The sequence below is a fragment of the Urocampus carinirostris genome, chromosome 8 (assembly GCF_059441175.1).
Source record: "Urocampus carinirostris isolate Australia breed hairy pipefish chromosome 8, RoL_Ucar_1.0, whole genome shotgun sequence".
Lineage (NCBI taxonomy): Eukaryota > Metazoa > Chordata > Actinopteri > Syngnathiformes > Syngnathidae > Urocampus > Urocampus carinirostris.
This window is the reverse complement of record NC_142356.1, coordinates 20,371,569-20,515,747: the sequence shown is the minus strand read 5'-3', so window position 1 is coordinate 20,515,747 and position 144,179 is coordinate 20,371,569. Positions and strand designations below refer to the sequence as shown.

Here is a 144,179-nt window from a genome sequence, read left to right as displayed (position 1 = left end):
CTACGTCATCAGGGCCTTTCTGCGTCTGGATGTGCTGATTATCTTATCAGCCTTACGTCCCGTTCCCGCCATTCCTGTAAACAACATTTTCCACCAGGGTGCCTTGACATTGAACTACAGCCTACTCAGTGAATATCTTTTGCATTAAATGTAATTTGTAGTCAATCGTAAAAAATCCTTTATAGTCCAATTTATAAAATCCATCTGTTGTTAAAAAAACCTTGGAAAGACACATAGAAGTTCATTAATATGCCTCAAATATGGTTACACTGGGGAAGACAGGAGGTAAAAGCGGTCACAGGTTCAATTCCCGGCACCTCCGTGTTATATGTCGAAGTGTCTTTGGGCAAAACACTGACTCCCTAATGAATCCCGATAAGCAGGTAGTTAGTTGCCTTGCATGGTGGTGCTGCTACCGGTGGTGTGTGTGTGTGTGAATAGGTAAGTGTGAAGCACATTGTAAAGTGCTTGGGGAGGTCTTCATTGACTTGAAAAGCGCTATATAAATGCAGACCATTTACATTTATTTACATCATTACTTCAAGAATCACATTCATTTTATTTGTTGTAAATGCACATCGTATTTATCCATATATTTTCGTATTTACTTGCTGATCAGTGCTCTTTCGCAGCAATGGTCTTATCATACAACCTTAAAGACTCAGCAATGTGCAGTACTAATCTTGTATGTGGAGTTGCTGTTTTTTGGTATGTAATTCTGAGTGTCTTTAATGCTGCACGTACAACTTGTTTACTGTAAGAAAGGGGCCGAAACATTCTTGCATGCCTTTTGGTGGGAGAAGGAGTCTCCATCAATTGGTCCTGAGTGCACTCTGATTTTATATTTATTTAGAAGCTTTCACAACTGCATTGTTTCTCCCCAGCTCTATTTTTTTCAAAGTCTGAATACTCAGCCTGGTCCCAGAAAATCACACGGGAATGTCCTTTCGCCTTCAAGTTCCACAATCATCTGGACCTGGTCCCAAAGACGTCAATATGAGGTCTTAGTTTAGATGCCCGGGTCTTGTCTAAAACATTGACTATTGTTGTAAACTGCTAAATTAGCCTTCGAACAATTCATGCTATTTTGTTCATTATTTATATTAGGGTCTAAGGGGCAACAATTTTTCCGAGAGCTACTTTTTTTCTGTTTAGTAAGAAGGGCTACCAGTTTTATTTGCATTTAAGTAACATCTCATGTTGTTATGTTATTACTAGTGGGGTTGAGAGGATTATTTTAAAAATGTCATCCGATACAGTTAACCGAGTGCGCTGCATGAGAGAAATCCGAATGAGCTCGCTGAGAGAGAGACTGCAGAGGCAGAGAGAAAATGGACATGGCAAATGAAGACAAAGCTAATGCGAATGAGGAAAATAATAAACAGATTTAAAACTGACGTACACGGGACTTCAATTTTGTCTTCTGTCGTGAACAACAAGAAAATGATTTTAAATAAAATTGTAATCCTTATTGTTACCAAATGTACCTGTAATTTGCCAACAATTACGTTTTTTGGGGGATTCTGATTACGTGACACCGTTACATGTATTCTGTTACTCACCAATCCTGATTACTATCTTGCAATTATCAGATATTCTGCTAAAACAGGGGTCACCAACTTGTTTTGAAGCCGAGAGCTCATTTTTAAAAACTGTTTTATATCCATTTTTGTGTAATTTCTTGATTTAGGTGTCTGGATCCCCTGTAATTCTAAAATTCATTGTAAATAGATCAGTAAAGATTGAAAGTGAAGTCATTCTACATTTCTTTATTTACACAATCTAGTCATTTCCATCATCATTATTATGTCCTATTTAATACGTTTAATTTTGAACTACTTCGAGGCCAAAGATAGACCAATTATGTAATTAATTTTGGTCTAAAGTTAGACATGACATGAATTGGCTCAATGTGTTGCTTTGATTACACCATCAACTCATCAGTCTTGGAGCATTTTCTAGAAAATAAGAAAAGGTTAGCGATTATTGGAATAAAGTGTTTCAAATTTATTTTTATAATCCCCCTAATTCTAATTTAATAACAATATTAAAACAACTAACTTATGTTCTCAATAATAACAAGCGCTGTCACTAGGTAACATTTAAAGACATTTACTGTCATTAACGCCGACAGCCATCATTGGCTGTTATTAAACTTAAAACAAATCAATGGATTGTATAGTAAATTTTTTACCACTTTTATTAGGTCCGTGTTACTCAAATTTTCTGAGACAAGGCACAATTTGTTTATTAAAAAACTTGAGGCACATCGTTGGTCGAAAATATTGAAAAATTAAACCCCAGCACCAGTTGTATGTAGGTTTCTTTTTAAAGCTTAAATAATCATGTCGACTTGATTTGACATTACGTTTTTTGTATCACTTGTGGTCACTGTGTCTCGGGAGATAATACAGGGTATTTATTTTAGATTGTAAATTTTGCTGGAATTTTGGATAATGCTATATTTTCAAACGTCCCCCCCCCACAATTTCTATTCGCAGCTCGTTTTTCGAGAAATACAACTATACTTAAAATGAGCAAATATTATCTACTAGTAGACATTTTTGTTCGTTCCCACTTTTCCCGTTTTTTTTTTAAATAAGAAAATAAATTATGATTATAATCAGCAAAATTATGTGTGATACTTTCACTTCATTTTATCTTAGTTTTTATAATAATGGTTATTCATTTTGGTTAATAATTTTGTCTGGAATTTAGGATTATATTATATTTCTCACCTGCTTCTTTCAAGTTTTACTATATTTTGTTTTTTTTCTCGATAAAATTAATACTTTAAACGTGCAAATATTAATGTATTTTTCGAAGTACTAAACTTTTCTGTTTAAAAACAATAACATCAGCCTAATTATATGAAATATTTTCATTTCATTTTATTATTGTTTGCAGTGCAATTTGAAACAGCTCAAACAAGATCAAACCAATTGAGTTATCATTAAAACCTATTTTTAATAGGTTTTAATTTTGGTTAATAATTTAGCTTTACTTTTGGATTTTACTATACTGTACACCTGCAAATATGTTATTCTTTTCCTACCACCTTATCCAAAAATCATATTACATTTGGCCATCATACAAAACAAAAACGAACAGCAATATATTGCATTTTATGTTTAGCAACATTTTTTATCCACAGAAAAAAACTTAAATCCCACTTTTAAAATTGTTGTCAACAAAATTGTTTATTTTGTGGCTAAAGCTTCGCATATGTAAATAATATATAATATGCTCAAGAATATGCCTCTTGTAGAGTTAAACATATCTTCATTCCTACTTTTCTTTTTACTTACTTTTATTCATTTATTTTCTCATTTCTCTTTATTTCTGCAGCACTTTGTTCCCTTACAATTGTTAACTTTGTAGTGTTTACTTTTGGAAATGTTTTTTAAATAAAGGTCTCAACGCGCCCTATGCCAGATTAAAGGCGCACTACAACTTTTCACCTCACAAGAAAATGCAATGCACTTATTTGCATTGATTTAACATGCTTAGTGGGTCATAAATCACACAACACAATTAATCGATGTAATTAGTTGCCGATTCTTTTACCAATGGATTTTATCGATTCGTTGTTGCAGCCCTAGAACAATGGCATGATTTCTGCGAGTATAAAATTGGGTACAATTTGTGGCACACAAGATAAGGTCTCATGGTTGAATAACCCTGTACTAGATTTATGGTTGCTGAAGTAAATGGAAGGAGACCAAGAGGAAGGCCGCGATTGACATGGATGGATGGTGTTATGAGTGCACTGCAGGAAAGAGGTCTAAATATAATGGTAGAGCTCTGTTGGTGAAACAAAGGAGTGGAGCGGTGTTGTGAAAGGATAGTGGGATTTTGGACGCGTTCTTAAGGATGGGCTAGGCACCCGTATGATGCGGCAGGGGTAAACCAGTGAAAGCTGTCGGGCCCTGCTGTTGAACAAAAGAGCGTGTTGTGTCACCCTGACCCGAGTGACAGGGCCGCTTTTATTGTGTCCCGTTTCATCTGGCGGGACGAAAGCTTGACCAACTTAGGTGCCGAGGTGCTTAACTTGTTTGGATGTTTGGGCATTTGGGTTGGCCATAGTCCAAACATTTTTGTGTGTGTTTTTACTACTTCCCCCCCCCCTTTTTTTTGTACATTTTCTTTGTGTTAGTCTGCTGTCAGTCACCCTCTCGAGGGATATGACCAGGGTAGATAGATTTATGGTTTTGCTCAGAACAACATGAAAGGGTTATGCTATTTTGCAAACTGGCACTGTTTAAGTTTGTAGATTTTGGAGCAGATTAGGGGCGTCCAAACGGAGGTCCTGGCAACCACATAGCAGCGTGCCCATACAAGGTGTCGATCTAACCTTTTATGTTTCTTTTTTCTTATTCACTACTCGTCATGTTTCCGCCAGATCAAGCGATGATGGGCAGCTTCTCCTCCAAAGGTGTCTTATCCCGCAAGAGGAGGTCCCCCTCCAGGCGAGTCATGGCCCGGTTCAAGAGAGCCATGGCCGCGAGGAAGCGCGATCAGATGATGAAGCCGCTCTACAAACTGAAAGTGCGGCGGGTCACACAGAAACACAACAGATTCCCAGTGCCCCCGTGGCTCCGAAGACTGTCCGGGGGTCGCATCGGGGCTGAGCATCACAGGACCGGGGCGAGGAACACGTACTGAACCTGTTCCGGTCGTTATACTTGAAGAAAATGACGAGACGTCACCGGAAGGGGAAACACATTTAATGACATTGTCAGTTGAATGGAAAAAAACCATTAGCGGTATGCGAAAGTGGCCTCACTGGTGTTGCGTTTACTTCCTCAACGGCATCACGACTTCAGGCCACGTTTTTGTCACGTTTCACTGCCACGCTCGCGCAACAAAAAAAAAAAAGGCAGTTGGGTAAAAAGAACACGTGTTTGCACGCATGTCATGAATGCCGTCATAGCCTCAAGTTTTGGCAGCTACACAATGTTTGTGCATCACATGACGTACAAGACAAGAAAAAAAAAAGGGATATATTAATGAACTGCCAAATGTTCTACAGGGGACCAAATAATATTTGTTATTTACAGAATGTTTATTCCTCATTTTGAATTAGACAAAGTGTATATATAGATATAGTGGGAAACGCTTAGTGATGTATCAGCTTGGCCCCAACGTAAATGTGTTATGGGAAAATTGCTCAAGAAATGTAGACATTTGACCTTTTTACAAGTTGCATTGTTTTTTTTTACTTTTCTAAATGAAAATCTGCACGTTATAAATGTTAATATTGAAATATTTCCTCAGATTTTGAGTGAACTTTGGTTTTCAGTGAACTTTGGATTAATTTATTGGGAATTTTTGCACTCTGGCCTGATTTTATCTAGAAGGGTTCTTTAGCCACCACAGCAGATGACAAAAAATATTTTTATGAATTTTATCGACTTTTAAATATTTTTCTTAATTGTTTGTTTTTTTGTCTTTATTAAAAGTATCTATATACATATTTGAACCACTGTATTCAATTTTACATTTTTCCCCTCCCCCCAAAAATTAAACCGCCCCTGAAATATTCGTTGAACTACATTTATAAATTTTGTAATTTTTCTTTCCTTCACGTACAATTTGAAACACCAAAGTAAATATTTTCAAAGGTAAGCAGTGGATGAATTAAAACATTAGTCAAAAAGTTCTAAAATCCCTTGTTTACTTTTCCCTTTTTAGTTTGCATTCTGGTGCATTGTTTTGTTGTTTTAAGAGTTGAAAAACGGCAGCAAACTTCTGGTCACAACATAAAATTCACAATTGAGACCTTTGAACTAAATCAGTCTACTCTTTTCTTTGAACACCGAACAACAGTGTTCAACATTATCTTGAATTCTGAGAAACCACTTCCCGGCAACAAAACCATGTATAAATATAACATCAGGTGTACTTTTGAGATGGTAGACTGCGGGAAAAAAAAAAAAAAAAAGTTGAATAAATGTTCTTTGCTCATACCATACGTTTGTCTATTTGGTGTCCTTTCCACAGAAAGCTTAAAAAAGCTCATCAAGGAGCTCAACAACAAAACCCGGGAAAAAACATTGCTGATATCCATCATGCAGGCAAGGCTGCAATATCTCCAAATATTTTGATTGGCCCCGACAGAAAAGGAATCCCAGACCGCAGCGGTTGTCACATGTCCGAGCACCGCCCGCTGTCGACTCGTGTCCAACGTCATCCTCTAGGTCTTTGAGCGGACGAGGCCTTCGTGTTTACGTTTTAATTCCAACCTCCTGATGAAGCCGTCACGTCCAAGTGTTTGCTGAGGAGCGGCGCCCCGTTGCTCTTCTCAGTCAGCTCCACATCGCGGAACTTGGAGTTCTAAGCAGAGGTGGTAGCCAGAAAGCGGGGAACACCGGGAAAGGGGGTGGAAAAAAAGAGAAAGGAGGAAAACAAGTTAGCGGTTGAAGACCAAGTGGAAAACGTGAAGACAGTCCCAATGAATTGACAGAAAAGCCATAGATGAGCAAAGATTGTTCAATGTTCAATTTCTGAACTTAAACTTGCTGGAATGATTTCATTCCTCAAGTAATGAGTCTTTTTCACAAAAAGTGACCTGAAATGGTGTAAAATTTTAGCTTTTAATGCTACTTGAATAAACGTCAGATTCAAGGTTTCAACTCTTAAGTGAGCTGCAAGCATTATTTATGTCCATTCGGGGTCGCTGTTTTCATTTGTGTCTGTATAATGTGATTTTCTGAGTGAACTGCTTAAGCGATGGGTCTGAAATGTGTGACAAGCTGCAGTTCACTGGTTAATGTCAGTGCATTGAACAAGAATGATAAGAGATACTCCATAATACTCAATAACACCATAACATAGAAATCATATGATTATTATTATTACACATTACACGATGACATGTCAATTTGTCAAAGCAACTGCAGTACAGCGCTGTTTATTGATACAGAACTAACATATATTGGACAATACGAGTACCGGTACCTGATAAACTGAAAATGACTTCCGATATCTTGGATTTGTCATTGTAATTGGACGGCAAGAAAAGTGTTTATACACAAAGGCTTCGTACACTTAATTTCATGGCCAAATTCAAGCACTTTGGTACTTTCAAAGCCAATTATTCAATTTCTTTAGGACCATAAAAAGAAGAAATCAGGTGTGGGTCATGTATTGGGATTTGCGGTTTTTAACCCTGCTTGTGCATTTATCTAGACATGACTTTCAGATATCGAGTAAATCGCAAATATATTAGTGGATCTGAACAATACGTGTTTAAATGTTTTTAAAACAAATCTCTACCTGTGTAATGACAGAAATATATAGCTTACATTTTCAGTTGCAGGACCTTCTTTCCATTACACATTACTACTGGGAAAGGATACCTTAATTTTTTGCAGGGCCCATAATATATTTCCATAATTGACACGTAATCCTAGCACTAATACACATTTCATAAACCCTGTTAGGGGGTGACAGGGACCTGTCCTCTTGGCGATTGGTGGGGGGGCGATGACACTTCATAGGACAATGCCGTACAGATAAATGCCGTTAATCACAAGGATAGGAAAAATGCAATGGCAAAGCGGAGCCACCAGGAGGCAGTGTTGGCGTCATTTTCAAGCAAACATGTGCAGAAACATGGCAGCAATGTCAAGCATTTACAAGCCCTTTTTAATCCTTGAAATCACATAAAATGCAGGCATTTCCGAAGATTCCAAGCACCCGTATGAACCCCGCTAAAGGCTGCCATTGCACACCATTTTAGGAGAGAGAGAGTTTTAGGAAAAAAAGGGGTAAAGGGAAATGAAAGTGACCTACTTTTAAGGTTTTTAATCAGATAAGGGCCAGGTACAGGGGCATAAGTTTGGTCTTGGCATAGGTAGGGTGATTACATAATATTGGTGGGGACAAAGGAATGGTTGCTTGATATTGGTGGGGACAGCTCCTCTCTGTCCACGCCAAAACTACGCTCTTGGCCGGTGACAAATCACAAGGCTTGGACCAAATTTAGATAAAAAAGCTTTTGTGTGAAAGGCAACTTTGAGTACATCAAACAAATTTATTACTGTATATAAGTGGCTTTTAACAAAGTACAAAAGCAAGCACTGTGTGGAAGATGTGAGTGGTCAGGTAATTTTCAGTCATAGCCAAAGTCTTGAGATTTTTAGCGTACAACTACGCAAAGATCCAAGATTCTTACACTTTGGGACGAGGCAAAAAGTTACACTGAAAGCACTTGAGACGACACCATGACTTATCATCACCACATCACATTTCTATTCAAAGTTAAATGTTATAGATGAAGACTAGTGCCAGCAGTAATTGTTTGGACCAAATTCTTAATTTATCTTCAGCAAAAAGGAGTTCACAGAAGCAGCCAACCAATTACAACAATCTGCACTTCTAGACCCTGGTCTTACCGTCACAACAACTTCCACTTATGCCAATGCTAAATACCAGCTAAAACAATTTAGGAGGCAATTAGTGTTACTTTTATATGGAGTGATGTTATCCACAAGTTTACAGATGTCTTTTTTCAGTTGTGTAAGATGTTTCTTATTCACCTCATGCTGAGGTTTTGAGTTTTTCCTTGCCCGCATGTTGGTTTAAGATCAGGGGATGGTATCATTGTTACCTTTGCAGACCTTTGAGACATTTTGTAATTAAGGGCTATACAAATAAATGTGACTTGACTTGACATGATTGGGGGGGACGTGGCAGGGGGAGTTCTGACCCTTAGGCCCCATCTTTGAAGTGAGTTACACAGATGACCACGACATTCCAATAAGCTGCTTCCTCACCAAATGGAATTCATTACGATTGCAAGCAGGACTTTGAAAAAAAAAAAACAAAAAAAAAACATAACACTTTTCACTCGGGGTTCGAAAGTTTCCAAAAGGGTCATCTGAGGTTGGAATTACAAAACAAAGTGACACAAGAGTCTCCACTTTGTGAGCCCCATAAGGCACACTTTATAATAGGTAGCGTCTGGGATTTGTAATTCAGCTAACTAAGCGGAAAACAGATTTAAAATTGTTTGCTCAAAAAGCCAAAGTTTACAGACAGTTGCTCATAATGTCAAGGTTTTATGTGCACTCATCATTAAAGTTGAGATTTCTGACGGAATTTCCATCTTTTTATCGGCTGCGTGTGAATAGTTTGGCCTTTGCAGTGCCTTCTCACCCATCAACTATGATAATAAAAAGCAACATTTCCCTTGTAAAACTGGGACAGTGGGCAAGCTTCAGCAAAAACTTAGATGACCTCTGTGTTAATATTTTAGTAAAATGAAGAACGTGAATGTGAGGGAAAATGTAATTCCACTTTCGAACTACAATAAGTGTTTACATTAGTGTGGTCCAAACTGAAGCCTAGGAGCAGTTTGTGGCATGCTGACCCTTTTCAGCGGTTCACAGTATGAACTGAAAAATGTATTTGCACCTAAAATGTGATGTACATACTGTATTGCTTTTACTTTAGTTTCCAAAAATGCAAATAAGCTTTAAAAAAAACTTTAAAGTAGCAACATTTTTCAAATATTCTAAACTAACCTCAGATATTTTTTGTCTTTTTCTTATGAAAAACATTATTTTATCTACAAACAGACAATACCTGATAACAATTATCAGTATTCTTTTTGACATGTTGTCAGTGTGCACAAATGAGAATATAAAAGGGACAGTGCGTATTATTTGATCACTAGATGTTGCCTTATAATGTGCAAGTGAATACGAGTGCTAAAAACAACAATTATTTTAGACCAATGTTTTTCAACCCTTTTTGAACCAAGGTACACTTTTATTTATAAAAAAAATTCTGAGGCACAACGTCCATCGAAAATGTTTAAAAATGAAGCTGTCAAATTTTTCAACATACTACCTCAAGCAGATGAATGGTCTATAAAAAATAAAATAAAATAAAAAAGAATGATGTGCTTTATTTATGTTTTTATTTTTTTACAGTGCAATCTTAAAACGCTTTGTTAAACAAATGAAGTCATTAAATGTACTGTGCTACCTCATGAGCAGATAATTAGTCTATAAAAAGTATATAAAAATCTACTGCCACCTACTGATATGTATGACTATTACAGTTCCTCGTCTGAAGAAAGCAAAAATACTGAATAAAGGCCTGATTTTTTGGATTGATAAAATTGGGCAAATTCCAGCGGTACACTAGACAAGGTCTCACGGCACACTAGTGTGCCCCGGCACACTGGTTGAAAAACACTGCTCTAGACCACATTTGTTAAAGTCAAGGGGCCACTTCCGGCCCCAGGGAGGTTTTTTTTTCAGCCCCTGAGATGTTCTTAATCTACAATTGTGTCATACACCCAGAATTGTTGTGTATTTGTTTTCTCTGTAGGTTGCCTATCCTCGAACTTTGTTGTATTGTAGTTCAGTGAATGATAGAAAACTGGTATTTTTTTCCTTATAAGTGATTTTAGCCCACTTCTGGCAAATTTTAAATTCCTGAAAAACACTGGCTACTTTCGTTTATTGTTTATAAATTGGGGATTTTTATATCAAGGAAATGTGTCTTTTGTGACGGTAGAAAATTAAAAATGACTGCGAGCCATAAGAAAATATTTATATATTCATCAGACCATGTTGGGAGATTTCACTAGACTAAATGAGTCATTGAGACTGTTAGGCCTTCAACTTTTAGTTTACATTTTTGTTTTGGCCCTTCCTTATGTCTGACTTTGGCACTCCTGCACCACACTCGTTAAAAAAAAAACATGAGAAATGTGGCAAGCCCGTCTACCGCTTCTTAAAAAGGTATGATGCAGGCAAACAGTCACAGGGGCAAGAGGGTGAGGCTAGCGTCTGCTTGCTTTGAGACTGCTGACTTCGGTCCCGTTGCTCTCGGACAATACCTCGTGATCCAGGGTGTTAAAGTAGACGCCGGACGCGCTGGACTTGTCTCCGCCTCGTCGGCCGCACATGCAGCACAGGATCTCCCGGAAGGTCCTGCGCATGTCCTTGTCCCTGAAGGAGTAGATGATGGGGTTGACCAGGGAGTTGCACTCAGCCAGCACCAAACAGTACTTCTCGTAGCGCAGCACGTTGCACTCGTCGCAACCCAGGCCGTCAAGCAGGAGAAGCACTAGGCCCGGAGTCCAGCAGACTACAAAACAGCCTGTAGGGGGGAGCAGAGAGATGCTTCTTCACACTTGTGTCAGATTTGTGTATAAAGACGCCCCCAAACTTACAAACAGTCGAGTTAGGAACAATGGTACAAACATTTTTTTCGGGATGTCGAAAAATATCCGGACATTGCTGGAAGTAAGATTTTGAATTGTGCATCTTTTTCTAGTGCTTCATTCCGCCGCTACAGGCGTGTGGCTCTGTGAGAGCTCACCCAGCATCCACCCCAAAGAAGAAATCTGGCTTCCTCTTCCCAGTTAGTGTGTTAACATACTGTACTACATTCTCCAGCGCGCTAAGAACTATATCTGGATGGACGGGATATTTAACAATAAAAATGTCAATGTGGTTGGTGTAAAGTGTAAAGAAAGGGCGAGCTGCTTCATTTGAAATGAAAGTGGAACAAGAAAGCTACATGCGGTTGAGAAAATGGTTGGATCGCTTTTTTCCGACCACTTTCTACCACGGAGGGGGAAGTAGCCTAACTCTTGAAGCCCGTCTTCCAAAAGTAAGTTAAACTTCACTTTATAGACCATATTATTTTATCCATCCATCCATCCATTGTCTTCCGCTTATCCGAGGTCGGGTCGCGGGGGCAGCAGTGTTAAAAGGGAAGCCCAGACGTCCCTATCCCCAGCCACTTCCTCCAGCTCATCCGACGGGACCCCGAGGCGTTCCCAAGCCAGCCGAGAGACATAGTCTCTCCAACGTGTCCTGGGCCGTCCCCGGGGCCTCCTGCCGGTGGGACATGCCCGGAACACCTCCCGAGGGAGGCGTCCAGGAGGCATCCTTATTAGATGCCCGAGCCACCTCAACTGGCTCCTCTCAACGCGGAGGAGCAGTGGCTCTACTCCGAGTCCCTCCCGGATGACTGAGCTTCTCACCCTATCTCTAAGGGAGAACCCAGCCACCCTGCGGAGGAAACTCATTTCGGCCGCTTGTATCCGGGATCGAGTTCTTTCGGTCATGACCCAAAGTTCATGACCATAGGTGAGGGTAGGAACGTAGATCGACCGGTAGATCGAGAGCTTTGCCTTTCGGCTCAGCTCCCTCTTCACCACGACAGACCGGTACAGGGTCCGAATGACGGCAGACGCTGCACCGACCCGTCTGTCGATCTCCCGTTCCATCCTACCCTCACTCGTGAACAAGACCCCAAGATACTTGAACTCCTCCACTTGGGGCAAGACCTCCTCCCCGACACGGAGGGAGCATACCACCCTTTTCCGACTGAGAACCATGGCCTCGGACTTGGAGGTGCTGATCCCCATCCCGGCCGCTTCACACTCGGTTGCGAATCGCTCCAGCGAGAGCTGAAGATCACGGGCTGAGGAAGCCAACAACACCACATCATCTGCAAAAAGCAGTGACGCAATGCTGAGGCCCCCAAACCGGACTCCACCCCCGCCAAGGCTGCGCCTAGAAATTCTGTCCATAAAAGTTATGAACAGAATCGGTGACAAAGGGCAGCCCTGGCGGAGCCCAACCCTCACCGGGAACGAATCCGACTTACTGCCGGCAATGCGGACCAGACTCTGGCACCGGGCATACAGGGACCGCACAGCACGGATAAGACTGTGCGGTACCCCATACTCCCGAAGCACCCCCCACAGGGCCTCCCGAGGAACACGGTCGAATGCCTTCTCCAAGTCCACAAAACACATGTAGACCGGACAGGCAAACTCCCATGCACCCTCAAAGACCCTGAAGAGTGTATAGAGCTGGTCCAGTGTTCCACGGCCAGGACGAAAACCACACTGTTCCTCCTGAATCCGAGATTCGACTTCCTGGCGGACCCTCCTCTCCAGTACCCCTGAATAGACCTTACCAGGGAGGCTGAGAAGTGTGATTCCCCTGTAGTTGGAACACACTCTCCGGTCCCCCTTCTTAAAGACGGGAACCACCACCCCAGTCTGCCAGTCCAGAGGCACTGTCCCCGATGTCCACGCGATGTTGCAGAGGCGCGTCAACCATGACACGCCCACAACATCCAGAGCCTTAATGAAGTCTGGGCGGATCTCATCGACCCCCGGGGCCCTGCCACCGAGGAGTTTTTTGACAACCTCGGTGACTTCAACCCCAGTGATACGAGAGCCCAACCCAGAGTCCTCAGGCTCTGCTTCCCCAGAGGAAGACGTGCCGGTGGAATTGAGGAGGTCTTCGAAGTACTCCGCCCACCGATTTACAACGTCCCGGGTCGAGGTCAGCAGCGCCCCATCGGCACTATACACAGTGTCGATGGCACACCGCTTCCTCCCCCTAAGACGTCGGATGGTGGACCAGAATTTCCTCGAAGCCGTTCGGAAGTCGGCTTCCATGGCCTTTCCAAACTCCTCCCACGCCCGAGTTTTTGCCTCGGCAACCGCCAAAGCCGCATTCCGCTTGGCCAGCCGATACCTGCCAGCTGCTTCCAGAGTCCCACAGGCTAGGAAGGCCCGATAAGACTCCTTCTTCAGCTTGACGGCATCCCTCACCGCCGGTGACCACCAACGGGTCTGAGGGTTGCCGCCGCGGCAGGCACCGACTACCTTGCGGCCACAGCTCCGATCAGCCGCCTCGACAATGGAGGCGCGGAACATAGTCCACTCAGACTCAATGTCCCCCGCCTCCCTCGGGACATGGGCGAAGTTCTGCCGGAGGTGTGAATTGAAACTTCTTCTAACAGGAGATTCTGCCAGCTTTTCCCAACAGACCCTCACAACACGCTTGGGTCTGCCGGGTCGGGCCGGCATCTTCCCCCACATATTATTTTATTAAATGTTTATTCTCTAGTACAAAAGAATACCGGTTACAAGCATTAAACATACTTATATAAACCTTAAACATGCATTCCATACAAAATAGAGCAGTGAAGCAACTTACGAACAAATTCAACTTGCGAACGATCGTCCGGAACGTGTCTCGTTCATAAGTAGGGAAGAGTCTTTACAGTAATCCCTTGCTGTATCGCAGTTTACTTATCATGGTTAAGCTACTTAGCGGGTTTTCAACATGCATTGTGTTCTGCGTTATGATTAGCTAAACATTCGCCCTACCCATTTTCTGCCTGGATCCATAACGTTGCGGTCTACATAAAACGGCTTGATAAACCTACTGTATAATAAGTATGCGCAGATCTTTTTCAACTTCAAGTGTCTCTGGCCCCACAAAGCATCAAAAGGCAGAGGAAGATGCTTTCCAACGCCAACAAAGCGCGACTTATCAACCCACTAAAGTAGCTCTAGAGCCGCATGCGGCTCCTAAGTGTTCCTTAGTGGCTCCCTGGTGCTTTAAAAATGTTTTCTAATGGACAAATGGTTTCTGTAAAAGGGAAAACAGAACACATTAACATTTTCCAATAAATATAGAAGGATACAGTGTTTCCTTCCTTTTTTTTCTTGTTTTTGTTTCTTGTTTTAGTTGTAGTTTTTTGTTTTTGGGGGGTCGTTTTTCTATTAGCAAGAAGTAGGCAAGAGAAGCCATGTTTAGAACAGTTCATGTTAACATAGTTAAAGGTTAAACAACTGTTAATACAGACAATTTAATCGAATAAACTGAAATAAGGTGTTCTAGTCAGTAACTATATTTGGTTTCTTCAGTCATTTACATCTCCTGTATTTTATTTGTTTCGGATTGATTTCCCAATTATCTATTAATATGTTAATTTTTTATCTTGTGTGTTAAAATATAAAGATATTTGAGAGCATTTGAATGTTTATTTATCAGAGCTTTTCTTAGGAAAAACCTGATGCGGCCCAGCCTCACCAAGACTGTTTCCAGCGGTCCCCAGGTAAATAGCGTATGAGATAGCGCTATCAAAAATGTGTAGCAGCAATGACATTTGAATGTTGAATTAAAGAAGAATAGAATCTTCTCTAAAATGTGTATTACTGTGTATACAGCCAAACCACTGTCCTCAAACCTGAGGTCAAAGAAGGCAACAAAAACCCCATCCTGTTAGAGATAACTGAAAAGAACAAACATACAATCGTGGCCTCGACACCAGAAAAGACAACAGATGGACGTGCTGAAGAATGTCCGAAGCAGGAGGTCCTAAAGGGAGGACGCGAATGTACTGAAAATTCCTCTCATACATGCACGCACGCACACGCAGTAGAGTCAGCATGCTCACATTTCATTATCATAACACTTGATTGGGCAGCTCCGGAATACTTTCAGGGAATTGATAACAATGTGCGCACGCTATGGCGCAAAGTGTGACCGGAGCAATTCAAAGAACGCGGGAGGCCGAGGTCCGATCAGAGTGTCACGCGCCAGATGTAAACATTGAGTCGGTTCTGACCCGGGATGCGCAAACATGCTCGTCGCGATTGACTTCGTCACGGTAACTCAAGTATGCAGCTTCTTGTCGAGGCACGCCAGGGTTTTCCTGGCCTCCCTTCGCATGCCAGAAGTTGCAGGCGCTCGCTGCTGAGCGACGGCGAAAAAGACGTACGGTCCTTTAAACAACTTCAGGAATTTATTGTCATGTTGGGGGAAAAGAAAGGGCAGGGTGGGGGCTCTTGGACACAAAGTTTTAGGGCGGGGTGGAAGTACTTTGGGATCATTCGCAGTGGCAGGTTTCATATGCGGGGGGAGGAGTGCAGTATATGGATAAACAAGTAGAGGCATACCAAGTGGAGGCATGCTACGGGCAGCAAGCGTTTGCCCAATAAAGCAGTCAACAGCAGTGCTGAATAGTTCCTCTACAGTATGTCACAAAAGTGGGTGCGCACCCCTTACATTTCTGCAGAAAATTGATTATATTGTTTAATAGAACAACACTGAAGAATTATCATTTTCACACAATAAACAAGTCTCCGTAAAGCTTATACAGCAGTGTACATTTACTTTTTGTAACTGCTCGGACGATAGGCAGCAAACTTGATGAATTTGGTCTGTATGGCCGTTGTCCCAGAAAGAAGCCTTTTCTGAAGGCTGTTCACAAGAAAACCCGCCAAAAGTTTGCTGAGGATATGTCATCAAAGGCTACTGGAAAAATATCTGCTGGTCTGATGAGACAAATATTAATTTATTTGGCTCAGATGTGTGGCAGAAACCAGGTGAGTACAAAGATGTTTGTGTTGTACCTACAGTCAAGCATGTTGGTGGGAATGTCATGGTTTGGGGCTGCATGAGTGAAACTTAAGTGTTCCCCCAGGATTTTTCCATTCAAATGTAACTTTTTAAGACCTTTTTAGACCACACCCAATGACATTTAAGACGAATCTTGCACCTATTCTGGCATGGAGACACAAGGGGCGGGCGCAGAGTTGTGACGGATCCTGATGCAACTTGGCCGCGACGGCGGGGACTTTGAAGACCCACTCTGCGCCGAAAGAGCGGGGAAGGTATTGCGTAATGGCTGAGGTTTAGTTTACAAGGGCAGCTGGACCACGCTGGCAACGAGGGGGGACTGGCCCCCAACAGGCCAGGAGAAAGACCGCGCAGGGGTCGGGGACTCTAAAAGCCAAGGAGTCTGAAGGCTCGAGAGCATTCTCCATCCGGGCCCCTGTGCTGTGGAATGCTCTGCCTCCAGAAATCAGATCTGCAACTTCAGTGGAAGTTTTAAGATCTCAAGTTCAAGTTTTTAAATGTCAACACCTGCATCGACCAGCTGGCAAAGACGGGAAGCTGTGTCGTTGCGGTCATGGATTTTCTGGACTATTTTACAGGCTTGAGTCATCGTTGCGGTCATGCACTTTCTGGACACATTTCAACATATTACCTATTGTTTTCTTTTATTGGTGTTCACTATGTTCTGTGTACTGTTACCCAATGCTAAATCTATTGCACCCTGGTCATCCTGGAAGGGGGATTACCACTTGGGAGGTCCCTTCTTAAGGTTTCTTATTTTCCTCGTGCTGAGGTTTTGAGTTTTTCCTTGCCCGCATGTTGGTTTGAGATCAGGGAATGGTGTAATTGTAACCTGTGCAGTCCTTTGAGACATTGTGATTAAGGCCGATAAAAATAAATGTGACTTGACATGACAGACCGATTCAGGTGCCGAGGCGACTTGCGAGCAACACCATTAAGAGGACTGGACAGTGTACAGGGCCGCAGAATGTGCTGCATCCAGGGGAGTCGGGGCTGCACGATTAACCAAAATCGAATCGACATAGCGTGGTTGTGAAACTGCAAAGCACTGAGGTTTTTTTTCGAGGTTTTGTAGTGAGTGAGGGAGTTTTGGCCAACCATAATTGTTACTGTTAGAGTTTTAAAAGCGCTGACCAATCAGAGGCAAGTTTTAATAATAGCACAAGCCAATAAGTCAAGTCAAGTCAAGTCATTTTTATTTGTATAGCCCTTAATCACAATTAGTCTCTAAGGGCTTCACAAGTTATTACATATAAGATTAGGTTACTCGTAAATGCAATTCAAAGTTTGCAAGCACCACACAAGCTTGTCGAGTGTCACGGCGGACTCCGTAAACATAGTCCCAGAGTCAACAAACAAGAAGGAAACGAAGCTTGCACCAAAGAAAGGTGGTACATCACTTGTTTGGACCTATTTTGGTTTTAACGAACCGGACGTGGAACAGAAGAAAACGCCCGTTGCAGAATTTGCTTTCGCGTAGTCGCTAGGTCCAGAGGAAACACAATTTGTACCAGCACCTTAAAAATTATCACATATTACAATACACGGGATGTCAAAAAGGATTACAAGTAAAATATGAAGAAGGTGAATCTTCAATTGGACTGGGAGGTAAACAAACCTCCATCAAAGCAGCATTTGCGCCCTTCACGCCGTGAGAAAAAAAGTTCGCAAAGGCACAAAGAAGTAACCGATGCTGTGACTCTACCTACAAATGTCTGAGTGTGTCCAACCCCAAAACTGCATTATCAATTAGACGCAACTTTTTATTTATGAGAGTTAATAAGTGAAATGTTATAAGAGTAATAAATAGTAGTGTAAACAGGAGTGTTAATAAGTTAACAGGAATGGTGGGTTTGAATTACCGTATTTTCCGCACTATAAGGCGCACCTAAAAGTCTTAATTTTTTCAAAAGCTGATCATGCGCCTTATAATACAGTGCGCCTTATATATGGCTCAATATTAAGTCGCAAGGTCTCGCAACTTACGCAACAGCCGCCGACTCGATTTTCCCCCAAACGTGGAGTAGTCCGCGGTGTATGCTGGGATTTATATACCGGCGTTTCATTGGCTAACCAATGTGTCAATCATCATTTGAATCGATCGCTATTGGCTAAAGTTATTCGGAGCCTCGGATAGGCTAGAGGGCCAAAACAAACCCTGCAATTGTCCGAAAAAGATGACTGTGAATAGCAAGCTTGCTAAACTACGCCACTACTCTATATAACATGCTAAAGTGGGCATTTGCACGTCACACTGGGTATTTGTATATTGTATTCTTTTGGCTTTATTATTGTACTGTTCTCAGCTCAGGGATGCTGCTGGAAATGTGAATTTCCCTTAGGGGATGAATAAAGTATCTATCTATCTATCTATCTAAAGAAACATGTTTCATTAGTCTGTATTTGTAAATCTTTTACTCTCCTGTATTTTCTTCACTCACGGTTGTAAGAAGACCATGGTTGCGTATCATTATTGAACGTGAGAACTTAGGTGATCTATGCGGCTTTATATTTTCTCGGTATCTTGTTTTAGAACGATCTTGATGTTGCTGTGATGAGTTGAGTGAATTAAACTCAATTCCAAGTGTTTATTGTCATATGCACAGTAAAGTTGCGAGTGAAAAAGAAAATAGAAACTAAGGAATGGTTGGCATTTCTTGAATCCAAAGACTTTAACCTTCCGAATGATATGTGGAATGACGCAATTGAGTGACATCGTACGGACACCGCATCCGCACGTGTCTACGACACGTATTTGCTTCTTTGCAAGCTTTGGGAATGTTAAGGGGGTAATAAGTTGGAGTGAATCATCTGGCTGTTTTGTCGACGTTCCCATTGTAGCGCCTTATAATCCGGTGCGCCTCATCTATGGAAGATATAGGACCAAAAACTATTTTTGGGGGGTGCGCCCTATAGTGCGGAAAATACGGTAATACTTGAATACATTTCTTGCAATGATGAACATGCCGCAGTAGCACATGGTAGACTTTATATTACACTAATTGCAGACATGTCATGTTTACAGCCTTAAAGGTATGTGGATTATTTTTAGTGTGCAATGTTTACCTTTTTATACTGTGCACAATTTATTTTTGTTGTTGTTTACTTTGTTTGGTGTGGGTTATTTCAATTGCGTAAATTTGATCTTTTATACTGTGAAAATGTTCTTGATTTTTTAGGAGTTAATTTTTTTCATTTTTTTCAAATATTATTTATGTTAGAGGTTGACTTTGTATGGTTATGAAGACATGTCAAAATCAATAATTGGAATGTTATTTAGAAAATTCTCCAGGCCACTATTTTAATGAGCTTGAAGTGTTATCTAGTGCATTTCATATGTGGGTAGGTACTTCTATCGATTGAAGAATTGAAAAGTAAAAAATGGTCAACAGAAAGCATCCATAACAAAGCTCGCCAGAAGATGATGCAGTTTTGTCAAGGTTTAGCATTTCAATATGGTTGAGTGTTAACAAAAACAAAATAAACACAGAAAAAAGGTACTTAAAAAAAAACGGGAAAAAAAAAAAGAAAATCGCGTCGAAATCGCAATACCTGTCTGAAAAATCGCAATTAGGTTTTTTTTTCTTTCAAAATCGTGCAGCCCTTGTCGGGGCAACCATACGCCCAGACATCTAAAGCCCATGCGCGCTCCCAGTCCTCTTAGGTGGGCAAGCACAGAGGCGGGTGATTGTATAGGGGTGAACCAGAACCATCCAAGGTGGTGGACTGGCACCTCGTAACAGTACGTGCACGAATGACACAGAAATCTGGATTTTTCCGACCGACACAATACATTATCAGTCAGATTGAAAGAATAAAAGAAAATGTAAAAATAGTTATACGACACGAAGTTCCATACTTTTGTTAGTTACTTATACAGTTATTAGCTCTATCACACATATAATACAGTAAAAAATTAAGACATTTGACAGTTTGATTTAAAACTTCTAGAAAAAATGTATGACATAGATAGATAGATAGATAGATACTTTATTCATCCCCGAAGGGAAATTCACTTTTCCAGCAGCATCCCTAAGCTGAGAACAATCGAAAATAACTGAGAACAATCGAAAATAACACGGGAGCTGCTGGAGTGGCTGCCATTCGTGACGGCGCCGGAGAAACGATTCAATTTGAATCATGTACAAACAAACAAACAATTGAATCATGTACAAGAAACGATTCAATCTGAATCATGTACAAACAAACAAACAATTGAATCATGTACAACAAACAAACAAAATATTTATGTTTCAATAAGTGGAGTGTTAATAAAATGGGGGGAAAATAATTTCTGATACTGATATAACCAGGTAAAACTAATTTTAAGTTACCTGACCTGTCCAAATGAATGTTGTGCCATCTCACCTTTCCCACTCTCTCTGCTCGCTCCTGAAACTTTATCAAATAGTCCAAAATTTTACCTCATCTTCTCCGCTCACCTCGTCGTCCTCTTATCCCCATCCATTTTATTGGAACTGTAGATGACTTTTTCGGATGGAATTTTTCTAACGGCCACCAGCGGCGCTCTGACTGTCCTTAGGGGGCATCAAGTTGGAAACCCCTGATGGGCTCTTGACGAGGCGTCGTAAGGGGGAGGCAGGGGGGAGTATGACATGTTCAATGCCTTAATTTGTGGTTATAGAATTTAAGACTTTGGGGGAACCCTGATACAACTGGAGTTGGAAACATGAACTCAAGTACATACTGTGAAATACTGGAGCAGAGAATGATCCCCTCTATCATGAAAGTGGGTCGCGGGGCAGTGTTCCAGCATGATAAATAACCCCAAACACCCCTATAAGATGACCACTGCTTTTCTAAAAGGGCTAAGGGTAAAGGTGATGGACTGGCCAAGCATGTCTACAGATTTTATCCAGATCCCCTAATGGAAGGTGGGGAAGCACAAGATCTTGAATATCCCCCAGTTGTCATATTGTCATGGATGAATTAAATAGCATTTCAGTGGCAACCTGTGAGGCTGTGGTGAAATCCATTCTCAGGAGGATTAAGACAGTTCTGCAAAATCATCGTGACCACACAAAATATTGACACTTATTAAGATTTCCCTTCACAATGTTAGGACTGTATTTCATAAGTATTTCCCAAGGTAATTTTCACACGTATTTCCCTGCTACTGCAACGCATGAAAAATCCAGTTTAAAGAAAAAAAAGGATAAATGCAATAAAATTTATTGTTAATTTTTTTTCTCATAAAATGAGAAAAATAATATTTGTACTAACCAAAATTGTCTCATGCGGCAGATAGCAGATATCTTCTCGTCGGAAAAATATTGATGTTTAAAATTATGTACAATCTGCTATATAAAACAACTGCTTACTTTACTTTTGTAATTTGTTTTACAAAAAAGTAAAAAAATATAGTAATGTCACTGAAAGAAGAAAAGTTCAAAGTTACATTAACATAAGCTATAAATAAAAACATTAAAAAACAAATTAAAGTTAAAAATGCAGTAAAATATGAAATACTTAAAACAGCAAAGTACCCTTCCAATTTTGCATGTTTACCGATGAGTGCCGTGTCTAGTCTTGTTGTAAACAGAGTTCACTATGTCGTCATTCATGACAGTGAAGATAATTCTAATAACCATACAAACAACTGCAAAGGACTTCAAATAACCACAACTGAAGCCCAAATTCACCTGCGTATTTAAAAGGTAAAGGAAATGTTCATACCATATTTGGCCAAATAATTTGCATCTGTGACTTAAATACCTTTACCAGGGTAGACAGAGGTTAACTGTCCCTGCTACATGAAGACGGGAGTGGCAAAAATACAAATGTATGTGCTCATGTGCAGTAGTTTTGACAAATGAGTTTAAGGTGGAGTTCACTAGGGATCTTTCTAGAGATCATTTTACTCTTTGCAATAATAATAGGGCAACAAAAGCGGTACTGGGAACCTCATGGACCAGTGTTTGCACAAGACTTAACTGCAGTGAAAAAAATGAAGCAGGGCAGAGAAATGTGTAGTTGAGGACTGGAACTAAAGTGCTGGCTAAAGAAGAAATTGGGAGGAAAAGGGGACCTAAAAAGGGGCAAGAAACTAAGACTAGAAAATGTTTTCTGACATATACCAGTGTGATGGTATATGTCAGAAGGTAAAGAACAAGACCCGAGCACAATGGAGAAAGTTCGAAGAACAATGAATGCGTCTCACCTAAAATCATGGAGACGGTCTTCATCAGGTTGAACACAGTCTCCCGATGTCTCATCTGAGTGGTGTGCTGTGACATCTGCTTGCTCTTGTGCCTCACGTACACAAAGATACGAGTGTAGACGGCCACCATGATAGAGAAAGTGAGTAAGTTGAGGATGGCCCAGAAGACAAGATAGCTGCGGCTGTAGAGGGGTGCCATGGTTGAGCAATTCTCCAGGTCGCACAGGCAGTGCCATCCCATGGTTGGCACCAGGCCCATGACGATGGCCACTAACCAAATGAAGACCATTATGACGAATACGCGCCGTGTGCTCATTTTGCTGTGGAGTTGCATGTTGAAGATTGTCTGGTGGCGCTCAACTGCCACCGCCAGCAGGTTGAGTACGGAGGCCGTCAAGCTCGTATCGATCAGGCCCTGTCGCACGAACCATTGGTACTTGGAAAGATTTATGGTCCAAGGACCGGTGTGGAACATCAAGTGGAGGTAGGAGACGCCTGCGAAAGAAAAGAGAAAGATCTAGATAGACCGAATAAAAAATTATGCAAACAATTCAAATCAATTAAAAGTGTTGTCATTTTCAGTTATCAGAATTATTATTGTTTCTAACGCAACATTTGTTGAGATTAAATGGAAAAAAAAACGTAATCTCGAATTTTAGCCATGGGTGCAGAGGATGGTGAGCTGCTGCCCAGCAAACTGACTTTTGGGGAAAGATGGGCATGAACATCTCCCTTTGGACCCCCCTTTTTCTTATTTTCAGTAACTAAAGTCATTTTTCACCAACCAGATATCGTTGCAGAGAATTCTTCTTGGATTCTAAATTATTAATCACTTGAAATATATTAAAATAACAATTTTAGTAATCCTTTGTTTTTGTTAAAATAACTAGTGTTAATTTAAGGCTCTTTAGATAAGGACAATATATTTTCTTTGAAACATAGAAAAATGTTGCCATCGTCAGATATTTGAATAGTGTCAGGGTGTAATAGCCTATTGTGTTTTCAAGACTAAGTCTCGCCAAAGTATAAGTCGCACCAGCCAGAAAATGCATAATTAAGAAGGAAAACACACGTATAAGTCACACTCTGAGTAATAGTCGCACTTTTGGGGAACATGTATTTGATACAATCAGACACCCAAAAAATACATGTCACGTTGAAAGGCAATTTAAAATAAAAAAGATCAGGCTGAATAAGTTTGTACGATATACGAGCATTACATGATTGACATGCCTGTTAATTTCAGTAATGACGTAACGTATTAAGAGTTATTCAGATAAACCTAGCTGAATGACATGCTTACCAAACCACCAACTTGACTTCAAACCACTAAACCCAATAAAATCATCATCCTCAGTGTCCCTTTTACCAGTTAACAACTCAAGTAGGTCCCTGATGTAGACGATGCTCCGATTCCACTTTTACATCGCAGTCAAGGTTGAAATGATCAACACAGGCCTAAAGCACCCTCTTGGAATGTATTGTGAAAATAAAAAGTAAAGTGATATAGCGTACCGGTAATAAAAATTCAAAACTCAATAATATAATAATGTGTTAATTTCACATACAAGTCTCAGTGGTCTATAAGTTTAACCCCCAAACTGTAAAAAAAACTGACTTATAGTCGGAAATTACGGCAATTCCAAGTTTGATGATGATTATATTAATTTAATCAGCTCTACTAGAGGAGGGGCATATCCAAAAAAAGGCTCGAGGCCAGGGTTCCCTACAGTAGGTAAGGTTATTTTGACTACTACTAAAAGGAAATAAAAGTAATCCTCCAAGAAACATTCCGTGCCATACTGAACAATGACAACCGTGTTAGCAAAAGTTGACGTACCCGAAAAAAGGTCTGCCACAGCCAAATTCCCCAGTAGGTAATAAATAGGGAAATGGAAGCGTCTGTTCTTTAAAATGGCCCCGATGACCAACAGGTTGGAGAAGATGACGATGAAGCAGACAGTCATGCCCAGGGAGACAATCACGTAGTCACGCCGGCGCCAGTGATCGCTGATGTTCTTTCCACTTTTTTCATAGAAAAACTTAACGCTGCGGTTTAGGTAGCATCCCTCAGTGTCGTCCGTAAGAATATCCATGGCGGCGAAGATATCGGTGGAGATCAGGCAAGGTCAGCGCAGGACTTTCAAACAGGACGAGCGGCGGTGCTAGGACGCCATTTAGAGAAGTCCTCTCGCTGATGGCACGGGAGGCAGCATGCCATCAGCTGCACGGATGGCGTCCTCGTCTGTGGTTACATGCAAAAACCATACCGAACATTTAAATCATTGATATAATGCCTTAAGCATAATTATGATCGTCATTTTTTTTTTTTATATATTCCAATTTTGCATGCTAAACACTTCACTTGTGTCGAGTCAAGTCATATTTATTTGCATAGCCCTTAATCACAAAGAGTTTCAAAGGGCTGCACAAGGACACAGTTGGTTATAAAATCCCCTTATCTCAAACCAAGGAAAACCAAAAGGGATGTCATGGTCTTCCATGCGGGTTTTTATTTATTTTTTATTTGTCAGTGTAGCAGGAAAACGGGGGAAGGTAAGTAAAGGCCTGATTCTAGTAGTCTAAACACCACCCTAAACACCAAGAAAGATGTAAAAAGCAGAGTATATTCAAGCTAAGATATGCACGTACTTCCACACGCATCATGTATGTGCTGACTGAGGCTGCAATAATGACACAAGCCAGGAGATGTCGGCATAGAGAAAAAGTTCAAAATTCTGTACAGCTCCTTTAAATAAAATCGTTTTGACTGAATGCATCAATACATGTTTTTTTATATTTCTTTCCTATTTGACTAATATGCTTAAAATATGTCATACAGGGTTATGAATAATTTTAAAATGAAAATATATTAACAGTTTAAAGAATTCTATTATACCCCACAAAAATATTTGTAAAAAATGGAAGACTTCTTTTATACCCTAAAATATATTTAAAAACAGTCAAATTATCTTTGGAACTGTTTTAAGTATTGTTTAACCTATTTTACCGAAAGCAAATACTATAACAAATTGTAAAATTATGATTACTAATTAATTATTTAAAATGAACAAATTACCTGAATCAGAACACTAACGTTTTACTGGGGAATATTATCACTTTATTACATTTTCCAACTGGACCTTCCTGCAGTGTACTAGAATACAGAATGTATTCTCTTTTCTATTGCCTCTGAGGTTTTAAAAAACATTACAGTGACATTTCCAACGGAATACAGTACTTTTGGCTCACATTAATCCGGTTTACATTTAACTGATCCAACTCTCACATGCAATGACTAACATGCAAAAGTCACCATGACTTCTACACGCACTCCTTTGTGCCACGATCTTTGTTGTGGCGACGGCAGAGCGGACAAGGCAGAGACACACCTCGCAATTACACAATGCAGCTATGTAACACAATCTCAATCCAAATATTCACATACACACTGGATGACCCACTCTCCTACTCGCGGTTACAGAAAGAAAGATGCTGAATCGCCTATTTTTTTTTTAAATAAAAAAAATATAGATCTGTATAACGGGAGAGGTCGTCATGGATCACATACTTGACACCTTTCAAAACGGATAGGGAAAACGGATCCAGTAATGGTCTATAAAAACTGTTACTCAGACTCATTTTTACGCCATATTCAAGTTCTGCAACCGATTTTGTCACCCTGCTTTTTGGGGCAACCAAACACAGTGTCAGTTCGATTGAGATCATAATTATCTCTGTTGCAATCGTCAGGAAAGTCGAATAAAACTGTTAGGATATATCTCACCGTTTTTTTCAATCCCTAAAACAAAACAAAATGTTGCAAATCCAGGTCAAAATACGCAACTCTGTCATGTGGTCTGGCTAATGGTCACCCCTTTGCATCAACTTCACTGGAGTTTTCTCAGAACGAGAGTATTACTTTAGCGGCACTTGAGTCTCCTGCTTGCAGCTGTGTAGTTTCGAGTGCTCTTTGCATGAACAGGATGTACGTTTTGCATTGTCCGCAGACCTAAAAGTGTTTAACTATCAGCAAACATTCCGACTGATGCGTTTGTCACCATCTGAGGGCGAGCAGTCCATCACACGGTACATAATTTGATCTTTGGACCCAGAACCACGATGGCTGCTAACTGCAGACTTGTTGACTCTACTGGCATTTATACAACACGTCATCTACCTGAGTGTTGACAAAGTTATAAGAGCAACATGAATCATTATCAGTAAAATCCAGAAAGGAGGACTAAGGGGGCACTCTCAATAATATTGGAAAATAAATCAGTGAAGTTACATTTTACTCAACTCCTTGCAAAGCATGCCTAAGACTTGTGAAACGGTTGTCAGAAAATATTACTTTGCACAATTCATATTGAAAAAAAATTCCAAAGCATTGTATTCTTGTTCAAAACAGGAATTAGTCTTTTGCACTGAATGATCAACGTTTTTAGTTTGTTCCATACAATAATATCGTACAATATAACCAATTTGTTTTGATTGTTCAGAGAAAACAAGTAACCAGATTGTTTTTGTGATTATTTAAAAAAAAAAAAATCACATAACGTCTTAAATTATTGTACACAAATTAAAACATTTTTGAAAAAAAATGTAATTCACCCTCCCCCAAAAAAACAACATTTTTTGCCTATAAAATTACGCAATTTTTAAGTGGTATTTGAAACAAAGAAACCTTTTTACACATTTATGTTGAACAAAATATAACTCCTGATGGGGGATTGGGCTGTACAATTTGACCATATTTTCAGGATTGTCCTAACTTTGACCAAAACTTTTGGAGGTTGAATACAAAAAAACCTTTAGACAAATTGAACAAGTTGTTTGAATTAATTTGAAACAAAATATAATTATCAATGAGTATTGTATGGGTTGTCTCGTATAAATGTTTTAATTATTTTAAGCTATTTAAAGTTATTAAAGTTAAATAAAAAATGTTCTCAAAAAAGAAAAAGCATCTGGAGAGTTGTTTTGTATACAAAAACCTAATTAAGGGGGTTTGTTTTTGCAAATCAAATCTATAAGTAGGGTTGGATCAAGTAGTGGATTGGTCTTACTGGGTTTTTGACCCAACTGTGACTCAGTTTGCTTATGAGGCTTGTTAGGAACAAGGGCATATTTCACCAAGAGTATTTATGATAAAAAGTTTGCTGTCTTATAAGCACATTTTAGGAGTGAATCATCAGCTGCTCTAAAACAACGAAGGAATAAACATTATTTTGCAATGAATCAGCAGTTTATTTCACGCTCCTGGTGGAACGTTCATCACTCTGCAATATTGCATGCTATTGAGTAACACTTCAGGCCGACCTGCTGACACGAGAGCAAACATCTAAGCAGCGTTGCTCCAAGCGGGAAACAATGTTGGCTTCCAAACTGGTTGCACTGCTCCTGTAGCTCTGCATATAACTAAGCATTTTTATGCATCGCTTGCATCCATTTGTCCAAGCAGGCGAACAAGCAGCGACAGTAAACAGCAGTTTCAACGCTAACCCATCATTAGCAGGGCGGCCACGCCCGAGTCTCAGTGTGCTCCCGCCATTCTTTTTTTTAAAGGATTGCATGCTTGTGAGATCCAGGGAAAGAAAGATTTAGAGATTATAGTTAGAGGGAAAGACACTCATATTTGTGAGTCTTTTTAAAAAAAGAAGGAATTTCGATTCCACTTTATGTTGGGCTTGTGCAGAACAAATGGAAGAGGAAGAAGCTCCTCTTCTGAGCAGGGGGGCATCTGTTCTATTGCAGCCTTTAGCATTTGAATCACACGGACACATGCACTGACACGTCACGGGCAAGTCGGATGGAAAAGTCTGCAGTTGATTGAATGGGAACCTTTGCAAAAGGAAAGCAAACAATTCCAACTCAGGCAGTTGATTAGGAGATTGTGCAGTACACAACATATTCAGAATGTCCTGGTCAACTTTTTTTTAAACTGTTTACCTTATAGATTTTTAAAACAATTGATTAGGTAATTGGATGATTGTGCACTCACTTTAGAGTGGTGCTAAGCAAAATTTCCATTCATGTAGAAGCACTACATTCTTGGGTGTTCACGCATCTTTCTTCCCCAAAAGTAAATTGGGGAAACCAGATGCATCGTAAAAACTCAACAAGGCAATAAAACAATACAATTGTTCCAATCTGAAGAGTACACACAATGGCAGATGCACACTTTCATTGTTAAAGGGACATAGCAGCATAGTATATCTGCGGTTAAGCGTCCATAATACAAAACACATGAATAATCTTTTAATAAAATGCGCGCGCAAAACAAAAAAGAGCTAAAGATCTTCAATTGTCTGCTTTTGTTTACTGACACAACCACAAAACAATATCATCAAGCCCAAATGGGAAAGTCTGAGGTTTGTCGTTTTTTTCTTTTTAAAACATTTGGGGGTGGTAAACATTACTAGTACCATGCACAGAAACAGAAAGTTCTAACATTGAGTTGACTCCTCCAGTTGAGTACTGCTGTTTTTTCGGGCAATTTTTACGAGGGCAACTGTAACTGATGACAGATAACACTCAGATTCACCTCATTCACTCAGCTAGCCTTCGTTTATACTAAAGAAAAAAGTGGACTTATCAGTAATCTTCGTTTATTGTGATCTTTTCTGACAGACATGCTACGTATTGCAAACTTAAGTATTTTATGATAAAGCTTTATTCATCTTTCAAAAATAACCAGGGGATGACTAAGCTATTCAAAAAACTTTTGCGAAAAGAAATGTTATTTCTATCAAAACAACATTGTGCAGGGGTAGTTACATTTGAGTCATGTATTTAGTGTTTGTGCAGATTTTTTACATATATTTCTTAAAATCGAATGAACACGGCACAACTACCACCATCTAAAATTTTTTTAGTTTGGAAGAAATACTAAATAATTCAAGTAATCGGCAGCCCATGCCAGACTGGCGTTGGTTAACTGGGTCAAACAAAGCCAGTGGAAGTGACAATGGAATATTATCCACATATTTTAATACCATCCAGCCAGTTTAAGTGCTTGGAAATATCTTAACATCTTTAGATAGCGCCAAATCAATCAACAGAAATGTTTTGGCAGTAGATTTTGTTTCAGTCAAATCTTTTAGGATTATCTTCTAGAAAATAATATTCCAGCATTGAATAATGGACTGCAGATGAAAGAGCCACAAGCACAGTTCATTGTTATTTTTACAGAGATAAAAGTATATATTAGACAAAAAACATTTGGATTACGAGTTACTTATCGTTGCTGTAAAAGTAATATCCCAGGGGAACAGTTACCCAGTGCAGGGAGAAGTACAATATCGTGGATTTGAAAATAAATATATATATTTATTTTTCTTTAAAAATGTTTTAAAATGCAATTTTGATGCCTTGCTCATTGAACACCAGATAGCAAAATGGCAGCACACCCCCCTGCGATTAATAAAGTATGGATATTGTTTCAAAACTAAAATTCTACAATCAATATTAATGCAACACTAAGACGAAGTTAAACTTAGAAGGTAGCACATGTTATGTGTTAAGATGAATTTGATTTCAAATGGTGAAGCAAAAAAGACAGAACACAAAAGTATATATTTTTTAAGACAGCTCAAATGTCTCTCTATAACTGATTCTTGGACTGAGTAGAAGTTTTTCTGGTCTAGATATTACATTTTCTGACAAGGATGAACAAGGAATGGCGGAGCAAAGACTGAGCGCTGCAGTCATAAAGTTATCGTATCAAATTATTATGTGAAAAAAATGGAATACTACTTCAAGAAGAGAGGGAAATATTTAAACCTTACTCCACCACTAGATATTGCGGTCTTGTGTAGTGAAAGAAAAAAACGAGTGCTACAAAGCACATAGAAGCTTACAGAGTACGGAGAATCAGAGTGAGCAGTTTTCCTTCTAATTTTTTGCTTAGTTTTTCACAAGGCTATCAGTATGTGTGTGTGTGTGTGTGAAGCACAGTGTAAAGCGCTTTGGGAGGTCTGCATTGACGTGAAAAGCGCTATATAAATACATTTACATTTTACCCTGAGCATCAAGATGGACGACAATCATGTCAGCTACGTAAAATATATAAAAATGTATTGCCTTATGAGCTTTTTTAAAAAAAAATCGTATGTTTATATCAGGGAAGCACGGCAGCGCAGTGGTTAGCACAGTTCTGAGGTCATGAGATCGAACCTTACTGTGTGGAGTTTGCATGTTCTCCCTGTGCTTTCGGGAGTTTCCTCTGGGCACTCCGGTTTCCTCCCACAATCCAAAAACATGCATGTCATGTTAATTAGTCGGTCCAAATTGTCCCTAGTTGTGAATGAGCGAGTGAGTTGTCTCCGGTTGCCCCGTGATTGGCTGGCAACTTGTTCAGGGTGTCCCCTGCCCACTGCCCGAAGATAGCTGGGATGGGCTCCAGCACCCCCGCGACCCTAGTGAGGATAAGCGGTGCAGATAATGGATGGACCTTTATGTGATCACTCGTGTATTTTTGATGATCATTCAAATCAATATATATATGTTTTTTTTTAATGAATAAACATTTTCCTCCACGTGGAGGCACTAAATAATACACAGTGTCCCTTTAAAAAAAGGAAAAAAAAAGAGAGGGGAACACTGCAATCCCATCTTGTTTTGAAAAAGTCCACATGGACAACTCAAAAGTGTTTCACAAGTCTGTTGACTCAGCATGGGGCACTGATTCATACTTTGCAAAACAACAATAAAAGAAAAAGGCAGATGAAAATGATTACACTGGTCAGCAGAACCGAAAATAAATCACAGGTTCATTGGTGAGCTGGGGATATTGAAGAAACAAGTGAGCTCCAGATTGGTCCTACGGAAACCGGGACATACTTTCAAGGTAACCGCGTACAAAGCGCCTCTGACGGGGAAGACAAAGCGAAATTGGGCCACCCCATAAATGAAGAGGAAAACACTCACACCGTTTTTAATATCTACAACATACAATCAAACAGAAAGCGACTTCACTCACCTTCGTTGCTTACTTTGAGTAAATCCACACGAGTCGTCGAGCAAAGAAAATACCTGCGACTACCTGAGGTTGACCTCCCGCCAAGAGCCAAACCGTCGCGGCGCTCCGCGAAAGGTGGACCGATAAAAACAATTAAAAACACCAAATTAAAGTTTTGCTCCAATTACATCGAGTTTCTTGACCGACTAAAGGCCAAAATAGCTGGGGGCCGGCCTGTTTGTGTCCTTCCGGTACTTTTATCGGCGTTCTCTGTTGTTACCTGCGCGCCCGGCCGGAGCGGAGTGGCTTCGGGCTGCGTTAGGGGCGGAAAGGGTGCGGCAAACTTCGCTGCTGTCTCCACCTCCTTCAAGGAGGTGGGCGGGAGCATCTTGGCCACTACTAACAAAGGGCGTCAATGATTGGCTTACTTGTCTTGATTGACAGTTAAGGAGAAGGTCGCTATCCTTCAGTATGACTACTGCTCCCTCCCAAACTGCAAATAATAGAAAATAATACTTCGAATTAGTTAGAATTTTATTCTCATTGATAAAAAAACGTACATACCTGTCAAGCTCCACGGCTCCATGCCCTTACAAACTGTGGTATTTTCCCTTACAAAATAAAAAAAAAATCTTACACCATATTTTTTTCCAAACGTGTTTATTTATGTATTTTAACAAGTTATATTGTACATGTGTTTCGTTATGTCATATATATGGTTTATTAACATTTTGTTGTGATACTGAGTTGCTCGACATGAATGAGGTTTATTATGAAAAAAGGTCAAAAATGAAGTAGCCTGGACGTTCACTGTAGAAGGAAAAAATACATGCAAATATAATTACCGTATTTTCCACACTATAAGGCGTACCTAAAAGTCTTAATTTTTTTCAAAAGCTGACCATGCGCCTTATAATACAGTGCGCCTTATTTATGGATCAATATTAAATCGCAGTCTTCCAACTAACTTGTAGCCGCCGACTAGATTTTCCCCCGAACGCCAAGTAGTCCGCGGTGTATGCTGGGATTTATTTACCGGCGTTTCATTTCCTAACCAATGTGTCAATCATCATTTGAATCGATCACTATTGGCTAAAGTTATTCGGAGGTCAAGGGGCGGATCCTTTTTATCATTTACAGGCTGGCATTGGCTGAAGCGGCAAAACAAAGCCTGCAATTGGCCGAAAAAGATGAATGCGTATAGCACATGGTTGACGGCATACAGAAAGCATTTTTTTACTATTCTATTCTTTTTATTCTCCTGGATTTACTACACTCACGGATATAAGAGGACCATGGCTGCACATTATTATTGAACACAACGACTTCGGTGAGCTACTTCGGCTATATATTTTCCCTGTATCTTGTTTCAGACTGAACTCGATGTTTCTGTGATAAGCGGTGCAGATAATGGATGGAATGGAGTGTCTATTTTTAAATTAAACTCAATTCCAAGTGTTTATTGTCATATGCACAGTAAAGTTGCGAGCGAAAACAGAAACTAAGGAATGGTTGGCATTTCTTGAATCCCAAGACTTTAACCTTCCGAATGATGGAACGATGCATTTGAGTGACATCGTACGGACAAAGCATCCGCACGTGTTATCGACACGTATTTGCGTCTTTGCAAGCTTTGGGAATGTTAAGGGGTTAATACGTTTGACTGAACTATCTGACTGTTTTGTCGACGTTCCCATTGTAGCGCCTTATAATCCGGTGCGTCTTATGTATGTCAAATATAGGACCAAAAACTATTTTTTCGGGGTGCGCCCTATAACCCGGTGCGCCTTATAGTGCGGAAAATATGGTAAGTAGAATTTTCTTATTCAAATTATTAATTCATTTTCTGAATGAAATTATTGTTGGTAATGTACTGATTAAAGGGATAACCACAAACCTGTCTTTTTTCATTTTCTCCTTTTATACTTCCTTTTTTTCTTAACTTCTTTATACAACATAATAATACGTAATATAATGCATCAAAGCAAGCGAGCCGTTTGAGAGCCGTCTCTCTTTAATGAGTTGAGCCGAAAAATCCGGTTCTCTAAAAAGAGACAGACCTCCTTTCACAACTACCACGGAATGATGCATGATGGGAAATCCCCAGGCGGCAGACGCATACGCACAGTAAAATCAAACAGCTCGCTTCGTTTGCAACGAAAAAAAACGATACCGAGATAGAGGCTACCACGGCGAACTCGTTTGACTTGATTGATTTGCCGTTTTGTGATAGTCGATGTATACCAGATGGTACCCATAATTGCCAAATTTGCGTTTTTCCGTACAGATTTTCTTGTACGTCGTACGTGTCTTAAAATGCATAATAAACATACTTTGTACGGCAAAAACGTACAGGTTGACTGGTATGAATTAGAATTGTTTTTATTGTCATTGATAACAACCTAGTGAACATTGTTTCAACCACATTAGACATGGCAAGCTTTGGCAACTGCGTTGTTGCTGTTATGGACTTTTTTCGACTATTTTATAGGCTTGAGGTAACTATCATGGAACGGCAAATCAATCAAGTCTAACGAGTTTGCCGCGGTAGCCTCCATCTCGGTATAGTTTTTTTGTTGCAAACGAAGCGACCGGTTTAATGCTACTGTGCGCATGGGTCTGCCGCCTGGGGATTTCCCATTATGCATCATTCCGAAAAAAAAAAAATATGTTTAAAGTTTAATTTGTATTTTGTAAGGGAAAATACGACAGTTTGTACAGGCATGGAGCCGTGGAGGTTGACAGGTATGATATTACCTATTGTTTTCTTTTATTGATGTTCGCTATGTTTTGTGTCGTCTTACCCAATGCTAACTCTATTGCACCCTGGTCATCCTGGAAGGGGGGTTACCACTTGTGAGACCCCTTCTTTAGTCAAGTCAAGTCAAGCCATGTTTGTTTGTATAGCCCTTAATCACTAAGAGTCTCAAAGGGCTGCACAGACCACAGATTATTGCAAACCAAAGACTATTATGACACCATCCTCTGATCTAAAACCTACATGAGGGCAAGGAAAAACTCAAAAACCTCAATATGAGGAAAATGAAGAAACCTTGAGAAGGGACCGCATATGCGGTAATCCCCCTTCCAGGATGACCAGGCTTCAATGGATGTTGCAATACAAAATAATACACAGTTATTGTCAACATAAAATATAAGTTGTTCATATGCTATATAAATAAAAGTGTGTTTTAAGCCTGGATTTAAACAGTTCCACTGAGGTTGCAGATCGAATATCAGTGGACAGGGCATTCCACAGCACCGGGGCCCGAATGGAGAACGCTCTCGAACCTGCGGATCTCTTCTCGGCTCTTGGGATCATTAGTAGACCAGCATTTTCAGAGCGAAGGCTCCGGACCGGAACATAGGGCGAAATGAAATCTGAAAGATATGAGGGAGCAAGTCCATGCTTGATTTTGTATACTACCAACAGAACCTTAAAATCACATCTTAAGTTAACAGGGAGTCAATGCAGGTTAGCTAAAATCGGGGTAATGAGATCAAACTTTCTTTTCTTAGTTAAAAGCCTCGCTGCAGCATTTTGTACTAACTGAAGGCTCTTGATTTTGGACTTTCGGAGACCGGAGAGTAGTCCATTACAGTAATGGAGACGGGAGGTAACAAACGCATGAATTATAATTTCCGCATCCGACTGAGACAGAATACAGCGAATTTTAGCAATGTTGCGGAGATGGAAAAAAGCCTTTCTAGTAATATTCTTAACCTGTGTTTGAAAGGACAGATTCTCAAGCTTTCTTGTTTTCCTCGTGCTGAGATTTTGAGGTTTTCTTTGCCCGCATGTTGGTTTAAGATGAGTGGATGAAGTAATTGTAACCTGTGTAGTCCTTTAAGACATTTTGTGATGACACAAATAAATTTGCCTACACAAATAAATGTGACTTGACTTAGCAACAGTGGTGAAGAAGAAGCTGTGGAGAAACTGTCTTTTAGCCTGTTAGTCTGTGTTTTCAATGACCTGCAGCATCAGTCGGTCAAAGAGGTGGTGACCAGGGTGAGAGAAGTTCTTTATAATCATGTTGGCTCTGCTACAGTGTCACAAGCAGGCAATGTCCACCAGAATGGCTACATATTTTGCCTATAACGGGTTATTTTACTCTAAAACAAAAAAAAAGCGAAAATCTATAAAATTTCAAGCCTTTTTTACCCTGCAATAAACGATCAAACCGTAGGATGTTTGGCTTGCTGTTCCTTTAACCTCAATCGACCCTGTAATGATCCAATTGAGTAAGCGGCCCCTTAATCCGATGCAAAAAGTCAGATTTAGGCTCCGTGACAAAAGTTAAACGCCGAAATAGAAATAAAAAATTGCATTTGGTAAGTACATTTGAAAAAAATAAATGACTGTTAGAAAAAGAAATGAAAAAAATAAAGTTTAAAAAAAATCATTAAGTCAAATTAAATTTTAATCCAGGTCTTTCATCAATTAACATCCATCCATCCATCCATCCATTAGCTGCACCGCTTATCCCCAGAAGGGTCGCGGGGGTGCTGGAGCCCATCCCAGCAATCATTGGGCAGTGGGCAGGGGACACCCTGAACTGGTTGCCAGCCAATCGCAGGATCAATTAAAATTTGCCGTTTTATTTTTCAAAATGATTTTTGATGCAATACAGGCGTATTGATATATGACATGAGGGGACTTACTTCAGAATAAAGATAATAAATATTTATTGACAAAACAAAGATGTTCAGCAGTACACAAAGTTGGAGTTTGATGCCATTGAACCTTAAACAAGCCTAGAAACATTTATCACTTATCTGCACTGCTTATCCTCAGTAGGGTTGTGGGGGAGCTGGAGCCCACCTCAGCTGTCCTCTGGCAGTGGGCAGGATATACACTGATCTGGTTGCCAGCCAGTCGCAGGGCACACAGAGACAGACAATTTGAACCAGCCAATTGTCCTGACATGCATGTTTTTGGGATGTGGAAGGAAACCAGAGTGCCCGGAGGAAACACACGCAAGAACGGGGAGAACATGCAAACTCCTCACAGGAAAGCTTGTAGCTGGATTTGATCCCATGACCTCAGAACTGTGCCGCAGACATGCTAACCACTTAACCGCTGTGCTGTCCTGGCCTAGAACCCTCCATCCATCTATTATCTGCACCGCTTATCCTCAGTAGGGTCACGGGGCTGCTGGAGCCCATCCCAGCCATTTTCGGGCAATGGGCAGGGGACACCCTAAACAGGTTGCCAGGCAGTCGCAGGGCACACAGAGACAGACAACTGACTCGCTCATTCACACCTAAGGACAATTTCGACCAGCCAATTAGCCTGACATGCATGTGTTTGGAATGTTGGAGGAAAGCGGAGTGCCCGGAGGAAACCCACGCAAACACGGGGAGAACATGAAAACTCCACACAGGAAGATTCGATCTTGTGACTTAAGAACTGTGCCACAGTCGCGCTAACCACTGCGCTGCCGTGCTGCCTCAGCCTACAACAACATTACTAAAATTCCAAATGCTGCAGTACATTTTTCATACAATTGCTTGTAATGTGAATTCACTTCCTGTGGTGTGTCTAGGGCAGGTACAGCCTGGCGGCGCCCATCCCTCTCCAGGCCATTTTCTATTAACGTGTCATGTTTATGTTGCATATAATGTTTCAATACATTGCCATCAATGACAATAAAGACAATTCAAAATCATACGATAGATCAAACTTGAACTTTATTTAACAGTTGGCCAACGGGTGAACCTTGTGTAAGACTTGCGCCGGCTGTTCGAGACCGCTTGTGGCAGCCCAACGGTGTCATGACAATGACGGGAAAAGTCAAGGAGGAAATACCAGAAAGACGGCAGACGTGAAGCTAGTGAGAAGAACCAAGGGGGGCACAGCGGCAGTGAGGAAAACAAAGTTACAACTTCCTGTTTACGACCATTTCTGGCGCCAAGTGACTGACACATACGACAGCCGTTTACTTTTCTTAGATGGTTTGTGTACATTCAAGGATACATCGTTCGCCCTATGCTGTCCCAGTCTGATGCGGATATTATAATTCATCCATTTGTTACCTCTCGTCTTGATTACTGTATTGTACTTGTCTCCGATTAATCGAAAACAATCCCGAGGCACACAGCTCATAGATTTTTTTTAATTGGCACTATTTCTTAATTAGCACCTTTATTCATAAAAAAGAAAAAAAAAGAAAACTTTATCTTATTAAAAAATAAGCAAAAATCTATGAACTGTCATATAAAAGTGCGTTTTTAAAAATACTCTTAGGTCGAGAATTTTTCATTTTTCATACTGTGAACTTCACCTAAAGCAAAAACACCTCATCTTGCTCCTAAAGGTAGCTCAAAACCAAAAAGGCAAAAAAATGAAAAGAAAAACGATGCTTCATGGTCAACTTTGAGTCTCCATAGATTGTATTCTTCTGTGCCTTTTAGCACTTGTTTTTGCATGTACTACACAATACAGTGGCATCTCGTGGTCACATAATACATACCGATTAATCGAAAACAATTAGAACTCTTTTTCTCGATTTGGGTGGCGGCTTGTAAGTAAGGTGCAATGGTGGGTCCAAAAGTAAGACCACATGATAAAACACCGCCTCAGATAGCAGATCATTAGACTGCTAATAACGAAACAACAGCTATTGCTTGACTAAGTCAATTTTTAGATCTGAGGTTGGGGGTAAAATCTGGGTTGAGGAATTCCTCTGAGGAATTTGTGTGTTCTCCCTTATTTCCTGTACCCCATCAGGATCACAACCACCCAAACTTGCAGATACTTAACAGTTGCTTTGTAATTTGGGTGTCACACATTGCACTATTGCCATGAGCATAGTACATTTCCATTTGATATGCTGATATTATTTTTTTTACACAATGGATTAGGGCAATTCATGAAGACATTGCAATACTGGGTGTGTTAACATGTGTGCCTTCCTTTAAAACATGTGTTTTACTACACTTGTCCACATCTCTGCAACATGCTAGTTTTCATCCAAGTACACGTTCATTGTTTTTTTTTGAAAGCCTTTTATCTATGACATCCAGAAACTGAGACCTAATGACTTTGTTTCGCGTGTGAGTGGGCGGCCATGTGTGTTTTGATTTTTTTGGGTGGCTTTTAACAAGAACACAATGACTCTCATGTATTGTGTGAGGATCACATGCGGAACTGTTTTATTGTCATCTGGAATCGGTTTTAGGGCGGGTCTTGATTGTCCTCATCATTGACAAGCAACGTCCCCCCCTAATCCAGAAATTCCTAATGGCATGGACGGGAAAAGTCGAACGCTTGTGTGTAAACCCCCCGCATACTTTTCACTCTTTCAAGATGATATCACAAATCTCGTAAGACTTTTGAATGGATGCAGGCCTCGTGTGGTTGATGGAGCAACGCTGATGAACATTCCAGGGCGAGAACCGCATCCCAAAAAAGTTTGCTCGCAAACATTTCAATCGGCGGTGCTTTGAGGTGCCAGGATTCTTCATCTTTTTCCAATCTTGTATCTCAAGGATGATTATCCATTTAGTTATGTTTGTCTGGTAATCCGTGTTGGGACTAACGCGTTACAACACTTTCCTGGAATGCAATTACTTTTCTCGGTAACAAGTACATTTAGTTTTTCCACTGTCTTACTACATAATGCACTACTGTGTTATTGTATGCTACTCATTTAACACAGTATATATATATATATATATATATATATATATGTATATATATATATATATATATATATTACTAGTTCCTCTGACTGCTGAACACTACTGCATCTCTCACGTTAAAGTCCCCCAGCAGCCTTTTTAGGAATTGTGGGCGTGTTTAACCATCCATCCATTATCTGCACCGCTTATCCTCAGTAGGGTCGCGGGGGTGCTGGAGCCCATCCCAGCTATCTTCGGGCAGTGGGCAGGGGACACCCTGAACTGGATGCCAGCCAGTGGCAGGGCACACAGGGACAGACAATTCGCTCGCTCATTCCCACCTAGGGACAATTTGGACCAACCAATGAACCTAACATGCATGTTTTTGGAATGTGGGAGGAAACCGGAGAGCCCGGAGGAAACCCACGCAAGCACGGGGAGAACATGCAAACTCCACACAGGAGGTTCGATCTCATGACCTCAGAACTGTGCCGCACACGCACTAACCAATGCTCCGCCGTGCTTCCGGGCGTGTTTATATGTATTACAAACTATAGTTCAAACAAACTTGGAAACTTATGTTGGCCCGGAGAGAGATAGGCGCCACCATGCTGTACTTGCCCGAGACACATAGGAGTGCATATTTTAGTGCATAACGTGCACCCCAATGGTTTCCTCCGGGCACTCCGGTTTCCTCCCACATCCCAAAAACATGCATGTCAGGTTAATTGGCCAGTCCAAATTGCCCCTAGGTGTGAATGAGCGAGTGAGTTGTCGGTCTCTGTGTGCCCTGCGACTGGCTGGCAACCAGTTCAGTGTTTCCCCTGCCCACTGCCCAAAGACAGCCCAGGATGGGCTCCAGCACCCCCGTGACCCTACTGAGGATAAGCGGTGCAGATAATGGATGGATGGATGGATGGATAAAATCAGGGGGTCAGTTTGTGAGCACCAATTTGGTCGTGTGTCACCAGTAGCGAATGGTAGAAAGCGTGGATAAGGGGTGTGGCTTATACAGGAAAAACAAATCAATGGATCAATCAATGCTGCAAATGTAAGCACAGAATTTACAGTAAAAGTGTGCTGATTTTTTGCCTTTACTTGCGAACTTATTTTTGCAATAAACCATGCCTGAGGGAAATAAAAGAAAACGTCCTGGACAGTACCCAGGAATGGAGATCATCAAGTGGTTTGAAGCCCAGAGACAAACTGGATAGAGTGTCTCGGCTGAGGGTTCATTTGCAAACTCTCGTAATGTACAAGCCAAGAATAATAAAGGGTTTATTGCTTCTACGGGTGTATGTACACATTATCTTTTATTTTTTCAATCATGTGGCTGTTTTGAATCAGTTTTAGGTCGACTTCTACGCGAGTATATACGGTAATTTGCGACTAGATACCTTCATTATTTTCAGAGTAAAGCAATCTGGAGGAGGGGAGGGGGTACTATTACTTTTTGAATAAAGTAACTGGAAACAGTAACTTATTACAATTTTTCAGTAACTTGTCCGACACTGCTGATAATACATTATTTTCCCATGTATACTCTTAGCAGCATTTCAAAGAAACATTCTTTTTTTAAATCAGGAATTCTAGTCCTTTAAGGGAACCTTTTCCCAATATGTTTCCAAGACCCAAAAAGGAGCTAGTCTCAAATTTCCTCATTTGAATATTCACATTCTATCAACTTTATTCTCTCAGGTGAAGGTGGAGGAGAGTTCAGAAAAATCCGCTGGATGTTTTTATGCAGCACACTGCTATTTGGAAGTGTTGGAGACCGCAACATCCTCTCTCGGGTTGTAAAAGAATATCCTGCACAGCGGTCCAGTTCCTAAGCTTTTGTCTCACGGGTCTTCTTCCTTCTATAACAATCCACACATGTTGTTGCTACTTATGGAGCCCCTATTTCGTGTACAATTGTTCCCTCTTGGTCAGAGATATTTGGGACTTTTATGGGAATGGGAATGAAGTTTTATTAAAAGTGTATGAAACATATTGCCTTAGGAGGGCATTAAAATTGTGCTACTGGCTAAGCTTATCAAATTACTGACAAAAGTCCATTTTCTGCGCAGCTTATCCTCAGTAGGGTCGTGGGAGAGCTGGAGCCCACCCCAGCCGTCTTTGGGTAGTGGACACTTTGAACTGGTTGCCAGCCAGTCGCAGGAAACACAGAGACAAGACAGTTCACTCGCTCTTTTACACCTATGGACAATTCAAACCGGCCAATTACCCTGACATGTATGCTTTTGGAATGTGGGAGGAAACCGGAGTGCCGGAGAAAAGCCACACAAGCACAGGGAGAACATGCAAACCTCCACTCAGGGAAGGCAGGGACCTGGATTTTAACCCATGAACTAAGAACTGTGCCGCAGATGCGCTAACCACTCAGTTGCTGTGCCGCCGGCAAAAGCATCATTGGTGCTAAATGGGGCAGTGTGTAGCATATGACCACTATATCTTGACTGAAACGAAAATGAGTGCTACAAAAACAAACGAGGAAGAATACAACTCAAAGTGACAAAAACGCAGCATTTTATTTCTCTGCGACCCCCACTTTTGAATATTTTCGTTTTTTTCGCTTTAGCAAGATGGCAGATAATCATATCAGCTCTCTTTAGGTGAGGCTCATATTAGGGTTCATACACATTTTACATGGCTAAATTTGAGTACTTTTTAGTACTTTAGTATTTTTTGAATTTCTCCAATACTATTCAAATAAAAAAATCTGGTGTGAATCAGGTATTTTGCAGATCTAAAAATACATCTGCGATTCATATATGCGATTTGTAACCCTGAGGGGTAATTAATCAAGACATGAGTTTTAGATCTTGGGTAAATCGCAAATAGATTTGTGGATCTGAACAATAGGTGTGCTTGTAATTTGGAGGAAAATCTCTACACATTTAGGGGTTGGGTAAAATGACGGTAATATGTAGCTCACATTTTCAGAGACAGGAAGTTCTTCCTGTTTCAAATTACAACTGGAAACCACGACCTTAATTTTTAGCTGCCATTAAACACGAGGGAAGAAATGCAATTGCAAAGCAAATCGACCAGAGAGCAGTGTCTGCGACATTTTAAAGAAAAATTGTTGTGAAACATGGCAACAATTTCAAGCATTTATAAGCCATCCACCCAAAACTCAAGCACTTCGAAAACACATTAAGAGCATTTTTAAGCACCCGTAAAAACCTTAATGTGGAATGCAATTTTCCTCAACCTATGAATATTTTACAAAATGTCACGTTTGCCATGGCGCCCAATTGGCCAAGCCCATATCACACCAGCTGTAGCTTGTTGACAGATTGGCTTTTTGTCTATTTTAAGCTCAGCGCTCTCACGCTTCCTTTGTCAGCCCGTCAACGAACTTTTGCCCGGCAAGATGTGGGTTTCGACTCGGTCCTGTTCCTGTTGGTATTTCCTGTCCGGTATTGTTCCCGTTTATTTTGTCATGTTTGATTTCGGTTTCCAGTTTTGTTTACGTCCATTTTTATTATTTATTATTATTATTATTTATTTATTATTTTCTCCAGTTTTCGTTCCCGTCTAGTTTGCCCTGTTTATTTTCGATATCCTGTTTCAATATCTATCCTGTCTGTCCCGTCCTGTCCGGTATTGGCCCCATCTGTCCGATTTAAACTCAGGCAATTGGTATCAATCTTGTCGGCCTCTGGCTTCCTATCATTTTACGCCAGACTGTTTCTAACATGCATGACTCCCCATTTTTCGTAAAATAAAAGGCTTGTGTGAGTAACGTCATGCGTTTGGGTCCTGATCCTGTTCTGGTTCATGACACAAAATGCATGTTTATATGATAGGTTATGCTTTTTTAATAAATATAATTTTCTGGAAAATGTTTCGCACTAGGAGGCGCTTGATAACACACTGACCCTTGCAGCAAAAATCTCAACCGTCAAAAACAAGAGCATAAACAATGAGGGTTTAGTGAGCCTCGAGATGCATTCAAATGCAGTCAGACAGTTTGAATTCTAACAAAAATTAAATGTATTCAACATTGAATGCCAAACTTTTTAAATGTATTGGTATGTTTACAGCATCTCTTCAATTACTCGTCCAACACTTGTCAATGAATCAAAATATTTTTAATTTAAAATTCTCGTTTCAAGATTTACCAAAGAGAAAAACAAATAGACCAAAAATGTCATTTTATAAAATTTATTCGATGAAAAAATTTTAACAGCCCGACGGGCTCAATAACAATATACTTATAAACAAAAAAGTACGTACTGAGGGTCTTTTGTAGCTGCAATTAAGAGCAAAGCAATCAATGTTTAACAATACTTTCCCCAGTAAAGGCAGAGCACATTGATTTAATTCCATGTGAAAATATTCAACACTTTCTTAATTGAAGGGATCACAACAGAAACCATTGAAAGTGCAAATAAAACCCACCAAAACACCACTACATTTTTAAAAATAGTTTTAATACTTTTCTTTAAAAAAAAACATAGTCTGAAGATGAATCTATTGACCGCAATGCCTCTTTGTCAACATACCAACATGGGTGTTTTGGATAAAATCAATCAAGCAGGGAGAGAGGGGGGAAAAAAGAGGCGCCTGATAGTAAGAAACCACAAAATAAAGTCAAAAACAAGAAAGTAGGAAAAACAAGGATGTTGTAGATGAGTGAGATCATCCGTTTCTAACAGTGTTAGGTGCGTGGGCCAGTGTACATAATGCCTCGTCGCAATGGAAAGGGTTGCATGAGTTGGAGGGTTAAAGAAGCCTTGAACATGAATATTGCGACAAAAATGATACTTTGAATCAGAAGCGGGTCTCAAAAGTGCAAAAATCCAGAGGATAAAAAATGCTGCGCAAATATTAAGATTTCAAAAGGTGGGTGGGGGGCCGGAGCAGTAAAAACAAGACTTTTTTTTTTTTTTCAAAGTATACGAATCATAACCAATAGTTTTGGCATAGAGTGGGTGCATGGTGAGAGGAGAAAATAGAGAAAGAGACAGAAAAAAATCATCACTGGCATAGTAAAAATAAGTTTTTTTTTCTTTTTTACGGTAAAGTCTACAAAATAAAAAGCAAAGCTCCAAAGGATCATTGCAACCGCCCCCAGGCCCCCGCGCTCACATAAACCACATCCCCCTGTGTTCGATTCATGTTGCCTTATCCTCGTATAGAATATATATTTATAGATCTATTTCTCTATTATATGTATAAATTGTAGCGTTTGATCATAGACAATACAGGCCGGAGCACTAAGGCAGAGAGGATACACTGGTGGGCTTCTTCGGGTCTTGTTTCAAAGCGAGTAGAAGGTGGTAGACGCCACAAATGGGGGAGGGGGGGCTGTGCTGTGCTGCTAAGTCCTGAGAAAACAAGCCCGTCACATCCGAGACCAACTAAAATTCTGGTTTCGGAATAACACGGTTAAAAGAAGGGGGGATCAATCGTCGTCCGAGCCCGTTTCACAATGCGTATTCGTCTCTTCGTTTCTTTGAATTAAAATATTTTTCTGAATGCGGCTCCTTGACTATCACTCTGCCTTTTTAAGGATTTTTTTTAAACTCATTTTGTGAGCCAACAACTATAAACATCACGTCAGACACCAAAACGTATCTGCGCTCCGAGAAAAGAAAAAAAGACGGCATGAGTAGGGGAAGGGTACTACGTAGTCCATATATGGATTGTTCATGTGGGGTGTTTAGCTCGACACCACAGCGTGCACGCGTGTAGGTCCTTCTCACGCAGCTGCTTGTCCGACTCAGAAGAGATTCTCTTCAAAAATGGCCATCAGGTCGCTCTGGAAGTTAATGTCGATCGTGTCGGCCATCTGCATTGGGAGAACAGATCAAATTAAGGTTGAAAAACCACCAAAAATGAATACAGAGGAGGTTAAGCATTGAATATCTAGACAAATGCTATTTTTTTAACGTGCACCCCTCATTTTTTGATTAAAAATTATACATCATATTACATTTGGTTTCACTTTCTCTCAGTTTAAAGTTTGCGGTTGGATGCCAAGGGAAACGAAACTTGGACGTGGCCGTGAGAGCACCTAATCATAACCATTGTCATTGTCTGAAACTCATGACAAAAAGTTACCGGACACCAGGGCCATATAAAAGATGCCAGCCCCATGTTTCACAACTTGAAACACAACAAATAATTGCAAAAAAAAACATTGTTGCAAAGTATTAAGGATTGATATCAGAATATATAACAGAACAATACTTTAAAATTAAGTTTATTATAAATCTAACATTTCATTGCATGTATACGACATCGCTATTTTCCATCTGCCATCCGTATGTACCTATATTTACTCATCTTCAATCATGCAATGTTTGCGTTGCGTCGTCTGCTACAAGCCACGCAAACTCCTCTTTCCGCGATGCATTTAATGTACATTAACGTTTTGTAGAGTCATCAATTTTGTTAGCTTCTTTTGAAACTTTCTTCTAGGGCTGAGGTTTAGGCTTGATTCCTAACCACTTATCCATTTTTCTCGTGTTCTCTGTGTATCTACTTTGGAAAATGATATGCAATTGCACGACCAAATAAAGCTCGGGAAAGTCCGAAAGCACTAAGTTATTCGATGCAGTCTTCTGATCGGCTGCCAAGTTGCCAAGTATGCAAGTTGCTAAACGAACCGAAATTCCGAGAATTTCAAACCGAACGAAGATTTCGAAATCAGAATAAAGCAAACGTTTGATTTGAGGGGGAATTATTCACGCCCATTTCTTACATTTTAAGAGAGGAGTCTCTGACCTTTTTCAAGCTGAGGGATACTTTTAGTTACCTAATAGATGGCACCCAAGTTTAATATGCATTACTAAAGTAAGAACTTGTTATTGTTATTGCCAAGTTGTTATTATGTTATTACCAGGTTAATTATTGGAACTAGGGTTAAATAGACTCTGTCAACCACTAATTATTTTTTTTTACTAGAAAACCACAATGACGCTGCACTGGTTAGATATTTTGAGAACAGGTCTGCAGGCACCTCAGCTATCCTCAGGGGGCCCCACGTTGGAGACCCCTGTTTTAAGACATGCGCACACTTGGTGGGGAATTTGGTCTTGACTCCTTTGGTTGCAGAATGCCAATGGCCGCTGTGTCCCCTATATTTCTAGACAACAGCGCCATGGCAACAATACTGTGAAGAATAGTTCTAGATGGTAACAAAAATATGGAAGTTCTCTTTTTGTTGTCATTTGCAGTTGTCGCAGTTTCAGATTAAATTGCTTTTGCTCTATATCAATCCTTGAAGAATAAGGGAAAGTTTAGCCTAACACTACGTTAGTGATGGAGAACTGTAGCGTTTTTGATTAATAATATGATGTTCCGTTTGGATGTATGAGGATTTGATTTGCGGGTAAATAATTAAAATATCGTGGGTATGTTGTAAATTCTCAATAAAGTACTGCTCCACATACCGTTTTGCTCCTGTTATGTATTATGTGAATAATGTTGGCAAAACTAGACTAATTTCTCCTCTAAAAGGGTGTCATAAATGTTTCCATACATCACCGCGGTGTGAAAAAGAGCAGCTCGCCGCTCTCCTCCATGCTGCCACGCAAAAAGGTCGAATAAAATAAGCCGGATCGTATTTAAAGCCGCAAAGTTTAAAATTTTTTTTTTTTTTTAAGTATCAAAAAAGTAGTGATCCGCAGTCCGGAATTTACGGTAATTTAAGATTTAAATACTACATTTTATCTCCTAAGTAAAAAAATGTTATATACCTTGGTTATTTGGGTTTTGATAGTTCCTTTCACGTCATCTACATCAGGGCAACCCAAGTAATCACGGCCATATTGAACCGGGGAATTTTTTTTACCCCAGAAATTAGGATTGACCAAGGAATTGTAGCGATCAAAGCTCTAGTTCGCTGTCGATAGAAGAACATTTCAGGCTAAATAATGACAACAAATGTTCACTGATTGACAAACGAGACACATACGCCCTATAGAAAAGCGTGAGATTAGGGTTCAAATACGGCTAATTTTGACCAATTTTAGCCCAACAGCGCACTATTCTTGGTAAGGCCTTTTAGCATGGCAGAGCCACACCAAGATGTCGCAATGGATTATGTCAAGTACTGACTCTGCCCTCTACTCACCGAATATGTGCACACTATTTTCAACCAGGCTTACAGGGACACTTTTCGACTAGGCTTCATGGCGCGCACTAAAGATTGCATTGCTTTAAATTGCATCACAAAAACGACGCTTCACACCTTATTCTGACATTTGAACGTTCAACAAAATAGTGTAGAACTGCGTGGCGTCACATGAAAACTATCAATATTATCAGAAAGGGGGCATCAAAACTGTTTCCATGACTTGTTCAATCAAACACGGCCACATACCGCTTCCCTCCTGCGCCTCTCCTGCTCCCGACGACGCGCCATTTCCCTCTGCTGGTCGAGAGCGTTCTGTGCAGCCGAGGAAGTCGGGGACGGCGCTGGGGGTGGGACAGCAGGAGGCTGTGGTGAATGAGTGGGTGGTGTGGAGGCGGGAGGTGTGGGGGCTAAGGGTGAAGGCTGCTGCTGCTCTGGTTGTTTTCGGCGGGATTCATCCGGTGCCCGGCGAACGTGCTCCACTGTGTCGTCGTCGTCACGGCTGGAAGACAACATACAAGCTCATGACAGGCTAAAAGGAGGAGCAAGCTTCAACTGACCAGACTCACAATTACAATGAGTTCCCAAAGTTCTAGAAATACTAACATGAAATTCAGCATAATTTTTTGGGGGGCATTAGGTAATCCCAAAGTCTTTAACATGCAAATTCTGAGAGAACAAAAATATATATACATATTCCACAGGACACAATATTCCAACTATTTTCGGGGTCATGCATTTTGAAGACGGCATGTCTTGTCTTTGTCATCCTGAGCTTTGATGTCATCTGAGGAACACCAGCACAGTAGCAAGCCAGTCACCAACCATATTGTTTTACATGTTGACTCGTCAAAAAGGTTACAAGTGTTTTAAGGCAAGTTTTGTGGAGAATGCAACTACCCAAGAAGGGACTGACTAGAAAAAAATATACATGAAGAGCCGCCAGCGTCGGTGGAAAAACGCGAGGCTAGCCAACCAAAAATAACGCAGTAAGCAGCCAGGCTAACCAGGGTTCGATAACGAAAATCTGCAACGGCGATAAACGTAAAGCCGGCCAGAAATAAACAAACCAATGAACGAGCAAAACCGACACTAACAGCAGGTTAGCCAATCAAGACAATTTTGTTAGCAGCCTGGCTGACCGAGAACCAACAACAAAAAGCGGCAAAGACTACAGTAATAAACGTGAAGCTGGCCGGGAATAAATCAAGAGACACAAAATGACTGGGGCTAACGCTATGTTAGCCGGACAAATACACGGTGGGCAGCCGACAGGGAGCAAACAAAACAGGAAAGATCTGGGTAGCCCCCAATGCTAACACAGAGCTGGCCGGAAAAAATGCTAATCATGACGCATGCGAATGATTGAATGACTTCTCATAGCAAGGACGTCCACAAATTTACTTGCTTTAAAGAGAATCAGATAACTGTGAATTGTACTAAACAATAGACACAATTTAAAATACTAGCACCATTAGATTAAAAAAAATTGCAATACAGGCCCATATAAGGCTAATGCGGGCTGTAGACCGTAAAACAATGCCTGCAATTGGCCGAAAAACATGTTAATAAAAAAATCAGAGGCTAACAGTCAATAGAAAATAATTTTACTGTTTATTTGTAAACGGTAATTATGCGGCTAAACAGACAGCTAACAAAAAGGAACGTGCAGAATGCTTTACAGCCAATTCTTTTAATCTGTCGGCATTATCGTGTGTTTTGAAGTAAACATGGTTGGATTCACTAGACTCTCGCAATCTAAGGAGGCTATAGTTGCACTATCATCTAATGTGATGGCTGCAAGAGGACATTTTGAGCTTTGCTGGATTTACAGTTTTCGGGTATCTTGCTTCAGACTGACTGGGATGTTTCTGTAATTAGTACATTTTGAAAGGGTCAGCATATCTTGAATCCCAAGAGTTGGTATTGACGAGTGACATCATACAGAGAGGTATTTGCTTCTCAAAAGTAACGTTAAGGGGGTAAGAGATATGAGATTGTTTTCTGTGCATTAGTTCCCAAAAGTTGACAACTTTTTTTGTGACCTACCGCATTTTCTCCTGCCCCCTCCTGGCCTGTTGCGCTTGAGCCTTCAGTTGTCTCTCCCGCTCTTCCTTTTCCCTGGCCACCCGTCGAAACTGCTCAAAACTGTCGCTGGATGAGCGGACAGCTGACGCTGGTGTGGATTGCGACCTCTGGGCCAGACTGGCCCAAGAGCCCATATTCTTTAACTTCACATCCTGATACACAAGCAAAAAAATAGTCATGAAATACGAATACACCAAGTGAGCAATATGCCTTTCTCAAGTAATGTATGGTAAAAATTATATCATCAAACATTCAGGCTAAAACAACACAGCTGTGGCTGACTAAAAATCCAGTTCAAACACAGAAAACTAAGGGTTTCACTCGTGGTATGCAAAATAATCAAAATCGATAAGTGTTAAAACTACGCATTACAGAGATCCCTCGGTTTTCGCGTTTAAATGGGACCAGAACTACCCACAAAAAGTGAAAATCCGCTATGTCGTGTTTTTTCTGGCGGGCTTCATTATAGCGAATTGATTTCAATCCGTTGAGAATTGTTAAATTCTGTTGTGACAGACTTGGTAGTTGATCACTGAATTAACTGGTACTTCAAATTGCAGAGGATATATATCTATTTTTTTAATGTTTTATTGCTGCTAATGAGCCGGTTCTTGGTTTACAGGAATAAAACACGTTTAATTGATTTTATTTTATTTGCCTTTATGCATTTCCTTATAAATGGACACAGGTTTATTATTAGTTCATTAGGATTTACATCTCTACTGATTGGTTTCAAATGGGGTATTTATATATGAATCTGCAGTGTGTAAATGTTTTTTTTTTTCATTGTAACAATGTTTTCTTGTGTTTATTACCATTTTCCACACAATTAACTCAACTTAATGCAAGATTTAAGGTTGGGGTGCGTAGTTTGAGATGTCCTTAAAAAGTTGTAAGGTAAATATTTAAATATATACATTTATCCATCCATCCATCCATAATCTTAACCGCTTATCCTCAGTAGGGTCGTGGGGGTGCTGGAGCCCATCCCAGCTATCTTCGGGCAGTGGGCAGGGGACACCCTGAACTGGCTGTATGTATGTATGTATGTGTATATATATTATATATATTCTATGGATTGTCCTTGATGTAACAAAGCCATTTTCACGGACAGTCAGAGTTGAAGACGACGGCTTTATAGTTTACGGTAATCTTGTTTCAGACTGATCTTGATGTTTCTCTGATAAATATAACTTGAGATGGTCGTCATATAGGCTTCTATTCCCCGCTATAGTTCAAAGCGGCGCTGCCACGAGCGGCTGCCTTTTCCAGCAGCTGCCCTATTGTTTTATTGTCTGCTCCTATCTTCAGTGTTTTTTCTTCCCGTTTTGACAACTACACTATGGATTACTTCTATCCTATGGGACATGGGTTTAAGCGCACAAAAAATGCGTGTATTCAAGGAATTTCAACTCCTTGCCCTGAAGAATTCTCGTGCCGGCGTGATGAAGGGGCCTATCGTGGAAGAAGAGCCGGAGCTAGCGAAGCGGCTAGCGGCGTTATAAGTCTTCGGTACCATCCGTAATCATGGTAAATGCGAACTCACGACCAAATAAAATCATCGAGTGCTGGTGGAAAACATCGAAGCGCACAGGGAGCGCAGTTGCTGTGTTTTGCGGAAACGTGGCTCACGTTTAGCATTCTGGACGCTAACGTGTAGCCACCCGGAGCTACCCGGAGCTATCCGGCTTCAACGCCGCTAAACAGAGACACGAAAGCCGGGGGGAATCGGAGAGGAGGCGGACTTGCTAACACGAGGTGGTGTATCCCTGGATTTTCACAAAGAAAAGTTTTCCATCTGCCGCAGGGATGTCGAACTTTTGGACTGGCGTGACGTCATCCACTCCGCTACAAGCACCCCTAGGGCATCATGTTAATCTGTTAATAGACAACGGGGTAGACTGCTGGAAGTGTGAATTTCCCTACGGGGATGAATAAAGTATCTATCTATCTATCTATCTATCTATATCTTGGGTCCCAAGCGTTTATGCTTTCAAATGATATGTGACATGACAAAGTTCAATTACATTGTACGGAAACATATTTTTTTTAAATCAAAAGTCCTACAGCCCGGCGGCTGACCGCCAGAACGTAAAGGGGTTGAGGTAGCGTATGTTATTCAACACAGCTTATAATCAGGTGTGCTCTATAATGTACAAGTGGCTTTGGAGCGCTTTTTTAACAAACCAAGGCCTCAACAACCTCAATTAAGTGGAATCCTCGACAATGCTGTTTGATTCCAGATATTTCTCAAGAATCGCTTAGTTATTGAAAGCAGTGGTGTGAATTATTTAAGTATAATACCATTTCAAAGGTAAACTACTGCCTTGTTTTAACTAAACATTTCAGATTTATGTACATTATCTATTTTTTTGGGTATTCTGGCGGTGGCTTGAAAATAATTTTAAGAGCAACAGGCTTAAATTATGGATGAGAAAAGGTGTATCCTTTTTGATGATAACATACCGGTGTCCTCTTAGATGCTGTAGGCGTTTTGGGCTCTTGCTTGAGTTTGGTGTCCTGCTGAGGACCTGCTTGCACAACAGGGTCTTGGTGGCGGGAACTGAGACGAGAACCATCGGATGGTTTCTCATCTAACCCTAGGGAAAGCAAAACATACATTTATCTAACCTAAAATCTAGCCTTTGTCATTTTACTGGCATTTTATTGGCATTGCTTAACTGCAAATTACCAAGTATCTTGCAACCCACCAACTGGCCTTTCACTATGACCTAATCATGACATAAGTAGTGCAGTTGGCCATTGTGTGTCTTTCCTACTGACAGTTGGGCAATGACCGGTAAAAGAAACTCAACTAAGCCCTGTATTTAAAAATGAACTGAGCAGTTGGCTTGCACAGCTATTGGCATGGAACCTAGGGTTGTGTACTCTTGCCTAGAGTAACTTTGTTAAATAGAAATCATCCAGCCAATCACATGCAGTAAAAACTGAAAATAGTAAAAAACAAAACTGTGTGCACACTACTCTGTTCAAATGCTAAACTGCCACAATTGATGCAAATATATTTTCTCTTTGGAAACAAACATTGCTCATCTACGACTCACTCAAAAGTGGTAAAATATAGGGGCCTACCTTTTACCTGGAGAAATAAGGTTTGAACTTTCATTTGGTGGGTTCTATAATTCTGTATCTAAAGTACATTATTTTCTATCTACCTTCAAAAAAGCTGTCAAATTGGTAAAAAATGGCTGCCACAAAGAACTCCAATTTGAGACATGAGAATACTACTGAATAAATTAAAACTACTATACATTGTATTGTATGATTTAACACTGAAAGTCTAAACTTACTGTGTTTCTTGTCATGTTTCTGTGCATCATGACGCATGGAGGGGCTGAATGGGGGAGGTGTCAGTACCGGTGAGTGGGACAGTTTCTCCTCTTTTAGAGAGTTTGACCTCTGATCCTAAAAAGAAACACATAGATGGAAATCTAGGACTATTTCATAAATAATTCGCACAAACTCAGCATCTTTGTAGTTTTTAAGACTGACGTTTTTCTTGATTGGTGGAGGTGACTGTTGCCCAGCGTGGAACTGAGGAATCAAGGGGCAGTGCATCATGAGAGGTGATGGACTTTCACGCAGGCAACCTGTGAGAGCATCAGTTAAGTTAGGAAAGTTAAAATGAAATGTTTATTGAAGGTATTGTTGGATACATTAATCAAAACATGACACAAAAAAACCTAATGCTGAGAGTGAGCATGGCCAAATATGGTCACCTTGCGCCCCCTCCCCTAAGAAAATTTGACAAATCTATTTCTGCCAACCTTTGCTTAAAGGTTTGCACTGTATTTGCACTAATAACCCGGTCAGGCAAAAAAAATCCAAATTTTTGGTATCCTGAAAGAAATAAAGTTTCCATGCAAGTTGCTGGTAGGTCTAGGCACCCGTAACTTATATCTGTGACCATGTAAACCATCAACACGACAGAACTCAAAAAATTGATCAAAAGGCACATCGACCATTCCATGCAGTACTTTGAACACAAAAATTAAATCAAATCGAATTCTGCGGAGCTCCAAAAAGTCCAAGTTCAGTCTTTCCCGATATGACAAGTTGTGCATCCCAGGTATCCGCTTCGTATACCGATGTTGAACTCCTTCCAGTAGGTTAATGTCCTTGAGTAAGTAAGGGTTCCACACAAGGCTATTATATTCTAACCCGGGTCTAACATAAACGCAAAACATTCGAACTAAGAATGCTGGGTTCTTGTTGTAAAAGTGTCTGTAAATGTTTCATGCTATGTTATTGGCTTTGTTGGTAATTTTGGCGATATGCGTGATAAACTTTAGGTTTGAAGTAAGAGTGACACCCAGATCCTTATGTTCAGTAACAACATGCAAATCATGATCATTAATGTTATACAGCGGAACAGAACCATGAAAAAACGACTGTGGTAAGCATTTATGAGATGACAGTTGCAGTTGCCACTGTTCGGACCAAAGAAAAACTGATTTAATGTCATTTTGGAGAGAATCAATTGTTCCTGCAACCTGGGTTTTTGGTAAGAAAGCCGACAGTTTAGCATCATCGGCAAAAATTGAGATGTCACTACTTTGAATGGCCTCAGGTAGGTCGTTCACAAAAAAACAGAAATAATAATGGTCCTAGTACTGAGCCCTGTGGTACCCCACTACAAACTTCCGACCACGCTGAAAGAACATCATCAATTTTTATGCATCGTTTACGATTTGACAAATATGCAGTTATTCATTCAAGCAGTTTTCCACTAATACCATAGCATTTCAGTTTTTGTAAAAGCTTGTCATGAGACACTTTATCAAAAGCCTTGCAAAAGTCTAAGTAAACAACATGACCAGCCATATTGTGAACAAAAAACATACTGGTAATATTATTCAAATGAGCTATCAAGTTAGTCATGGTAGAATGTCCGGACCTAAACCCATGTTATTTTAAATGCTTTTCCAAAAACACACAAAAAAGCATCGAGACATATTATTTTCGCATTGAAACAATGTGCTGAAAATTTGATTTTGTCTGGAGAGCAGTTTTGCTAAATTTTGTCTTACAATATATGGTATGGCTCTCTAAAAAAACAAACAGCATTTTTGCTCTTATGCAGTACCCTGCAGTAGAGATACAAACGACATTTGAAAAGGCATTAGGTATTTTTTTATTATCACACTACTTTCAGTCACAGTACCAGATATGTTAGAGTGGAGAAAATCTCATCCCATTAGCTGCACCGCTTATCCTCAGTAGGGTCGCGGGGGTGCTGGAGCCCATCCCAGCAACCATCGGGCAGTGAGCAGGGGACACCCCAAACTGGTTGCCAGCCAATCGCAGGGCACACAGGGACAGACAACTCGCTCGCTCATTCACACCTAGGGACAATTTGGACTGGCCAATCCACCTGAGATGCATGTCTTTGGAATGTGGGAGGAAACCGGAGTGCCCGGAGGAAACCGGAGTGCCCGGAGGAAACCCACGTAAGCACGGGGAGAACATACAAACTCCGCACAGGAAGTCCGTTGCTGGATTTGAACCCACACAGGAGGTTCCCAAGACCTTAGAACTGTGCCTGCACACGCGCTAACCACTGCGCCGCCGTGCTGCCCAGTGGAGAAAATGTCTCACTTTTTCTCGGCTTAAATTAATCATTGTAAGAGACAATAGTTTTGAATATGTGCTGCTATGCGTTCACATATTTCAGGATGAAAGAATTACCATTGCTTCCTACAATGGCGTTCTCTTCTTTTGGTTCAGAACAAACAAATTACTTCCAACAATGCTTTTTGAACACTTTGTAAAGACTTTGCGAAATGGGTGTACAGCATACTGGCTTAATGTCTGATATTTTCCCGGCCTGGCCCAATAATAAATCAACATTCTGTCTAACATATCTGGTACTGTCACCAAAAAAGATGTGATAAGGAGATAAGACCCAATGCCTTTCCATGTGTCCTCTATATCCCTTGTGGTACCCCGCAATCTGTGTTCAATTTCAATTGCATCCAATGTTATGCAAGTGTATGCAATTTTGATCAGTGATATATTCCTAGTGATCAATCAATGGGCAAATACGGACCTTTTTAGTTTTTTTGTGCAACTCTATCCCTTAAAGTAGACTTAATTCTATGTGTCTTTTAGTCCCAGGTGCACGTTATTATAGAATAAATATCCCATCACTATTTTTGGGGGGTACACATTATATATTGGTGGACCTTATAGTGCGGACAACGCGGTAATTTAAACACTATTAAAATTAACCCCTTCATCAAACTGCTTTTCCTAAAAACTTTAAGTTTCCTCCCAGTTTCCACCTGAATGAGGATGAATTAAAAGTTAAAAAGGTGATTATTTGCTGTCTTACCAGTAGAGAATTGTTCAGCTTTGATGCGTGGCGATGGCTGTTGCTGTTGTTGCTGCTGCTGCTGCTGCTGCAAATGTTGTAGCTTTTGCTGGAGGCTTGAACCCTTCTGCGGTTGCATTGCGTGAGGGTATGATGGTTGCATGTGGCTTTGGGACGTGCCGTGTCGATGCATTGCCGAGGACATGCTCGTCAGTGCGGCTTGCATTGAGGACCCAAGTTGAGCGGCGCCTTGCGCAGGTGAGTGAAGTGGTTGAATTTGTCCGGACGTCCGCGGTTGGAGAGACTGCAGGAAGTTTTGCACCTGGCTAAGGGGCGGAGTTTCTGCTCTGATGAGTGTCGGCTCGTCGTCATCCTCCAGCAGGGCCTGAGGTGGCTGAGAGGATAGTGTTCCCAAGATACCGTGTGATGGCGGTGAAGGTACGCGGGGCCGAGGGGCAGGCTGTGGCAGAGGAAGTGAACTCTGAAGCTGAGATGTGGGCGTAGGCAGCGAAAGGAGCGAGGAAGGAGGTGGCTGAGTGTTCTTGGGAGGAAGTGGTGCAGCGTGGCTGCTGGGGCGTGAAGGCTGCTGAGGAAGGGCGCTATGAATTGCTGAAACAAAGAAATGGAATACAAAATATATAAATTAAGGTTGAAGTGTAGAAAGGGTGGTGCCAGTCCAAACAAACATTCCTCACGTGACTCCACATCAGTGTTCCCCATAGAATTTTGTGAGACCCTGGTGGGTGGGAAGTTTAAGGGGGCCAAGGGTCATGCTTCCCAGAAGAACTTTTTGGGCTGAGGTTTAGGCAAACCTTTCAGAGTTTTAAATTTAATTAAATGTAATACTGATACCGGTGATTTGGTAAATTACTGTATTAAATAAAAGTATCGCTGCTTTAGTGATTGCTGCCATGACAGGATGCCGGTTCTTTTTCGATGGTTTACAGCTTATTGTACTGCGCAAAATAGGAGGTACCGTTAGGGTCTGTGTCCCACAAAATGTTTGCATCTCGGCACTGGGGGCAGGTTTTCTGCGCAGAACTAAACCTTCTGAGCTAAACCTTTTTTTCTGGTCGCCGATAGTTGAAAATTCTTTAACGTGGGAAAAACGAAACGCTCAATGTTAAATTTTAACCAGCCATCTATTCTCAGTGCAGGTGGGGCGGGACAAACACAGAGTGCGCACTTTAGCATGGAGAGAGGGGACGACTGGCCAAAATTCCTACTGACTGAAATACATAGCACAAATACAAACCATGGCATTTGCGATCATTTCGATACTGAACAATTTAAAAGTTGTTAGATGAACTTTGCATTTGTATATATTTAAAAATAGTTTATTTTCTGATGATTTAAGTTTATGAGATTCTGGCGGGACAAATTTAACCGTGGGGGCCCCCCATAAGCTTCCCATGTATGAGTTGCAATTTTACCAGTATTTTCCCAACAGCCATAAACCTATTTGAAAAATGGCACTGACCTGGCGAGGGTGTGACAGGATGCTCGTTCAGGAAGGGGTGCGTCTCAGTAGGTGGGGGGCCAACAGGTGTGGAAACATTGAGGAGACCAGATGTAAGCGGGGGACAGGCAGCTGTGATGACTGGGCCAGGCTCAGTGTTGGCCTGCGTTAGGCGAGGGTTCATGAAGTGGGCCAAGGGGTCAAACGCTGTGCTTAACATCTGGGAGGATTCCAGAGCAGGTACAGCTACGGGGACGGGAGCGGGAATGGAGACTGGGACGGGAACTGACACAGGGATGGAGGGGGGAGCAATATATGGGAGTTTTGACTGGACCACTTGAGGATGTGGCGCGCTGGGGTTGGTGACGCTGTTAATGGGCTGCTGTGTCCTTTTGGTATCTTTGTTGGAGAGATTCTTCTGCTGCTTGGGAACCAGCCCTGCTATACAGACCCACCGTCGGTTTCAATTATTTTTTTTAAGTTTTGTATTTATTTAGTTACCATTTTCAGAGTCTTCGCTATCCGAGGAGTCGCCACTTGTGCCAGATGATGAAGATCCCCTCTTCAACTTTGTAATGTTTGTCATTTCCGACGGCTTTTCTACAGCGACACAAAGGGGATTTTAAAACAACGTTATCAATTAACAATAATCTGAGAAACAGTTTGGCTTCACACAGCTTTTCAAAGCTATTATCATTTTATAGTGTTGTTTAAGAACATTAAACTATCCACAGTAATATAGTTAAGTTAAAATCGGCAAATGCAAAACAATCTCACTTAACCTCCTTATTAAGTCATACCTGATGACTTTTTCTTCCTCTTGAGGCAGGTTGATACGTATTTCTCCAGCTCGCGGAGCGTGGAGGGCTTCAGCGTCTCAAAGTCAATCTCAATCTCGTCCGGGTTGGAGTTCTTCATAGAGGGCTCTCGAGTCTGGATAATGTGCACGACACGACCCAGCTTGTCACCAGGCAACTTGTTGATGTCAAGGCTGAGCTGGCGCTTCTCTTCGTACGACATGGGCTTGCCTCCGACAGCTGCCGTACTTGCAAACAAGTCTGGTGAGGGCAGATGCATGTTTATACTAACCCAATGACTTAGGGCCCATTCATACTTCCTGTGTAGTGGTTCGTAGCGACGGAGCAATGTAGAGACCCACACGAAATGTTTGCAACATTTTTTTTTTTTTATTGCATCCAAATTTTTAGCTATTTACACTTTCCTAAAATAATTCGATAACATTTTTGTTTAAAATTTATTTAAAGTGTAAGTGATTAAGATTACCAAAAAGAGCCTTTTACACGGCAGGATGTTTAAGTAGTCAGTAGTTATGATCAGAGTTCTAGAACTTCAGTCTTCACAATTTAGAGGTGGTGAGTAACCGATTCAAAATATGGTTGGTTTCAATTGCTCTTTTATTGTGTTAAAATCCAGAAGTGATAAACCTAACATTAATATTGTAATTGTATGAAACAATTAGCATTGTTGTTAAACCTAAAAACGGTTATTTATTCCCCAAGCAACCACACTATAAGGTTTAATGGAAAAACAAAACAAAAACGTAAACATAACTTTTTAAAGTGCTTCGTACAATGATTTAAGTGCCTAACATGTTCTCATTTTGTAAAATAATAATAATTAATAAATAAGTTAAAAATGGGGATGTGTTTATTTATCTGCCTTTTTAGAATTAAAAACAAAACAAAGCATGTATGGACAATTATGAGCCAACGTGCATACCCATGTCATCTTCCGCTTCAAGGGAGGCTGAAGGGACGAGAGGGGTGGGCCCAGGCTGGGGGGCCACAGAGGGACGACTGTTTTTGACACCATCTTTCTTACTGCAATTCATAAATGCATCCGATGATCAGAAAATGCTTAATTATCAATTAAAGTTGTTAATAGGCATGTCATATAGGAATGTCACATTACGTCAGGACAGTGATTGCTTGCTTTTCAAAGCGGCGCTGCCACGAGCGGCTGCCTTTTCCAGCAGCTGCCCTGTTGTTTTATTGTCTGCTCCTATCTTCGGTGTTTTTTCTTCCCGTTTTGACAACTACACTATGGATTACTTCTATCCCATGGACATGGGTTTTAACGCACAAGAAATGCGTTTATTCAAGGAATTTCAACTCCTTGCCCTGAAGATTTCTCGTGCCGGCGTGATGAAGGGGCCTATCGTGGAGGAAAAGCCGGAGCTAGCGAAGCGGCTAGCGGCGTTATAAGTCTTCGGTACCATCCGTAATCATGGTAAATGCGAACTCACGACCAAATAAGATCATCGAGTGCTGGTGGAAAACATCGAAGCGCACAGGGAGCGCAGTTGCTGTGTTTTGCGGAAACGTGGCTCACGTTTAGCATTCCGGACGCTAACGTGTAGCCACCCGGAGCTACCCGGAGCAATCCGGCTTCAACGCCGCTAAACAGAGACACGAAAACCGGGGAGAATTGGAGAGGAGGCGGACTTGCTAACACGAGGTGGTGTATCCCTGGATTTTCACAAAGAAAAGTTTTCCATCTGCCGCAGGGATGTCGAATTTTTGGACTGGCGTGACGTCATCCACTTCGCTACAAGCACCCCTAGGGCATCATGTTCATCTGTTAATAAACAACAGGGTAGACTGCTGGAAGTGTGAATTTCCCTACGGGGATGAATAAAGTATCTATCTATCTATCTATCTATCTATCTATCTGCTCCAGCACCTCACCCAAAATTCAAGCATTTTCCTTACCTTGAAAACACAACACTAAAGTTTAAGCATTTTCAAGGGTTTCAAGCACCCGTACGAACTCTGATATAAAGAGAGAAGGGTACTTTATAAGTAAGTATTGATAAATGGCAAATGTTTTAATGGCATACTAATTTGAGAGCTTTAACTAGCACAAATTTTAATAGCACTAACTAGAATAAATTGTGACCAAAATGTGTCAGTCAATAGTAAATTGTAACCTAAATGCACAGAATTTAAACCAACGAAAACAAATTTTGTACAAGTACCGTATTTTTCGCACTATAAGGCGCACCTAAAAGTCTTAATTTTTTTCAAAAGCTGACCATGCGCCTTATAATAGAGTGCGCCTTATTTATGGAACAAAATTATTTCACAGTCTTGCAACTAACTTGCAGCCGCCGACTAGATTTTCCCCCGAACGCCAAGTAGTCCGCGGTGTATGCTGGGATTTATTTACCGGCGTTTCATTCGCTAACCAATGTGTCAATCATCATTTGAATCGATCACTTTTGGCTAAAGTTATTCGGAGCCTCGGATAGGCTAAAGGGCCGAAACAAACCCTGCAATTGGCCGAAAAAGATGTGACAATCATCAGTTAAATCGATCGCTATTGGCTGAAGTTATTCGGAGCCTCGGATTCGCTAGATGACCAAAACAAACCCTTCAGTTGGCCGAGTTTAGCAATGGCGTAGCAAGCTTAGCAAGCTTGCTAAAGTAACAACCGAAGAAACATGTTTCATTAGTCTGTATTTGTACATATTTTACTCTCCTGGATTTACTTCACTCACAGTTGTAAAAAGACCATGATTGCGTCTCATTATTGAACGTGAGAACTTAGGTAAGTTATGCGGCGTTATATTTTCCCGGTATCTTGTTTTAGAACGATCTTGATGTTGCTGTGATGAGTTGAGTGAATTTAACTCAATTCCGAGTGTTTATTGTCATATGCACAGTAAAGTTGCGAGCGAAAAAGAAAATAGAAACTAAGAAATGTTTGGCATTTCTTGGATCCCAAGACTTTAACCTTCCGAATGATATTTGAAATGACACATTTAAGTGACATCGTACGGACACCGCATCCGCACGTGTCTACGACACGTATTTGCCTCTTTGCAAGCTTTGGGAATGTTAAGGGGCTAATCAGTTGGACTGAATCATCTGAATGTTTTGTCCACGTTCCCATTGTAGCGCCTTATAATCCGGTGCGCCTTATCTATGGAAGATATAGGACCAAAAACTATTTTTTGGGCGTGCGCCCTATAACCCGGTGCGCCCTATAGTGCGGAAAATACGGTATTCCACGTATATCAACAATGCCATTTCTAGTCTGTTAATCAAATGTCTGACTGTTTTAAGTAACATTTTACAATGTTCCAAAAACGGTTTATTGGTAAAGTTGTAAAAACTACCAACCCAGGCTTCTTCCGCTCTTTTAGGGGAACGAGTGTCTCTTTGCCGCTTTTACTCTTCTTGGAAATCTGAAGCAGGGCAGGTTCAGCGGGTTCCTCCACCCCCATTTTCTTCTTGTGCTTTTCCTTTTTTTTCTCCTTCTTTTCCCTCTCTTTCTTCTTGGGCTTGCAGATCTGCGGCTGAGACAGCGCGGCCAGTTGCTCATGTACAGCTTTCAGCTGAAGACGACACAAAAGATTGTGGTCAGCAAACAGACTAAACCAAAAGCCTAAAAAACCCTCCCAAAAATTTATTTATTGGACCAAGCAATCTAACTAGTGGAACAGGGCACACTCTTGTAGTATGTAAAGGAATTCCTGAAATACAGGAATAATACATAAACTTATTTTTGAGTTGGCCACTCCTGTTCTAACCTGTTCCTGTAAGACAGCCAATCGCTGCTGCCGCTCTTGGTCAGTGTCTCCCGCTGATGACTCCGATTCGGACACACTGGAACTGCTTTCTTCTGAAACAACAGGGGGAGGTGGCGCCGGTTGTCGAGTGGACGGTGTGGGATGGGGAACCAATGAAGGCGTGGGAACCGGGGCAGCCTCCTCTGGTTCATCGGGCAACTTGGCAAAACGCATCTCGAAAACGTCCTATGACGAAGTGCAAGATGAAGTGTGTGTTTATATAGGCTCCTTAGTAAATTGTGGACAGGTCTGATCATAAATGAGTAAAAAAACAAGGGGGACTTATGACCACCATCAATCGAGTTCAAATGTTTTAGTTCAAAGGACACATGAGGATACGATGTTTTCATAAAAGGTGAAAACAATGTTTCGTTATGGTTATCTGTTTCCTGATTACTGCATGACAACTCAACTCAACATCATCTTTTCAGGGTGCAGATGGCGAGGACATAAAAAAAAACAACCTACCTGCAGTTTCCGAGCCATGGCAACCACATCATGGCCTGGTGGATTATACTTGTAACAGTTGGAGAACATCAATCGGACATCTGCTGCAAACTCTTGGGGGTCTCTGTACTGCAGGTTGTCCAGCTTTTTCTGGAAGATGCAAAGATTATTAAATGGATTTTAGCTTTTACATGTAGAATGCATATGCAGAACGGTTAAAGTGGATTATGAAAAACATCCCATGTCTTTAATTCTTCAAGCTAAAGAAAGTGTTTTTAGCTCCTGTAAATTTGAATAAATAAATACCACGGAACAACTTAAAGTGGGAACTGACATTTTGTAATTTGCGCCAAAAATGTATTAATCTGAAAGGACACCAAGCTCGCAACAAAATATTTTTGATGTTCATCAGCCGTTAAAATACTATAAAGAGGGACATTGAATAACAGCTTTCAGTTTAATTCGTATGCAGCAAGTGGCAATTAATGGTATTTGGACCAACAATAGCAGAATATGTCAGTTATCAGACCAACAGCAAAATAAAAAATACCTGATAAATGGTCACTTGGAGCCACACTAGAATATTCAATTACTTGTTGAAAAATTCCAAGAATGTGGCGCTGTGAGAAGAAAAAATATCCACTTCCTCTTCCTAGTTTGTGTGTAAACATTCTATACTTTCTATACTATGTCTATACCATCTCCAGCGCGCTAAGAACTTTGCCATTTGAAAATAGTTGGATGGCTTTTTTCCAGGCCACTCTCTAACACAGAGGAGCTTAACTTCCAAAAGTAAGTTAACTTTATTTTTATAGAGCATATTATTTCATGAAATGTTTACTTTTTAGTACAAAACAATACCGGTTACTTATACAAGCAGGAAACATACTTATATTAACCTTAAACATACAAAATATAGCACTGAAGCAACTTACAATTCAACTTCCGAACGATCGTCCGGAACCTCCATTTGTGAGTAGGGCAGCGTCTGTATTTGAGGATGGCTCAGGATGTGCACATTACTGTGATTTTAAAGCCTTCTAACTTTTGTGATAACAGTGAGTTATGCATCTTTTATTGAATGTTTTCTTTTTTTGAGACACTCATTTGTGTGGGACTGTGCTTGGACACTTATTTTCTATTGACAGCTCAAATTGCACTCATTGAGATTGACTGCTATTTGCACAGGCTGCAAACAAATGTCTTAAGAGCGAGACAATAAGCACTGTTCTCGTTTGCCCGCGTCCCTGAGTACTAGACGCATCTTTTTTGCTGGGGACGCATTGTGTCAAATCAACGTGCGCACTCGGGACACAACTTTTTTGACACCAAATTGTCATTATTACCCGGTTACTTTTTTTTTTAACAAAGATTTACCGCACTCCAAACTTTTCGTCAGGCAGATCCGCCATTGTTGTTTTGGTCTCGCGCCGATCTCGGCAAACGAGACTTCGAGATGACGTCAAAGAGAAGTATGCCTCCGTAAAAACAGTTGCTATTAGGTGAAAATCAACAAAAAAATTGGTAATTTCTTCAGTGTCGGTAATAAGTCGAATCATAATACAGAAAGTGGTAACAACGGCAATAATTCTGGCACGAAAAAACAGCGGAGAAATTCTTCAGAAGACTGCGAAGGCAAGGAAAAGACGTGTTTTGATGCGAACGATTCGACGAAAGATAAACAAAAGAATATTCCTAGCAAGAAAAGGAATTTTCTGCCAAAATGGACTCAATTATTATTCCTGGTTACGCTATGAGGAGGATGATAATGGAGGCTACATGTTCTGTGATGCGTGCACCCAGCGTGACAAAAAAACTGTATTGCATAAATCATTTCGCAATACGAACTTTCAGAAAAGCACGTTGGATCAGCACAACGACAATGAAAACCACAATATAGCCATGGAAATTCCGTCCCATAGATCTTTGTTGGGACCTATAGATTTTTGAGCATGCGAGTCCCCGGGACCCATCACTTTTCAGAGGTAAAATGAACACTGAATAAGTTAAGTTTCTTACTACTATATATGTATAACGAAGCCAAAAGTATGTACATGTTAAGATGATTTTACTTTTTTACTGCAATCCTGTATAAATAATCCATCCATTCATTATCTGCACCGTTTATCCTCAGTAGGGTAGAAGGGGTGTTGGAGCCCATCCCAGCTATCTTCGGGCAGGGGGCAGGGGACACCCTAAACTGGTTGGCAGCCAGTCGCAGGGCACACAGAGACAGACAACTCACTCGCTCATTCACATCGAGGGACAATTTGAACCGTTCAATTAACCTGATAGGCATGTTTTTGGAATGTGGGAGGAAACCGGAGTGCCCGGAGCAAACCCACGCAAGCACGGAGGAACATGTATAAATAATATTCGCACATAACAAATTGACAAAAAAAAAACTAATGAGTAATTGATTGATGTGTGAGACCACATAATCTGCAGCGGACTTGACACAAGAAACAACAAGAATTTGCAAAAAAAAAAAAAAAAAAAAAAGGAAAACTAATCATCAAAGGCCATTAGCGATTACCTTGATGGTGCTGAGGTCCATTGGATGCTTGATGATATCATGGTAGTCGTGAAGGCCAAGAGCTTTCGCATCAACAGGTAGATGGAATGGCCACGCGTATGCGAAGTGCTTTTTTGACAACATCTCTTTGACAAGGAGGGAGCAGGAATGCATTTGATCTTGACGTTTGGGTGTCAACATGCCTTCAGTCTCCAAGCCGCCAACCACATTGTGCTGGGAATCAGGCTGTAACGAGTCGCGCTTTGGCTGCTTCGACGGCCGACTGCTCTCACGACGCGTTCGAGGTTCTGCTGAGACGGGAGAGGATTCGCTGAGCTGGTCGTTGGCAGTGGGGGTCGTGGTGTCTGCTTTCCTCTTCTGGCTCTTCCTTTGCTGTTGAGTCATCAAAAGAGGTTAAGGGATGTAAAGACAATTACATCATCTCACCAGGTTGATAAGAAACGTCATACGAAGCTGGTCCAAACATTAATTTTCTCTTTATTATACTTTATTTTTCGGCAATGTAGGCGCACCCCCCCTTAAAAACAGTCTTTCGTCTTTTTTTTTTATACATAAAGCACAGACAATTGAGTCTTCAGTATGAACTACCGTGTTTATTCATACATAACCGTTGAGCTCTTTAACTATTTACGGTATGCGATGATTAGTCAGTCGCTAAGTGTCACTGACCTAAATCACAAAACATTGTATGCAAAGGGGACCAAACCCAGGTTGCAGCGGTGAGAGTGCGGGCACCAGTAATACAGATGACACATGAAAACACATTAGATTTTATCTCATTGTGTGTATGTGTATCCTTTGTGGACCTAAGATATGCGTCGGCTCATAAAGGCCCGACTGAAACCACATCACCGTTTTGATAGTTTCGTGGTCACACCATGTTGCCAGGAAAGTAAATCGGTGATTTATTACAAGAGATTTGATAAATATTACTAAATCATTTTAGTTCAACAAATATTACTCTTATTAATGTGTTCATATTTTTAAAACTTTTGAAAATTGGATTTAAGACATTTTAATGCAAATTAAGGCCTAATATTTAGAATAATTAAAATACCTTTTAAGACTTTTCAAGTAAGCATTTTCGAATCTTTTCGACTGTATTCTGCTGGTCTTCTGGTGAATTTGGGGTTTTAAGGTGCGGGTTAGTCTGGATAATACAGTTGTTTAAAAAAATCCACAAAAGCAAAATTTGTATTGAATTTTGTCCTTTAGTGGCCTTGTGCATACCTTGACGAGAGAAGAGGCGCTTTGCAAGGGGCTAGGATGAAGGCCAGGGTGCGTAGCGGCCTGAGGGGCCACAGAGGTCATGCCTTGCTGCAGAACCCCTGCTGTTGCGACTGAGTATGAAGATCCTAGATGGGGTGTGTGAGCTGTGGGTGTAGGAGGCACTCGTGGGGGCTGGGCCAGTGTAGGCGGGGTCGAAGATGAGAGTGTCTGAGGTATGGTAGAAGGAGACGAGAAGCCTCGTGTGTGTGGGGTGCTAGCTGGGGATGACATGTCTTGGCTTGATTCGGACATGCTGATTGGAGCTGAAATCGAGCACACAACTGAGTAAACACGAGAAATTAGGAATTTGGTGGCAAGAAATGCATATACCAGGCTCTCGCTTTAAGCCACGGCGTCCCTTAGTCACCACGGCGATTTCAGTTTCTTCCTGCGGCATCTGTGTGATTTTCTGTAGAAAAAGCTTCTCCAAGGCCTTTGCCATCAATACAATGTCATCACTGGGCTGCAAACAGCAAGGGACAGTATGTAACAACCTTGGCCAAATGTATGAGCAAAATCTATTAAAATTGTTCCTGGCAACTGACCTTGTTGTAGATGTAGCAATTGGTGAACATTGTGTTGAAGTCATGAATACACTCCTGGGCGTTTTTGTAGTAGTGGTTTTCCAAGCGTTTCCTTATTGTACCCATATCCATTGGGGTTTTTATTATTTTATTGTAGTCCTAGAAAGATGCGGGCAAGGGGAAAAGAGCTCTAAAAGTTGTAGGCTAAGAATTAAAGGTTGGATTAGTTTATCTTGGGAGTACTGTGCTAGATGTGATTTTAAGCACAAAAAAACTGTACAAGATGTAAATTGTCATCTTTAATTTAAATAGCTATTGCTGGTTGAGTGAGAACTCGTTTTACAGAGATTATACATATTGGTAACTGTTATTGCACATAACAATATGATTTCCTCTCTTACCATATTTAAGTAAAGGAGCAATATGCCACACAGGAATTAAGCACTTTAGTGTTCATACTTCAAGTGTGTTTTGCCTTTTTAGTGTTTTCCTAATCATGACACTTAGAGAATAGCAGTGATGTCAAAAGGGAAAGAAGAGGGCGATGTCATCCATGTACTAGAAAGCAAATTATTTCGAAGAGGGCGCACTTGCAATTCTGTCCCGGGTTTTACCAAAGAGTATGGACATAAGATCAAAATTCTGCAATTACAGGAAGGTGGTGTTAGAAAAGAAATTCCATGAGTAAACCTTTGATAATTCTCTCTTGACTAGCGCCTAACAATCGTCAAAATGTGAGTAGCATAATTTCTCTTTTTATTCAGCTACCATATAACTTAGAGCCATCTTGTGTGACTGGTGACGAAATGGAAAAAAAATACTAAAAGTTTTATGGTTGTTGGTACCAGATACTTGGTGACCCACAAACTTGACCACTTATGCAAACTAAACTAAATTATATCCCTTAATAAGGAAAAAGACTCACAGGTAAATTCAGTTTGACAACATCTACAGGCGTATGAAAGGGCCACGCAAACTGGTGCTTCCATAGTGTCTTCAGTACAACTTTGAGCAGGTACTGAAAATATAAAACAAGGACACGTATTTTTAAAATCCAGGGTATTCACAAAAAAGAACACCAAACAAAAGTTGCTCCACCCACACACCTGTAACTGGTTAGTCTGGCGTTTGGGTCTGGTGGAATTAGCTGTTTCCGGAGGTGCGGGGTTCAGGAGGTGAGGCTGCAGGGCCGAAGGAGGGTTCTGGCTGCTGCCTGGCTCCAGTCCGTCCCCCATCACAGTGGTGGTTCTTAGCGGCCGAGCAGAGGGTTTAGGAAGATCAGACCTGGACGGGGCAGGCAGGACCGGGGGGATCCCCCTCAGGCCATTCCACTCCTCCCTTGACTCTCTGTTCAGCAGCAGTACGTTTTCTTGTTAAAATTGGTCTTTCTAGCTCGTCATCAAGCTTAAAACAATGCCTCCTTTCCCAAAAAGCAAACCTCAATCACCTCGGTTACGTTTTGTAAACACTTGCACTGCCTGTTCCAATAGCCCTCACGGCAAATACATTGGGTGTGTCTGAATGTGATTTTCTTAACCATTCAAAAACCCAAAACTTGTGTTAGTTATAACAACATCCAGTAATTTAGTGTCAATGACACAAACCCATTTGTTTTTTTAAATATATAAATGTAGAGGAACAGGTAAAGTTACTTTTTAAAATATACATAGCTCAGATTTTGTGTACATTGAATTCAACATGTACTTCAAAATCACAAAAATGTATTTTAAGCTGTATAGGTCAGAGGATATATATTTATAGTTTACAATATTTATATCAAATCCTATATATCTATCTATCTACCTTGGTCATATCCCTCAAGGGAGGTGACCGACAGCATGACAAACACATACAATAACAAAGAAAATTTAAAAAGGGGAAAAAAAATAGCAAAAACACACACAAACATTTTTGGACCATGGCCAATCCAAATGCCCAAACAAGTTAGGCACCTCAGCACCCAAGTTGGTCATGCTTTCGTCCCTCCAGATGAAACGGAATGATTATATTTACAAACGAGTCATTTTATACTCAACATATGCTAAACCAATGTTCTGATCCGAGAGGACAAAAATTGCCATCTAAATGGTTTTAATTTTAAGTCATGTATGTTTTAGTTATTGTGTATGACAATCATTTATATGGTTATGGTCAGATAAACAAAAATTTGCTCTCATTAAAAGGCTTACATCTTTCACTTATCACAGGGGGTTCCTTTTAGAATGAGCAAAATTGTGGTGGCCTGGTCAGAAACATGACTGGCACCATATATTCATAATATGATCATTTTAAATATGTTCTGTCTTGTTTCTCGCTTCTTAAATACTGTACAAAAACATGAGAACAGTGTTACTGGGTCAAATAATTATTCACATTCATCTTGACTTTGGCTTATTTTGAAATACATTACAAACTCCTTTACATACATTACCTTTGTATGGCCTGTATGGTGTAATTAGTCAGTGAGCCAATATTTTGTTAAAAAAAAAACAACATTTTTGTAACTCACAACCTAACACATGTTTAACAACATAATAGATATTTTCAAATACATGGACCTACATCTGATCATCGAATTACAAAAATTGTAGGCTAACAAGTTTATCCGCCAATTTTATTCTTTGCATACCTGAAGGAGAAGAACTTTGCATACATAGGTAATTAATTGCATACTTCAAAATGCAGCCTTTTCAAGCTCAACACTAGATGGCGGTAATACGTTTTTCTTAATGCTTACATGTTTGTTGAGGTCTTGCTGTTACTTAAATTGCTTTGGTGTTCATTGTGTGGTCGACGAGGAGACGGTGATACTCTCTCTGAAAAATTAAAAACATTTGGTTATAACCTTAAGGAACTCAAAAAGAACAACAGAAACCCAATGTACATTGGGGCGAAGAAGTATTTACTTAACCACTGATTGTGCAAGTTCTCCCACTTGAAAATATTAGAATATTTTATATGGGGTTGAGATCTGGAGACCGAGTAGGCCACACCACAACCTTGAATTTCTTCTTTCAAAGCTACTCGTTTGTTGCTCTCGCTGTGTGTTTTGGATAATTGTCATGCTGAAAGACGCAGCCATGTCTCATCTCTAATGCCCTTACAGAAAGAGATTTTCACTCAAATCTCTCGATACATGGCCTCATTCATTCTTTACACAGATCAGTTGTCCTTGTCTCTTAGCACAAGATGTTACCACCCCCATGCTTCACAGTGGTTACAGTATTCTTCGGATGTAATTCAGTATTTTTTTCTCCTCCAATCACAAGAATCTGTGTTTTCTACCAAGAATTTATATTTTTGTTTCATGTGACAATAATACATTCTCTCCCAGTCCTCTTCTAGATCATCCAAATGTTCTATAGCGAACTGCAGATGGGCTTGATCGTGTACTGGTTTCAGCAGGAGGTACGTCCGGCAGTGCAGGATTTGAGTCCCTGGCGGCTGATTGAGTTACTGTGGTCCCACCCAGAGTAGTGCTGGAATGTTTGCTCACCACTCATGTTATCCTTTGACGCCTTGGGAAGAGAGATTGCAGGGAGCCCCAGATCAAGGAATATTGCCAATGGACTTGTAGGTCTTTTTTTTTTATATATAATAATTGCTCCCACAGTTGGTTCATTAACACCAAGCTTTGTTTGTAGGTGATCAAATACTCAATTTCCACTCTAGTTTGGAAATAGATTATTTTAAAATAAAACAATGTCATTTGCTGTCCTGTTCCCCCGCCGCCACCCACCACCACATTCTCTTATGGTTGAGGTTTAACCATGTTGACAATTACAGGCCTCTCTTATCTTTTCAAGTAGAACTTGCACAATTGGTGGTTGACGAAATACTTATTCAGCCCAAGAATTCTGAATGATCCTATTAATTAACACGTTACGTTACCGTTTTTCATTGTGCCATTGTTCTAAATCACTTACAACTAAGGCCTATTTATTCTGACATTGTTTTATCTTATTTTTCTTTATTACGTGTTTATCCTGGAGTCTCATGTCTAATCTCATAAAACAATGACAACAAAGACAGTTGAACTGTGTGACATCTTGCTGGATAAAATCTTCTCCCAAGAGCACACTTCAAAGATTTCCTCTTTCATCTCTAAACCGCTCCAAACAACAGTGCAATGTGAATCAAAAAGATGGGCAGTCCTGTTGTAAGTTACTGATATATTTTTTTAAACAGCAGGTCCTTGAGAATGTAAGTAAATCCTTTATGTGGCATTCTACCATCCATCTGGTGCCGTTTATGGGCAAGTGGAAGGATTGGCCAAAGCACCCCAACTGACTCCTCTAAAAGTGGAGAAGCAGTGGATTGGCTATTAAGAATAAAAAGCAAAACACCTAGTATAGGCTTATGTTTATTACAGACTCAATTTTGATAAAAGCATACATGACATCAAGCATTTTGGAAATGGGGGGCAGGGGTCAACTGCAATCAATTGGGAGTTGATCCCTAACACCACTAATAATTCTAGTACAATTGTTATTATAAAGTAAATATAGATATCACATAGCATTTAAATTGCTAAAACCACAATTCCTACTAACGCACCGTCGAATTTCCGTTATAAATGCGGTTATTGGCCTAGATTTGTATATGATGGGACATAATAAATTCTGCACTAAACAACAAAACAAAAAAATGAATTGACAAAAGACGTCTTATTTGGTTGTACAAACTAAACAAGATGTGTCCAAGTGTTGAAAAGATAAAATAAAACTACTTTTAATCAATTGCCTTTAAAACCACAACTAATTTTGGACTATATTTGCACCACATAAGACAGGCTACGTTGTAGCACGTGCAGCGGTTGTTTTAATAAGCATCCCTCACTTCATTTTTTTTGGTATTTGTCTTGTTTATATTTTCTTTTTAATCATGTCCCAACAAACATCACATCATAACAAACAACCCGAAGAGAAAAAAGGGATGACAGGTTAAAACCAAAGGCTTTTAAGAGACCTGCTCCCAAAATAACTTAGCTTCTTCTATCATCATTCATTTAAACAAATTACCATACCTTACATCATTACAACAATCATTTGATGGTCAATTTAAAAATTAGAACATTGTTTGAATCACAAGCTATATTTTATCGCAACGGCATCATAAAAACAAAAAGGAGAATGACCAGACCAAACTGCATTTCAAACTAAATTTAAAGATCAGATCTTGCTCGTATTAGAATCCTAATTTGAAATTGGATTTATTGTAATTGACAACAACGTAGTGAACATTGTTTGCAACGACATTAGACATAGAACTCCAGATTAAACACGTAAGGACGACTTAAAAGAGGAGAAATCAGATAAAAGAACGACAAGATAACTAGGCAAAAGTTTTTACAGGGCAGTGGTGTCTTGGATATTTTGGGGGGAGAGAATATGGTCTAAAACGGACAAAACCTGGATTGACCCGAAATCCAAAGCCCTAAATACATCAAGTGCTGGGTGGAAAGGTTGAATTTAAGTCGCTGGACTTTTCATTTTTGTTCAAGATGAGAGTATCAATTCGTCTGACGTTTGGCATCTTATCTCGCGCGACTTCAAAGGCCTTTGTAAACGTTATCAGTTACACAATTAATAAATAGTTCCCTTTCGTAATAAAATTTACGTCAAATCTCACCCCGGTTGTCTTTTCGTACTTGCAATATCATCGACGCAAACTCGCGGCCGATTATCTGTCCCGTAGTAAATGCCATTTTGATCTCGACTTTATTCAGTGGAAGACAGTGGAGGGTAAATTACATACAGCAAACTTTGTGACGTTTAACAAAGACCATACATCAAAGAGCACTAATCAAAGAGAAGCTTTTAAGTGGAAGCTAGCTTCACCTACGCAGGAGCTGTTAGCTGGTCCTCGCGTCAGGGTTAATGTCTTAAAAGAACCTACGGGGAACTAAAATTAAATAACATGAAATAATCCCCAGCAGCCAAAAATACTACTGTGTTACAGTCCCCATTAAAAGAGACGTGTTAGGTACTGCACTGTTGCCTTTGCTAACCTTCCATGTCAGACAAGCACGTCGCCATGTTTCACCAGCTAGTGTCAACTTAGCACGTAAAGGGCTTTCAGAATACCGCTAGCGCAGCTCGGTATTTACGAAATCGAGGTACTGTACATCACGCTGCACACTAGCGATAGGATTTCCGGCTCTTTTTAGTGAACCGGCTATTTCGACTCGGCTCGTTCAAAAGAGCCGGCTCTTTTGGCTCCCAAACGGCTCTTCAATTTGTCTTTTGTTACAAATTAGAATATTGTATTAGGATATTACTGTCAATGTATGTAACGTGTTTAGATGTTTATTTATCTATCTATATTTTCGTATTATTATTATGTATGAAACTCCTTAAAATAGGTAAATAAAGCAAAAAAAAAAAAAAGACAAATGCTAGGGGCAAAAGTTCAAAAGAATTAAAAAAAAAAAATAAAAGGAGAAAAAGAGAAAAAAGGAAGAAATAAAAAGCCAAGAAAAAAATAAGGAAAAGCTGGGAAGAAACCAACTAAAAAATTAAAACAGGGAAAAAAGTGGGGGATGATTAAAAACAAAAAATGAGGGTGAGAGTTTAGAAAAAATAAAACGTAAAAAGATAAAAGGAAAAGAGAAGCAAAAAGACCTGAAGCAATTAAAAAAAAATACGAAAGTTGAGGAATTAATGAATAAATGACCTTTATTGTCATTATAGTTGGTTGGATCACTCAACCACTAGGGTCGTGGGGCCCCCATTTCCTGCGGTGTGTCTTGGGCAAGTGAAGCCTGGTGGCGCCCATCCCTCTTCAGGCCAAAAATTGTATCCACCTGGTCTTAAACCTTGGACCTTGCGCGTGTTAGCTGATTGTGCTAACCACTGTACTACAAAAACTAATATTATATATATAAAGAAATAGCAGGGTTTTTCCTTTCAGTGCAAGTAAAACCAATTTAAAAAGTAAAAACGGGCAAAAGGTTAAAAATGTTAAAAACAATATATTTATGATATATAATATACATTTGCATATTTGCAGTAAAAAAAATAAAGATTTTGAGGGTCCATTTAACTGGTATTACTAATAATATAACACACAGAAAATTAATTCATAATTCAAATTAATAATCAAATCTATTATCAGTGTCTGAAACTTTTTGACAAAAAGTTACCGGACACCTGGGCAGGCAACTCTGAAAAGTTGCATAAAGTCGCCTGCCCCATTTTTCACAACTTGAAACACAATAAGACGACTCATAACAAAGAAACCATTGTTTCAAAGTATTAAGGATCGATAATCAGAATATATAACAGAACAACTCTTTCAAATTAAGTTTATTATAAATCTACTTATAACATCCATTGCATGTATATGACATCGCTGTTTTCCATCTGCCATCAGTATGTACCAGTATTTACTCCTCTTCATTCATGCAATGTTTGCGTTGAGTTGTCTGCTACAAGACACGTGAACTCCTCTTTCCACTAGGCTTTTAATGTACGTTTACGTTTTGTGGCGTCATCAATTTTATAAGCTTCTTTTGAATTTTTGGAAAATGATGTGCAATTGCAAGACCTAATAACGATCGGGAAAGTCCGAAAGCACAAAGTTATTCGATGCAGGCTTCTCATTGGCTGCAGAGTATGCAAATTGCCAAACGAACCAAAATTCTAAAATGTCTTAACTGAACGAAGCTTTTGAAATCAGAATAAAGAAGAGGTACTGCAGTGTGCGGTGCAGGACCACCAGGCTCCGCAATAGTCTAGTCCCCCTGGCCATTAGACTGTTAAATGGTCAATCTAACATATAGTTAACTTAAATCTAAACGGCTGCTAATCTGACTTTTTGCACTACTGGCAGTTTTTTTTTTATAGCTTGCCACTCCTTGCACATTGCTCTCTGCACTATTGTAATTACAGCGTTATTGTTACAGTGTTAATGTTACTGTGTACCTGACTTGTTAACCTGACTGCCCATTTTGCACAACTGGTTAGCTACTCTTCTTGCACTATCGGCACTATGGTAAAATACTATACGTAGCCAAAATACAATACAACATTATTTATACCTGTACATTCAAGGAAACTGTGGGGGCCAGATGCATCGACATTTCGTTCTGTATACACGTGTACTAGAATGACAATAAAGTAGATCTGAATCTGAATCTGAATCTGAATAAAGCAAAAGTTTGATTTGAAAAAAATATAAAAATAAAAACAAAATATTTTTTTTTCTTGAAAAAAGTTGTCGGCCACCCGGGCAGAGACGTTGTGTAAGTTGTACGCCCGACGTAAAAGAAACACGTCCCGGGTCCGGGCAGACGTTATTTCAGACACTGCTATCATTCTCGTATGTGTGAATGGGTAAGTGTGAAAAACATTGTAAAGCGCTTGGGAAGGTCTTCAGTATGTACATGCAGTCCAATTACCATTTTTAATGTGGTCTGCATTTATATAGCCCTTTTCAAGTCATTGAAGACCTCTCAAAGCGCTTTACAATGTGCTTCACACTTTCCCTTTTACACACACTAACTGTAATTTTCAACCACTGTGCCGTGCCGCGCCACACTAGTGTGCCGTGAGAGATCATCAGGTGTGCTGATGATCCAATGTCACTTTTTAAAATTTTATAAAACAGGCAGCACGGCGGCGTAGTGGTTAGCGCTTGTGCGGCACAGTTCATGTCATGGGAACCTTCTGCGTGGGTTTAAATCCAGCTTCAGACTTCCTGTGCGGGGTTTGTATGTTCTCCCCGTGCTTGCGTGGGTTTCCTCCGGGCACTCCGGTTTCCTCCCACATTCCAAAAACATGCATTTCAGGTGAATTGGCCGGTCCAAAATTGTCCCTAGATGTGAATGAGCGAGTGAGTTGTCTGTCCCCGTGTGCCCTGCGATTGACTGGCAACCAGTTCAGGGTGTCCCCTGCCCACTGCCCGGAGATGGCTGGGATGGGCTCCAGCCCCCCCGCGACCCTAATGAGGATAAGCGGTACGGCTAATGAGATGAGATGAGATTTATGAATCATTTTCTGCAAATATTGTGTCATTGTCAAGAGTCTGTGCTGTAAAAAACAGGGGGTATTATAAATTATATTGTAATTAAACATACTGTTCTGTGTCATTTATATCATTTTTGGTTAGTGGTGTGCCGCAAAATTTTTCCAATGTAAAAAACATGCCCTGACTCATAAAAGGTTGAAAAACCCAGCACTAACTAACCGATAGCAGCGTCAGCCATGCAAGGCACCTACCTGCTTATCGGGGGCTTTTGGAGAGAGAGAGAGAGAGAAAGAGAGAAAGAGAGAAAGAGAAAAAGAGAAAGAGAAAAAACTTTTACCACTGGACTACCAGTGATATAGATGACACATGAAAAGGGATTAGATATTACCTCATTATCACACCATCACTAGTTGCTGTACCAGTGATTAGAGTACAGAATAGAAAATTACAAAATTTTACATACGTCCCTGGTACCGTGACAAAAAAAAATGATAATAAGAAAATCTGCTGCCTTATCAACAAGTCAGCGATACCACTGGAGGTCCAGTGCTCTGACAACTGAGCTGATCATGAACTTGTTAAGATTTTGCATGGCACATCGGGAGGTTTATGATCTATTAACCCAAGTTATTTTGTTATCATTGGAATCATAAATAGTGTTATTTATTTTTTAGGATGGATGAGGAGCGAATGTTGAAGAGGATCTACGGAGCAGAAGTAAATGGAAGGAGACCAAGAGGAAGGCCGTGGATGGATGGTATTATGAATGCACTGCAGGAAAGAGGTCTAAATCTAGTGGAAGCTCGAGCTCTTGTTGATAATAGGAATGAGTGGAGAGGTGTTGTAAAAGGATCGTGGGATGTTTGGACGCGTTCTAAGGGATGGGCAGGGTACCTGTATGATGCGGCAGGGGTAAACCAGTGAACGCTGTAGGGCCCTGCTGTTGAACAAAAGAGTGTGTTGTGTCACCCTGACCCGAGTGACATGGCCGCTTTCTTGTGTCCCGTTTCATCTGGAGGGACGAAAGCATGACCAACTTGGGTGACGAGGTGCCTAACTTGTTTGGGTGTTTGGGCATTTGGGTTGGCCATGGTCCAAAAATGTTTGTATGTGTTTTTTTGCTATTTTTTTCCATTTATTGTTTTCTTTGTTATTCTATGTGTTTGTCTTGCTGTCAGTCACCTCTCTTGGGGGATCAAACCAAGGTTGATAGATGGATATAGAGTTTTGATCAGTAGTAAAAAGGCTTTTCTGTGAACGTCACACATTTTATGTGACAAAGTGACCCCGGCCCCTCACCAGAGAAAAGAAAAATGCATATTGACTAATCATGAGATAGAAGAAACGAATCGAAAGGAGTCGGCTTACAGATTCCATTCGTTTGCGAACCGCCCAACACTACTGCGCACGGCCCCATCGCCATGGCGCCTCGGCTACGCAGTCTGGAGCGCGTAAGTTATGTCATGAATACGGCCTACGGGGGCTACAAACAAACAGCCTGAGCTCGGCTAGCTGCTTTTAGCATCACTGCAGCTAACGTGCACACAGAGTAACCGCGCACGTCCAAAATCGCACCAAATGCACCTTAGCGATTATAAAACGTGACGGAGCAAAAAAAAGCCAAGAAGCACTACGCGACACGAATAACGTGAGCGTCGAAAGGCAGCAAAATAGTCCATCGCGTGTGTGCTGCGAACCGGCGCAAGGCCCAAAGACGGCTCATGCCGAAGCTCACTCTTGACAGCGGATGGAGGGAGAGCTTTAAGTCCTTTCCACCTGACCGTGTCGGGTTTAAAACCGCGCTACGGACAACAGTGACACCCAAACGAGCAAAATTCATACCAGGTGGAGTCCGTAGTTGGCGTTAGTGGGACGTTCCTCAGCCCAAATCCAGAACAAACAGTCCCCGACTCTCCGTTCGACGTTGATGACGTCATACGCACGGCGGCCGGGCGGGACACCGCTGTCAGTGTCAGGCGAGGCTCCGCCCCCTCGCCGACGTATTATGCAATCATCTGCAACCATTTACACAAGCGCGGTAAAGGGAGCTCCAGACATTAATCAAATGGATATTGCGATGGCAGTTTTTTCGCAAATATTGACTTAATTTAAAATACAAACTAATGTACCATTCGCTAAAAATGGTTTCGCAATGACCACTTTGTCGAAGCAGAAAAGGACAATTCAAAATAAAATGAAAAATATGCGTGTTTTTCGATGTTCAATGTTAGCTCGTTAACTGAAATATTTGTGTCCGCTTACTTGTACGTGGTCTTTGGATTTGTCCTGGCGGTAAGATACTCAGGTCATTTTAAACAGTTTTGGGACATGCCGAGTGCCGACCAAAGACTGGACGTCTTATACACAAGTCCTCCTCAAGGTGGCGCACGTTCCCCAAACAAATGCCATTCCCGAATTTGGTCCAATTTTAGTCAAACTACGCAAATTTAAAGGGGCCGTGTGTATTATTTAGCAACTTCTAGTGGTAAAAATAAATTGATTCTTGAAAAAAAATAACAAAAATATATCAATTATCATATGAACGTGCATTTTATTAAGTAGGCCGGTGCAGCGTCTGCCGCCATTCGGACCCTGTACCGGTCCGTCGTGGTGAAAAGGGAGCTGAGCCGAAAGGCAAAGCTTATGATCTACCGGTCGATCTACGTTCCTACCATCACCAATGGTCTTGAACTGTGGGTTTTGACCGAAAGAACGCAATTCTGGATACAATTGGCTAAAATGAGTTTCCTCCGCAGGGTGGCTGGGCCCTCACTTAGAGATAAGTTGAGAAGCTGTCATCCAGGAGGGACTCTGTGCAGAGCCACTGCTCCTCCACATTAAGAGGAGTCAGTTGAGGTGGCTCGGGCATCTGAAAAGGACGCTTCCCTCGGGAGGTGTTCCAGGCATGTCCCACCGGCAGGAGGCGACCCAGGACACACTAGAGAGACTATGTCTCTAGGCTGGCCTGGGAGTGCCTCGGGATCCCGTTGGATGAGCTGGAGGAAGTGGCTGGGGATAGGGACGTCTGGGCTTCCCTGCTAAGGCTGCTACCCCCGTGACCCGACTCCTGATAAGCGGAAGACAACGGATGGATGATGAGGTCGAAAACATGTTTATTTTTACATTACATTAGGCTCACCTAGAGGGAGCTGACATTATTGTCCACCACTTTGCTGCCACATCCCAAAAACCTTTTGTGAAAGGCTGTGCAAAAACAGAGAATTGTTTTTGGGTCACGTTGAGTTTTGGTAGTTTGTATTCCTCCTTGTAGCACTCATTTTTTTGTTCCACTACAGCAAACATGTAGCAGTCAAATATTAGTGTCCATTAAATTCCGAAAATAACCAAAATTGGACAGCGGTAGGCTTTCTTTCACTGATATTCTAAGGACTCCTTTGAATAGTGTATGCAATTTTTCATATATTCACTAGTTTGTAATAACTTACCTAACGTACACAAAGCTTAGTGAAAACTGGTTAACTCAAGTTTAGTCTTATAACTGTTCACAGAACTATCACGAGGTTCTATATAATTTGCTTTGAAACCAAAAACCCGCTTCGTTTTTGATATTTTAATAAAGCCAACCCCAGACATCCATGTTTTAGGGCCAAACTAAGTAAAAAAAATATGCTAATTGAATTCCCGGAAAAATCGTTATGCTATGTTTTGCTGATATTTGCCAGAAACCTTTATGTGGTGCTTTGTCTGGGTTTTCAATCTTAATGTAAAATTGCACATCTAGTATTCAATTTGTAGAAAAAAAACCTAATGATCAATACACAGATTGTTAAGAGTGAAAAACATTTAGTTTATTCTTGATAGAACAACTATGAGGTTCAATACAAAGCTTTAACTTACACCTGCTTTGAAACAAGTAACCCACTTGCAGTTGATAAAGAAAAAAAACATTAAAAATTAAAAGCTATCAGTAGGCTGATGAATACAAAGCACTTTGTAACAACTTACGAATGCTAAGTAAATTGACAAAACACAAAAACGGGGGCAGGATCCCATAACCTGTTTCAAAGGTAATTTTTGAACCGGCATCAGCATCCAGTTGCATTTTAAGACAACTTCACGCAGTACACGCACAAACATCAAAATTGAATCAGGTGCAAAATCTAAAAGGTTACATATTTGTTTGTCATGCACTTCATTTTCCAGGAACGTTTCCAAATTCATTCATTGTCGCTTTCCAGGGCAGCGGTCACCTCTGCTTCCTCATTTTCATCAATCTCATCGTTGATCACGTATTCATCATCAACGTAGTCTTCGTCATTAGCTACTTCATAGCCTTCCTCTTCCTGATTTCCCTCTCCTATGTCCCCCAGTAGCCCGATGTCCTCGAGGTTTTCCCCGGAACCTTCAAGGAGTACTTCCTCCGGTTGCTCTTGCTCCTTCTCCTCCTCACACTCCTGTTTGTTGCCCATCTCCTCTTCTTCCATAATTACTTCTTTTTCCCCTTCTACCTGTGCTGGCTGCTCAGTCGCCAGCTTCCCCGCTTGTACCTGAACAGTATCAGACTCCTCCTGACTCCCTGCTCCATCGACTACCATAAAATCAGCTGCGTCCTCCTGGCCTTCTTCGTTACCAGTGAAAGGATTTTGTCCCTATGAAAAGAAACACCTTTTTTAATTAACATATCAGTTGGGACTGCAACTAAAAGAATAATTGAACAATTAATTTACTATTAAAGTCATCGGTGAATTGTTCGATTGTCCTTTCAATTAGCTGATGAGTCGGATTAAAAAAAAAAAAAAAAAAAAAAAAAACACTTTAAATTTCCTCCCTATATATAAATATTGAAGTTCTGGACAGATAGAAAAAAATAACACACAACAGAATGCTGTATAATATAAAACAATAAAAAAAAAAAACTATGTATAAAATCCATTCAAATGTATGCTATACACCTGCAAATGTGTAAGATACTTTTATCCTACCACCCTATCCAAAGATCACATTACATTTAGACTTATCACACAAAACAAAAATGAAGAAAGTGCAATAAGTTAATTTTTTCTTCGTAGCAAAATTCTAATCCACAAAAATACCTAAAATGTAAACCCGCCTATAAAACTTGTCAAATAATTTTTTAGGTGGTTGAATCTAATGATTATATTCAAATTCCCAATGTGCAAATAATATACAATATGCTTAAAGGCTGCCGCTTGTGTTCGACATATCACCTTCTCTTACTTTATATGTTCTATTAATTTATATTCATATATTTTACTCCGTATTTCTACAGCACTTGCTGTTCCCTTGTTAACTTTCTATTGTTTGACTGTTTAAAGCAGATTTTGATGTAACAATGTAATGATCAATATAAATGATTAAAAAATACTTTTATAAAAACGGTCTTATGGCGCCTTCTGCCGTATCAAAGAGATACTACAATGAGATGCACCCATTTGCATTGATAAATGTGCTTAGAGGCTCATTAATTGCATGACACGATAAATCGATGATAATTAAATGCGTTGGCAACTCATTGCCTCAACAATTTCAATAATCGATTATATCGCTCCGTTGTTGGAGCCCTAATGCCAGTTAAACAAAAAAAAAAAAAAATTCACATATTCTAATATATATATATATATATATATATATATATATATATAGTTAGTAGTATGTTAGTTGATTAAGATTGATGAATGTGGGTGGACCTAGTCCACAAATGTGTCTTGTGTCTCAATCGTGACACAATGTGTTAAATTTTCAGATTTTTTTTTGTAATCGTAAAAACGGATGTTGAATGAGTTTATTGTTATGGCTGTTTAAACCAGTGGCTTAAAAAAACAAAAGTTGAATTTGTTCCTTTAATCGTGCGATGAGGCTTTTAATCGGGTGCACTCCGTAGTCCGGAATTTACAGTAGGTTACGTTACATAATTTTAGTATAATCCTGAGGGAAAAAAACATTTTCAAAGCACTATATCGTGTGACTGGCAACTGGAGGAATCTTAGCGCTGGTTAGGTTAAATTCACTGGCAAGGTTTGTCCCTTTTAAAGAATTATCTTGACATTTTATGAAGTGACCAACCTTGAGATAGCTTTCCAACTTCTTTCCAATGACTTTGTGGTTGAGGATGCTGCGTGCAACGGAAACGCTGGCTCTCTTTGACTGCTCCATCATTGCCTAGAATCAACCGATAAGTGGATTAAGATGGAGCCAAGAAATTTTGAGTTATATAGTATTCTAAAATAGTGACATTACAAACAATGTCTTTTCACACGACGTTTGTATTTCAAACACAATGCATCAGTATACCTTGCGATTGTAGCTGTGATCAGGTGTTTTAATGTGTTTCTGAATCAGATGGAGTTCCATGGGAATGAAGATGTCACACGCACTGCAGTGAGCAGCTTCCACTTTCTTCAAGAAGTGTTCCATGCCAATCTCTGCAAGAGTATTGGTAGTATATTGTTTGTCTTATTCTTCCAAAAGAAAGCAGGTCAACAGACCTTTTTGCAGGCATAGCTTACCTCTAGTTAGGTCCTGTTGTCTGTACATCTGGCAAATGGCATCATTGTAATGTTCCATCTGGCTGACTATGTGTTCAGTTTTCTTAAACTTGTTCTGCAAGTATTCCTGGAAATAAAACAGTGACAGTTGACGGGTTTCGTTGTGACTTTACAAGGATCCATGGGAACCCAGGTAAGGGCCTCGACAGGATTAATTTCCTTGACTACACCATCATTTGGACGGAATAATGTATAACACTGAAATGCTGTTTTTGAACGAGTTGAATGACAGTTGTTTCTTTTCTATCTTGTAGATGCACAAGTGGCTATCGGCTGTATTTGACTTATGAAATTGGGAACGTTACTATATTATGTTAGTAACCCATTAAGGTGTAAGATGTAAAAACATTCAAGCATGGCACATAAAGTGGGAAGTGGCCAAAAGTTTTCCAGCCCCCCAAAATGTGCCATAATATATAACAACCCCGGTGTTTGCCACAAAGCAAAAATAATTGAATAGGAAAATGCTAATCACATGTAGAAAGTCTGTGGTCGGCTTGGACAGTTGGCCTGCGAGGAACTTGAAGTGGTCCTTGTGGAAGCGACTCTCCATATGACTCTCCATGTCGTCCTTGTACAATGATTTAAACTTGCACACAGAGCAAGCAAACATCACCCTGGATAGTGAAAACGGAGGAAGAAAATATTTTTCTCAAGTCTGCCATGATTTTGTCAGTGGCCATTTATTACTCCTTTCCTCTCACCTTTCTTGAAAGCCCCTTTTCTTTTTACCCTTCGACTTATTTGGCTTTGGAGGAGGTTGTGCCGCAGCCGGCTTATTAGCATCCTCGTCCTGTTTCACCACAACTGAGAAAAGAAGGGCAAAGCTTAGCTGTGTGGTCATTTGGAAGCCTACCAGCAGAAAATAGTCCTGTCAAGCATTTGTACATTTTGCCATCTATAAATGAAGTCAGTTATGTGGTAAGCTAAAATACATAGATAATGGCATAATCAGCATACAAGTGGGAATTTGGATGCAAATTCGCCCTATACGAGCATGACTACCATGGGAAATATTTGCCTGACCAAACCTTGTTACAGCACATTTCAGGTAAGGATAATGAACACATGGAACAGATGTGTTGGAAAGTAGGTTAACAAAACCTAATTTTTACTTGTAGATCTTTATTATTTGTACAAATTTTAAACCGATTTGTTAAATTTGCCTATGAATATTTTAACTATTTGGAACAAACACTGTAGCTGGTAGTATTTCGTGATATCCGTAACAAAATACAGATTATCTGTAACATTGGGCAAATCTGATTGAAACTGTGTTTTTTAAATCCAGCTAATCTTGTGGCTTGTTTTCAGGTAAGGTTTATTACAACCGATGTAGATGGGGAATAAATAACTGTGCTTACCTGAACTAGCATCAGTAGTCTCCTGAAAAGAGAAAAGAGAATTATTAAGTCTATGGCAGGGGTGGCTTACCTGGTCCCTGAGAGCTGAATTTCCTGCATGTTTTGGGAATTTCTCTGCTCCAATACAGGTGATACCCGAGTTAGGAGTAGGGAACTTTCCAGAACAAGCAGGGCATGCAGCTCTTGAGGACCGGGTTGGCCACCCCTGGTTTAGTCAGATGTAAGCAGACGTAGTCTAGTTTTGATACTCACCACAAAACCAATTTTTGCTTCAGTATTGTCATCAGTTTTTTCCACTTTTGCTGCACAAATGAACCCGTTTTCTGTTAATTGCTTGCCAAAGCTTTAATTGAACATGTTAACTGAAATGTACCACACGACAGACTTACCATCAGATCGGGCAGCATCCGCACTTTCAGTCCGGTTTATCTTCGACTCAGGCTCATCTGTAGGAGTGAGAGGTTGTTTTCTTTTCTTCTGGCCATCATTTGGTGGTTTGACCTGCTGAAGTTCATCCAAAACAAACTTGATCAAGTCAAATATGACTTGCATTGATTTAATTTGGGCAAAAAAGTATTTACAATCCTCAAGAAAAACTACTCAGAGTTTAAGAAGCACATTTTAAAAGCATCTTATCTATAAGGTGATGACTAAAGACATTTGCTAAAATTTGTAAGACTCACCTGGTGATATCTGTTAAGAATCCACTGAGCATTGCATTCTGATTTACAAATTGCCTGTGGGAATATGAACGATTCAACAAAACCCACGCATTTTAATATGACTCATGGGGGGCAGCCAAGAAAATCAATTCAAAGCTCAGCGTCTTCTATCAGACAAATTCAAACAAGTGACAGGTTATGTCATTCAGTTTACAGCAAGCGGCAAATTGGTCACCCCTTGAGATGTTCAAAATTGATGGATTTTGCTGAGAGTTTATTTTCCCCAAACACACCAAATAGAGTAGTGTGGGAAACAAAGCATATATATATTTTTTCCATTTCTAAAATGGCAACGTTTTACTTTCCCCTTATTCACTGCAGTGGGAAGCACAACTCGCACTTAAAAACAGCAATCAAGGTCTGTGAGGAACACTACACACCAATTTAATTAACATTGGGCGCAGTAAGGGGAAAGCCGATAAAAATGTCGGTACAGAAAAGGGCAAAAATGTAAAAAGGCTGGCTTGCCATTATGTCTATTGTAGATAATGTGGGGATCATACTCGGCTCTTTGGCCAGTATCTGAGTAGGGCTTCCTGCTTTGGCAGCAGGTACTTACTTTGTTGAGGGGTCTCTTGCGCCCTCGTTGGCGGCCGGCCCGGGGCCCCCCTCCAAAATGCCTCCCGGGAAAGTCGTGGGGCCCTTTGGAGGTACCCTGGTGGAAACCACCCTCGGAGTACATGCGGTTGGATAGGAGGGATGGGGGCTTGCCTCGGCCGCCCATCGGGGAGTAACTGCTTCCCCGGCCACCTCCACCAAATGGCATGGACTCTGACCTGTAGCCTCCAAACCCTCCACCACCTCCGCCCCGTCTGGGGGAAAGACGGCCTGCTCCGGCCCAGCCTCCCCCACCGGAGAGACCCGTGAAGGAGTCCCGCATATTCTGTCGCATTTTAGCGACTCCATAGGAAGAGGAGAGGCTGTTGAAGCCGCCTCCCCCTCCTTCCCCCATGCCTCCCCCGAAGCCTGAGCCTCCTCGCATGTTGCCACCACGGTCTTCATCACAACCATAGTTACTGCCACCGGATCTGAAGAGATCTCGGGAGGACAGTGAGTCGAAAGAATCGAACTGGCCAAACCTGCGGGATGGAGGGAGAGGGTTGATAGAGAAAAGCAGACAGCAAGGCAGGGACGGCTGTCAGGTTTGGATTTCTCCACCTGACATCCATTTGTCTCCACAGTGTCACTATTTTCTTTTCAGGTCACAAGACAGATCTACCAATACCATAATCTGCTGGCAAAATTTCAAAAGAACAGTAAAATTAGTTTGAATAATTACATTTACAAGAACTCTTTCAACATTCAAGAGGTCAACTGAAGTGGGGGACTGCAAATTAAGTTAATTTGTATAGGATGAGTGGACCAAAGGAGCAAAGGGTGGTGTTGATAATAAATGGTAACAGTATGAGTTTCGGGGTGCTCCTTATAGGCTAATTGAACACCTAAGTGCCTTGATCAAATATTTGTTCTAGGGCCACCAGCGTTACATTAATCTTTTGTGCGAAACCAAAAACCAGAGCGCAAAGTAAGGCCACATGGAGAAGAGCAATGCTTTAGTATTCAGTAAGGAAAGTTGAGCAAAGAGGACTGTGTTCAAGGGTTTAGGATTGAGAAAAAAAGTGTCCAGACACCAGCAACAAAAAGCAAATGGCCATCTGTACCTTGGAAAAATGTGATCTAACATGATGGATGGGAAAAATATATTTTCCTGGAATGTTCTTTAAATACATTTTTATAGCTACAGAAATGAAGTACAGACGCTGCCCGATTTAGGAACAAGTTGGGTTCCGGACGATAGTTCGTAAGTTGAATTTGCTCGTAAGTTGCTATATTTTGTATCTTTAAGGCTTGTATAAGTAACTGGTCTTGTTTTGTACTAAAAAAAAACATTTCATGAAATATGCTCTATAAAGATAAAGTTCAGTTTAAATAACATATGGAATAGGTCCTCCATAATAAAAAGAGGTCGAAAAAAAGCGTGACGACCATTTTCCCAAACGCATCAGGCTTTCTTATTCCACTTTCATTTCAAAAGAAACAGCTCGCACAAGATATTAAACACGTCAATCACATACAAAATCTTTTTTCTCCACCCAACGAATCAACAACAAATGGTATAAACTCCTGAGGTATAGAAGAACAGATAAAAGCTTGAATATTAGCATTTTCTAATTAGATGGTGTTGATTACAGCAGTTTCCAAGTTTTCCACTTATTTGTGTGTAGATTTTTTTCTTGGCCATTCAAACACATGGATACAGTTATATAATGTATATAAGCAGTTCAATTATACATTCATTTTGTTTTAAGGTAAACATTGATCCTAGTTTCATATTTTCAAAATGCAAAACAGTTCTCTTGCACTGTATTTTTTGTACAAATGGTCCAAAAAATAAATACAAATAATTCATAGCACTTCACAATTGTTTCCAAATTAATTCGTTCCTCACAACAAAAGCAAATTGTCTAACTTTGTTTGAAGTCCAAAATCATGTGATGAGAGGTCAAATGTTAAGGAGTACTAAAACATTTCATAGCACGCTAAAAAAATGTTAACATTTATTTATCAACCATGTTTACCGTAATTTCTGGACAATAAGATGCATTTTGGAGGGAATTTGTTTAATAAAATCGAACACCAAAAAGATATGACATTTTAAATGGAAATCTAAAATAAAAATAAAATAAAAAACAAGTGGCTGAATAAGTGTACGGTAAACAAAGGTTACATGAATGGCATGTCTGGTAATGTCAGTAACAACGCAACATATTAAGAGTTATTTAGATAACTCCAGCATAAAGAACATGCTTTTCAAACTGTTAAACTTCATTCCAAATCACTAAATCCAATGAAATCTTTATCCTCTTTGTCACTTTTAACAGTAAACATCTCCAACTTGGTAAGTAGAGAATAAACCGCTTCCTACTTACGCTTCTCAATGTCTAGGTTAAAATTATCAAAACAGGCCTAGCGCCCCCTTGCAATTTAGTGCGAAAATAACATGTGAACTGATGAACCGGCAATGAAAAAAATTCAAACTCAATGATATGATAATTTCACAAACAAGTCTCACTTGTCCGCTTCTATTAGTCCCAGGAAAGAAGTGGTTGGAATTTGGCAGGTGAGAAATATACAATGGCAAAAATGAAAATAATGATGTCCGCAAGTACAGAAGATTAAGAAAAGGCTTTGTAGGCCCCAGGCATGCTCAATGACACAGATGCGCATGCACACATACACACAAAGTCAGGAAATACACGTAAAATGTGAAGCGAAACTCTCATTTATAATATGAAAATGACAAACTGCTACGAAATCCAAATCCTTCAATATATAGTCGTAAATTTTCTTTTGTTGCCAATGTCAAAGCATCATTTTCCATGAAAACTGAAATGGACCAACACTTAACGCTGTGTACTGAGCTTTTGACACCTTTACAATGTTAAGTGGCACAGGTACTGGGGAAAATAGTAATGAAAGACAGGGACAGATTAGTATCAACTGTTATCCTTAATCCCTTAACATTCCTGTAAAATTTGCTTAAATCCCAATCAAAGACGTACCCAAAGGAAATTGAATGCTGTTCTGGAACTATTTGGAGAATATGGACGGTTTTGGTCTCTTTTGAATTGTAAAACTGAAGTTTTGTCCCAAACTTAACCAATCACTTCAAGTGCTACCAACATTCAGTAATCTTAGTTGGAAAAAGAAGGTTTTTATTCCTGCCTGAATGATGTTTTTGCCAATGTGTCAATCAAAAAGGTCTGACCATAACGGCCGAATTGAAAACAATCTTACCAGTCTGTTTAGATGTAAACAGAAATTAGGTGGTGAAACAAGCGCATTACAAGGGATGTCCACCGATGCATAAATGCTTTTAGGTGGATTATTTTTATCCGTCGACATTATTGTGTGTTAGTGATAGGGCTGCAAAATTTAATGAAATCTAATCAATATTGCGATGTGAAGTACTGCGATAGTGTAACCGCAAAACACTGCGTTTAAAAAAAAAAAAAAAAAAGATGAATAGTAACACTGTTATTTGAGTGATGAGTGTTTGGCCAAGAAGTATTTGCACATCTCGAGGTTGAACGTCGCCAGCCAATCAGAAGCGTGTTTTAATGGCATCAGCCAATAAAGACGAGGCAAAGTTTGCAACACGCGTCACGAGACTTTGATAGGCTGATGTAAACGCTTAGTAAAACAGTGAGGCACACAACTGGCCTCCAAAACAAACACGACAGCTCGTAATTTTAGAGGCTCGTTACATTGAAAATTAATTCATTAATAAATTGGACTCTGAGGACAATCGAAAAACCGCAAAGAAATGCTGATCACCAGCAGGTGCTCCCCAGATTTTTATCGCATCCAGGAATTGACTGAGACAGCGTTCAGAGGGGAAAACTAACAGGTAGGGTAACAACTCTTAAGCCACCACTGTTGAACGTGGTTAGTCATCAACGCCTGATCCATTACCAATGAAACGGATGACTTGGAGCAACCCCTCGTGGAAAATTACTACCACTACTCATGTAATCACAAAGACCTTGCAGAAGTCAGGGTTACCCGTCCACTAGTGTGTAGCTGGCAATCTCCTCTCTAAATCGCTTTCTTACACTGAAAGGAGTAGTCCTCCAATTTCGCAGTACTTCAACTAAAATTCTGTTTTTATAGTTGTTATTTTGTTAGTCTTGTTCTCTCAGTCAGTAATAACAGCATTTCGAGGTAAATTTGCATGTCGCTACATTTAAGTTCCCCCCAAAAACAAAACGAGCACAGAAATGCACTTTTCTTCTAAAATTGAAAATCACATTGAAATTGCAGTATAGGTCTAAAAATTTAATTAGGTTTTTTTTCCATAAATCATGCAGCCCAATTTGTGAGTAAAACTTGTATACTGTAGGATTCACTGGATAGTCCAGTTATGCAGTTTTGTTTCATTTATTTAGTCAATTGTCCTTTCATTATTTTTTAAATTCACATTTACCTAATTGCTGAGTATCTCATGTGTGCCAAACTACAGATACAAATTAGTGTGTTACACTCTTTAAAATGTATGCTCAAGGAAAACATACTGGATACATTAGTTAAGAGTTTGTCAACTCATAACGTGATTACATCACTATAGCTAAAACATTTTTTTTTGGTCATGAGGGCGATAACAAAATTATTCTGCATTTAGGGTCAACATTAACGGTCTGATCACCTTGCACAGGCAACACTTAATAAATATATAAATATAAATATAACAATGGACGAATAAATAGTAGAAACAAAATGCCTTACCTGTCACCTCTGCTTTTAATGCCCCCTTCCAACTGAGTGAGCATGTCCAGGCGCTGATTAATCTTGGCAATAACTTCATCTGCATGGGTTATCTTTTGCTGAAGCATGGATGATCCAGAGGGGCCTCTCTTGGAGTTGCCACCTCCAAAACCCGACATGGAATTCTTAAAATTCCCACCAAATAGATCAAAGTTCCCAGAGCCTAATACAGATTACAGTATTAGACAACACATGAATAAGCAAGATCTGATCCTTAATTGAGAATGAAATGCAGTTCCTACTGATCATTATCGGTTTATAGTTTTTTTTTTTTTTACGAAACGGTTGCTAGAAAAGTGCATATGCTTTATTCCATCATCACTTACCTCTGCTGCCGCTTCCTCCACTCCAATTTGAAAATCCTGTTAGAATACAAGGATATATTTTAAGTCAGAAAACAAATGAAAATGTTACATTTTCGAATAATTTCCTTGTTTGTTTGTAAATCGTAAACTAGCAACAAAGCAGGAACCAAAGGCGCACTTGAACCAACCACTACGCCAACAATGAGGCGTTAGCTTGCCAATTTGTTTTAGACGAGGAAGAAAGGAAAAGCCTTGCATTTTGGGATATTTGTTTAAATACTTAACATGATATGTTATTCTAATATATACCCATTTCTGCCAACCCCCAGACATATTTGTTCAAAACATACTTGACTCCGACGCAAGCGACTGCCCCAAACGGGCTAAGCTAGCCGCTAACGATATCCAAAAGAAACATTTAGAGAGATAATAGTACAAACAAAAATAAGTTATTTCGTTTGCTTAGTCACAACCGTGGTTGCATATTTACCCGAGCCGTAATTTCTTCTATCCATCGTATTTCGTAGCCTTATAAACGCAAAGAGGCCGAAGAACGCTTGCTAGTGCGGGTAACGAAACTGCTTGCGTCACGTGATAGGAATTACGTCACATCCTCTATTACGTTTATAATGGGTGTTACAGTATTATGTAAATGTTCTTTTAATGCTAAAACCTTTGGGGCTATGAAATCCACAAAACGTTCAAAACTTATGTATAATAGATAAATAGATAGATAGATAGATAGATAGATAGATAGATAGATAGATAGATAGATAGATGGATAAATAGATAGATAGATAGATAGATAGATGGATAAATAGATGGATAGATAAATAGATGGATAGAGAGATCTTCAATAGGAGTCATTTTTGGATTACATGTGGGTGGTGGCATTGGTTCTTGATTTTTGTAACTAATATAATAGAATAGAGGGCAGCACGGCGGCGCAGTGGTTAGCGCGTGTGCGGCACAGTTCTAAGGTCTTGGGAACCTCCTGTGTGGGTTCAAATCCAGCTACCGGACTTACTGTGCGGAGTTTGTATGTTCTCCCCGTGCTTGCGTGGGTTTCCTCCCACATTCCAAAGAAATGCATTTCAGGTGGATCGGCCGGTCTAAATTGTCCCTAGGTGTGAATGAGCGAGCGAGTTGTCTGTCCCTGTGTGCCCTGCAATTGGCTGGCAACCAGTTCAGGGTGTCCCCTGCCCACTGCCCGATGATTGCTGGGATGGGCTCCAGCACCCCCTCGACCCTACTGAGGATAAGCGATGCAGCCAATGAGATGAGAATAGAATAGAACATACCTTTATTGTCATTGTTACAAAATGGGTTGAACATATTGTGACAACAAAATTGGACGTGGCACTCCAGTTTTACATTTAACAGTGAGGATAAAAGAAAACAAAGAAGATAAAGGAACAAAGAGGGGTTATAATTTATACAATATTTACACAAGAAAGTGGGCATGTAGGATGTTACATACAGTTTTGGGATCGTATTAGTGCAATATGTGGTAGTGCAAAAATAGGCAACATTGTGCAAAGAATAGAACATACCTTTATTGTCATTGTTACAAAATGGGTTGAACATATTGTGACAACGAAATTGGACGTGGCACTCCAATTTCCCATTTAACAGTGAGGATAAAAGAAAACAAAGAAGATAAAGGAACAAAGATAAAGGTTATAATTTATTCAATATTTACACAAGAAAATGTGGGCATGTAGGATGTTACATACAGTTTTGGGATTGTATTAGTGCAATATGTGGTTGTGCAAAAATAGGCAACATTGTGCAAAGTGAGCATAGGCATGAACACAATTTTACATCTGTATGAGGTAGTGTGTTTGCAAGAGTTTCAATTTTTTGTGCGGTGTGTGTTAAGGGTGGTGACGGCTCTGGGGAAGAAACAATCTCTGAGTCTGTTTGTTTTTGTTTTGTGTGTCCTGTAGCGTCTGCTGGAAGGCAGCAGGTCAAAGAGATGGTGGTTGGGGTGAGAAAAGTCCTTGATGATGTTCTCTGCTCTGATGAGGTAGCGAGAGCAGGCAATGTCCTCCAGACTGGGTAGAGAGCAACCAACGATTCTCTGGGCTGTGTTGATGACCCTCTGAAGTGTTTTACTGTCTGCTGCCGTGCACCCAGTATCCCACACCGTAATGCAGTATGTCAGAATGCTCTCCACTGTGGCTCTGTAAAAGGACACCAGCAGCTGCTGTTTCAGATGATTTTTCCTGAGCAATCTCAGGAAATGAAGTCACTGCTGGGCCTTCCCTACCACCGCTCTGGTGTTTGCCCACCAGGAGAGGTCATCGGAGGTGTGCACACCCAGGAATTTGAAAGAGTGGACTCTCTCTTTTATAATGAGTGGTGCTTGGTTCATGCCTTTCCTCCTGAAGTCCAGTATGAGTTCTTTTGTTTTTGTGGTGTTCAGCATGAGGTGTTTTTTCGAACACCACATTGTCAGTGACTCCACCTCATCCCTGTACACCTCATCCCTGTAAAGAGTTTCTACTAACCACAAAGTGTAATGTGGTTTTCGCAAATGGAAAGTGACACTCCTGAACAGTGTTACATTATCTTAAATCACTTTACAGTATAGGTGTCAGATTTGTCCACTAGATGGCTCTGTATTTTCTAATGCAAACAAAAAACAGTATCAAATGAACACAGCATAGCCACAAGATACCAAACAAATGTGGCGGTGACTACCTGTACTAGGTATGGATTCTGCTCTGTAAAAGATATAGAATTTCCTCAAGCTATGAATATTCATCAAAACATTGGTTCATGTATTATTCATACATTCATTATCTGCACTGCTTATCCCCCGTAGGGTCGCAGGGGTGCTGGAGCCCATCTCAGTTATCTTCGGGCAGTAGGCAGGGGACACCCTGAACTGGTTGCCAGCCAGTCGCAAGGCACACAGAGACATACGTACAACCATCCACTCATTCATTAACACCTAGGGACAATTTAGACCGGCCAAATTACCTGCCTTGCACGTTTTTGGAATGCGGGAGGAAACCAAAGTGCCCGGAGGAAACCCACACAGGCACAGGGAGAGCATGCAAACTCCACAGGGGGAGGCTGCGGTAGCTGAAATTGAACCTTGGACCTTTGCACTAACCATCGAGCCACTGTGCCGCCCCGGCTATTATTCAAACCAATTTTTGTTTGTGTTTTACTGAATTAAGTTTTTGTACCAGTAGGAGGCACTAGATATCACAAGCTGTCAATTTAAGTTAATTGGAAAATACAATTTTACCAGTGAGATACTCTGGGTGCTCAACACCCCCAAAGCTCTGAATCGCCCATTGTGCCCACCCTGGTGGGTAAACCTAGGTTCGGGGCTGGATGGATGTATCATCGTACGTGAAGAACAAAAACAACTTTGAAATGTTTGCAGCTCACGGATGTGGCCTGGTTGACTGGTGTTTGCCTTGGGCCCCCAAATGACTACATCCGCCCCTGGACAGATGTTTTGACATGCCCGCCCCCCTCCCATCCCAGCCCAGCTTTGGTCTCCACCCAGGCTGCCTGTCCTTCCCTCATAACCGCCCCCCGAAGCGGATCCTCAGTTGACCAGCGTCGCAAGTGAGCGTCGCTCCTGCGCCCGGCAAATCCTCCTTCCTCTCCCTCCGCGCAAATATCGAATATATATCCGCATCTGACAAGGTTTTCGCCCCTGAAAACTACTTGCACACCTCTTAAAAAACCCTTGCGTATCGTTTTTTTCTCCGTTCCCGACTCAAGACAAGAAATCGGTGATGTTCCAAGAGACGTGGCAACAGCGTGGTTGATTTTTTTTGTCGTTTTTGTTCAGCCTCCCCTGCGTATTTTATTTTATTCGGGTTTTTTGGGGGGGTGGAAGACTGGAAATCATCTGGAAACGAAAGGAGGTTGCCTACTAGAAGACATTTTAGAGGTAAACGGCTCACTCACACGCTACACTCACCTCCTTCTCCCAAAACAATTGCGGCCTGTTTTGAAAAAGCTAATAAAATGCAAAGACATGAACTCAAAACAACTGCATGAAATGACAAATCATAAAAACGTCCATATTTTTTTTCTATAACTTCAGTGTGTCACTACGGTCATTTTTGGAGTGTAGCAACAGCTTTTATTGCGTGAAATAGTCCCAAATCCTATTTTGATCGACTATTTTGATTTGTATTATTATTTATCTGGTACTGTGCTGCAAGTCAAAATATTTTAAGGGATATCCTGGACAATCTAGAATTATTTATTGCATTAGGATTTCAAATTTGGCCCCATATTTTTATATTTCTAATTTAAAAAGAATCAGATATCCACATTATTTGCATGTAATCCAGAAATGTTCATCCATCCATTATCTTATCCTCAGTAGGGTCGCGGGGGTGCAGGAGCCCATCCTAGCCATCTTCGGGCAGTGGGCAGGGGACACCCTGAACTAGTTGCCAGCCAGTCGCAGGCCACACAGAGACAATTCACTCGCCCATTCACACCTAGGGACAATTTGAACTGGCCAATTAACCGGGAATGTGGGAGGAAACCCACGCAAGCACCGGGAGAACATGCAAACTCCTCACAGGAAGGTTCGATCTCATTACCTCAGAACTGTGCCGCACACACGCTGACCACTGCGCTGGCTTCAGAAATGTTGTCACCGAAAATAGTTGACATTCAAATAATATTTTTCTTTGTTCAATCACAGTTTAAAGCTTGCACTCTCAGATATATATATATATATATATATATATATATATATATATATATATATATATATCATTATTAAAATGTTTCTTTCTTCTGGGTTGAAATGTATTTTCTTTAAAGGGACAAGGTTTAATAGGGCCTATTAGAAGAGGAATCATTTAAGAAATTAGCCGAAAATAGATGAACTATCATATAAATGTGCATTTTAAAAAATACTTCGTCAAGAAATTTACATTTATTTTTCATAACACGAGCGTCACCCTGAGGTAGCTTGACATAATTGTCATTTCGAATACATAAAACATAATGAGACAAGATAGGAGCAATTAATTAGACAATTATTGTGTTTTATACCAATCCCACATTGTATTTACGGTAGCTAAATCTTTTTTTTCCCAATATAAAGTATCTCACCTGTAAAGTGTAAGATACATCTTACAGTTTTTTTGTAAGCACCAAATTGATAATTAAAAAGATTTTGAAGGTGTCCTTAAAAAGCTGAAAGTGAAATATTTTCTCTATTAAGTACCCAACTGAGTTCAAAGAGCCCTTACGTTTCATTTTCGACTGCGCCTCTCTGGGTTTATTTTAGATTTAGCAAAGCCGTTCACGGTTTAACACATTAGGTTGAGTGAATGGAGGATGAGTTGGAGTCCTGAAGAGTGGCATTAGGCTTGTCCCCCAAATTTTTTTTTCCTATTTGTTAGAGGAGCATGAAAATTGTGAAAATAAGAAGAGGGCTTCTTCAACTACAGTCCTTACACCAACCCAAATCCCAAGAAAGATAAAAACAGACTTCATTTAAATGACTACAGTGCCCGTACTTGCACACGCATTGTGAACAAGCTGACTGAGGCTGCTTTGATGAAACAAGCCAGGAGATGGCGGCAGCAAGTAATAAAGTTCAAAATTCCGTACAGCTCCTTTAACGTTCAGTAATCTTGAGCTAAAGGTAATTGTTTCCCTATTATTACTGTTTTTAATGTAGCGTCACATCTAGTGAGAGTTCCACCATCTAGTGTCCAACAATGAAACTGCGTCCCCCAAAAAACTATAGACCCAATATCTTATGGCAAGTAAGTAAGAGAAGTTGAGTTTTGTTAACACTGTGCCACAACCTTGTTACAGTATACTTATAATCAAGCTGGAACAAAAACAGATGTTTAGAACATTCATAAATCCATTCCCCTGTCTTTCTTCAGGCTGTCCTGATAAAAACATTTAATGCAACGTAATCTGCCCACACTTTGGCATCTATATCTGCCTCCACCCTGAATTCCCCCAAGTTGTCTAGTCCCCAACCTTGACTCCCCTCAACCTCAAAATCGGCCCGCTTAAATTTCACAACCCAGCAGCGCCCCATGAGGCGGAGCTTTTTCCTCCCCACCATCCTTGCCAGATTTTTGTTCTCCATGATGGTGACGACGGCGCTCTTTTTGTAGCGAAATATGAGGTTTTTCATGCTGTTGACGGCAGCAGGTTGCAGTCTCGTTGCATCAGACTGTGGACTGGAAAAGGTCAGACGCGAGTCTTTTTCCTGTTCTTGGGTGCGTCTTGCATAAAAGCCCCTTTCCACCCACGCTGTCTGCTGCGGGGTGGGTGGGGGATAGTGAGCAGCCTCATATACACAGTTAGGGTCCAGAAGCATTTGCCACAATGGTAAGGTTGCCAGAATTGATTTAAAGTGGAATTTTTCAGGGAGGCATATAGTGCATATCCCCTCTGTAATTCTAAACCATTCCTGGGAATTTCATGCTTTTCTACATCCGATTCCCCCCTGCCGGCCAAAATTCCATGCATGGATGAATAATAGTGAAACACTTCACACACCTTGTGTTTTTATTTTCGTTGAAAACAGCCCTATGTCCAATGAAAGTGAGCTTGTACTAACCGCGCCCCTCTTTACTGTAAGGCTAACAGTAAGTAAGGATTTTTGTACCGTAGATGAAGCAAGGATTGGCAAAATTCAATTACTGTCACGAACAGCACACAGGGTAGACCCAATCGCGTAACGTTTTCTCACAATTTTATTGAACGAAAGAGGAAGGGCTGCGCCCACGATCTGGTGTTCGCTGGACGCGGGAAGCAAGTCGCTCTCACACTCGGATTGTGATCCGGACACGGAAGTGGATCTTCCGTAGTGAGCGATGGCGGTGTCAAGGATGGAAAAACTTGTCGGTAGCCGGGACTGGGAGAGCAAAGCGTGGTCGGGGTCAGAAATGAGTCGTAAGCCAGGACCGGAGAGTAGAAGTAGTCAGGCTCAAAAATGGGTCGTAAGCCGGGACAGGGGAGTAGACGTGGTCAGGATCAAAACGGGTCGTACCCGGAGACGAACGGGACAGGCGGGAGTGGGGGTCGAAAAAGGCTTTCCTTGAATAAACAGAGGTTCGCAAACGGACTGACAACAGGACTCGGTTGAAGTCGGGACAGGGAGCCAATCAGAACCCGCGGCGGTTGGCGCTAAATGAGCGGGCACAGGTGATTCACATCGGTAATCATGACAATTACCTGTCAAATAAGCAGCAGTTCATGGGCATATGTAGCAAAACAAACATTACCAAATGCAAACAAAACCTTGTTGACACTGTGTCATCTAGTAAATGACACTTACGAAAAACAAATACGACTATTAGTGTATATTAATAAGAGCGTGTTACAATTAAAAAAATAAAAAGTAGAAATCAATGCAGCGTTTTCCCTTTTATTGTGTGTCACACACACACACACACACACACACACACACACAGACATCCATCAATTATCTGCACCGCTTATCCTCACCGCTGGGGTGCTGGAGCCCATCGTTGGGCCAGCCATCTTTGGGCAGTGGGCAGGGGTCACCCTGAACTGGTTGTCAGCCTGGCGCCGGGCACAAGGAGACAGATGCTCAATCACACCTAGGGACAATTTGGAGTCAGATTTTACTCATCACATATATTTTTGTAATGTGGGAGGAAATCAGAGTGCCCAGAGGAAACCCACGCTGGCACGGGAAGAACATGTAAACTTCGCACTGGAAGGCTGGTAGGTGGACATCGATTTGAACCTAAACTATAGGGTCATTTAATTTACTTAGGGTTGTTATTCCCTTTTTGACATTGGAAATACAAAACCTGTCGAAAAAAGTCATTTGGGTAAAAAAATAAACTGGATCACAAGTCATTCAAACCAGTAAAACATAAGAAAACATTCATCCAACCAATGCTTTGGTGTATTCTCTTTAACCCAACCAATATTTGACCCAACTGCTTTTAGAGATTGGGGTGAAAAAAATAACCTGTTCAAATGAACCCAATTCAGATGAGAAAAACGACCTCGCTTTTTCGGAGGGGATTTTCTATCATCTTTTGGGTTACGTATTTGTATTTCAGTTAAATTAAGTTAAGCTTCTATTTAACTGTCTTTAGATGGTAAGGTATAAAAATGAATTATTTTTTTATAATACTGTTTTACACAGTTTGATGAAATAATGCCCTGATTTGGTCAAACATGTAAAAGTTGTGTCAAAAAAGGAACCAAATCAAATTTTGTAATCTAATAATAACCCAACTGTTTTTCCGCAGTTGAGTAAAAATGATGGGGGGAAAACCCCCCCACAAAATAACTTCATAGGTTGGTCAAAAAAATTAATGGGCATAAACAAACATTTATTGGAATATGTATAAAACCAAAAAATCAATTTGTCAAATCCAAGTTGTGGGTTGTTCCAATAAAAGACAAGACCAAATTATTATAAAATACAGCTATTTTGGTTCCAATGGTTTTTGGAGTATAAAAAACAACAAAAAACGAAATCAGCGTTGAAAAAACGGAGTTGCAGAGTGCAGCTCCTTCCTTCCCTCAATTTCACCCCACTGTGTTGCCGGCTGTTGACTATCACTGGCCTCCTCGCTGTTTGCACATGATAAGTTCAGCGGGTTCAGAGGGGCCATAAAAGCATTGCTTGCCCCGCTCGAGTACGGGCAGGAGCGAGCTGGTCCTCCACGGGAGGGGAGAATAGCGGGAGGCAGGTCTCCCCTTGCTTCTCCTCCACATGCAAAGCTTTTCCTCTGGCTTTTCGTTTGGCTCCCTGCTCGGCTGCGGTATTGTTTCTGGGCGCAGCCCTGCACCAGACGTTCATTTTTCTCCTCTTAGTATGCGACCACAAAGCGACCGCTGGCTCCCTGCATCCATTCATCCCAGGAATGTCTTATTCACCTCGTCTCCCCGTCTCCTGACTGAAAGCTCTCATGCGCCTCGGTGCCAACATCTGTAAATAAGCAGACACATGTGCTCACATGCTTCTAGGGTGCGCATAGCTGTGCCATCATGCTTGCACAATTCCGCAAACACACACATGTGTGGACACAAAGCGCGACCACCTGTGAGGGTCCATGCACTAACATGCACACACACATGCATAACCCTCCTTTTCTTTTCCCCTTTTTTCCATTATCCTCATGAGAGTGCAGAGCCGGGGTCTTCTCTTCCAAACCAAACATAGAGAAAATTCCACAAACCCCACCCTCCCGCCACCTACCTCCCCTCCATCACTCTCATTCCCTCCACCCTTCTTCCCCCCTGCCTGTCTGCTCGCTGCCTGCCTGTTGCTTTCTTCCAGAGCTATATTTAAGGAAATACGGGAAAAAAATTGCTCCCCTCAAAAAAGGCTATGACAAAACGACTGAAAGAGAAAAGAAGCAGTCTTGATGGTAAACAAGACTGAAATGTAACGCCAGATGGATGTGAGTGGGAAAACAGCCTCCACGCTCTATTCACTCTGCTTTATACATTGGTGATGAGGCTGAAGCTGTTTTCCCCTTCTTCTCTGTGTTTTGGCAAGTAAACTAAGGTTCAGTTTTCCTGGATATGATTTTCGAGAATAGTTTTGGGAAGAAGAACAGTCAGTACAAATACCGTAGTTTGTGGAGTAAGACTGAATGTTTGATAAAACTCAAACCGGCAATGGAATTTAGTTTTGGACTGTAGGGCAGCAATTTCACTCTAAGAAAAACAAACAAACTGAATGCTTGGCACAATTGAACACAAACAGAGGTAAATTTCACATGGAAATGGGATTTTTTTTAAATAAGTGTCAAAATAAAGGTCTAAATATCTGTCATCTTTCACTTGAAAACTCCAATCATGCATACCTGTCAACCTCCCGTACAAACTGTTGTATTTTCCCATACAAAATAATCGTACACTATTTTTTTTCTTCGGAATGATGCATGATGGCAATCACCAGGCGGCAGACGCATGCGCACATTAGCATCAAACCGCTCGCTTCGTTTGCAAAGAAAAAAAACGACACAGAGATAGATGCTTCCGCGGCGAACTCGTTAGACTTGATTGATTTGCCGTTTCGTGATAGTCGGTGTTTTCCGGATGGTACCCATAATTGACAAATTTGCGTTTTTCCATACAGATTTACTTGTACGACGTACTCGTCTTAAAATGCATAAAAAAGTACTTTGTACGGCAAAACCGTACAGGTTGACAGTTATAAATCATGTCATGAACTGGAACAGGAGGAGAACCCAAATGCGTGACGTTTCTTACACAAGCTTTTATTTTACGGGAATTGGGGCAGTCAGGCACGTTAACCCAAATGCCAGTGATTCTGCGATTGTTGGGCGGAAGACGTAAGGCAGCAGTCTGGCGTGGATTAACAGGAAATCAGAGGGCGACGAGATCGATACCAATTGCTCGAGCAGATATCGGACAGATGGCGCGATACCGTACAGGACGGGACAGACAGGATTGATATCAAAACTGGATATCAAAATAAAACAGGACAAACTACACGGGAACGAAACCGAAGATCGATATTAAACAGGACAAAATAGACGGGAACAATACCGGACAGGAAACACAGGCAGGGAACCGGACGGAGTCAAAACCCACGTCTTGAGGGTGCAGAGGTTCGTTGACGGTCTGACAACCGGAGAGTGAAAGGATTGAGCTTAAAAAGGGACAGGGAACCAATCAGGTAACCCGCAGCGGCTGGCGCCAAATGAGCGGGCACAGGTGTGCTAATCAGTAATCATGACAAATCAAGGAAACATGGGTTTGTAAATGGGGAAGCTTTCTACAAGCATTATCAATGCAATTCCGTTGTGCACGCAAATCCGGTTTACAAGAAATGATGAATTCCCTGTTAACTGCTGTCGGTTCATATTAAAACATGTGATGTGTTGAATCTTCTCGCCTTGTTAGGCGGTTATTTGATGGAGGCCTTTTTGCTTGTTTCCCTCCTTTGATTTCCCGCAGAATAATAAGACCTCAAGCCGACGCTACAGCTGGGATTGGTTATTATTTACTGGCACATGCTCTCGGAGTGGAAACAAATTGGGTGAATCTGCTCGGCTCTCAAGAATGTGAGGCGCCGTGGTGTCTTTTCTTGAGGGAGAGGGGAGTCCAGATGACAAAAGAGCAAAAAAGAAAATGAGTAAAGCCAATAAGGTGTTTTTTTACTGCTCTTGACCTTGTCTACCTTCCCTGTGTTGAGCTTTTATCTCTCTACCTTTGTCGCTGCTTTATCCTCACCATCTTTCCCCTTTCCCTGGCTTCTCCAAAGGCAGCGGGGGATGAAAGGATAGTGTGGGCTGCGTGTTTTGGAGGGCGATCTGTTGCTCCGCTGCTGATGAGGAATTGCAGGGAGGGAAAGCCGAGAGGAGAGACCGCTTTCGGTTTGTTGACCTTGTCCCATTGCCAATTGGCTGGATGGCGGCGGTACGCAGGGGGCGGTAGGCGGGAGGTAAATAGCACAAGGGTGTCAAGGTGTCAAGTGAGGACCAGAAAACTGGAAGGACAGAAGACAAGTGTTAATTTGAAAATCAAATTAAATCAAATTGGTGTGAAATCAAGGCGATGCATTATGCTGGACAGATAGATGGATAGATTGACAGATAGATAGAAAGATAGATAGACCTTTATTGTTCTCGTTGGGGGATTTGTTTTCACAGACCTGCCAGATAAACATAAAACAAGGACAAATATGAACAATACACATCACACATGCAGATTGGTGGATAAGATAATTACAAACAGTTAAGTGCAGCATAAGCAGAACATACTAAGCTTTAACTGAAACGTCCACCTCAGAGTTCTGTACCTGCGGCCCGAGGGCAACAGGCAGAAGTGACCGTATAATGGATCATTGGAGTCCCCAGGAATTGTCCTGGCCATACGTCTAATGGCTTAATTGTTGAGGTGTGAGAGGTCTGTAATGGGCAGATTTATGATTTTGGAGACTGTTCGGGTAATCTTAGTGAGTTTGTTTCTGTTGGACTCTTTCTTGTGTCCACCAAGAAAAGGTATAGTTTTGTATAATACTATAATATTTTTCATTTCATTGTTATGAACAAACTATATTTTGTCAAAACGTGTAAAAACTCTCATTTTGTTTCCTGCATCCCACATTTCCCCTTACAACAGTCCAAAAATAAAACATCAAATTCTTGCTCCATTAAAAGTTAGTTTTTCTCGTTTTTAATTATTTTTTTTGTATGTGTATTTAAATGTGGTGTATTTAGAGGTGTCCTTAAAGAATTTAATGTACCATAAAATTCGGACTGTAAGGCACACCTGATTACAAGCCTGCACCACTTATCCTCACAGGGGTGCTGAAGCCTATACAGTGGGACCTCGCTACTTCGCGCTTCGACGTTCGCGGATTCAGAGCTCCGCGGGCCTAAAAAAATGAAATAAAGTAATAAAAAAAAAATTAAAAAAAAATGTTTTAAGCATTTTTGAAGGGGCGTCGCTACTTCGTGGTTCCACGTTTGTGGGTTCAGAGCTTCACAGGTCTAAAAAATAATAATCATAGAATAAAAAAAAAAAAAATTAAGCATTTTTGAAGGGGCGTCGCTACTTCGCAGATTTTCACTTTTCGCAGGTGGTTTTGGTCCCCATTAACCGGGTCTAAAAAATAATAACAATTAAAAAATAAATGAATATGTATATATATATATATATATATATATTTATATATATATATATATGTTGTTAAAAATAAAATTATATATATATATTATTTTATTTTTTTAAGGTGTGCCGCTACTTCGCGGATTTTCACTTATCGTGGGTGGTTTTGGTCCCCATTAACCGCGATAACCGAGGTCCCACTGTACCTGACTTTGCAATTAAGGTCAGGTCAGGTCAAGTGATCAAAACACATCATTTTGTGGCTGTATGGTGGGTGACTCAAGCCTTTATTGAATTGTGTGAGAGAAATAAAAAGTTATTAAAAAAAAAAACCAGATCATTTAACTTCTCAGTTTTTTGACCAGCCTTTTGGAGGTTTTTGAGTATCTGTAGCAGCAAGTTAGCGGACAATTATATCAGCTCCCTTTAGGCGAAGCTCATGTTGTATAAAAATAAATGCTAAGTTATCAACCTAGGAGTATTTGTATTGCATGTTTATACAATAGTGAATGTATTTTTGCTTATTATTCAAATCAATATTGTTTTTTTTTTTTGACAAAAGAAACGTTTTTTTAACCAATACGAGGCACTAAATAATACACACAGTCCCTTTAAACTCCTTTCCTGTGTCACGACCAGAACGGAATTAGGACCCAGATGCGTAACGTTAACCACAAGTTTATTGAGATAAAGAGGAAAGGCTGCGCCCGCAATCCGGTGCTCGCTGGACGCAAGGCGCTCACAGAATCGGAACGTGTTCCGAATGCGGAAGGGGATTTTCCGGAGCAGGAGATCGTGGTGTCGAAGACGGGAAAAACAGGTCGATAGCCGGGACAGGATAGCAAAATGTGGTCGGGATCAGAAATGAGTCGTAGGCCGGGACAGCAAAGCGTGGTCGGGGTCAAAAAAACAATCGTAGCCGGAAACAAACGGTGAAATCCGGAACGGACGGGTGGAAAACGGGCACAAGCGGGACCGACGGGAGTCAGAGTCAAAGTGCTTGCCTTGTAGAAACAGAGGTTCGCTGACGGACTGACAACAGGCAAGTCAAAGTACTGAGCTTAAGTAGGACGGGGAACCAATCAGGTAGCCCGCAGCGGCTGGCGCCAAACGAGAGGGCACAGGTGCAACTAATCAGTCATCATGACTCCTGCAACCGTCTGCTGCCACCCTTATCAGGGTGGATGTGCCTCCTTCAGGTCCCTTTACTCCTTCGGGTCCCTTTAGTCTGTGCCTTGCCATATTTTAGATTTGTTTGTTCATTATCTATTTATTTTATATCATAAATTGTATGTTTCTATGTATTTGAAGTTCAGAGTTGTTGGGTGAGGATGAAGGAGGGTATTTTTTCTTTTTTTCGGCAATTTGATCTGCAATGTGTTGTCTGAAAAGTGCTGTACAAATACAATTCAATGTGAGTTGATTTTATATGCATAAAACCTAAAAATAATCAAAAGGCATACCAAAAATTAATACAAAGAGGTTTTTTCCGTATTGTGTCAAAAGTGATCAGGATAAGGCCTCTTAGTGTACTTGATTTCACACTGCACTTGCAAAAGGGCAAGGCACATAATTTCTATTTGCCAACAATCAATAACCTGAAATTTAAAGAAGAATGGCAAATATCACTTAAATAAATACAGTGTTTGGGTCAAATATTACCTTTCGTATTGTACAAAGTAACATCAACTTGTTGAAACCCGACCTTGTTGATTGTGAAAGAAAAAAAATATGTTACTCGGATTTTGATACAATATTATTATTATTATTATTATTATTATTACTATTACCATTATTATTATTTTTATTAACTAACCTTTATCCTGCACGTGCTTATAAGTAGCAAACCACAAAACATCGCTTTGGTTCAATGATCTTGCTGGGACGGCAGTAGCTCAGGAGGTAGAGCGCCCCTCTTGGGATCAAGGGATCCCACTTCGAATCCCGGCTTGTCCGTGTTACATGTCGAAGTGTCCTTGGGTAAGACACTGAATCCCTAATACCCCCAATAAGCAGGTTAGTGTCTTACGTGGCTAAGGCCGCTATTGGGAAATGTGAAGCACACTGTAAAGCGCTTTGGGAAGTCATTGACTTGAAAAGCGCTATATAAATGCAGATCATTTCATTTTTTTTTCATCATGACCCTGAAGTCAGTTGTGCTATAGACCTACAAGCAGCAAGTCTCAATCTCTTCAAACGGCAGCTACATACTTCATAAATCCGTAACAGTTTTGCACTTGAGATGGCTAATACGATGCATTCTAGTAAATCATTCCACCATTATTCAAACCATCTAGCAATATCCTGTGGTCATTTGACTCTGGGGACTGGATTTAAGGCCAATGTGAATGGAGGTCTTGACATATAATTACAGATGGGTTTTATTATTTTTCCCCTGAGACTTGCATTTTTGAGATGTCATGTTATTTAAAAAATGAATGACCGTTCCAGTGCTTTGCTTTTTCTCTCCTACAAACAGAGACAAACGGAGAGAAAGTGTTTTGCCTCAACACAGTTCATGCAATGACATTGTCAAAGGGTCAGAGTAATGAGAGGGAATGGTGGAATGTTGTTATGGAGAGGAAATTCCTACTAGCGGTGACCTGATAGGATTGATAAATGGTCCTCATTGCAGTTTCAAAAATATGCCAAATGATTTGCATCCTCTCAAAAAACCCATCTTTTGACATATGTCTCCGCCCACCACATCGACAATGACAGCCGTCCTACCGCAGACGATGAAAGCCCCTGGTGCTGATTGCGGTGTGTTTCGGCAAAATTGCATCACTTTCCGCCTTTAAGGAGCACCAACCATTGGGAATTTTTAACAGCGGATCGGGAGGCACTCTTATAATGTTTGTTCAGCTTTCTTTAGCAACCCATTCACAATACTTTTTTCTAGATACCAATACTCTCAAGTAGTCATTAATACCAATTTCCGATACAACTCTTTGCTTTTGTCGCACAAAATGGCTCGGAATTTTAAAGGAATACCTAAACCCACACAATATTTTTCCTTCAAATTCATAAATAAAAATATGCCGATAATCTAATTTCTTGGTACTGATTGTAGAACAGCCTTATTTGTAAAAATGTACTTGCCAGAACCAGAACAAATCGTAGATCCAAACGCGTAATGTTTCACACAAAAGTTTATTGAGATATCGAGGAAACAAACACCAGCTATCTGGTGCTCACTGGACAGGAGGAGCAAGGAGCTCCCGGGATCGGAATGCGGAAGTAAGTAGATTTGTCGGGGTGGGAGATCGGAGCACGGTCAAATGGGCAAAACGGGTTGATAGCTGGAGCGGGAAATCACAGCGTGTTCGGTGGGCAAAAACGGGTTACTAGCCGGAGGGGGAGATCAGAGCGTGGTCGGTGGGCAAAAACGGGTCAATAGCCAAAGATAAACGGGAAATCAGGAACTGAAGAGTGGGATATGGATGAAGACGGGAGAGACGGGAGCCAAAGTCAAAGTGCTTGCCTTGCGTGTGCGGAGGTTCGCTGACTGACTGACAGGGAGTGCCTGGAGTCCTGAGTTTAATTAGGAGGTGACTCAATCAGGCAACGAGCAGCAGGTGGCGCCAAACGAGCAGGCACAGGTGAGGGCAATGAGTAATCATGACAGTACTGAAGCACTGAAAAACAACTACAGTCCCTACAAAATTACAACCACAGTCTTATGCAAACTACGCAATATATTCGTCTATCTTCTCAATTATGTTTAACATTGACGATTGTTCCGTTTTTCAATAGTACACAATTAACCACAAAAAAGAGGGTATATTGCCGTGCAATGATGTCACACTATTTGCATAGCTATTGTCGTCCTGCCTTTTAAACACACACAGACACACACAGTAAATCTTGATATTGGTTCTAACTATTCCAAAATGTATCATCCTCATCTGTTCTTGTTTGTGTGGTCAGGGAAATCCCAGGATTCTCTCCCTTGTAAGCTTTCATCCGAATCCTTGAAATCCCTTTCTGTGTGACTAAGTACAGTGTACCATCTTTTCGGTTTTGTCATCCCAAAAACAGATGCAGTCTGAAAAAAATAAAGTAGTAGAACGAAGATTGTTTGTTGCAATCACGTCAAACTGGGAACCAGGGTTCGTACAGGTGCTTAAAATTAATTTTAATGTTGTGTTTTTAAGAATTAAAAGTGTTCAAATTTTGGAAGAAGTAATTGTAAATGCTTTGAATTGCTATGAAGTTGCTATGTTTGTCCACAAGTCTGCTTAAAAATGACACAGACACTGCTCCCTCGTGGCTTTGCTTTGCCAATGCGGTTCTTCTTCTGTGAGTAACGGTAGATGGCATTAATACGTAAGGCATTGTCTTATGAAGCGTCATCGCCCTAAACAGGGCACTATGAAATGTGTATTAGTGCTCGGAATAGGCATCAATTGTGGACTGTTAATATGTGTAATGTGAAAAATTAAAGTATCTTTTCCCTGAGGTAAATTTTAATGGGAAGAACTGACTGCAAATAAAAATGTAAGCAACATCCATCCATCCATTATCTGCACTCTTATCCTCAGTAGGGTTGCGAGGTTGCTGGAGCCCATCCCAGCTGTTTTTGGGCAGTGGGCAGGGGACACCCTGGAGTGGTTACCAGACTGGACTAACAAATGACTGTTATAATGACAGAAGACATTATAATAAGTTTAAGTGATTAATTAAAGTAGTATCCCACGTTATTTAGGGGACAGGTCTCCTTTATGCCTTTGAGTTCAACCCATCACCGTTTATTTATTTTCCGGTGTCTTGTTCATTTTCAACTTAATGTTTTTTTGCAACATGTTTGAAAATTAAAAATGCAAAATTAGACCATACACTGAATATTGAAAATATGTAATGAATATATGCTAATAAATAATACAAAAATATTAATGAGAAAAATAATAATGATAATAAAATTACACCCAAAATGTAAAATGTTAATAAATTCTGAGTATTGAATTAATTCGTCTTCATTGTAGTTGATAACAATGTAGTAAACATTGCATGCAAAAAAGAAAAAAGATAAGGGCGGCAGTAGCTCAGGAGGTAAAGCGATCGTTTTAGGATTTAAGGGATCCCAGTTCGAATCCCAGCTTGTCCGTGTTACATGCCCAAGTGTCCTTGGGTAAGACACTGAACCCCTAATACCCCCAATAAGGAGGTTAGTGCCTTACATGGCTGCACAGATCACGGCCGCTATTGGGAAATGTGAAGCACAATGTAAAGCGCTTTGGGAAGTCATTGACTTGAAAAGCGCTATATAAATGAAGATCATTTTCATTTCATTTCAAAAGACATTCAGGAAGTAAGGCAGAAAAAACACTTGCAACGTAATGCTTAGAGAATGGCTTACTCTATAATAATAATGCAATGCTTGTGAAATAATAGTGCAATGAAAAGTGCAAGTAGTTTTTGGGGCTCCAATGGCGGCAGTTTCTACTTATTTAAGTGTTTTCAAACTGGTTTTTGCTATTTACATGCATTTGAAAATATATCTCTCCTATTCCAGAATTTATTTTTCAATTTGTCACTGGACTTTTGGCAATGTGATAAAGAAAAAAAAGCTGTAGTAAAGCAAGAAATCCAACACAAAGTCCAACAAGAAAAACTAATACTGAATATAATAAAAATCCAGATAAAGAACATTTAGTTGAAACAAGGGCAGCACGGCGGCGCAGTGGTTAGCGCGTGTGCGGCACAGTTCTGAGGTCATGAGATCAAACCTCCTGTGTGGAGTTTGCATGTTCTCCCCGTGCTTGCGTGGGTTTCTTCCGGGCACTCCGGTTTCCTCCCACATTCCAAAAACACGCATGATAGGTTAATTGGCTGGTCTAAATTGTTTCTAAGTGTGAATGAGCAAGCGAATTGTCTGTCCCTGTGTGCCCTGCAACTGGCTGGCAACCAGTTCAGGGTGTCCCCTGCCGACTGCCCTAAGATGGTTGGGATGGGCTCCAGCACCCCCGTGACCCTACTGAGGATAAGCGGTGCACATAATGGATGGATGGATGGATAGTTGAAACAAGTAGTGTATTTGTTTTTCTTATCCACAGTCGAACTTTGATGATTTAGTTTTACCCTTGTTACTTTTAAAGACAAACCAGGGTGATGACTTTCCCCTATATTAAGAGCAAACATCCTTCCCTTATTTGAGTGATGGAGCATCTTTTTGACTCCTCCCTTCCTCTAATGGTTAAAAAAACAAAAAAAGTCAAAGGAAGTTGAAAATTAAAAATACGGGAGAAGAAAAAGTTGACAGTACAGAGAAAAACAGAGCACGCATTAAGCGAGGTATGCTGTGCTGGAGAACCAGGGGAGGAAAACCACAGGAAGGAGGGAGATGGAGCGAGAGAGAAAAAGCGAGCGAGAAAGTAAATAGAAGGCGAGGAAGAGGCCACATCAGGGTGCCATGGAAGGTTTCCTGTGTGTATGTTGCATCTGTATGGATGTAGCACATACATTGTACACAGAGAGGGGTAAAGGAGCATATTTACTCAAAGAGAACTCAAGATGTTGGATTAAACTGGTTCACTCATTCACTTAAAGGGACACTGTGTAATATTTGATGATTAGATATCGCTGTATTGTGTCGTGCAACCGGAAACAAGTGCTGCAAAGAAGGATACTAACTATGGAAACTCAAAGTGACCAAAGTGCACCATTTTCTTCTGTTTTTCTCGCCTAGCCTTTAAGAGGATTTTGAGAAGAAAATGAAATGTTTTTGAGATGAAGTGTTTGGGAGTATGTTTGAAACGAGATTGGATAGATTGAGAAATGAAATTCTGAAAGACAGAACTGGAGTAGAAGTGGAACTAAGCAAGCGTGTGACATGGCCGCTTCCTTGTGTCCCGTTCCTACTGGAGGGACGAAAGCATGACCAACTTGGGTGCCGAGGTGCTTAACTTGTTTGGGTGGTTTGGCATTTGGGTTGGCCATGGTCCAAAAATGTATGTGTGTGTTTTTTGCTACTTTTTCCCTTTTTTATTTTTTTTGTTTGGACGGCAGTGGCTCAGAGGTAGAGCGCTCGTCTTGGGATCAAGAGATTACAGTTCAAATCCCGGCTCCTCAAGGGATCCCACTTTGAATCCCGGCTTGTTCGTGTTACATGTCGAAGTGTCCTTGGGTAAGACACTGAATCCCTAATACCCCCAATAAGCAGGTTAGCGCCTTACATGGCGGCACGGCCGCTATTGGGAAATGTGAAGCACACTGTAATGCTCTTTGGGAAGTCTTGACTTGAAATGCGCTGTATAAATGTAGATCATTTCATTTCATTTGTTTTTGTATGTGTTTTTCTTGCTGTCGGTCACCCCTCTCGAGGGATGTGGCCAGGGTAGATAAATAGATAGAAAGCCTTTAAGAAGGTTTTTGATTTTTGTGGTACCCTTACCAGCAAGATGTAGGACAAGCATCTCAGCTCCCTCTCGTTGAGCCTCATGTTATGTAAAATATCGGTAATTAAAAAAGATAAACCTTGGAGTACTGTATATGAAATGCATGGTTATATAATAGTCATGCAATTTTGATCATTACTCAAATCAACTTTGTTTGTTGTTTGATCAATGGACTTTTTTCTTTTTTTACAACTAAGAGGCTCTAAATAATACACAATGCCCCTTTAAAAAAAGTATTTAAATGTATTGAATGATAAATATAAAGTCGCTTTTATACCAGGAAATACTTTATTAATTTAATAAAACACAATTTAATATTTGATGCCAATGTGTAATTTAGCTGGCATTAACATTGTTGAATTGAGACATGTAATATTAGAGAACTGACAATAATATGGAGGAGTCTTTACTAAAGAGTTTAATTCATTCCATTATTTAAAGCAATTGTATTTCACCGTACCGGATAAAAAATAAAAATCTCGATAATCCGTTTTAGTCTACCGGAAAAAAATCTGTTTATGTTTGTAAACTATATGTTTTATTACTGTGCAGGGCTATACAAATAAACATGACTTGACTTGACTGTGCCTTTTTTATTTCATCAAAGTCTATTTTCTCTTTCAATTATTATTTTTTGAAGTATTCTCTGTCTAAAAAATTGATAATTTGTTTTAGCCTACTAGAAAAAAAACATATCAGTTTGTAATTGCTATTATTAAAAAAACCTGCCTCATTTTTTTTCTTATCAATGTTTATTGTTCCTTAACATTAAATATCAAATGTGGTAAGTCTGTTTCACAGACCCTCTAACGTGTACAATTTGTAAAATTATTATTTTTCCTAAAAGTCAGCCTCCTCTGGCTTCATCGTGCGCTGCTATTGAAATATCAGTCTTAAAAGGACACTGGGTATTATTTAGTTCCTCCTAGTGATAAAAAATAACAATTCATTAAAAACAATACTTATTTAAAGTCCCTATGTGTAATATTTGACCACCACATGGCACTGTGTTGTCTGGTGCGACCGAGGGCCAGTGCCACAGTGCATACTGTAGCAGCATCCTGCCAGACAAACCTGGCGGAGACCTGAGTGGGGATTTTTCTGTGTAAAAGAAATACAAATTTCTCGACCCCAAAAAATAAAAATAAATAATAACTTTGTTATGATACCTCATGTATCTTTTCTTAAATCAATGTATTATATATTTTTTAACTGGATGAGAGGTTTCCTTTTGTACCACTAGCAGGGAACAAATATTACACACTGTCTCTTCAAATAAGAAGCAAGTATACATGAAGTATCAAATAAAAATGAAATTTTCAAAAATAATGATGGGTCAAGAAATCTGAATTTGTTTTACGTAACATGAAACTCACCTAGCAGAGGCTCACATGATTGTCCACCATTTTGCTGCTCTGGGTACTTCCAAAAACAAAAATTTGGAAAGGCTGGGCAAAAAAATAAGAGGCACTATTGTTTGTGCTGTGTGGTCACTTTGAGTTTCCATAGTTGTTATTTTCTTTGTACCCTGTAGCACTTGTTTTCGGTTGCACTACATAGTACAGCAACATCTAGTGGTCAAATATTTAAGAAACCGCAGCACCAAAAAAGAAAAAACTGATCAGAGAACAAACTGCAAAAATCGAAGGTACGTTGGCACTTATGGAATTCAGGAGCTTTCTCAATTTGTGAGCAAATCTTGCTAGCTGCAAATACATTGACAACGAATTTTCAACTTGTTAGTTAGCAAGGTCATCCAGTCTTTCCAAGCATTACGTGCCGACTCAAGGGCGTGCCTCAGGGTAATTGTATGCATATGCAGCGTTTGTTAACTAGCCCCGGATGAAAAGTCCCCGGTCCCTGACATATGTTTAGAATCCCAACCATACAGTATGTGTATGTGCGTGAGAGGGTGTTTTTCTAGGCAGAGGAGGGATCCATAAGAGGGTCTGGGCATGCTGCCACAAACATAAGGTCATCGAGGGAAAAAAAGTGGTGGAAGGAGCTACAGGAGGTTGGATGGTGGCGCTGGTTCGAGTGGGCGGAGTGAGAGGGGAATGCTCACGTGGGGTTGCGAGTTTGCCGCTACGATTTCTGGCACTCGGTGTGCGTGCCTGCCTCCATATGGTCCCACATGTGCGTGCTTCCACAATAACTCCAAATAGCAGTGTGTGAGAGAGACGAGACAGAAGTCAGTGAAGTTAGCAACGGAATGTGAATCTGGTGCGGCCGTGAGGAAGGCCGGCAACCGACTTCAGCGCGGTCTGTGTTTGCAAAATGCCGGGATCTCGCCTGTGATTGTTTGGAGCAATACCAAGTTTGTTGTGAGAAGAGAAATCAATCGGGAAAATCACATCAGGAGATTTATTAAGAGATAGAAAAGCTGATAGAAGAATGGATTGAAGGATGCAGTAGTGCAGGCAGGTCAAAGATTCAGCCCGGGGGCCGGACCACAGACACACACATAAACATACACATAGCTAAAAACAATGTGTATCTCAATACAGTGAGTCACGATATGATTGAAAGGAAAAGGTACACTGAAAATACTATCAAAAAATCATACATTTAAAGATAGTAATGACAGAAGGGATTACCTCGTGTGTGGTCCCTACTCAAGGTTTCTTAATTTACCTCATGTTGAGTTTTTGAGTTTTTCCTTGCCCTCATGTAGGTTTTAGATCAGGGGATGGTGTAATAATAGTCCATAGTTTGCAATAATATGTGGTCTGTGCAGCCCTTTGAGACTCCTTCTGATTAAGGGCTACACAAAAAAACATGACTGGACTTGACTATAAATTGATAAGTAGATAATATTGAATAAAATACAATTATTGTTAAAATCTTCGATTTGAGGAAAAAATATGTTAAAGACTAAAATTTATTATACAATGGATCAGGGGTCACCCACCTTTTTGAAGAGCTATTTTGTGTTACTTAGTTACTTTTTGGTACGAATGGCTACCAGTTTGATATGCATTTCTAAATTGACAACTTAGCATGTTATTAGTATATTGTTACTATGTTATTACCAGGTTATAATTATTAGAAAGTTGAGTTTAACCACCAAAACTTGCCAGTTAGAAATCAAATTTCCAGGAAAATCACCATGACCCATCACCGGTGAGCTATTTTCAGAGCCTGCTCACTATCTGCTCAAGTGTTTTTAGGGGGCTGCCTGATGCCCGCAAGCAGCATTTTGGAGACTTTTGGAATAAATGCTTAACATTTTCAGAAATAATATAAATATTTTGGAACAAAATAATACAATAAACCGAAATGTTACAGTACAAGAAAATACATTTAACGTATCGGTGGAAAAAAAGTCTAATTTGATTGAACAAAAACAAAATACTATTTGACTTACTTTTAAGAAAAAGGCAAGAGTCTATCTGATTTTTAAATAGTTATAATACTTACTATTGAGAAAGGAGATAAATTATATTACTACGAAACCCACGAGAATCTGGGTTATTTAGATAGGAACAACGCAATAATATTACCTAAAAAATGTTGGAATTTGACAATAAAAAAAAGATTAAAAAGCTTAAATTAAACCTGCCTTAACTTAAGTTAAAGCAGCATAGCCTCTTTGAAGCAAGTTACAGCACCTTTAATGTTGTAAATTTTGAGTTAATATAACTTTAATACATTACCTTTTGAGTAAAAGCTTGACAACACAAGTTTAGACACAACACTGAATGACAATTGTTTTTGGAACAAAACTTACACAAAAAAGGTATGACTCTCCAAAAAGGGTATAATTGTCAAAGTTTTTGGCACCACGAAAACTCGACCATTCATCAAAAACTTCTTATGCTTTGATTTGGTGTTAAAAGGTGCAAATAAAGCGTGCGTTGTCCCAACTTTCAGTGCAGCTGCTGCGCATTTCCTCGCACGTTCCGTTCCGTTCAGCTCCTGCCGATTACCCTCCCGTGAAGCAAATAACTGGCTTTTGAGTCACTCGGCCCCAACAAGAATTCCTCCGTTTGAGTCACGGAACTGCTTTTTCGCTTTTGCTCCTCCAGAGTATCACATGGCCAAGGATGGAAAACTACCATTTAGAGCTTTAGACACTCCCCAGATGAAGGGAATGGTTAAAACCTACTCACGCTGTGATGGTTAATAATGCCGCAATAATACTTGGCGGGATGTGTTAAAACTGTGTTTGAACCAGACAATAAGATTGGATTTAAAGGTATGAGGTGCCCAACTTCTCTTTTTTTGTGGCCTGAACTGACTAGTCTATTTGAGATCTCGTGTCTTGTTTTAATATATTCTGCAGACTGTTGAAAAACCCAATGCAGGTAAACAATGGCAGGCAAACTCTTGTGTAAATACCCCTGATTTAGGTATTTTACAATAAATCAAGCATGATTGAGTTAATCAGTATTAGGTTTTGATGTGAATGAGCACAGGGTTCATTATTTCCGATACTTTTCATACTTTTCATACTTTCTATCTATCTATCTACCTACCTACCTACCTACCTACCTACCTACCTACCCTGGTCATATCACTCGAGAGGGATGACCGACAGCAAGAGAAACACATACAAAAACAAAGAAAATAAAAAAGGGAAAAAGTAGCAAAAAACACACTCAAAAATGTTTAGACCATGGCCAACCCAAATGCCCAAACACCCAAACAAGTCTAGCAACTTGGCACCCAAGTCCCTTTCGTCCCTCCAGATGAAAACAGGACAAAAGAAAGCGGCCATGTCACGCGGGTCAGGGTGACAGAACACACTTTTCTGTTCAACAGCAGAGCTCGACAGCTTTCACTGGTTTACCCCTGCCGGGTCATACGGGTGCCCTGATGAGCTCTTAGAGCACGTCTAAACATCCCACTATCCTTTTACAACACTTTTATAATACTTTCTACAAAACAATTTTAAATATAAGAGAGGGAGAGTAAACATTTAGGATGGCCCAGTTAGGTTCACATACCAAGGTATCAATATGTGTCCATTTTAACATTGGTTGCCCTCCTGTGGTCAACTAAACATTGGGAACTAGAGATTCACGGTTCACCTTAACAAGCCAGGTCATCGGGGCACCATTTCCCGTGGTTTGTCTTGGGCAAGTATAGCCTGGCGGTTCCCATCCCCCTCCATACTGCATTTTTGTAGGCGTTTGGACTGTCCCAGAAGCAGGCCTTTTCTTATTTTTTTTTTTAAATGTTTTATGCTTAACTTCCAAACAGAAACCCCGAAAAATGCATAGACAAACATGACGGTAGTCTCCAACACTTCCCACCACCTAATGTGATCCGCCCCAAACTGATTATAATAGAGAAGACGCGGTGGCAAAAAGGCATAAGGGCTCTTTGAACTCAGTTGGGCATTGTTGTCACATACTAAATAGAGAAATCATTTAACTGACTGATAGGGATACAAATGACATAAACTTTCCCCAAGCTCAATATCGCATTAAAGTTAAATAAGCATCCTACCCACTCGCCTACCCCAATTTATAGCACTTCTTTTTAAATACTGTTTAGTTTTTTTTAAATATGTTTCTCTTCACTGTCAGCTGTGCTGCGGACTCTTAAAACCATGTTGTCCTCGGACGAACCGCTGGACCTGAAGATTCCCTCAGGACAAACGTCTTGTCCCCTCCGACTTGGGAAGAGGAGCTCGTCATCTATTTGTGCGCCGCTCGCCGTACACTCGCGTCCTCGTCTGATTTACACGACTTTCCCTTCGCCGCCTTCCTCTCCAGGTAAGCCTCAAACTTCCTGATTGTTATTTAATGCATATCAAACTGGTTGCCTTTTGCACTACCGTAAATTCCGGACTATAGAGCGCACCTGATTATAAGCCGCACCCACCACATTTTAAGAGGAAAACCGTTTTTGTACTTACACAAGCCGCACCTGTATATAAGCCGCATGCGCCCACATTAAAAGATGTAACACAAACACAAAATGAACCCAAACCCGACTTTAAGTCCCGCGATTGAAACTGAATGTCCTTCATTAAAGTACACAGTCCAAGATTCGCAGCCGGCAAAATGAACGGAATATGATACCGGTACTTAAGGTTTGATGCAGACCTGCAGAGTCCGGGTCCCGTTGAAAGTAATCTAAGGAAAAAAGTGTATATTTCCAAAGGTAGGGGTGGGAAAAATATATATACACTATTGTCCGCTGCGTCCACAAACACGTGTCACGTTTCCTCCACTTCCCGTCAGCCCCCGTGGTTTTTGCCCCTTCTTTTTTATTCGCCCGTACAAAACATATCAGAATAAGTCTAAAATAAATACATTACAAAAATATACAGTTGCAAATACATATTATACATGGTTACACATATTTACAAAGAAAGACGGTACACCGAGAGTTTTTAAAGCTTTAATAATAATAATATAACTTTCATCCGGGCAGTTAATGGTAGCAACACGCTAGCAACGCGCTCGCAACACAGTAAACGGGTCTGTTAAAACTGTACTCCTCTGGCTTGTACTTGTAAAAATCACGGTAAACCGTCCTCATCTTCCTCCTTACAACTGAAGCCATCAAAGTCGTCTTCCTCAGTGTCGGAGAGAAACGTTGTCATATAGACGTCGTCCCATGCTCCCATCCACTCCTGATTCTGTGCCCTCCTCTCCGACCGGCTTTTTCGGAACCCGTTGGTGATGGTGGATTTTTTATGCTGCCCCACGCTGTCAGGAACCACTGGCAGACTTGCGAAAAAGTTGCCTTTTGCATGCAGCCAGTTTTAGTGAAAGATTTCTCGCTGCTAGTCAAGCCAAGAAGTTGCAGTCTTACTCGGCGCATATATTCCACTGGTCTAAATCTTACCTTCTGTACTCGAGCGCCGCTAGCGACCGTTAGAAAAATTACATAAATTGGCCGCATCACTGAATAAGCCGCAGGGTTGAACGTTTGGGGAAAAAAGTAGCGGCTTATAGTCCGGAATTTACAGTAATTAGAAACAAAAAGTTGCTCTCAGCTTGAAAAAGGTTGGTGACCCCCGGTATAGATTGAAGCAATCAAATCACGTTGCTTGTAATGCTCCCTAGTGGTTGCTGGGCCTTAGATAGGTGCCTGCCTCTACGTCTTGGCTTCTTCTAGTCAAGCTTCATTGTTCTTGTTGTCGCGTGATGTCACACCGAGCAAATCAGTTACATTACCCTCCTAATGCAATCAAGTCATAAGTGGATTCTCTGTTCTTTGCTAGTAACTTAATCTGCTGAACTTGCTCATTGGTCTCCCTGTGTGTTGTGTTGGCAAATAGAAATGCATTGTTGTCCTCTTCTCGCCATCGGTTTGTAATTGTGAGTATGTATCATAAGGCCAGCTGATGCAAACTGACCTAATGGAACCTAAGCAAAAGTCACTCAATCGACAGCCCATGCTTTGTCTTGCTAAATGTACCCCGTGAACAGGAGTAAGATACCATTTAAACAAGTGCTGACATGTAAGTATTTTGGACACACACAACAAAGAACAAAACAAATCCCTTTCCAAAAAAGGTATTGTCTGCATTTGATGGTTGCACACTTCACAAAAAGCAGCAGTTTACTATCTACTAAACCATTCTTAAGACATACGCTTGCTTCAAGTTAAAATGGCTATTGTGAGATAACATTCTAATACAAATCAGGAATGGGCAAGTAACAATGGTCTGTGCAGCCCTTTGAGACTCCTTGTGATTAAGGGCTATACAATAACATGACTTGACTTAATTATACTAGCCTTGATTTAAGTTATTGGTACAATTGTGGCCCATATCAACAACTGGCCTCACAATATCATTCTCTAGTTGATTTCAGGCAATTTTGCGCGATAAAATAATTTGATTGTGTAAAGTTTTCTTTAAATTATTTTATGGGGGATAGAGGGGAGGATTTGTTTGTACTAGTAGTAGCAGTATCTAGTATTGCTACCAAAGATGACTCAAGAATTGAGTATTGGTATCTGGCTAGATCAGGGTTCAGAGAGAGTTGTGGGCAGTTCAGGATCAAAAATGTTAGCAGATGGGCTGGGGCAAGAAGAAAAAATTGATTGATTTATTAGATTTGTCTTGAAACTAATGCCTCAGAAATACAGGAGGAAAAACTAAGACAGATGGGGGACAAGAGCGGCACCAAAAGAACCACAATACATATTATTAGTAGTATTTTATTTACCATTATAAGTATTGTCCTCATATTTTCACCAGTTTTGTTTGGTGGGCCGGATTAATAAGGCGGACAGGCTGCAAGTGGCCCATAAGCTGCAGTTTGCCCACCCTTGGTACAGAACAAGGGTCTCATACTTACTGCCTGGAGTCAATTGCAGCCTGCATGATGATAATTTGAGGTGCCCACCAAAATATGTAGGTTTAAGTGCAAATTATTTTGTGTAGAAAATGTTCAAAATATTGTAATTAACAGTGAAATATTTTCATTAGGGCTTTTCTTTCGGAAAAGCCGATTTTTCCCATCCTCACCCAGACCTTTGTTCCAGTGGCCCCCAAGTGTATTGAGTTTGAGACCCCCGGTCTAGAGTAAAGTGCTATGGCTACCACAGGTAACAACCAATTTAGTATGAGGCCTTTGAAATAAAGGAGAAGTTGATATCTTACTGTTTATTTATGAAATTATTTTGTAATTCCACAAATATTTTTGTCAAATAACTTCTGTATTCCCTGACCATGTCATTCTAAAATTTTCATTTTTACCAATACTGCAGCTGTTTTGACGTCATTTTAATAGTGCATCACTGTTTTGAAAATAGGATTCTTATCTCAGGTATCACGTTTGTTTAGAAAGATGAAAATACTTTGATCTTGATTTTACTTCTGTTTATATAAATTGAATTTTGTTTTTCATTCTTACATTTCTGTTACTTTTATCACATTATTCTTTTATTCTAGCTGCTTAGTCTATGCCAGACAATGATATTGATTTATCTTCCATCATCTAAAGCAGTGGTCCACAACCTTTTTCTGTACCTTTTGTGCTGACTATCATCGTTCTCGTCTTCATCCTTTCGGTTTCCCTTTCACTGCAGACTCACAGTCCCCATGTCCCGAGCGACCCGGATCCTGCTTCACTCCCCCTGCCATGGATCTCAGCCTGTCGCCTTCCTCCAGACACGCCTCCTCCCTCTCCCCCTCTCCCTCTTCACCAACGCATTCATCCCCTCCGTCACCCTTGGAGTCCCCCCACAGCACCAGGAGCAGCCCTCGGCCACAGCCTTTTTTGCAGGTGATTGTAATTCCGCCCGAATGTCCTGCATGAGTCGAAATTTGTTTTCGTTGAAACGATTCAGATGGAACACTGGACTTGATTTTGATTGACTCGGATAAAACCAACATTCATCTCATTATTTGGCCAAAAACAGAATCATGGTTTTTTTGTTTTGGGTAAAGGTTCGATTTAATTTGTGTTCATTTGAATCCTATTACTAGCACTAACTAACTTGGATCTGAATTCAATTTTGCAGTCTGACTTCATGGTTTTAAGGGCAGATACAATAATATTCTTATAACCAGCTTGGTGGCCTTAAGGTTAGGTGGCTGCCCCGGGACTGGGAGGTCACAGATTTGAGATTTGGCTTAATCATACCTAAGACTTACAACATTGGTACCCAATGCCTCCCTGCTTGGTGCTCGGCATTAGGGGTTTGGTCACCTAATGACTAGTAAATAAAATCAGAAACTCCCCCCCCCCCATAAAAAACAATCATATTGTCACCCCCCAAAGTGGTATCATGCACCAAAACATACATCAGATTAAAAAATATACACTGAATTATTCTCTTGCCAATCCCAAATGTTTGCTTCTGCAATTTCTTAATTATCAAGTTTGAGGGACCATTATTTGTAATAGGAAAGTACATGTACCAATGCTTGGTCTAACCATCAAAGCAGACACCAGCCTTTTAAAGTTTTATCTATTATTATTATTTATTATTAATTGATCATTTTAAAGTATTGGTACCACAGGTATCTGTTGCTCTCTATTGGCTGTTTTAAAATATGTAATTTCAAATAATTTGTCATTGTCTTAAATTATATGCAATTCAATGTAGAAACAAAAGCACATGAAACATTGGCCATACTTAACTGTATTTTGTTTTGTAAACTGATGCAAGCCGGGCATTGAAACCCTTGACCGTGCTCACCAAAATGCATTTGTTTGGAGCTCAGCTAACTGTAAATGTTTCAAGTGGAGCCTGTAAATCTAAGCAGATTGTTGCAAAAAACAATAAAGTAGTAGAGGATCCGGGAGGAGAGTCAAGTCGAGTCATGTTTATTTGTATAGCCCTTAATCACAAGGAGTCTCAAAGGGCCTCACAGAACACAGACTATTGCAAACTACAGAATACAACCATCTCAACCATACTCTCTTGTCACTGGTAAGGCAATGTGGCACTTTAAACATTTAAGATTAAGAGATAAATTGTGTCCTTATTTGAGCAATATCAAAAACTCCTCAAGACTCTTACTTTTCACCCATAACTCGTAGTCAGCTATAATATACAAACAGTACATACTGTATGCTTTGCATCCCTGTTTTGTGTTTTTGGGGCTCTATATGATACTATTCCAGACAAAACAAAGTTTTATCACAAAACAAAAACAAAAACACAGATTCTGAGGAGCCAAAGTCCACAAAAATCAACAATATTCCCTGATCCAGACCACTCTTCTGGTCAAGAAAAACTGGGGAATGGATCCCACTTTTGGGATGACCAAGCAAAAGTTGCCAGCCATCATAAAGGTCTGTAATTTAACAGCATCCAAGTCTATTTACTTAAAAGTAGCAGGTCCTGTCCCGGTTGGTCAATATCAAAAAGCGTTCCGTAGTGCAGTGGTCAGCACATTCCCTGGAAACATGAAAGGTCCCTGGTTTAAGACCGGGTGGATACATATGTTGGTCTGAAGAGGGATGGGCAGCATCAGAATGTACTTGCCCAAGACACACCACAGGAAATGGTGACCCTAGGATCTGTGTGCTTAAGAGATCCAACAAACCAACGATACACATCACAGAGAGAAGTGAACAGGTGGGACCCGAAGCAGAAAAACAGGTGAAAAATCCATACTAGATGTAAATTTAGCAAAGAAAATCTCAAATGAAGATGCAACCGGAAATCCAGAGACCCACCTTTCCATATACAGTACATGCAATCATGCATTTTACCAACATGACCAATTTGTTTTTGTGTGTGCATCGCAGGAAGCAACAGCGTACGGAAGGCTTGAGGGCGACGCGTCACCTCAGCGCTACCCATTTTATTTCCCTATTGCGAGCCCACGAGTGGGGTACGGCTTCCCGTCTTCTCTTTTCAGTGGTCAGAAAAGGGAAACACAAGCCTCAGAAGAGCCTTCGTTGGATGTTCAGCTTGCCTGCCGCTGGATGAAGGTAATTGTTGTACTGCCCCTTTAACCTCTAATGATCATAGCTGACATTTTTTTAATACACAAAAATATTTCAATACGATCATATCCAGAAAAGATTTTCATTCATGGTCATTGTTTCAGTAATCTCGTAAATCACGCGAGATTTTGCATGCTCGTCCCGAGATTACTGTCACTGAATTTGGACAGGCAGAATCGGCACTTAACAAGAGAAAGACAATTAGTTCAGTATTTCCCAATCTTTTTTTTTGGCACATGGCACACTTTTTGGATCTTAAGGCACACATTCTCTCTAAAATATTACCATACTACATGCCACATTTTTTAAATATTAAATTATCATGCTGCCTAAATTGACAGTGTAATGTATCTGTGGTCACCTTGGCTCAAGAAGTAATACAAGTTATTCATTTTGGTTAATCACTTTGCTGTAATTTGGTATTTTACTATAGGTTTAACATAATTTCCAAGTTTAAGTATATTTTCATTGTTTTTTAAGAAAAAAATCAAAATTAGTACTTTAAATGAGAAAATGCATCTGCCATTGTAACAATAAAAATGTATAACTCAGTTCTCACTTTTTCGGTGGAAAATAAGAAAATAATTAGAATTGCAAAATGATGTGCGAGATTTTTCTTGATTTTATTAATTTTTAATATTTTTTGTTGTGCAATCTTAAACAGGTTCATCAAACATAATTTCCCTGTACTATCTCGCAAGCAGATAATCAGTATATTAAAAGAAAATAAATGGCAATCTGCTGCCACCTACTGATATGGATGAGTGTGACAGTTACCCGGCTGATCACTTGAAGGAAGCTTATACAATAGACAATGGCATACTTTTAGCAAGATGAATTTAAGCACACTAGAGACTAGAGAACGGCTTACAGCAAACTAGTCTTCCCCAGCACACTGGTTAGAACTAAAAAACTGAACGAGTGCATCTATATTTTCCTTATCCTGCAGTGCCACCTTCTGTTCGAGTCGCTGCAGGAGTTGGTGGACCACATCAACGACGCTCACGTCAAACCAGAAAAAGACAACGGGTACAGCTGTAAATGGCAAGGCTGTGCTCGCAATGGTCGAGGGTTCAACGCAAGGTACTCACCCACCTTTGTCCTTATTCTGTGTTTGTTGAGGTTACGTTTCATGACATCTGATAAGTTTTTATTGTCCCATTTGTCACCCAGTGGGGACTTTCCAAAAGTATTGCGCTACTGAGGCTTGAAATATGTTGGCCTCTGCTACCATATGTGGCGCTATAAGATTATACCTAATTGTCCAATAACAAAGCAAACAAAATTTTACGCTGGATTGATATTTAAGAAGGGTGGGGGCTATACTGGGAATTTCGCTATCTATACGATACAAGTATATACAGGGTAGTATCAAATGATACTGATCCGATACCTTTACTTTTGCATGGAAATATCATAAACATTGACTTTAGCTGGGTTAGTTTATAATTTTGGTGAACAAGACACTAAAGTGTTTAATTACTTACCAAATAACTACACTGCAAACTTTAACAGTACAAAATAAAATAAATAGGAATGTTTTTATTACAACTGTTTTAAATCAAAAGCCATGAGAGCCTAAACAAAAAAGCAGAAATTTAACCAATCAGGAACATGTTTACATTTTGGTGGCAGCTCACTGCTCTCTTTTTCCACGGTTTATATCAATTTGAGGTGTTGCCACAATAGCAGACTTCTTTACTGCACAAATTACACCTGGCATTGTCTTTTTCTGTAGATGAAAAAAAAGTACACTCAGTGCAGCCCTTGTTATTTGCCTGTCATTTTTTGCTTCTGGTAGGAGGTTGCGCATAGATTTGCCCCTTTGCTGTGCCTGGCAGGTTGGATATAACTGCAGGCCAGGTAGGTAGAGGTGCTAAAAAGTGTGCATGGGAGTCAGGACTCAGACATAAACCTATAGAATTGCCGAGGGAGAGAAGGACTGCACTATAGAAGGTCCGCCATATCTACATAGAGAAGCATCGCTTTGAAAAAATTGTTGGAGGAGCAAAGTATTGATTCCAGGACAATAGTACTGATCCAAACCAAATACTTGCTTAGCATTGATGAAATCGATATTTGGATCAATTCACCAACCCCTAATATTTAATACTGCACGGACAAATTGACGGAAATTTGCTTAAAGGAATGTTTGCATGTAAATGGGTTTGTTTACAATACATATGACATTTTTTATTATTTTTTTCTGGTGTAGTAATGGTCTGTAATCTGTACAACCCTTTGAGACTTCTTGTGATTAGGGCTATACAAATAAACATGACTTTACATGTAAAATGAAGCGACAATGCATAGCGAATGCTCAGCAGATGACAGACGCGATTGGATTTGTGTTAGAAATAGTTTTAATAACGCCTTAAAGAAAAACGATACATACATTCATCCAAGGCCGTACATTTGGTCTTGACATTGGTGGAGACTGCATTTTTAAGTGATTTTTAAGTTATAACATTACATATAACAACAATGATTACTGGGGACACGTCCCCTCCCTTTATGGCCATGCCCTTGCTTTTGTCTGCTTGATACGCCTGTAATTTTCTCCACAGGTATAAAATGCTGATCCACATCCGCACACACACCAACGAGAAGCCGCATCATTGTCCCACGTGCAGCAAGAGCTTTTCCCGCCTGGAGAATCTTAAGATCCACACCCGCTCACACACAGGTGAGTGCTGCCTCATTGCATTAAACTGACAACTACATTTTGATAAATGCTTTAACTACCTTCACCTCGGTGTTATTTAAAAATGTCGTAAAAAGATTTAAACTGACATGAAGCTTTGGAAAATGTTCGTCATTTGTAGCAATAATTGCCAACGTAATTAAGCGAAATAAATACATTTTTAAGCAATGCACATAGGCTGTTTATTTTTTTGCTTTTATTATAACATAATAATTTAGATATTGGGTGATGTATAATTGATTAGTTTATTTTTCAAATTGCTTGCAGAGAAGCGCAATTTTTGCCTTTTAAGAATATCTAATTTAAAGTTGCTAAATGTAAAATGACCACAAGAGGGCAACCAACGATGCATTCGTCCTAAGTGACAATTGATTAAAACATTTTAATTTTTAAATATTATCTATAAGATTTTTAATAGACCTAATACATTCTATTTAAATAGCACGATACCAATATTAGAAAATTATTTAAATTTAAAGTAATCTTGTTGTATACAAAATACAGTTAAATAGACTTGATAGTTTATATAACATATCTTACTTGATATATTTTATATAATTTCTATTCGCATCATAGACCTGAATACATTTAATATAAAATAAAACAGTTTATTTCATAAATATTCTGACAAGTTTATTTAATAATTGTCTTCATTGACTTGAAAATCACTATAAAAATGCAGACCATTTACCATTTACTAATTTTCTTTATTATCTTATTGATTTTGAAAACGTGCAGTGGTTAGCACCATTCGCCTGACATGCAAAAGGGGCCCAGTTCGAGTCTGGGTGGAAACATTTGTTGCCCTGGAAAGGCTGTACTTGCCCAATACACACCACAGGCAAATCGTGCCCCGATAACTAAAGTGGTTAACTGATCCAACCAACCAAACAACTATACATTTTTTAACATGTATTAATATTTTGAATATCATTATAAAGAACATAAGATTCAAAAAGGGCCCTTTTTGAAATGGCGCGGTAAAAAATATTAACATACTTTACATACTGGTCAAATATTACAAAGTGTCCCTTAAAATTCAATTAATTTTCAAACCTAATTTGATTTTTTTTCGCTTTCCACCGTCCAGGAGAGAAACCTTACATCTGCCCATACGAGGGCTGCAGCAAACGCTACTCCAACTCCAGCGATCGCTTCAAGCACACCCGCACGCATTACGTGGACAAGCCTTACTGCTGCAAGATGGCAGGCTGCCTGAAGCGTTATACAGACCCCAGCTCGCTACGCAAGCACATCAAAGCTCACGGGCACTTTGTCAGCCAGGAGCAAGGCATCACCCACAAGACGGCGGGAAACCGGGAGGTGGCCGAACCACCTTCCACAGAGGGTGCCCGACTCATTCACCCGGGGGCCGCCGCCCTCCTGGGCGGCCTTGGGACGACGCTTCCCCTGTCGGCGCTCCGCCACCCCCGTGCGCCTATCTTTTCCGTTGGAGGACGGGCAGCCCTGAACCCGTTCGGGCTAGCGGACTCGCAGGTTTTTCACTTCGGACTTTCTGCAGCGTCCATGTTGGGGCTGAATGCTTTGGGAAGGCTGTGCCGCACTGGGGGCGACGGGGAGGGTGCGGAACCAGAAGGCGAGGTTTTGAACCTGTCGGCTGGGGTGGCAGATAGGGGGAAGGATTCTTTGTCATGGGTAGTTGTCCCGCCAAGGGCACTTCTACTCAAACCAGCAGTTGTCATTTAGAATGAACAGTTGGAGCAGTAAGGGTGAGGGCAGCGTGAGGTTGGTGGCCTCCTGATTTTCTCTTTTAGATCCTTCACTTTTTCTTGTTTCAAATATTTACAAAAAGTTTAAAATAGCAAATAACCCAAAACATTTTGAGTGTAGCAAGCAAGATCTCATACACTTTTTCAAAAAGTAATACTGTATTTTCTGTACTGTAAGGCGCACCTAAAAATTCCGATTTGGCCAGGAATTTGAAAGTTTGCCTCATAACCCATGCGCCTTATACACTGCAAAATATGTTGTATAAGATTTGAAATGCATACAGTTTTAATACGTGTGTGTTACTACACAAGGTTTTACAGTGTAGTAACGAATCTGAGCAATGATTGATCAATCGGAAAAACATCACCAACCGAAAGTCACAGCAGTGATAGCTCCAAAATGTAACCGCTAGACTACAAGTAATATTAACAACACATAAAAATATATTTTATCTCATTATTACACTATTTTTACTCCAGGTGCCGGAAACGAATGCTAGAGAATGGAGAAAACAGAAGTTTTTCTGAAAGATAAATATAAAAAAACACTCATACAAAGTCTGATTCACCAAGATAAACCTATTATATACACTTCTAATCAGTGCTAACTTTGCAGTCGCTCGAACAGTGACTGCCTTCAACCAGGAGAAGATGTCATCATGTGGTGTCCAACTGTCACTGGGCGTTTCGACCCCAAACCACAACGCCCTCGAGTTGGCGGGCCAGCAGTGATGGCCAGTCACTGCCCATCATCTCCTGGTCCCCAGCTAAACTTCTCTCTCCTACTCCAGAGCCAGCAAGAGGCTCTCTCCGCGGCTTCCCCCACCCTATGGGCAGCTGCCTTCCTCTCCCTTCCACTTATTCCCAGAGCTGTTAATGTGTCCCATACAGACTGTGCTGGGGAGCCCCAGCACCCGACCTCCACTGGGAATAGCCAGGTCTGCCACCCCTTGTCCCTGCACTGTTGGACCAGTTCTTGATATTTGGCGTTTTTCCTTTCATGGGCTTCGCTCCATCCATCTTCCCACAGTACAGTTATCTCAATCAGGATGATCTTTTGGGCCTCTTCCAACCAAATTGCGATCTCTGGCTTCAAGGAAGTTTGGACTACCTGGGGAAAGTGTAATTTCCTTCCCAGGTCTACCCTCATCTGCCATGTTGGTGCTGTTTGCAGGAGGCTCTTCTTGGTCTTCTTGGAGTGGTTTTTCTCTTTGTGTTTTTCTTACGTTTATTTATATTTTTCAAGACAACTTTCTGTTTTCTCCATTCTCTAACATTAGTTTCTGGCACCGTGAGTCAAACTCTGATGATGAGATCAAATCGATTGCCTTTTCGCATATTGTCTGTATCACTGGTGGTCTAGTGCTAACTGTCAGCACTGTCACTTGAGTTCGATACCTGTTGTACACATTATTTTGTGATCTTAGTCAGTCATTTTTTTTGACTGATCAATTATTGCACAAATAAGGTATTACCATAAAATCTCGAATAATAGAGCACACCGACATTTCTGGCCAATTTGGGGTTTTTAGGTGCGCCTTATAGTCCAACAAATATGATAATTATCAAAACAGGCTGGTAAAGTGCCATTTCATAAGATAGGTAAAATTGTCTAAAAGCACTGTGGACTTTAATGAGATCCTCCCCTCAGTTCAACATGAAGCCGCCAAGGTGCCTGGCCACAGAAACTACAAACAGGTCTTTAGAAAAAATAAAAATAAAAAGACAAATCTGCACATGCAACACAAATATATTCATGGTGCAAAAGTAGTGTTCATGTGTGGATGCGTGGTATACAGTGCATAACAAGTGGATTAGGTCTCTTGGTTTAAACAACAAAAACAAACAAATATGTGTTTCAATGAAAACTATTAGGGGATGAAGGAAGCTTTCTTCCAAAATTCTAAGTAGGCTGTCAGACCAAACATACATACAACTATTATACCAGAACCATTTTAACTTCCATTATTTGTTGTAGTTTTCATATAAGCCTTCAAAGAAGAATATTGAGTCATGGAAGACAGGGGTGTCAAAATTGAGACCCAAGGGCCATTTGCAGGCCGCTGACCATTTCACTGCAGCATACACTAAAATGGATATTTGCGCCTTATATACATTTAATAGACTGGATGGATTATTTTTAAATCCAAATGTGTAATTTACATTATACAACACTTTTGACCCAAAATGTGTCCTTTTGGCAAAACGTTTTTAATAGAGAGGTTTTTGGGTTGTTGTTTACAAGCATTTATTGCAAATAACAGTTAAAAAAATCAAAGTAGCCTACATATCCTTTTATCTTTTGTGTGTTGGGTGCCTTAAGGAGAAAGTTTGAACACCTGGGTGGTAGTTGTACATATTTTAATTAATTTTCAATTAAGAAAATACCTAAACATTTAAAAACCTTTCTTCAAGGCTATAGTAAAAATAAAATAAAATGGATGGATTCAAGAAAATATCCCTCAAATACAGTATTCTCTTAAATTCACTGAAAAAAGAAAGTCTAATAATTATATAAGGGAAAAATATTCAATATCAATTGAACTATTTTTAAAAGTAATAACATTGACTATCAAAGCCAATGAAAGCCAAATGAGTTAAAGATGCACATTTGTATTACTGGATTACTTATAATCATTTGTTAAGCACTGTATTTCTAACGTGAAACCTCGCTGAGGAACATAAAGAGCCTTCGAATCAGCTCAAAGTCGTATAACAATCATTATTTTGCACTTTTATTGTACTTAACCTTCTGTAAAACAGAAACAAGTGGATGAGAGCTTTTGAAGAATTCATCCCGACTTCTTGCAATGTACAATCAAAATCTTTTTCGCGTTCGACAAACCTCACTGTCGCTTCCGCTCGGCCGTCGTATAAATGAAAATACGAGAAGTGGAACTGTAGTACGGGGTGCAACGAAGAAATATACCGCATTAATTTATCCTATGACTAACGACTAGCTAGCCCATTGTAGAGGTGGGTGCTACAAAGGGCGTATCTATATTCAGGGAACATATAAGCAAGCTTAAAGTGCTTTAATGTTTCCGTTGGTACATCATTTGAGGACAAAGGTATTCGGATGTGTTTTAGAGTTCCTGAGGAAAGGCCCTTACATTGGGTAAAACTAGTACCTAAAAGATGAGCCACAAAGAGTTTGGTGTGGAACAGGAAGAGATCTGGATTCTATGTCCCATTTGGGCGAAATGAGTGTAAATAGCAATCACAGAACCGCAAAAGGAAATTTTATACCAACCATGTTTTTCCTTCCAACTCACCATCCCAACACTTTTGTCCATAGAGTCTGTATGCACCAAATTACAGGACTCAATGCTATCTCCTCGCCTTGGTTATCATTGACAAAGATCTCAACGAGATCTGCCCTCTGCAGAACGAACAAGGGGCTAGCACACGCTGTGCCAGTGCCACTGCCGCGTAATACTACTATCTTACAAATACGTTAAACAAGAGGAAGGCATTTTCATGATTAAAAAAAGGTTCGACAACGGCTACATGTAGCCTGTTCATGTTTTATTCTGTTTTTTCTATCTCCGACGTGTCCCGAATGTGCCTTGTGTTCCCGACCAAAACGTATCATACCGTCTTTGAAAACATTTACGCAAAAAAAGTAAAAATGTATACATGTAATTTTTTGTAAAACTTGACAACAGATGCAACTTGCGCATCAGGGCCACTGTGATGTTTTCCAAATGACTATGACGGAATGCCAATAAAAACAAATGTAAATGGTTCATTCTTGTCTTATGTTGTGGCGGGGAGCCCTTTTTCATGTGTTCTTACAGTGTTTGAAACAACGTCTGCCCGGACGCCCGGGGCGTATATGTTTTACGTGGGGCGTACAACTTTCACGTCTCTGCCTGGGTAGCTGACAACTTTTTCAAGGAAAAAAAAAAAAAAAATTTTTCATATGAAACGTTTGCTTTCGTTCGGTTTGGAAATTTCGGAATTTCGGTTCGTTTGACAATTTGCATACTCAGCAGCCAATCAGAAGCCTGCATCGAATAACTTTGTGTCAAGAACCAGGACGGACTCTCTGATCCAATAGCGTTTGTTTCAAAGGAGTTTTTATTGGAAAGAGTTGTTGGAGCTGGCTTGTGACGCCGGCGCTCTTTCGGCGGAATGGCAGCTCCGTGACAGGTAAGTGGAAGGTACAGCTTAGCAGGTAAGTCGATGGCCAGGGCGGAAGAGCAGGTCGAAAAACGTGGGACGGAAACAGGTCAAAAACGGAAGGCAGGCATGAATCAGGCAAGATGAGTCGTAGGTACTTTGTAGTCTGGAGGAACACACAGGGATACAAAAAGTACGATCCGACGTCCATCTCTGGACGCAGACCGCTTAAGAGGAGAACGTCAGCCAATCAGGAAGTGCGCCCCCGCACGCCAAACGATTGCCCCAGGTGACTTCACTTAGGCAATCACGACACTTCGTGCTTCCGGACTTTCCCGAGCGTTATAAGGTCGTGCATTTGCATATCATTTTCCAAAGTCGACGCACAGAGAACATTAGAAGAATGAATAAGTGGTTAGGAATCGAGTCAAAACCTCAGCCCCAGAAGAAATATTCGAAAGAAGCTAACAAACTTTATGACGCCACAAAGCGTAAACGTACATTAAAAGCATTGTGGAAAAAGGAGTTCACGACGCAACGCAAACATTGCATGAATGAAGATGAGTAAATAGAGGTACATACTGATGGTAGATGAAAAACAGTGATGTCATATACAGTACAGGCAATGAATGTTATAAGTAGATTTATAATACACTTAATTTTAAAGTATTGTTCTGTTATATATTATGATGAACAATGTATTTTTTAATTTGCGATTAGTCGTCTTGTTGTGTTTCAAGTTGAGAAAAATGGGGCAGGCAATTTTATGGCCGGGCAGGCAACTTTTCAGAGTTGTCTGCCATGGTGTCTGGTAACTTTTCATCACAAGTTTCTGACACTGATTCTGATAAAAGTGTAGATTTAATTAGTAATTGAACAATTTTGATTTAAGTAAAATTGCTTGTTTTTTTTAATGTACAATTCTCCCAAGTTTCTCAACATTTTTCCACCAACATTCCCACCCTGACTATTTAAAGTTTTTATCCTATACTAACTGTGTTTCCCTGGTGCAGTGGTTAGCACATTCGCCTGACATGCGAAAGGTCCCTAGTTCGAGATTGGGTGAAAACATATGTTGGCCTTGTCCAAGACACACCACAGGAAATGGTGCCCCTACGACTCCAGAGGTTAAGGGATCCAACAAAACAACCCAACTATACAGGCCATCTACCTCATTAAACATTTATTCAGTCGTGTCTAAATAAACTGAGAGAACTTGATGAGAAAGCACACAATGATTAGTATAAGCTCGCAGTGCACATGAGAGCAAATAAGAATCCAAATTCCCCAAAGTTTCCCGAGCAAGGTTGAACACTTATATAAAAAATAATCAGCTGATTTACTGAACAATTAATCCGATTACTTAATTCAAATGTATTAATCTGTTGTAATTTCGGTGAAATAATAACAGATATAGCTACGCCAGTATGTCAAGAAACGGAACAAGATCAGGACCCAAACGGGTGACGTTTCTCACACAAGCCTTTTATTTTACGGGAAATGGGGAGTCATGCACGTTAGGCAGCAGTCTGGCGTGGAATGATAGGAAGCCAGAGGCCGACCAGATCAATCCCAATTGCCCGAGTAGGACAGATGGGGTCGATACCGGACAGGAGGGGGACAGACAGGATTGATGATGAAACAGGATATCGAAATCAAACAGGACAAACTTGACGAGAACAAAACTGGAAACTGATATTAAACAGGACAAAAATAAGCTGGAACAATACCAGACAGGAAATGCGTACATGAAACAAGACCGAGTCAAAACCCATGTCTTGCGGGGCAGAGGTTTGTTGAAGGACTGACAAAGGAGGAATGAGAGCACTGAGCTCAAATAGATGGAAAGCCAATCTGTCAATGAGCCGCAGCAGGTGCCACACGGGCGGGGCCAATTGGGCGCCATGGCAACCGTGACACAGAAAATATCGAGACTACAGGGTTGAGTCCCAAACAGGGTAAAAGGTAAAACAATAAAGGTAGGTTTTATGACCGTTTTAAAAGTTGGTAGATTGGGAGTAGAGGGTTGTTCTGATGAAAAAAACGAATTACCAAATAAACTCTAGATTGCAGGGACTGTTGATAATAGGACACACAATAATAAATGGGACCAACTGAGTATTTTTTTCATGGTCGACTTGTACGTTTTTCACAATGCGTCGCCTAATTTAAAAACTTTTTTCTCAGAACGATTTTTATTAAACACTGTGAAATTTCAGCTTCCTAGTGTTTCTTTTCTCATTCTTTTTTTAACGCCTGAGAATTACAAACATGTTGCACAAAGGTTAGGATGAAACTTTTCATGTTCGTCATTATTTACTACATAACATTTCCAAAATTTTTTTTTTAGAAAGGGCAGATTGGAAGAAGCTATGGCACCACTTAGTGTCTAACGTTACTTGCCTGTGATCTTACTTGGTTCTACAATAAGCACTCATAACTTCATTTCAAAGTACGTTAATTATGCATTTTAAGACGTGTACGACGTACGAGAAAATGTGTACGGAAAAACACACATTTGTCAATTATGGGTACCATCCGGTATACACCGACTATCACGAAACGGCAAATCAATCAAGTCAAACCAGTTCGCCGCGGTGGTCTCTATCTCTGTATCGTTTTATTTTGTTGCAAACGAAGCAAGCGGTTTAATGTAGTAAAAGGAAGTCCGTCTCTTTTTAGAGAACCGGCTTTTTCGGCTCAACTCATTAAAGAAAGCCAGCTCTCAAACGGCTCACTTGCTTTGATGCATTATATTACGAATTATTATGTTGTATAAAGAAGTTAAGGAAAAAAGGAAGTATAAAATGAGAAAATGAAAAAAGAAAGATTTGTGTTAATTTTTGCACTTTGTCTTAATAATAAAACCTCATTCATGTCATGCAACTAAGAATCTCACAACAAAATGTGGATTAACAATATATATGATATAACGAAACACATGTTATACTACATAAATAAACACGTTTGAAAAAAATGGTGTAAGATTATTTTGAATTTTGTAAGGGAAAATACGACACTTCGTAAGGGCATGGAGCCGTGGAGGTTGACAGGTATGCATTTCAGAAAATCAAAATAAATTTCACTTACATTAACAAGATACTTTTAACAGGTGATCGTATAGTGGTTTAAACTTTTACAATAAATCCAATTCGACATTTTTTAATCTGAATTTTAACCAACATCATCCTTTTTTATATATTTGTGAAAAGAGAAATATAATTACAATAACGAGTGTAAAAACGGGAACAATTTACCAGCACCTCCGCTGGCTTTCAAGATCTATTAGGGAAATTAGCATTTCAGTACAATGTACGGCAAAATTAACATAAGTGGCAACAGAAACGAAACGAAAATATATCAAAACAGCTTGACAACTTCAATTGCATTCCTTTTAAGTTGCAAGATTTGCCAGCTGAGTTTTTATTTTGTTAATAAACGTCTTGGGCACCAAACGACCGTGGCTTACTGTTAGCAGTGCGCTGCGGACTGCTAACATACATTTTTGTGATTTTAAACATAAAAATCAGAATCACTTAACTTTACCTTACCCCATACCAGCAGATGGCGCTGTTGGACTCGTCATTGCAGGACACTTATACACCGACTATACAAACTTATTTCAGCAGGAATTTCAACGAAACAAAAGTCATTATTACATTTGTTACACATTAATGAATATCATTTCACGGTTATTTTATTAATATATTTTTTCACGACCAAGTAAAAAAGACCACAATACAAATGATGTTACACAATGTTACACGATAACAATCAATTTTGTCCTTTTTTCCCCAACATAAAATGTTTTGCGCATGTTCTAATGATGCTTGGCCAGAATATGCACTTGATAAACACGATGTTTATCCTAAACATTGTAAAAGATGGACGGAGTCCTCTTTAAACTCTATATGAACGTTGTTTATTTACAGAACACGATAAAGCTTCTTCACTCTCCCAGACTATACTCGGTCTGTGTACCGTAATAACTTGTCTGCTGCGCAGGCACAATCAATTACCGTACATGACATCTCCCCCCTTTTTTTTCTTTTACAAACATAATTTCCTTTATTAACCAGACTCCTAAAAAGTGATCATACAATTATACAATGTTCCAACACAAACCAGCTCTAACAGAATAAACATGATAATGATAACATGGTAAATGGAGTGCATTTCTATAGTGCTTTTAACCGGTCACCGAAGATCTCCCAAATTACTTTATAATGTACTTCACACTTACCCACACTCAGAGATAGCAGAGTCAGCCATGCAAGGCTTTCTTCCTACTTATTTGGGGCATTAGGGGTTCAGTGTCTTGCCAAGGAGACTTTTGGCTCAAAAACCGAACCAGCGACCGCTTGGTTCCAAGGTAAACACACTAGGAACAATAACGGAAATTGGACAAAAACAAGAACGAAAGCAACACAGAAGATGTTGAGACACTAACTAGCTCTAAATAAACATAACACATTTAACTAGCGCTACATAAACACAACATGAAGGAAGGATGTATACCCAAAGGTTGATAAGCAATTTGATGAGTGCTATGACAGTGAGACCACAAAAAAAAACCTCATATACAATAGAGAAAAAAAATCCAATATACACAATACCCACAAGATTTTTTGTGACATCATATCTTTTAGACATCAAAGTACAAAACTCCACTTAAAGCACTAAAACGCAGAGCATAGCAATACAAAAAGTACAGAAACGACATTACCTAAATGTGATAATACCATTATAATACACCAAAAGGAGTTGTGATCCTAAGTATTTTTATGATGCTTATGTTATTGCCTAGCACAGCGGCGCAGTGGTTAGCGCATGTGCGGCACAGTTCTGAGGTCATGAGATGGAACCTTCCTGTGTGGAGTTTGCATGTTCTCCCCGTGCTTGCGTGGATTTCCTCCCACATTCCAAAAACATGCATGTCAGGTTAATTGGCCGGTCCAAATTGTCCCAAGGTGTAAAGAAGCGAGTGAGTTGTGTGTCCCTGTGTGTCCTGCGACTGGCTGGCAACCAGTTCAGGGTGTCCCCTCCTCACTGCCCGAAGATAGCTGGGATGGACTCCAGCCCCCCGCGACCCTACTGAGGATAAGCGGTGCAGATAATGGATGGATAGATGTTATTTTCTTTTGCCGTAGTACAAAAAAATCGATTTTGAGTGAACCACTAAGATTTTCTTCAACAAAAAGAATAGCTTTTAAATTGACTGCTTGAAGGTTTTTATATGAACCTATGGGCAACCTTTTCCATTATCTAAATCTTATCAAATACATACACTGTATGTTTACCATTCCTGATAAAAGTACATAGCATTGCTACTGCTTTCAGTGAAGCATGCCGTGTTAAAAACCAACTCGCACCACTCAGAATACATAGATGCACGCATGGACACTTCCTTTTCTCGCAGTGTTTACATTCCTCTGTGGAGGGAGGCTGACGTTTTGGGAGGCATCTGAAGGAGAAAATTGATGATTCCGAGATAGACGCAAGTCATTTCCGCTTTCTTGAGTTGGAGAAAAGGTCTGAAAGTCGAAACTTTGCTTATCTGTGACAGCAGTGCAGTCTACAAATGGTCTTGGTAGGACAGATTCATTAGTGTACTGTATATAAGAATGGTGTTCCCCCCTCCACCACAGGAGTATGCACTGCCACAAGTGAAATCTGCAAAATTTAACTCTCTGTTGAAATAATGAGTTGCTTTTTGTTAAATTGAAATTATAAAACTGGATTTTTTGTTATTACACTTTAAACTTAATGCATATGAGAATAGTAATACCCCCTCCATCGCGGGGGTACACACCTCTACACGTTAAATCTGCACAATTGAACCCTTTTGTCGTGATTACCTAACCGGAGTCACCTGAGGTAATCAGCTGGTGTGCTGGAACGCGATCTCTTGATTGGTGGAAGTCTACTACATAAGCTGTCAGCGTCCAGAGATGGACGTTCGAGTGTCTTCCTCATTTCCTGAGTGAACCTCCAACATTCAAGGTACCACAAGCCCATGTATATTCCAAGTCTGATTCTCGTTGCCTGACCCTTGTCTGTTAAAAGTTTACGATCTACTCTTCCGCCCCGGCCACCGACTTACCTGCTACGTTTCGCCACGCGTTTTCACCACGGAGTTGCCATATCGTCCCAAGAGGCTTTCCACTGCCAAGGCTCGACGTCCCAAGCCTGCTCCACCGAACCTTGTCACAATAAAGCCTTTAACTGACGCTATTGGATCCGAGTCCTTGTTCTGTTCCATGACAGAACACTCGAACCAAAGCATGGATCCAGCGACAGTTCGTCCCACCTCTGAGAGATGCGGAAATGCCGAACAGGAATCCGCGCTACAGCGCCTACAACACACCGAAGGCGCAATACAACAGATCGTCCACGACGTATCCACACTAGTCCGGCAAGTACGACGTCACCAAGAATTTTTTGAACAGTGCGAAGCTCCCCCGGCAACACGAGCACAAGATCCAGTTCCGCCCCTTTCTGATCAGGTCGGCAGTGTTGAACCACGAGTAGGTTCGCCAGAGAGATTCAGTGGAGAGCCCGCCCAGGTCCGCCCCTTTCTTATAAATTGCCGACTAAATTTTGATCTACAACCGCGAGCCTTTGTGAACGAAAAGGCGAAGGTGGCTTTTGTGATAAATCATCTGACTGGCAGAGCCCGCCTTTGGGGAACGGCAGAATACGAACGGGGGGCGACAGCATGCACCTCTTTTAATTTGCTAAGCCAGGAGATGATTAAAGTTTTTGATTCTGGAGCCTCATCAGTCGATGCTGCTCGTTCAATCTTGAACATTCGCCAGGGGAGACGCTCCATTGCCGACTATGCCATTGACTTTCGCACACTAGCAGCCCAGAGTCACTGGAACGAAGAGGCGCTGGTCGACGCCTACCTCCATAGCTTGTCCGGTTATATCAAAGACGAATTGGTTTCCCACGCTCCTCCGGTAACTCTTGACAATGCTATCGAACTGACCGCCCGGATCGACCGTAGGGTTCAGGCAAGACGCAGAGAGAGAGAAGATCCCAGCCAACCCATCACCCGGCTAAGTCAAGACATTAGTAAGATACCGAACCCCCCAACCAATTCTACCGCACCTCATGAGATGATGGAGGTGGACCGCACCTTTCTCTCCGTCGAAGAACGCCAGCGAAGGCGTACTGAACGGCTATGTTATTACTGCGGCGGCCAGGGACATAGGGTGGTCAATTGCCCGTTAAAAGCCAACGCTCGTCGGATATAGGGGACATCCGATTGAGCTCAGCTTTAGTATCGTCCCCCAAGACTGATAGACCTGTTCTCCGGGCAAATCTCATTATTTCCGGTACATCTCAACCCTTCCATGCCCTCATCGATTCTGGTGCTGAAACAAATATCCTGGATTTGTCACTCGCACACAAGATGGGGATACCTGTTGAAACCCTTCCTAACCCGGTATCAGCTCGGGCTTTGGATGGCCGCCTATTAGGCACCGTATCTCAAATAACGGAACCCATTGAACTACAGTTATCTGGAAATCACAGAGAGAAGATCCGATTTCACTTACTTCACTCCCCTAACCAACCCCTTGTCCTGGGTCATCCTTGGTTGGTGCAACACAACCCCCATTTCGACTGGCGCACTGGGTCGATACTTGAATGGGGCATGGACTGTCACCAAACCTGTCTGCAAGCCGCTCCTTACCCAAATCATCCTGTTTCCACGAGGGCTCCACCCAATCTGTCCAAGGTCCCAGCCTGTTACCACCACCTACAGGAGGTCTTCAGTAAAGCTAAGGCCTCTTCCTTGCCCCCTCATAGGCCTTATGACTGCGCAATTGATCTCCTGCCGGGGTCTGCTCCTCCTCGGGGCCGCCTCTACTCCTTGTCCGTTCCCGAGAGGAAGGCCATGGAGGAATACATTTCCGATGCCTTGGCGGCTGGTATCATTCGACCCTCCTCTTCTCCTGCTGGGGCGGGGTTCTTTTTTGTGGGAAAAAAGGACGGGTCACTCCGGCCCTGTATAGATTATCGGGGCCTTAATGAAATCACGGTTAAAAATCGCTATCCCTTGCCGCTGCTTGCCTCTGCTTTTGAGCTTCTACAGGGGGCCACGGTCTTCACTAAACTTGATCTGCGCAACGCCTACCACTTAGTCCGAATCCGGGAGGGTGATGAGTGGAAGACGGCATTCAACACACCCAACGGTCACTACGAGTATCTGGTAATGCCGTTCGGATTAACCAATGCTCCAGCTGTTTTCCAATCTTTGGTAAATGACATTTTACGAGATGTGCTTAATCGTTTTGTTTTTGTGTATCTGGACGATATCTTGATTTTCTCAAAGTCCCTCGATGAACACCGAAAACATGTCCAGCTGGTTCTCCGTCGTCTCCTAGAGAACTCTTTATTTGTTAAGGCAGAGAAGTGCGAGTTTCACGCCAAGACAGTCTCGTTCCTGGGCTACATCGTGGCGGAGGGGACCCTTCAGATGGATCCTGCCAAGGTATCAGCAGTCACCTCTTGGCCTGTCCCTGAGTCTCGGAAAAAGCTCCAACAATTCCTTGGTTTTGCCAATTTCTACCGGAGGTTCATCAGGAACTACAGTTCGGTGGCAGCTCCCCTCACGCTTCTTACCAGTCCTAGAGAGCCATTTCGGTGGTCTTCCGAGGCTAATGCAGCTTTCAACCGTCTAAAAACCCATTTCTCTACGGCCCCCATACTCCAGGTACCGGACCCTGCACGCCAACTGGTAGTGGAGGTGGACGCCTCAGATGTGGGAGTGGGTGCTGTCCTGTCCCAGCGGTCGGACAAGGACCAGAAGATGCACCCGTGCGCCTTCTTTTCCCGGCGGTTGTCCCCGGCCGAACGCAACTACGACGTGGGGGATCGTGAGTTGTTGGCCGTCAAGCTAGCCCTGGAGGAATGGCGGCATTGGTTGGAGGGGGTAACGGTGCCGTTCATAGTTTGGACTGACCACAAGAACTTAGAATATATTAGATCGGCCAAGCGGCTCAATCCTCGCCAGTCACGTTGGGCCCTGTTGTTCACCCGCTTTAACTTCACTCTGTCCTACAGACCCGGATCTCGAAATGTGAAACCCGACGCGCTCTCCCGACAATTCCAGAATTCCAATGACACACCTCAGGGTCCCGCAACGGTCCTTCCAGCTTCCTGTATGGTGGCAGCAGTCTCCTGGGATATCGAGTCCCGAGTCAGAGAGGCGATACCCGATCAGGCGGGCCCCAGCTCCTGTCCCGAGGGTCGACTATTCGTCTCCGAACCCTTACGGTCCGAGGTCCTCCAATGGGGGCACAATTCTCACTTTTCTTGCCATCCGGGGTCGGCTCGGACTCACAGTTTCTTGTCCCGACGCTTCTGGTGGCCTACCATGGCCAAGGACGTTAGGGAATATGTCTCCGCCTGTCAAGTGTGCGCCCAGAACAAAACATCCCACCAACGTCCGGCCGGTCTGTTACATCCACTTCCGGTTCCCCGCCGCCCATGGTCCCACATCTCCTTGGACTTTGTGACGGGGTTGCCAGTATCCGAGGGGATGACGACTGTACTAACTATCGTGGACCGATTCAGTAAGATGGTCCATTTCGTGGCACTACCGAAGCTCCCCTCCGCCAAGGAAACTGCAATGATAGTCCAGCAGCATGTGTTCCGCCTCCATGGCATCCCTCTGGACATTGTTTCTGACCGTGGTCCCCAGTTCTCATCCGCGTTTTGGAAGGAGTTTTGTCGTCTGTTGGGTGCCTCTGTCAGCCTCTCATCAGGGTTCCACCCTCAATCCAATGGGCAGTCTGAACGAGTGAACCAAGATTTGGAAACGGCACTTCGCTGCATGGTCTCTAGCGAACCGTTGTCCTGGGCTCGGCAATTGGCATGGGTGGAATATGCTCACAATTCCTTGGTTAGCTCATCCACTGGAATGTCCCCCTTCCAGTGTGTGTATGGGTACCAACCCCCTATGTTCCCTAGTCAAGAAGAGGAAGTAAACTGCCCGTCAGCTACGGCGAATGCACGTCGCTGTCGGCGAACTTGGGCTCGTGCTCGGGCCACACTCCTTCGGGCTAGCAAGACTCATGCCGTTGGAGCTAATCGACGGAGGAGTCCTGCTCCGAAGTACCAGGTGGGCCAGAAGGTGTGGCTAGCATCAGCTGATCTTCCACTGAAGGTTGAGTCGAGGAAACTGGCTCCTCGGTATCTTGGCCCATTTCCTATAGTAAAAATTATCAACTCCTCAGCAGTCCGTCTCCGTCTACCAAGATCTATGAGAGTGCACCCCACGTTTCATGTTTCCCGAATCAAGCCCGTCAGCCAGAGTCCGTTGGCACCCATTCCACCTCCTCCCCCAGCTCCACGCTCCTTGGACGGGGAGCCTATCTATACAGTGCGCCGCCTGCTCCGCTCCCGACGCAGGGGTCGGGGCTTCCAGTACTTGGTCGATTGGGAGGGATATGGTCCGGAGGAGAGATCATGGATTCCCAGCAGGCAGATCCTGGACCGATCTCTTGTGGCAGAATTCCATCAACTGCATCCTGACCAACCAGCACCACGCCGTGGTCGTCGTCGTAGGTCTGACGCTGCTGCTCTTCCACCGGCAGACCCACCCGCTACCACCCCTTCAGATGCGGACGAAGGGGCCTCTATCCACTCGGAAGAATTCTGAGGGTTCATCGGACGACCTCTGGGCCCTCCATTTTTGGATTATTGGTGATGTATTTTGGGTTTTGGGGAATTAATTGTAACTGGCCTGTGATTTTTTTTTTTTTCCCTTGGATTACCGGTGTTGCCATGTGACGTGTTTGGATTTATTTTTATTTTTCCCTGGGGGACTTCTGGAGCCGTCCCTTGAGGGGGGGGTTCTGTCGTGATTACCTAACCGGAGTCACCTGAGGTAATCAGCTGGTGTGCTGGAACGCGATCTCTTGATTGGTGGAAGTCTACTACATAAGCTGTCAGCGTCCAGAGATGGACGTTCGAGTGTCTTCCTCATTTCCTGAGTGAACCTCCAACATTCAAGGTACCACAAGCCCATGTATATTCCAAGTCTGATTCTCGTTGCCTGACCCTTGTCTGTTAAAAGTTTACGATCTACTCTTCCGCCCCGGCCACCGACTTACCTGCTACGTTTCGCCACGCGTTTTCACCACGGAGTTGCCATATCGTCCCAAGAGGCTTTCCACTGCCAAGGCTCGACGTCCCAAGCCTGCTCCACCGAACCTTGTCACAATAAAGCCTTTAACTGACGCTATTGGATCCGAGTCCTTGTTCTGTTCCATGACACCTTTTTAATTATTAAGTTGATTTTTTTTAATCGAAATTGTAAAACTTGATTTATAAATTCACTTTGCACTAAATGTATATAAGAATAGTAACACCCCATCCATCGTGGGCGTCAAGACCAGAACGGAGACAGGACCCACTTGCATTACGTTTCTCTCAGTTTTACTGGAAGAAAGGAAAGGGTTGCCCCCACGATCTGCTGATCGCTGGGCGCGGGAAGCAGGTCGCTCTGAACGCGGAAGGGGGTCTTCTGTCCCTATTCAAACCCACTCCTATCTGTCCCCTGTTGTCAGTCCGTCTGCAAACCTCAGTTTACACTAGGCAAACCTTTTTTTACGACCCTGACTCCAACTTGTTTTTTTCTCCTGTTTATCCCCTGGCTTCAACCCATTTTTGATCCTGACCCCGTTACTCTCCCGTCCCGGCTTTCGACCTTTTTTGTCCCCAACCACGTCTACTCTCCTTTGCCGGCTTACGACTCGCTTATGACCCCGACCATTTTTAGATAGACAAACAAATTTACCTCAAATGGGAGCCACAGCAATGAAACACAAAATAATTGATATCTTAGTAGACAAATTGGGTTGTTTTTAAACTACCCAATAATAATGTGAGAGTGTACTCAACTGAATGTCCAACTTTTGAGAGTGTGTAAAGCAGGAACCAAGTAGGTGACATTGAATTTGTTTTAAACACACATGATATCGTAGGGCAGGGGTTGGCAACTCAGAATGTTGTGACGGCCAAATTGGACTCCAAAAAACGCCCCCCCGAGACATTTGTTTGAAGCTGCAAATAATCAAAAGCTTTATGTAAGCCTTACAAGGAAGTCAACACGTTATTAAATATATGCTGAATATATCTATATTCCTTGGACAATATGAAGAATGTTTCGTATTTTTCCTCCTTCAGAAACCGGATCATTTTCCGTTATCAAGAATTTTTGACAAACCGCCAGGGAGACACTAAGAAGTGCCAAAGTGCTGACCCCCGCCATTGGGGAATACTTACAGTATTTTCAAGTTCTTTTTTTGTGTCAAACCAAATAAGTGCGTCGCCATCTCGTGGACATTAGTGAAATCATGCCTGAATATTAACGGCAGATAGACCTAAATAAACAAGTTATAGAACTTTACCTAAATAAATAAAGAAATAAAGGCATTTTCAAAATAAATAAATAAACAAAGGAAAAAGGAAAGAGCGACAGAGAGATGGAGAGAGAGAGAAACAAAGAAACTACCAAAAAAACACAAAAAAGCGAACAAAGAAACAAACAAAGAAATCAACGGAGAAATGAACAAATAAAAAGATATCAAAGAAATTAAACAAGACAGAGGGTGGCTTCAATAGCTTTAAATTTAGAAAAAAACAGGAATTTTGTGGTTAATGAACATCAATTCAAATATTTAGAACACACAAATCCACATTTTATTAAATCAAACCTGTCGAAATTTCCTGACATTGTATCATATCGAACATCAATTATCATGTCGAAGGCAAAAAACAGGTTATTACCACAAAATATTCAGAACATATTTAGAAATCGGGAGGGTGGCTATGTGGTAAGAGGGGGAAATATCTTCAAACTCTTCAATGTAAGAACAACATTGAAAAGTTTCTGTATTTCTATAGCCGGTCTCAAACTATGGAGCAATCTACGTGAGGACCCGAAACAAATTAAAAATATCCATCAGTTAAAAAAAAGGTACAAAAATATGATACTTAAAGGTTATAAAGAAGAATGAACATGAACAATTGTTGTGGAATTGATTCATGCGTATGTATATATATATATATATATATATATATATATATATATATATATATATATATATATATACACATATGGGTGTGTATTTGTGAATATGTGTCTGTATGTTTATGTGTATATGTCATGATTATTTATTGCCCTCACCTGTGCCCGCTTGTTTGGTGCCAGCTGCTGCTCGTTGCCTGATTGATTCCCCTCCTACTTAAACTCAGTACTCCAGTCACTTCTTGTCAGTCCATCAGTGAACCTCCGCATACGCAAGGCAAGCACTTTGACTTTGGCTCCCGTCTGTCCCGTTTTCATCTGTATCCTACTCGTCTGCTCCTGATTTCCCGTTCGTCCCTGGCTATCGACCCGTTTTTGCCCATCGACCACGCTCTGATCTCCCACACCGGCTATCGACCCGTGTTTGCCCACTGACCACGCTCTGATCTTCCGCTCCGGCTATTGACCCGTGTTTGCCTACCGACCACTCTCTGATCTCCCACTCCGGCTATCGACCCGTGTTTGCCCACCGACCACGTTCCGATCTCCCGCCCCGGCAGATCCACTCATTTCCGGATTCCGATCAGGCTCCGGCCCCGTGAGCTCCCTGCTCCTCCTGCCCAGCAAGCACCAGATCGCTGCCGTTTGTTTCCTCGCATCTGACTTCCTCGATATCTCGATAAACTTTTTTTGTGAAACGTTACGCATTTGGGTCTACTATTTCTTCTGGTTCTGGCTGTATATGTATATTATATATATATATATATATATATATATATATATATATATATATATATATATATATATAATTCCATGTGAAAGTATACATATGGCATATTATGAGTTTATATATATATATATATATATATATATATATATATGTATAAGACGCGGGGACGCGGGCAAACGAGAACACTGTGTCTGTCACGAGGTGGAGTGGAAGTGGTGACCGGACCAGAACGGAGGAAGGAAGGGAGAACTCAATTGCGTGACGATCCAAAACTTTTATTTACCAAAATAAAAGTTGTCCATAACTCAGGGACAAGACAGAACACACAGGTTTTAACAAAACGTGCAAACACAGGCTTCTTCCAACTCAACAAAACAGGACAAGGCATAACAGAACGGACAATGTGTATATATATAATGAGCCAGCACCCGCAAAGCCCACAATCCAGCCTTAAATAGCAGACACGCGATTAGTTGAACTGCTTCAGCTGGTGCCCAGGGGGCGGGGCAGACCGGTCGCCAAGGCGACCATGACAGAGCCCCCCCTTTAAGGGACAGCTCCCGAGGTCCCAAAAAGAAAAAATTACTACCTCGCGCCCCGGAATGGTTCGACGCTCACAATTGGGGCAACCCCGCTCCCTCCTCCGAACACGCAGGAACGGGGAGAGGCAGGCGCCATCTGCGTCGGGCGGATCGGAATCGGCGCTCGGCAGGGGGGGTCCAGCGGGCAAACTGGACAGGCGAAAACAGACAGGCAGAACCGGCGAGAACAGGACAGGTAAACAAGGGAGTCGGACAGGCAGAATCAGGGGAGTCGGACTCAGGACAGGCAGATTCAGAAGAGTCCTACTCAGGACAGGCAGGCCGCGGAGTCGGAGTCGGACAGGCAGGCCGGGGAGTCGGACAGGCAGGCCGGGGGGTCGGAATCGGACAGGCAGGCC

The 144,179-nt window shown here is 40.9% G+C and overlaps 4 protein-coding genes and 1 long non-coding RNA gene across 16 annotated transcripts; 2 read left to right on the top strand and 3 right to left on the bottom strand.

Annotated features, from left to right (window-relative positions):
• Nucleotides 1-5,783: 5,783 nt before the first annotated feature.
• Nucleotides 5,784-31,674, bottom strand: lpar2b (lysophosphatidic acid receptor 2b). 2 transcript variants are annotated; one of them, XM_088341917.1, is made up of 5 exons: nucleotides 31,370-31,674; nucleotides 24,227-24,631; nucleotides 22,387-22,881; nucleotides 10,859-11,121; nucleotides 5,784-6,336 (listed from the first exon to the last, which is right to left on the bottom strand). In XM_088341917.1, exons 2-5 carry the CDS (start codon nucleotides 24,480-24,482, stop codon nucleotides 6,235-6,237), a joined length of 1,116 nt encoding a protein of 371 aa, XP_088198043.1. In that variant the 5' UTR covers nucleotides 24,483-24,631; nucleotides 31,370-31,674; the 3' UTR covers nucleotides 5,784-6,234. The 2 variants fall into 2 exon arrangements, with proteins under 2 accessions (XP_088198043.1, XP_088198044.1); XM_088341918.1 differs by lacking the exon at nucleotides 31,370-31,674 and adding an exon at nucleotides 26,025-26,159.
• Nucleotides 31,675-43,131: 11,457 nt separating this feature from the next.
• LOC148361192 (bromodomain-containing protein 4-like) lies at nucleotides 43,132-77,284 on the bottom strand. Of its 4 annotated transcripts, none has more exons than XM_088341913.1 (22): nucleotides 77,130-77,284; nucleotides 69,055-69,133; nucleotides 67,424-67,664; nucleotides 67,243-67,335; nucleotides 66,339-66,476; nucleotides 66,124-66,256; nucleotides 65,755-66,056; nucleotides 64,525-64,896; nucleotides 62,010-62,138; nucleotides 61,503-61,727; nucleotides 61,093-61,307; nucleotides 58,688-58,788; nucleotides 57,748-58,005; nucleotides 57,449-57,547; nucleotides 56,969-57,388; nucleotides 55,510-56,097; nucleotides 52,668-52,765; nucleotides 52,466-52,580; nucleotides 51,621-51,754; nucleotides 49,116-49,306; nucleotides 47,316-47,568; nucleotides 43,132-44,777 (listed from the first exon to the last, which is right to left on the bottom strand). In XM_088341913.1, exons 3-22 carry the CDS (start codon nucleotides 67,550-67,552, stop codon nucleotides 44,709-44,711), a joined length of 4,062 nt encoding a protein of 1,353 aa, XP_088198039.1. In that variant the 5' UTR covers nucleotides 67,553-67,664; nucleotides 69,055-69,133; nucleotides 77,130-77,284; the 3' UTR covers nucleotides 43,132-44,708. The 4 variants fall into 4 exon arrangements, with proteins under 4 accessions (XP_088198039.1, XP_088198038.1, XP_088198036.1 ...); XM_088341912.1 differs by lacking the exon at nucleotides 77,130-77,284 and adding an exon at nucleotides 72,328-72,349; XM_088341910.1 differs by lacking the exon at nucleotides 77,130-77,284 and adding an exon at nucleotides 71,949-71,973.
• Nucleotides 66,887-81,906, top strand: LOC148361191 (uncharacterized). Of its 6 annotated transcripts, none has more exons than XR_015851118.1 (5): nucleotides 66,887-67,051; nucleotides 69,652-69,725; nucleotides 69,795-69,890; nucleotides 75,962-76,044; nucleotides 81,609-81,906. It is a non-coding gene; the product is annotated as an uncharacterized LOC148361191 (long non-coding RNA). The 6 variants fall into 6 exon arrangements; XR_015851114.1 differs by having other exon boundaries at nucleotides 69,790-69,890; XR_015851113.1 differs by having other exon boundaries at nucleotides 69,790-69,890; nucleotides 75,962-76,071.
• akap8l (A-kinase anchoring protein 8 like) lies at nucleotides 79,072-90,154 on the bottom strand. 3 transcript variants are annotated; one of them, XM_088341914.1, is made up of 13 exons: nucleotides 90,021-90,154; nucleotides 89,552-89,587; nucleotides 89,187-89,388; nucleotides 84,460-84,979; nucleotides 83,568-83,682; nucleotides 83,431-83,480; nucleotides 83,179-83,200; nucleotides 82,519-82,621; nucleotides 82,290-82,431; nucleotides 81,776-81,881; nucleotides 81,561-81,691; nucleotides 81,333-81,428; nucleotides 79,072-79,897 (listed from the first exon to the last, which is right to left on the bottom strand). In XM_088341914.1, exons 1-13 carry the CDS (start codon nucleotides 90,043-90,045, stop codon nucleotides 79,466-79,468), a joined length of 1,980 nt encoding a protein of 659 aa, XP_088198040.1. In that variant the 5' UTR covers nucleotides 90,046-90,154; the 3' UTR covers nucleotides 79,072-79,465. The 3 variants fall into 3 exon arrangements, with proteins under 3 accessions (XP_088198040.1, XP_088198041.1, XP_088198042.1); XM_088341915.1 differs by having other exon boundaries at nucleotides 83,568-83,679; XM_088341916.1 differs by lacking the exon at nucleotides 90,021-90,154 and adding an exon at nucleotides 89,881-90,003.
• Nucleotides 90,155-93,117: 2,963 nt separating this feature from the next.
• On the top strand, nucleotides 93,118-129,088 carry LOC148361189 (zinc finger protein GLIS2-like). The gene is made up of 7 exons (XM_088341909.1): nucleotides 93,118-93,452; nucleotides 115,065-115,253; nucleotides 118,531-118,727; nucleotides 120,705-120,890; nucleotides 121,855-121,988; nucleotides 123,473-123,591; nucleotides 124,700-129,088. Exons 2-7 carry the CDS (start codon nucleotides 115,088-115,090, stop codon nucleotides 125,314-125,316), a joined length of 1,419 nt encoding a protein of 472 aa, XP_088198035.1. The 5' UTR covers nucleotides 93,118-93,452; nucleotides 115,065-115,087; the 3' UTR covers nucleotides 125,317-129,088.
• The last annotated feature ends 15,091 nt before the right edge of the window (nucleotides 129,089-144,179 follow it).

What these genes read in the sequence shown, in the direction of transcription:
- lpar2b (XM_088341917.1), bottom strand. Translation starts at nt 24,482, where the DNA reads ATGGATATTCTTACGGACGACACTGAGGGATGCTACCTAAACCGCAGC. An exon ending in TGTGGCAGACCTTTTTTCGG is followed by an intron (nt 22,882 to 24,226) that starts GTACGTCAACTT and finishes TTTCTTTCGCAG; the next exon opens with GCGTCTCCTACCTCCACTTG. An exon ending in GACCGTCTCCATGATTTTAG is followed by an intron (nt 11,122 to 22,386) that starts GTGAGACGCATT and finishes TCCCCCCTACAG; the next exon opens with GCTGTTTTGTAGTCTGCTGG.
- LOC148361192 (XM_088341912.1), bottom strand. An exon ending in GCCAGACTAACCAGTTACAG is followed by an intron (nt 67,336 to 67,423) that starts GTGTGTGGGTGG and finishes TTATATTTTCAG; the next exon opens with TACCTGCTCAAAGTTGTACT. An exon ending in TGGACCTCAGCACCATCAAG is followed by an intron (nt 62,139 to 64,524) that starts GTAATCGCTAAT and finishes TGCATCTTCCAG; the next exon opens with AAAAAGCTGGACAACCTGCA.
- akap8l (XM_088341914.1), bottom strand. Translation starts at nt 90,045, where the DNA reads ATGGATAGAAGAAATTACGGCTCGG. An exon ending in AAAAGGGGCTTTCAAGAAAG is followed by an intron (nt 82,432 to 82,518) that starts GTGAGAGGAAAG and finishes TTCACTATCCAG; the next exon opens with GGTGATGTTTGCTTGCTCTG. An exon ending in ATCACAGCTACAATCGCAAG is followed by an intron (nt 81,429 to 81,560) that starts GTATACTGATGC and finishes GGTTGATTCTAG; the next exon opens with GCAATGATGGAGCAGTCAAA.
- LOC148361189 (XM_088341909.1), top strand. Translation starts at nt 115,088, where the DNA reads ATGTTGTCCTCGGACGAACCGCTGGACCTGAAGATTCCCTCAGGACAA. An exon ending in GGCCACAGCCTTTTTTGCAG is followed by an intron (nt 118,728 to 120,704) that starts GTGATTGTAATT and finishes TGTGCATCGCAG; the next exon opens with GAAGCAACAGCGTACGGAAG. An exon ending in CCACACCCGCTCACACACAG is followed by an intron (nt 123,592 to 124,699) that starts GTGAGTGCTGCC and finishes TCCACCGTCCAG; the next exon opens with GAGAGAAACCTTACATCTGC.